General features: G+C 41.3%; 9 protein-coding genes across 17 annotated transcripts; 4 read left to right on the forward strand and 5 right to left on the reverse strand.

Annotated features, from left to right (window-relative positions):
* Positions 1–15925: 15925 nt before the first annotated feature.
* LOC115007261 (C2 calcium-dependent domain-containing protein 4C) lies at positions 15926–22309 on the reverse strand. The gene is made up of 2 exons (XM_029430047.1): positions 22188–22309; positions 15926–21449 (listed from the first exon to the last, which is right to left on the reverse strand). Exon 2 carries the CDS (start codon positions 21393–21395, stop codon positions 20157–20159), a length of 1239 nt encoding a protein of 412 aa, XP_029285907.1. The 5' UTR covers positions 21396–21449; positions 22188–22309; the 3' UTR covers positions 15926–20156.
* Positions 22310–30280: 7971 nt separating this feature from the next.
* On the reverse strand, positions 30281–46312 carry cdc34a (cell division cycle 34 homolog (S. cerevisiae) a). The gene is made up of 5 exons (XM_029430163.1): positions 45884–46312; positions 35497–35583; positions 34864–34961; positions 33175–33309; positions 30281–33041 (listed from the first exon to the last, which is right to left on the reverse strand). The coding sequence occupies exons 1-5, from the start codon at positions 46064–46066 to the stop codon at positions 32819–32821; spliced, it is 726 nt and encodes a 241-aa protein (XP_029286023.1). The 5' UTR covers positions 46067–46312; the 3' UTR covers positions 30281–32818.
* Positions 46313–47207: 895 nt separating this feature from the next.
* Positions 47208–74293, reverse strand: ap3d1 (adaptor related protein complex 3 subunit delta 1). 5 transcript variants are annotated; one of them, XM_029430157.1, is made up of 35 exons: positions 73982–74293; positions 70151–70246; positions 69312–69392; positions 68759–68839; positions 68539–68646; positions 68216–68345; positions 67684–67823; positions 67256–67329; positions 67086–67135; positions 66854–66903; positions 66450–66498; positions 64142–64287; positions 63410–63558; positions 63051–63281; positions 62726–62957; positions 62257–62402; positions 61711–61852; positions 61355–61426; positions 60321–60396; positions 59961–60160; positions 59526–59599; positions 58620–58643; positions 57216–57384; positions 56881–57024; positions 56422–56475; positions 54492–54605; positions 53809–53964; positions 53428–53475; positions 52405–52425; positions 51888–52077; positions 51689–51777; positions 51402–51487; positions 50873–50994; positions 50130–50209; positions 47208–49995 (listed from the first exon to the last, which is right to left on the reverse strand). In XM_029430157.1, exons 1-35 carry the CDS (start codon positions 74075–74077, stop codon positions 49900–49902), a joined length of 3816 nt encoding a protein of 1271 aa, XP_029286017.1. In that variant the 5' UTR covers positions 74078–74293; the 3' UTR covers positions 47208–49899. The 5 variants fall into 5 exon arrangements, with proteins under 5 accessions (XP_029286017.1, XP_029286020.1, XP_029286022.1 ...); XM_029430160.1 differs by lacking the exon at positions 58620–58643; XM_029430162.1 differs by lacking the exon at positions 56422–56475.
* A 366-nt stretch (positions 74294–74659) lies between these two features.
* Positions 74660–83901, reverse strand: hdgfl2 (HDGF like 2). Its single transcript, XM_029430484.1, has 16 exons — positions 83663–83901; positions 83125–83201; positions 82458–82599; positions 81805–82003; positions 81160–81296; positions 78817–78885; positions 78549–78729; positions 78332–78422; positions 77937–78234; positions 77709–77842; positions 77552–77619; positions 77354–77424; positions 77164–77265; positions 76604–76760; positions 76393–76510; positions 74660–75787 (listed from the first exon to the last, which is right to left on the reverse strand). Exons 1-16 carry the CDS (start codon positions 83732–83734, stop codon positions 75688–75690), a joined length of 2016 nt encoding a protein of 671 aa, XP_029286344.1. The 5' UTR covers positions 83735–83901; the 3' UTR covers positions 74660–75687.
* Positions 83902–85280: 1379 nt separating this feature from the next.
* On the forward strand, positions 85281–87425 carry fh (fumarate hydratase). The gene has a single exon (XM_029430384.1). The coding sequence runs from the start codon at positions 85343–85345 to the stop codon at positions 86840–86842; it is 1500 nt and encodes a 499-aa protein (XP_029286244.1). The 5' UTR covers positions 85281–85342; the 3' UTR covers positions 86843–87425.
* A 127-nt stretch (positions 87426–87552) lies between these two features.
* Positions 87553–90344, reverse strand: fam32a (family with sequence similarity 32 member A). The gene is made up of 4 exons (XM_029429760.1): positions 90191–90344; positions 88943–89084; positions 87954–88007; positions 87553–87792 (listed from the first exon to the last, which is right to left on the reverse strand). The coding sequence occupies exons 1-4, from the start codon at positions 90262–90264 to the stop codon at positions 87724–87726; spliced, it is 339 nt and encodes a 112-aa protein (XP_029285620.1). The 5' UTR covers positions 90265–90344; the 3' UTR covers positions 87553–87723.
* Positions 90345–91323: 979 nt separating this feature from the next.
* mrpl54 (mitochondrial ribosomal protein L54) lies at positions 91324–94670 on the forward strand. The gene is made up of 3 exons (XM_029429773.1): positions 91324–91531; positions 92501–92657; positions 93847–94670. The coding sequence occupies exons 1-3, from the start codon at positions 91405–91407 to the stop codon at positions 93977–93979; spliced, it is 417 nt and encodes a 138-aa protein (XP_029285633.1). The 5' UTR covers positions 91324–91404; the 3' UTR covers positions 93980–94670.
* A 1177-nt stretch (positions 94671–95847) lies between these two features.
* malt2 (MALT paracaspase 2) lies at positions 95848–105741 on the forward strand. 5 transcript variants are annotated; one of them, XM_029430415.1, is made up of 17 exons: positions 95848–95990; positions 96254–96438; positions 97086–97249; positions 97939–98075; positions 98564–98720; positions 98825–99012; positions 99743–99839; positions 100022–100072; positions 100207–100293; positions 100387–100590; positions 101460–101637; positions 101743–101817; positions 101946–102073; positions 103162–103311; positions 103444–103601; positions 103736–103873; positions 104998–105741. In XM_029430415.1, exons 2-17 carry the CDS (start codon positions 96302–96304, stop codon positions 105427–105429), a joined length of 2481 nt encoding a protein of 826 aa, XP_029286275.1. In that variant the 5' UTR covers positions 95848–95990; positions 96254–96301; the 3' UTR covers positions 105430–105741. The 5 variants fall into 5 exon arrangements, with proteins under 5 accessions (XP_029286275.1, XP_029286277.1, XP_029286278.1 ...); XM_029430417.1 differs by having other exon boundaries at positions 97942–98075; XM_029430418.1 differs by having other exon boundaries at positions 95848–96438; positions 97007–97249.
* Positions 105742–106432: 691 nt separating this feature from the next.
* On the forward strand, positions 106433–116239 carry safb (scaffold attachment factor B). The gene is made up of 21 exons (XM_029429869.1): positions 106433–106725; positions 107022–107118; positions 108699–108763; positions 108882–109112; positions 109206–109271; positions 109381–109420; positions 110203–110668; positions 111031–111074; positions 111530–111648; positions 111776–111925; positions 112509–112576; positions 112773–112822; positions 112928–113007; positions 113085–113224; positions 113399–113534; positions 113638–113834; positions 114018–114195; positions 114662–114735; positions 114859–114917; positions 115055–115109; positions 115235–116239. Exons 1-21 carry the CDS (start codon positions 106573–106575, stop codon positions 115350–115352), a joined length of 2586 nt encoding a protein of 861 aa, XP_029285729.1. The 5' UTR covers positions 106433–106572; the 3' UTR covers positions 115353–116239.
* The last annotated feature ends 12934 nt before the right edge of the window (positions 116240–129173 follow it).

The following is a 129173-nucleotide window of genomic DNA, read 5'->3' on the forward strand; positions in this document are numbered from 1 at the left end:
GCACACTTAGTGGACAATGTCAACAGTTAATAACACATTTCCCAGAAATGTATGTTGACAGTGTAGACGACTGTGGAACAGATTGTTTTCAGCGGCAGCCCAACAATAAATATCTTTGTACAACTTGACGACGTTTTCTTTGGGAGGAAGTGTCGTTTCCTGCGTCGGCACATACAACGCTGACATTTTGTAAAAGCATTGCTGCCGTCTGGCATGGCAGGGAAAATAAATGAGATGCTGAGGAGTCTAGCATAATGGATGCCTACACATTGTGTTTGTCTCCTTTAATAAAAATGGTGTTCACTTGTTTTGACACTTTGAATTGACATCATCAAACGAAGGCATTTATTTATTAAATAAAGCGATGCACTACTGTCAAGTACAATTTGTATTCAGAGGTACATCTGATCATGCACCAATTAAAGAGCCACTAAACTCTCTTCCAGTGTAAGATATGATTAAATATGTTGTATACAAAACGTTCGTATGCATCTTCACCGTGAAGTAGCTTCTATACCATCAAGATGCATTACAAACCATGGAAAAAAGCCTTTTCATAGTATGAAACATCAACTCATATAATGCACTTTTCAATTAAATAAATAAATAAAACACCAGATTTCTACAAAAGCACTTAAGCTTTTAAAAAATCCACATTTACATACATTTAAAAAGCCCATCTCTCCATTTTCCCATCAGCTATCATTAAGAGACAAAAGCATTACGGTCGCAAATAAAAGGTCTTCGGTGTTTAAAAGGATTTAAAGATAATAATATAAGACTATTCCTGTGTACCTTGTGCTGTTTGCAAAGACAATTCTTTCTACCTGTCTGGGACATTAACAGTCTCAATAAGCACTCTCCAGAGTCTCCATGAAAACCTTCTCCGCCAGAGCTTTCGAGTCTATTTAAAAACCCTCCTTTACTCGAGGTGACAGGCAGAAAACCAGCCGACAATGTGACATTTCCTGCAACGCAAGTGATTAATAATTCAATGATATAAGACAATTAATCATTTGCTCGTGTATAAATCCAACGGTTTACTTCATTATCTGGTCTCAATCCTCTTGTTTGTGTACAGAAGGAGAGTTTAAGGTAACTTAAGTCACTATGGACCTCAGAACAAAGTGAATCAGAGCATGTCAGGTCATGTTCTGTAATAAAAATGTATATTGGTTTTGAATCACATTGTCACAGGTGACATTCAGAGCTCTCTCTCTCTCTCCGCTTTCTCTAGGTCATTTCAGCAATTTTAGAGCTTTTAAAGCATAAGATTGTTGAGAGATCCGCAGCACTGTGAAGTAAATAATAATATAAACCACCAGTCCTTGATGAAAATTTGAAAAAGGATTTTTCACAAAAGAAATTTCACAAAATAGCGTTTGATTGCATCCGCAGGGATGAAGCTCACCTGAATGAGATATAAATGAGACATGTTCAGGGTTTTAACAACCTCGCGGAAGAAAGGCATTATTAAGGAAGTCGAAACGTTTTGATCTGACATGAGGTTCAGAACAGAGTTTCAAGAAACAATAAAAAGCCTCATTAGTTTCACAGCAAGTAAAGTAGAATATATAGAGAACCTCGCATGTATTTGTTTACTCAGTTTTTAAAGATATAATACAACACTTTCGCACCAATATGTGTAAAAACCCTCTATACCGATGTTATATGTTCAGTCCAGTTGTGAACTATTATCCCAAATGTTTCCAACAATTTTCAAACCTAGAAAAAACCTGTCATTTTCATTTGGTCACCTGTAATGGCGTCGACCTTTACGCATGCGCCATCGTTGTGGTCGTCTACCAGAAGCATCATAAATTGACTTTTTATGCGGTATTAAGCCACATTTTTACGATACACCTTTTTACTGGATGAAGGATTTTCGTCATCAGATGTCTCGATCTTAAGTTTTAAGAGAAAACCGGCCGAGCATTCGTTAGCATCCTGTGCCCACTGGGGAAATAAAAGTGAAACTTCTTTACGCAGTGTTTTCACCCGCTTTACTCACCGCGTCCATCTGTTTTGGAGAGGAGGAGACCTCTGTGGATGATTCGGCTCTCGGTTAACAACAACGAACAGCGAAGTAACCCTAACCCGGAGAAACTGACTGCACTGACACACTCCCGTCTTCTGTTATTGTTTTGATGGAGAGCCCCCGAGCGGCAGAAACTACGTCCCACCTGACTGTGCAGGAAAAACACTGATTTTCATTATCTCATCAAGGCTAAATACACATAATAGAAAATAGTTATATAATAATTAGGGCTGGCGAATTAGCGCGTTAATTTCGATTAATTAATCACAGAAAAAATAACGCAACAAAAAAGCGTGACTCTTTACGTCACGACGTTGCGCGGCCACAGCAGCCTCGTCATCATCATGATGATGAAGCGGATGAGAAAACGTTACTTGGCCCAGTGAATGGAACATTTACATTAATAAAGTCCCGGATGTAACTGTTGATGCTCTGTGTGATTCCTGCAGCAAAGAATGTTCGAACCATCGGAGAACTTCAAGCTGAAACCAGTGGCGGGCCGTACATGTCCCACCCAGGCCTTCAGTCCTACCTGAATTATTCCACCTCTTAATACCATCATTATGACGCCATGGCTCTAGAAACTATACATTTAGACAGAAACGCAGTATAACCGGGCGTTGCATCACCCTAACAACAGAGTTATATTAATATGTACGAAACATTTAGTTGTAAATAGCATTCCCAGCAGTACAATGTGCAGTGCCTCTCGGAGGCTGTGAGCCGCGGGTACCGCTCGTAGTTAGTGATTTGAAAGTGGCGGACAAACCCGGCCAAGGCCGTTTTCTTCTCACGATGTCTATCTTTTCTTGAAAAGTTCGTCTTGAAAATGACGTTGTAATTATATCTGCGACCACATCGATCTCTTCTCCTCCTTCAGCCATTGTGGGTTGAAAAAAACCAGCTTGTAGAAATCTACACAAATAAGCTCGTTCAAAGTTTGCTAGCTCTGCATAGCTCTGCCTCTCAATAGTGCGTATCCAATCACAAGACGTGCACGTGCTGACGTTATCGTCCGCCTGCTAGCTGGCCCCGGTGTCCCCAACTCGAAATCTGATTGGTTAACGCCACAGTTTTGTCTCCGTTCACTTTAAGCGACAGGCGCCTGCACTGTTGCTTCTGAAGGCCTCAGGGCAGATCTCTTAGACCCTGGCAACACATCATGGCTTTAATGTGATTGGATAAAAGCTCTAACATAAAGGCCAGACCTCCACATCTCCATCTGAGGCTGGAAGCAGCGCAACCAAGAGGAAAGCTATGAAATGAAGAGAATAGACTATGGGGAATAATTTAATACATATTTGTGGAAAAAATATCTAAAAATTAAATGTTTATTCTGATGATGTTTAGGCCAGCAGAGAAGGCCTTGCTGGCCCTGACGGCCCACCACTGGCTGAAATATATATATATCACCTCAATGCAAAGCACTTAGCAGCTAGCTCGGAGCTAGCTAGCACCGCCCTGATGCTAAAGTGAGCAACCCGTCTCGTCATACATCTCGATCAGGCGTTCAGACGCAGAATGAGTCGGTCTACCTGAGACACATTAACAACTCCATCAGAGATGTATTGCAATGGACTGCAGGTGGTAGAGGACAGGGGGGCTAACGGAGGCTTTACACATGGCGTCAAATGACACAACTTTTATTATGCGATAAAAGATGTTATGCCAGGTTTGAAATTGCACTTTATGTCAAACTGATGGTCTGTGTCGTCTAAGATGATTGTAGCAGACAAGATATTGGAGAAATACTATTGAAATAAAAGACATGTTGACTATGTCTATTCTACTATGTTGAATATTTTGAAAGGCAGCCATGCTGAATATATGTTCCATCAGTCCAAGAGCTTCAGTCAGATGTGTATAATGAATATAGATTTCTTTTTTGTTTTCTGTTTATCACAGGTTGAGAGGCAATAAAGGACTGAGGTGGGTGGAGCGGCAGCTGCACAGAGTGCAAAGGTGAGACAAACTGAGACAAACTGAGACAAACGATCAATGCTCGAGTCTGGAAATTCAAAACATTACAAACAAGGATGATTGTAAACGTTATATGTGGGTTTTAAAATGAGATTAAATTACTCTGTGTCCAAACAGTCATCCAGTACACTAGTAAACTAAGTGAATTACTTTGTTTCTTTATGTATTAAAAGTAAAGCCCTATCTGCAAATCTATAATAGCTCATGGTGGTTCTATTTAAAAAAGCTGTTAACAATATTATTTGGAATCACTCGAAGTGCCATCACGTTTGACTATTTACTTTTCATTTTGAAATATATTTGCAAAAAATATATATTTCATATAGTTTTCTTTCCAATATCACGCAGCCCTCATGTGTCATTAGCAGAAATGTAGCACAGCATGAAAGTGAAAGCTTTATTTATTTAGATGTGAAAGGGCAATCAAAATATTTTGAATGAATAATCGTGATCTCAATATTGATCAAAGTAATCGGGATTATCATTTTGGCCATAATCGTGCAGCCCTAGTTCCATGCATCTATTTTGGGCTGCAAATAATGACACGAGTGTCGCACCTGTGAGTCAACAAGCACAAATTAAAATGTCTTCAGAAGCTGCGAGAGCTCAGAGATGCTAATAATGCTGCTGGAAACATGAATAGAGCAGATGTGGGCAGAAAATAAAAACATTTAAATAAAAAAACCTCCTTGGGTAAATATACTCGTTCTCCCTCTCCCTCCCTCTCCTCCCTCTCTCTCTCTCTCTCTCCCCTCTCTCTCTCTCTCTCTCTCTCTCTCCTCTCTCTCTCTCTCTCTCTCTCCCTCCCTCCCTCTCTCCCCTCCCTCTCTCTCCCTCTCCCTCTCTCTCTCTCTCCCTCTCTGTCTCTCCCTCGCTCTCTCTCTCCCTCCCTCCCTCCTCCTCTCTCTCTCTCTCTCTCTCTCTCTCTCTCTCCCTCTCTCTGTCTCTCTGTCTCTCTCTCTCTCTCTCCCTCTCTCTCTCTCCTCCCTCCCTCCCTCTCTCCTCCCTCCCTCCCTCTCCTCCCTCTCTCTCCCTCTCTCTCTCTCCTCTCTCTCCCTCCTCCCTCCTCTTCTCTCTCTCTCTCCTCCTCCCTCTCCTCCCCCTCCCTCCCTCTCTCCCTCTCCCTCTCTCTCCCTCTCCCTCCCCTCTCTCCTCTCCCTCTCTCTCTCTCCCTCCTCTCCTCCTCTCTTCCCTCCTCTCTACCTCTCCTCTCTCCCTCTCTCTCTCTCCCTCTCTCTCTCCCTCTCTCCCTCCTCTCGTCTCTCCCTCGCTCTCTCTCTCCCTCCCTCAAAAATGACACCCTTTCAATTAAAGCTAATTCTCTTTGATTTCATGGACGGCCATCCTGTGTCTCTAATTAAGATCTTGGCGCAGCAGCACTAATGTTAATTCACAGGTGTATGCTTCCTGCCAGTCACCATGGCAACCTCAAGGTATGCTCTCTAATCCGTATAGCACACACACACACACACACACACACCCGTTTGCTTTTTTCCCTCCACCTCTTATCAAGACTGATTAATAAACACTGCTCGCTGTGGCATGGGCTGCCTGCCGCCGATTTCTGCCGGACAGGAAATTGAGGCTGTCTGTGCAGAATGTGCATTCTGGATGGTAAACAAACCGTAAAGGCACTAAAGCCTCTTAGCTGCCAAACTGTCCTGGATGATTGCTCAGGCCATGAAGTGTGCATCACCATAAATATAAGGTGTATTCTCACTCTTTAGGACGGGCAGCTGTTTGTTGTCATTCAGGGTTTTCTGATTACACGTCTGCGGTTCATCTCAGCACGCCATCCCTCTCTTTCATCACTCAAAAGTTTAACATCTTTTTAAATCAAAAGTATGGCCTGGAATCCCGAGTTATATCTCATAAATATTCATGAAGTGGAAAGTGAGTCACTTTCTGTACTTTGATGACTCAAGAGTGTTCGTTTCTTAGGTCGACATTTTGGGAAATTCCCTTGCACACTTTCTTGGCTTGATACCACTTACATGATAGTATGGTACACTTAAGGCTACAGCCAGCAGCTAGTTCACTTAGCTTAGCTTAGCATAAAGATTGTAAACGGGGGGAAACAGGAAGCCTGGTAACAAAGTCCATCTACCAGCTATGAAAACACAATGTAGTGGGTTTTCGGGAGGTCAGGCGCTAAACTATTTCCCAGTCTTGTGTTCACTGTGAGATTACCAGGGAACCAGCAGACACCAGGAAATAATACAGCACATGAAAAATAAGATTTTATACATTAACAAACAAGCTATAACATGTTAATTAACCTTTGAGCTGCTGGTAGGCTGATTTAGTTACTTAAATGTGCACCTGGGCGTCTCCCTAGGGAGGTGTTCCAGGCACGTCCAGCTGGGAGGAGACCCCGGGGAAGACCCAGGACTCGGTGGAGAGATTATATCTCCTCACTGGGAACGCCTCAGGATCCCCCAGTCGGAGCTGGAGGATGTGGCCCGGAGAAGGGAAGTTTGGGGTTCCTTACTGGAGCTGCTGCCCCCGCGACCCGACCCCGGTAAGCGGTAGACGATGGATGGATGGAATGTGCACAAAGAGCCTCACTCGTCTCAGCTTAAGACTTAAAGTGTCAATCACAAAGCCTGATCGTTGATTTTTAGAAAAAAGGAAGCGAAGACGACACACACCCATTGTCTGAATTGTGGAGCAAGTTAACAGTTCTTTTGTTTTGGCGAATCCGCATCACAAACAGCCTGACATGGTAATCACACATCTCCATCCTGGACGTACAAAGAGAAACTTAGGAAGGCAAAGTTCCCCAGCCAAGTTCTCGTTAACAGTGGAGCAATAGAAACTGGAAACATTACAAACTGGCACGAGATGCACGGCCCAGGACAGGACGCATCTTAAATCCAGCTCGAAGGCACCCGTCTACCGAGCATCGGGGATATCGGTGAGGTGCCTGCGCCTGCGGGAGGATATTAAAAGACAATACCCTCCACAGCCTGTTCTCCCTGCTGTCCTAGCACCAGACTACAGACTCCTCCGGCGGTGAGACTCCTCAATTCATCCAAAAATAGTTTTGCTTTTGTTTGTTGTCTTGCATTTCATGTGCAACCCTGTGTTGCAGGCAACAAACGCACCGTGTAACCTTTGAATGTGTGATGTGACAGAGGTTTAAAGAGAGATCTGAAGATGAAACAGTGTCATGTGCATTTCTTAATAAGGACATTGTGTCAGGATGTTGTCACGATGTTGGAAAGATGAATAATGTGCCGCTTTGAGAGAGAACAAACAGTACAGTACTCCCTCAATATCCTCCTAATATGGCGAGATTGGGGAGGAAAACAGCCCTCGCCTCGTCTGCACGGTGTTGATGACTAGTTAATGAAACTGCTTTCATTTCCTTTCATCCAATTTATTATTTATCCATTGGATAAGGGAAGTCGAGGCAAATCTATTTCCATAATAAAAACCAATAGAGGTGGGCTTCTTGTTGTTCATTTATCAGTGACACATCAGAGAAGACAAATACAGAACATACATTATTTTCCTTCCAAAACCCAAAAGGATGTTAAATCTACTGTCACTAAACCAGAACATTTTCACTGTTAAGAAGCTGGAACCAATGAAGTCATTGTTTCATGAAAAATAAATAAAGAATTAGATGTTCATTTAATTAATCGACCGCTCTCATAAAGGAACGATTGAAACTATGAAGCTCATGAGATTATTAGTGTCATTATTCATGTTGAGATGTTGCCTCATTACAGAATCATTACACGAGATATTATCGGTTTCACTGTTGAATAATCAGTAGATTTATCGATAGTGAAAATGATTCCAGCTCTCATCTTTCTAGTGACATTTATAAATGTGATAACATGCTTGATCATACAGAGACGTGTCTCTACACCAGCTGACCTGAAGAGGCTAATTACAGACTCCCTGCGTGCTTCAACCGACTTAAAATGCACAGAAAATGTCTTTTCTGCAACACCGACCACCTGATGTTCCTCAATTCCCTGCGTACCTTTGGCAAATGCCCCCTGCGTTGCTATAGTAACACCGACAGTGTGGATTTGACAGCCCTGTTGGCTCCAGTTTGAAGCGTCTCCAGCGATCACAGCAGTGGACCCACGAAGCCGACGCTGACGGGGTAATTTGAGGTCATGCCAACAAAAGAGCAGCAGGATTAATGGGGCTGGCTGCCATGTGATAAATACAGCATGCATGCTGCTCGTAGATGTGCGTGCCTCTCAGTGCGTTTGTCCTATAGACTGTATTAAACTCCAGGGGATCATAATGGACTAAATTTACCCACGATTGTAACTGACCCTTCACTAAGCTTAAGTACCCAGAGAAAGAGCGCCATTTTTTTGTGCCTTTGTAGATACATTGATCTGTAAGTTGTAACACACATGTGTAAATCATAAACTGATAATATTGTTGAAATTGCTCCTTTTATTCTTAAGAGATTTCAGGTTGTTCATAATGTTTTGTAAAAAGATTAAGTTTGAACATTTTCAGAATGTATTTGTACTTTCTTGCACTAAAACGAAGGAAACATTTGGAGTTGTTGTTATTTATAGGTTATTATGCTGTGATGTTACTGGTCCGGCCCACTTGAGATCAGATTGTGCTGCATGTGACCCCTGAACTAACATGAGTCTGACCCCCCTGCTTTAGACTTTCTAACGTACAGTAGCTCCATTTAGGTGATTACCAGCAAAAGTATGATTTGTAACAATTTTGGAAACATGTTTCTTTTTTACCAGAGAAAATGTTTTGAGGATAAGTAGAGACAGTTTGCAAACTCTACTTCCCAAAAAGACCTTTTATACAGCAGATATTTTGAAAAACACCAGTGTATCAAATCTGTTTCATCAAGTGTCCCAGTAAGCCATGCCGATCCCAACATGTCCTCATACATAAACCACAGAATAGACGACAATAATGCCCCACCTATTAAACGTTGGTTATGTTTAGGAAAAAACAAACTGTCCTGTAACCTAAAATAACTCAACATGTGCTTTCATTAATGTTTTTTCACCTTTAGGGAAGTTTCACTGAGAGCAATGCGCTGCCACGTTCACACTCATACCTGGAAGCTGCCCAGTACAACTACAGTCTGATCTGCTGGCCACAGAGCGGCGCCACTGGAAGGACGCCTTGCTCAAGGGTCCCTCGTAGTGGTAATGAGGGATGGTCAAGAGTTGCTTTTTCACTTCCCCCACCCGGATTTATCCTGCCACGGGATTGAACCAACAACCTCACACACGGGTCTCCTGGGCGATCATTGTCGCAGAATTCTTTGACTTTGACTGATTATATACTTTTTTTTTTTAACAATGACAGAAAAATCTGAAGGCCATCTGTCGTTTTGACAGATTAAAACACTGAGGGCGATCTACCATAACTTTAAGTAATTCAAAAATTGTAGAGCTGCGAACTGAAGGCCTTGCAGCCTCTTCTTCTCTGTGACGAGCAGCGCTAAAGTTTAATTAAAATGTGTTAAGTACAGCACGGTCTCTTGTAAGCAGCAGTACAGCAACGCATGAAATTGCAGTAATCACACAAGTAGAAGCAATAAATGTTTCTAACAGAGAACATTTCGACCTTCATAGTAGAGAAAAGAGATGATGGCTTTATTCTATTTATCTGAGCCGGTGAAATGCAGCCATTGATAATGTTATTAGTGTGTGTGTGTGTGTGACAAGTCGAAATGCCCGCAGTGCAACAGGTTTTTAGAACTGCTCATGTAACTACAAGGGAGTGCTTTTATAATGCACCACCACTGCAGTAGTGGGGTTTATAGCTCGTAAAAGATCTGCACAGCAGCTCTGACAGAGAGCTTACAATACTAAAATAAAAACATTCAGTATGTGACTGGACACACACACACACACACACACACACACACACACACACACACACACACACACACACACACACACACACACACGTTACCATAGTAATCCCAAAGCCAATAACAATCCTACACCTTTCCTCCCTCCCTCAAGTCAAGGAAGCCAGTGATGGAAATTGCCCAAATCAAATTTGCCCTATAGAGTATAGGTTGTCATTGCTGCTGCCACGTCACACCCAGAACCTGCACCCATCCTCCCCCAGCATCAACTGTGTCTCCACCCTACTCAGGAGGAGACAGCATTATAAATCAGTTTAAAGCTGCGAGAGACATCCGGCAGAAGATGGAAATGAACAATGGCAGATGAAGGATATTGGAATACATTTTCATGCCGCCACAGTGAGCGGGGTGTGAGCAGTTGCATCACCTCGTGTGCAGCTGGCACAGGAAACCTAATAGTGTTTTTGTGTGTGTGTGATGAATTGGGGAAAGCGAAGAGGATCTGAATAATAAATAGAGGACATTTTCCATCTTGCCAGGCAAGGTTGTTTGAGGTAACTCAATTGTGGTGGTGAGACAGTGGTGGAGACAAAAAAGTAATGTATTCATCAGCGAGTGTAGGGTTTCCAGCACATTGTCTGTCTCACAGGATGTGACCTGTGGCCATGAGGACGTGCTGCCAACTTTCTGACATGAGTTTTACTAAAGAGGGCTGTTTAAAATATGCTAAGTTTAAATCTAGATCAGTAATAATTGATTTTTAGCCATGCTCGCGACTTGGCTCTGGGTATGGTAATGTCAGAGTCACTTACGTCTGTACAGACCCAAAACTGAGACCCAAACCCTGCCTATACAATGCCTAACAACATATTCCTGCAATAGAGGAAGCTGTATTTTGAGGAGGTCATTTCAAACCAGCTAGCCCTAAAATAAGTCCACTGACTATTAAAAATGCCAAATGTCTCATTCAACATTACTTAAAAATGTCAAAATAAAGAGACTGGCATTAGCATAAGCATTAGCATTTACACTGAAGACAGCAGGCTACTGCTGGTTTAATGTAGCGACAGCTGCTTTAAGAATCTTTTAAAGTTTAATTTATGTTCTGGCTACAAATAATCAATTATCATCATTATCATTGTCATTTAGTCAACAAATAATATGAAACATCTAGATGGGCATGCCAAAATCGCACTACGGTTTTTGTTTAATAAATAAGCTAACTATTTGTTTTGCAGCAAGCGATCATAAGCTAGCACAGGATTGTTTGTATTGCCTTTAACTCAGTTAAGATAGTTAGCTACTCATATCTCGGCTAGCTAACATACACTTTGTTGTGCAACTCAAGACATAGTCTGGTCTTTGGGCATTTTGACCGTGAAAATGTTTTTATAAAGATGATTTTTACACCACATAAGCCAAATGTGCCAGATAACAACATATCCAAAATCCGCAGAAATCCCATTTGGGGAAAATGTTTTAGGAGTGTTTGAATATTTCGAACATTTCTGCATGTTTTTTTATGGAAAAGGTGAAACAGTAAGGATTTTATGGCGACTTCTGACGGTTCACCTTCATTGTAGAAAATGCAAAGTCTAAGTTACTGAATTGTTACTTTACTATGAATTATAATAGTCATTACCGCATTACCTCTGGTATAAGCACAATCCCCCCCCTACCCCCCGGCAATGGTAGAGTCCCCTCAAAATTGTATAAGTGTGCTAAGGGCAAAAAATAGAAACTAAAAAAGGTGCAAGTTTATTTTTAATTAACTTCTGAAGCTGATTTCTTCATTAGTGTCAACATTGTCTTCATCGTCAAAGGTAACCTCCTCGGCATTTTGACAACGTTCTCTTCTGCAGTCTCCACGGGTTGTTACACATTTCAGTCCATGTTTACGACAAGAGCAACTGTTATTGCCACATGGATTTCTGGCAGAAAGTTTGCACTTACATCTGACAAACTTCAGTAAGCTCTCTGGTGCTGCATCCAAGTCTGTCAGGACTGGTGTTAGTATGGCATCAGCAACTTTCCAACCCCATTGCATCAGATCCAGGTCATTGCTTGTGAGCTTCAACCAAAGTATGACTTGCAAATGAAGCTGCAAACATGCTGCTGTTTCTGTAGGTGGAAGCTTCTGCGGATCAATTGGTGTTTTGCTTGTCGACACCATCTCCATGTATTTAGCGTACCTTAGACTAAAGAATCATCTGCTCTGCCTCCATATAAGATGACATATAACCGGATACCAGCTTTGCCCATCTGTTCCACTGTCGCCTCAGGATTGGTCATCAAGAAGGATATCTGCTGCAAGTCTTCTGATTGTTTTATCTTCTTCTAATGACTGGTTTTGCCATGCCCATATGTTGCAGAGGGGGTGTCGCAACCACTCTATGCATGGTGATGCACAAATCTGCATCACCTTCCAGCCAGTGACATAGCATTTCAAACCATTGCATCATTCCTTGATCTGCTAGACCTCAATTTCTTTGCACTTCTACATTCCTACAAAACAATCTCTTCGGGTCTGTAAAGTCTCTACGGCACTGTGTATGTACCAACACTTTGCCAATAGGTGTCGTGCTAACACGTTCAGCAAAATAGCTGTTTAGATCTGATAGCCCACGTTTTTCACTGTAGCTGATAAGGCTCAATATGCCCTTTTTTGGTTTGGTTACTGATTGTTCTTCTTCAAAGCTTTGCTTACAGATAACATAGGAGTCTTCCTGACATATTTTCTTAAGAGTGACCTTCGCCGATGTATGACCTGCAGACAGTGACAGTTAGAGGGAAGAATTATTACTGACTTACCGTGTGTTGTAGTATTCAATGATAATTATGGTTGAAAGATCTTGTTATTCTACATAGATTGTGCTCGAACTTGCCGAACGTGGATGACGCTCCGAACGGGACGCCATTTTTTTATATGCACTCGTAACCAGGCCTCTGTACCTAAAACACAGGCCATTGTAGTTTTGTTGACGAAAACTAGCGATACCTACATTACGTTTAATGAGTATTCGATGATTATTTTAAATGAGTAGCAAAGTCATTTAGATCCGCTCAGAGACGGAACATCTTTCATTAAAAGTACGCTTGTATTGATTGTCATGGTTCAGTTAAAATGTTTCCATAATACAATGTGCTCATTTGCAACTTTTTGCTTTATTTCAAACATTTCTGACAGCTAGCTAGCCAGGCTAATGTGACGCATTAGCTCCGCTCCGTCTCTCTTCCCGCTACCCAGCGTATCTCTTAGTTTACAACACGTGACACAAATCGACGCAGATGATTTGCTGACACAAAACCGCAACTCATTTAAAATTAATATTAATGTCAGAATTGATTGTAATTACACATTTTGAACATGATACATTTAACATTGAATTCATGGTAAATTAATTGCTTAGGTACATTTTACATACATAAATGTAAAACAACAAACGTTAGTTCATTGGATTTTTATGTATACATTAAAACTATTACATTTTTAAATACTAAAAAGGTGATTAATCTGTAAATATATATATAATATATAAAGCAAAAATAATGTAATCTTTAAAATGAATTGTACAATTGAGTGTTAAAAGGAAAAATGGCCCAGATTATTGCAAAAAGATTTCTCCAGCTCTCAGATGAAGAGAAATTACCTACTGGGGGAGGACGCTAAGAGCTGTGAGCAGTCTATGTTGCTGCCTACCATAAACCGAGGGACAGTGAAAATCACCTGCACCTTATTACTGTTTTTGGTTGTTTGTTATTTTTGCTTTATTACTATAAACCTGCAAAACAAAAGAGACTCCCATCAGCCTCAGCTGTACTTTGTGGTTATTGCTAGTTAGCAAGAGCAAATGTTAGCATGCTAACGCGCTAAGCTAAGATGGTGAACATGCTAAACATTACACCTGCTCAATGTTAGCTTTGTCTTTGTCATCATGTTAGCATGCTAACGCGCTAAGCTAAGATGATGAACATGTTAAACATTACACCTGCTCAATGTTAGCTTTATCTTTGTCATCATGTTAGCATGCTAACGCGCTAAGCTAAGATGGTGAACATGTTAAACATTACACCTGCTCAATGTTAGCTTTATCTTTGTCATCATGTTAGCATGCTAACGCGCTAAGCTAAGATGGTGAACATGTTAAACATTACACCTGCTCAATGTTAGCTTTATCTTTGTCATCATGTTAGCATGCTAACGCGCTAAGCTAAGATGGTGAACATGTTAAACATTACACCTGCTCAATGTTAGCTTTATCTTTGTCATCATGTTAGCATGCTGATTTAGCTCAAAGCACTCCTGATCTTGAAGTATGACCTCATACAGTCGCTAGGATGAGTTTAGACTCTTACTTTACACACACTCATCTCATTTTCTGCCACTATGAGCAAGAGCTTTGTGGCGTCCATTGCTGTCCTTGCTGTCAGCTTCTTGCCAAACCGCTTTCACAATATACATTTGAGATATTGTTAATATAAAAAGGTAACTGCAGCATTAAAGGACAGTTACACATGCAGAGATATAGAAAATGAGACTTTGGCAGCAGTTATAACTGGTGTTCCCTGGTGTGTAGCAGCTCCTGCCTCCTGTGTCCTCCCGCCTCCCACGCACTTCCACTCCAAATAGGCAGCTCAAAGACTGACTCCTTCCTGAAGCTAATGGTGATGGTGCCGTACGTTTACCCTGCTAATTACAGACAGCATGGCAGAGATGAGATGTTTAATATCCCTGTGTTGATGCTAAGAGGGTTGGAAGAAGTTGAGAAGCCTGCTGTTGGATATGGGATTTTAAGTGGGAAGACATCATTAACAAGATTTGGGGTTATGAGGGCGCGAGAGTGTCACATTACTGCGGCGAATCAAGTCATTAGAAAGCCAGAAAAGGACAGAGGCAGGGCAGCCAGAGATGAGGTGATGCTCTCCTGACCGGCGTTTAATCCCGCTGAACTGATTCCCGGGAATACACATCTGAACTATACCAAATGCACCTGTTGTAGGTTCTACTGACTTAATAAAGAGCGGTGGTATTAAACCTCTGCGTGAAACTCATTGTTTTAACTGGTATTGCACGTTACTACTAATATTCTTTAGTATTAATATTTTATAATATTATTACTATATGTAGTAATCATTTTGGTTTGTGTCTGATTGTGTTTGTTTTTGCAATAAAATATCAAATTTAAATGAATTTAAACAGCTTCAGAGACCAACAAGAGATACATAGTGTTTTTATTTATTTATTGGAAACTAAAATCTACCAGTTTATGTTTAAAAGTGGCATAACAGTAAAACAGTAATACTACTTATATTTATAGAAAGAAACACATGAAGTGTTTTGTTCTTTTCATATGTCATACTGGATGTCATGTCATATAATTATAGATTTGATTGTAGTCTATATTCACTGCAGGTGCTCTGCGCTCTGCACACAAAGCTAAGAGGTATATTTGTATAAAGATATCTCCCTCAGATCCTGTCATTTCTGTGGAAGTGCCATTTTAAAGATCACTTTATACATTTCTAGTAAAGAAAAACTGGAAAAGGATCTTTGAACTAAAGCAGGTGTGTGCACAGTATGGAGATATTTTTATGTATGTATATGTTGGTAGATACTGTATTTAAAACGAAATTACTGCAGTATGTTGCAGCAATAAACACTATTTATTATGTATATTTGACCAGTTTTCTTAAGTTTTTTTTTGTTTAATAAACATGTATAAGGTTATTGTTGTATATGTTATGTATTAGTCAAATTAACTTTCATTTTATTTTGTATTTGTTGTTCCAAAGTTAGAGAGAAGCATATTTAAAAAACAAATTGAAGAATCCTTAACGAGAAATGTTGATTTAATAATAAATATAGATAATAATAATATATATTAATATACATTTAGAAACTAACTGGACAACTTTATGACAAAAAAATATATATATATATATATTACTGACCAATATATAGATTTTAGATTCCATATCAGTCTGTGGACGTACAATATTAATGTTTGGTAATTCTGCTGAACCTCATCTAAAATAATTGATGAACTGTAAATCAATAACGACATGAGCAGAGATGCTGTGGAACTTTTCCTTTAATTAAAGTATTTCACATCCATCAACACAGTAAAGAACCAGAGATCGGTGGTTGTTGCATCACAGTAAAGAAAGTATCTACCTGCACACGAGAAGAACAGCGACATGGAAACCAGCTGCGTCGTTACAAGTCTGAAGGAAATGAAGGATTTCATTGTCAAGTAACGGACGGGCACTTTTTCAGAGAGAACCTGCCAAGACAGGAAGACTGCAGCCTTTGTACAGTTTATTAAAAAAAAAGAAAAAAGGGAATTAAATGTGACCGTCAATGAAAAACAACATGGACCTGAGCAGCACTCTCAGTCTCTCACACACACACACACACACACACACACACACACACACACACACACACACACACACACACACACACACCAGCACTTTACTCAGTTCTCATGTTGGATGTTATCAGTCAAGCCTCTCTGCTCCTCATTCAGTTAAACAGCTATCGAGTGCAGGGAGACTGATGTCCACCAGCATGACGGGTGCTTCCTGTAAATCCCCAGTGGGAAGCAAAGGTCAACATTCAAAATAATCAACGAGCGTGAACTATTGAACTAATGGAACTATTCAATTAATTTCCATAAGAGTTGTTACATGTATTCATCGTCCTCAGACGGAGAATCCTGATTGTTGTGGGGGGGTCAGCTGACATTTATCAAGCACCACAAACGGGTCAAAACTTCTACTTGTATAACACTTCTGTCACAACGTCAGAACACCTTTAAAAGTCCATTTTAACATATAATCAGTAGCAGAAAAAGAAAATGTAGAAATCAATAATTGGTAGAATTCCAAGACAACATATTCGTTTCATTAGCATCTCGTCAAAATTACAACTAAACAACTTTTACCTTTGACTTCTATTCAAAATCTACAAGTCAATTTGTAAATGTTATATTTCCAAGTCGACAAATCCATAATGTAATTTTGATTAGTTGTGATTCTAATGAAAGATATCAACAACACAACTCTCACTAGTGGCAATGTTCATTATAGACATGTTTAATTATTCTTACATTACAGACTTCAGAATTAGATGCATCATATCATAAACTCTCTAAAAGTTAAAAGGGTTTGCGATATAAAACCACAATTGTTCATAGTTTGTGTATGAATTAAACAAACCCAATATAATATGTGAATAAGCTTTTACAGGAGCTGGCAGGCGTTTTATTTTCACGAACTTCTGAGTGAGCCAAAGCTCGCCGTCTTCCATCTTCACACTAAGCTAACGCTAATCGCCTCCTGGCTCTCGCTCAATATGCAGCTTACAGATATGAGAACGGTATAAACCTTATCATCTCTAAAGTACGTTTTAACAAATCCCGTCAGCCTCAGCTACACTCTGAGACTGATGCTAACAGAACAGGCTAACATGCTAATGGTAGCAGGAGACTGCTTAGACTGATACGAGTAGAACATAAATGTACAGAGGATGAAACCTTTTTATATGATTTGCTATCAACAACGTGGTTTCCACTGAAAATAATCAAAGTTATCTCCTGAGATCATTCAGCTCAGCTCACAATCTACTACAAGAGCAATAAGAAGTGCACAAACACACTCAATACATGAGAGCAAAGATGGATGCAACTTTGCTGCTATATTGTGAAATGTGAGTTGTTAAAATATATCTTTTTGTCTTCAGCTTCTGCCTTTTCTGAAACTATTTAGAGATTAAAGTTATAATAAAATAAAGAATAGTACTCAGTGGGGCAGATTGCAGAACACATCACATTTCAGGAGTTAATAATAAACATGTGTGTCAGCAGCACATCTTCATCACCGCTGCACAATATGAATCCACTGAAATTCATTACTGACACCACTGAAGTTTGTTAGTCATGCTAGATAACTGTACGAGCAGGCACTTTGCAACAGACCACTGACTTTCACACAATAACAAAGCCAACCAGCAGCGTGACTGTATATAACGTATAATCGAGAGCATATCGAGAGCAGTGCTACGAGTGAGCTACAGACACCAGGAGAGAGAAGCCTCCGGGGCAGGGTGTAAGAAACAGTCACTTGCATCCTGTTGATGTCTCAGACTTATTTCCTGCTGTTAAAACACATAATATTGTCGTCGTCGTCGTCGTCCCCCCGGGTGTAATTAACGTTGAAACAGGTGTAATTAAATGCCTCTCATCATCACTTCTCACTCTCTGGTGCATAATTGGCATTTTCGCTGACAGTTGTAGAAACTAGTATATATGTAGTTATATACAGTACAAATCCAACACGTTCGTTTTACAAAATACTTCACGTCATATATAGAAAATTAACAACTTAACACACACACTTACTCTCTTTCTCTCTCACACACATACTTAGTAAGGCTTTAGGGTTTCATAAAACTTTAAACATGTCATGCAAACACCAGTAGGTCAGAGACGTATTCGTGCCATGCAACTGTGACACCAGTGCTCTGAGACATTTAATACATTTACATGCACACTACAAAGTACTGTATCTGTGTTTGTCCACTGCCAATACTGTGACTAAGGCAGCAGCCTGGTTGCATAAATTGACGTCTTTTTAAATTGTGTTTACATGATCGACGTGTTTAATTGTTTTGGTCCCACTGCGATCAGAATGGAGCCGACAGCTGTGAGATATGTTAAATGTTAGTTTTCAGTTGCTAAATGTTGGAGCTCAAATCTCCTAATCTAATCGGGCTGGTTGTCGAGAGTCTGTGCAGAATAACTCGGAGGTCTGAATGCAGGAGTGAGATGTGTCGAGAGCTCGTTGCCTGGTTGCACAAGATTTAATCAGGGCGCCCACAATGGATGAGGCGAGCGTGACAGGCTGCAGCGGGAGCGTCCACACGGGTTCTTCAAAAGGCTCCAGAGATTTCATCAACCAAACCCAAATTAAAATGATGGAACTTTTGTCATACATCCTGCAAACATTTCTTCCTTTTAGCTCCACATTCCTCCAGGCTGTGTGGATTTATGTCTGTAATGGAGAGCAGTAAAACTATTTCAACCTGTTTCCAATAGAAATCGAGTTATTTTAAGATTTGTCATTTTTATTTTAATGTCTGAATGTTGCACAGGAAGCAATCTTTGACTTTACTTGGAAACAAGTTCCAACATTATTACTGCATTTCTACCATTTCTTTACCCAATTTAGTTTAATTAATTAAGTTATGCTGCAATTCACTTCCTGCTGCTGGTCTCACATTATTCTGCTGAATGACAAACGTAGCAATGCGCCAACAAATGCAGTCAAGAAGAAGACTAACAAGCCTGCACGGATGTAAACGATGCAGGATTTAAAATAAAAAGTAGTTTAAAGAGGAAGAAAATGCATTTTAAACGTCTTTAGACCTCAAGGATTCGTGTTTTAGTAAGAAAGACAAAACCTTTGTTTGTTTACTGTCTAGAAAACTGCACAAGGTGCTTTTTACTTTAGTTTGATAAATTTAAAGGCGAGACTTCGAGGTTTTTGCAGCATTTATGTTGCTGGAGTTCTGCTTTCTGTTAATCCGAGTATAATTACAGTGACATAATCAGATTATGGCGAATAGGACTCTGCATTATAATTCCATTTTTGATGTGCATGTAAATGTGGCTATTGTGGCTGTTCTGTTTGCCTCCCCCCCTTCCCCCCCCCCATGTAGGAGGTGGGCCATGGCAACTGGGATCAAAGGGTCATTTGCACATCAGGACGTACTGCCACTTCAAAGCTCTGATTCACAAAAGCGTCTTTGTGCCGAACACGCGGTGCAGCTCATTTAGAATTGCATCCTGTGCTGCTGTGGATTTATGTCACATTACAATAATAAAACCACGCATGACGAACAGGGCGGCGATAGATGCACAGGTGTCCCGCACAACCTTTGAACCAGACGTGTCAGAGGAAGTTGGATGGGAGATATGTCCAGAAAGAAAACCCTTTCATCTGTGAGATTCATGTGTTGGGCTGGGTTTAATGAGCATTCAGTGAGTGGGAGAAGGAACCGGGGAAGCCTGGAACACCATAAATCCTTCTTACGTCCACCTACAGTTCCCTTCATGAACTTCACAGGTTGAAAGCCTCTTTCTTTCTAGAAATACATTTCACTACCTTCTCCCGTCATCGCAATGTCCACTCTGTTTTCTTCTGTTGGAATAAAAAGAGCAGTTTGAATAGAAACCAGTGCAAACATCTAATTGAAGTTTCAATCAGTGTCCTTGTTTCTGCCCCCTTTGACCTCCACGTGCTTTAAACTCCCGAGAGCAGCTTTGTGAGGAGCGCCTCTCTCTCTCCCAGCAGGGTGTCCCTCTTGAGGCTGGTGCCTTTGTTTACCACCTTGAACTTCACCGACATCTTCTTCACCTGTACTGCGCTTATCGAGTCAAAGAAGAAGTCCTCGTTGAAGACCGGGTTGCGGCTGTTCTTGATGATGTTGCTCCTCTGCTTCTGCAGCTTGCCCGGGTTCAGGTACACGGACACGCAGCAGTTGATGCTCTTGATGTCAAAGTGCTTGTCGTAGAGACTCTCCGCCGCCAGGACGCGGATGAGCAGGCGGGAGGTGCTAGGGTCGTAGTTGGCGCTGATCCTCACCGTCCCGCTTTTGTGCAGGTTGATGGTGTGCTCCTGGTGGTTGTACGGCGCTCCGGCACCGTGGATGGAGGGCACGTGGAGCCGTCGCTGGATGTTGGGGCTGGGCTCGGCCGAGCTGCACTCGTCGGTGGAGAGGGAGCTGTGGCGAGCGAACGTACGCTTGGCCTTCACGACTTTGGCCTGCGTCTCCTGGGTGAAGATCTTGAGCAGGGAGGCAGAGCGGGAGAGCAGGGGGGAGCTGAAGGGCGAGGACTCGGCGGAGGAGCAGGTGTCACTCTCCCCTCCGCTGAAGTACCGATACGGATTCATGTGAGACGTGTTACAGTCAGCCGGGTTCAGGTGGTTCCCCCCTTCGCTGCTTCTCCCCTGGGTCTTCCTCTGGGTGTTCGGGGAGGTGATAGGACTGATGAGCTCGCAGTGGAAAAGCGACTCTTTACGGCGAGTGTGGGGGCTTTCCTTCAAGGTGGCAAAGCCATAAGGTGTTTGAGTCTTGGGCACATAGGGCAGGGACATTGCCGTCTGCGACTGGGGGTCTGCGTTGGTGTCTCCAACATCGTCAGCACTCTCTATCTGTATGATGTGACGGTTTGCCGCTCTCAGCAGGTTCTTGGTGTCTCCTGCGATCTTGGCCACCAGGCGTGGACTTCTCGGGCTGCTGATCTTCTTCCCGCCGCTGTTACTTTGCTCTATAATTGAAGGTTGCAGGGTTTCTTTGGTCTTTGCGTGAAGAATCTCAGGCTCCGGGAGTCCGCTGACCAGCTTCGGAGGAATGAAGAAGTCTGGGATCTTGTCCGGGGTGAGGACGTTGCTGTAGGCGACGCCTCTCCTGTCTGCGTTCTCCCCCTGACGCAACACGCCGGTCTCCACCGACCCACGGATTTTATCCAGAACCCACATGGTCCCACCAGACAGTGGGATGTGTGGGCGTGTGGAGTGTGCAGTCAGGTGTGTCTGTAATTAATAACACACAGGGGGGGGGGGGGGGGGGGGGGGGGACAGGTGACACATCTCAACAAGCAGCAACGTGAAGTCTTTGAACAGAATTCAATATACTACTATATTACTATGTACTATATTACAATATCATAATTGTTTTTAGAGGGCAGAGTGGCTTCATTGATTGGTATTGTGAAGGAAGAGTCAGTCTATAAATTATATTATATATTTATTAATAAATAAATAAATAGATTAACAACAACAAAGAGGTTACTTCACTTTTCTTTTTGTATCTTGATCATTTTTAAATGGACCAAATTTAAAGTCGCATTCTTTATTGTTTATTAGCATTGTACTAACATTAAATATGTGCATTATAGTAAGAACATTCTGATTTAATTCATTGCGTTCCGTTACACCAAAGAAAACACGGACAGATGGAGAGAAAAAGGTCAGAAGAAATAATGTTATCGACGATTTTGCGAAATTAATTAATGTTCCTAATATTAATTATCCGACAGCAGATTGTCTTTCCGCTTCTTTGCATCACATGTATCAGTTTTAAACTAAAAAGTTGAAGAAACATATTCCATAAAAGTTATAAAACGAATATGAAATCCAACAGGTGCCGGAAGGATTTCCTCCAATTGCGCACCAACTCTTTTTCCAAAACCTGTAAAATTCTGTGTCTTCGTGTAGTCTGGTGCAAACACACCCCTCCTGTCTGCAGAAATGTATAAATAATATACTCACAGCACAACAGGAAGCTCCACTCTCGTCTTTGTCCTTTTGCTCCGTCAACAGGTGTTTGTTTCCCCGGGTAAATGTGTGCGCTCCGCGGCGCTGCTCTGCGCCCTCACACGGTCTCAACTCCGGAGCTCCTGTCGTGCGTTTTATAGACGACACAGGGCTGCAGCTGACCAATGAGATCAAGCTGTGCTTTCTCCAGCAGAACTGGAAAACACACTGGTTACATATCAGAGGAATCTCACAGGTGGGTTGAACATCTATATCATGATGTTGTATGTGCTGCAAGTGTCACATATATATACAATTAAAGATATCACAGCCTCTGTGCTTTACTCATAAAACAACAGTTATCTTAATTGATTTCACTTATTCTTCTAACATGACCAAGAAGAGACGTGACACTTTGCTCATTAAAAGGTTTTATATAGTTTCCCCTGCACTAGCACAAACAACACAGAGCTTGTGTGTGTCAGTAAATCATTATCTACTGCAACAATAAGACGAGTCGACCTGGAAAAGCACAGCTGAGCAGACAATGCTGCGTGCAGCACCTGTGTGCTTTAATTCAAATGACAGCTTCTTTCTCTTTGTCTGTCTGTCTTCACGTTTAAACCCACTGATTTGTTTCCCTGGAAACTTTGCTATGGCAACAAATACATGTATACTGACTTCATTGATCTGCAGGACACAACGTACAGGATTTGTTTGAGATTGCTTGATTTTGAGTCAAGTGAATGTGGACTGAGAGGTGCTGCTTCACGAGAGATCAGGTGCACGGAGCCAATAATAGTGCTGCATTGACTCGACAGGAAGGGATTTAGAAATGTAAAGATTTCAGCTGTGAGAGTCGATATCTGCTGACGGGAAGGAACACAAAAGCTCATAAAAACAGTTCATGTGAACCCTGTCGCACTCAGATGGAAATGTCAGCCTCTTTGAAAGCCCAGGTAAACATATCAGTATCACATCTTTAGTATTTTCAATGTAAAAACAAAGTTTTCTTGGAGAGTTCAAGGTAACACGGGGTGAGTAATTGATAACAAAAGATAATTATGAGGAGGAAGTACTCCTTTAAGTCAGGATAGCTCACCCACATGTATGTAAACCTGTTCTCCGACATATCATGCATGTAGCAGTGATAAATGACATTTGTTTAACCTTTCTCTTGACATTCAAAAACAATCCAACACAGCTGCACATGTCGTTTAACCAACTCACATGCACGCCATCTGTTGGCACAGGCGTATGTGCAAATATGCAAACACATAGAAGTGTGGGTTGCTGGGTTTTGAGGCCCAAAGGGCGCTGTGATTGTCTTTCAATTGAATCCAGTAAACTTCTCGTTGATCAAGATACTTATTTATTTAAAGTGATGATGACAGCATTTCAAAAATACCCTGAGCCGAGGACACTTTCACACACCAAGTCCACAGTCCGAATCAATAAAGAGCCAGTTAGCTGTCTGTTGGTACAAGTGAGAGTGTTACAAAAACATCATAAACATTTTGCTATATTCTCTACTGAAGGGTGTCGTCGTCCCTCATTGGTCCATGTTGGCGCGGTTATGCCCCTTGGTGGGCCGTCTTGTTGTGGCGAGATGGAGGTGGACCTGAAACTCTTTGAAGAGAACCTACAGTGCTTCACATTCATAACTAATATAGTGCTCATTATACATTTGTGCAGAAATACATGTTGTGCAATAATACATTTAGATTGAGGTGTACGAGTACATGTGATAATCATTAAGTGTGACACAATACAATCAGGAGTTTATTTACTTCACAGGGTCCAGAGGAGGATAAACCTGCAGCATCACATTCTACACCCGACGACGAGGACGACACGCATCATTACGTTTACTTTACAGTTCATTTAGCCGACGCTTTTGTCCAAAGCGACGTGCAAAAAGTGCAAACAATCATGAGGATACAACTCCGAACAGCAAGAATCTTGTAAGTACATGAGCTTCAAATACAATCGTATAAGTGAACGCTGTCTTCAGATAAGCCCGTTTGAAGTGCAACATACAGAAACAATAGAATACAAATTCAACTATTAGCTACAAATAAGCCAAACCAATACAAGTGCAACAAACAAAGAACAGTTCATTTGTTTCTTCATTGGCCGAGGTGCAGTCGACACAGGTGAGTGTTCAGTCTGCAGAAGGTGTGAAGACTGTCTGCTGTCCTGACATCACTGGGGAGGTCGTTCCACCAGTTTGGAGCCAGGATAACAAACAGGGGAGTCTGAGTCCCACTCGTAGTGAAGGAGCGGCGAGCCGATTGGTCGACGCAGATCGAAGTGGACGTGCTGGGATGTCTGGCCTGGATGTAGGAAGGGTCTGATCCATTCACAGCACGGTGGACCAGCACCAGAGTCTTGAAGCAGATTGGGGTCCGCCACTGGTAGCATCAGGATGTAAACTGTGTCTGCTTTTCCAGAGATCATTACACATCGTGCCTGCTGACGTCTTATATACACCTATATATATTGCAGAGGTCCATTCACACCCTGCTGTCTGTCGTCTGAAGGCGGGCGGGGCTCCGTCAGCCCCCTGAAGACCTCCACCTGTGGCACTCGTCGAGCAAAACATGTGTTAACTCCAGAAATTAGGCAAATTAAAGGCAAGAAAATGGAGAACGACACACAGATGTGTAGTGACATTATGTCTGTGTGAAATATTTCTGCATTTTCTATGTTTATTTAATCTTTATTTATTCAGGAAGTCTCATTGAGATTAAGACCTGAGAACCAGAAGCAATGTATGTAGATGTTTAATAATTAAGTGTTCATTCAGCAGAGCTTTTAATCTCTTTTGTCTACAACAAAATACATTTAAACGTTAAACACGGTCATGTTTGAGCTTTCTTTCCTGAAATATGTCTCAAAAAGGACAATTAATGAAGTTATAACACAACAGTTTACTACAGGATACACTTAACACAAATAAAGAATACCTTTTAACAAAAAGTGTAAGTTTATTAAAAATGTCTGCTGAGAAATTCATGGTCGCAGTGTTAACAGCTTCCTTTACGAAATAATGAGATCTGTACACGAGGGTCTGTGAATCTTCAGCCGGAGAAAAGGTTAATGTGTCTGTTCTGCTCTCATTACCGGGCCGGACCCTACATCTCTGTCAGCCTGAGCGTGTGAGGAACAAACCCCTACGTGCAGAAGTGAACAATACAGAAGTGTCATGTTGCTTGTTCTCCTAAGGTCTTTTACGTAAAGGTATGATATGTAACTTTGCCACATAAAAACGTGTCACGTCAATACAGTCTCAGCTTTAATCTTCCTCTAAACTTGTTATTTTTTTTATCATTATTATATTATTTATCTCTCCTTATTATTTATATGGATTTTAATTTATTTTCCACTTATTAATATTTGTATTTTTTTCCTGCATGTTCATTTTTTAAATTATTTGTACTGTATGAAAAAATGTGTTAAGATACAAAGTGTACATGTGTGGACAAAATGAGTCAATTAATAAAAAGTCAAAAATAAAAGTCTAAAAAACGAGTTATAAATGTTGTTATATATAATAATTGTTTCATTTTAATCAAGTTATTCTACATTTTTTTCTGATCTTGGTTGTTTTTAACTACGTTTTAACCAGAGGAATGACTTTATTCATCAGACGTCTGGATCTAAAGTTATCAGAGAAGCAAGCTGAGCAAATCACAGCCAAACAGCATCATAGAAACACTGATTTATAAGGTGAAACTGTTTTATTCAGTGTTTTTAGTGGTTTTAATCACCTGGTGTGTTTGTTTTGGAGAGGAGGAGACCTCTGTGGATAATTCGGCTCCTGGTAAAAACCTCCTGAATGTCTGGATCTAAAGTTTAAAAGCAAACATTAGGGGTGGCTCACCGCCTCTCCGGACCGTCCGTTTTCCACCAAGCTGCATTGGAGAAACACTGATTTTTAACGTGAAACTGTTTAATTCAGTATTTTTACTGGTTTTAATCACCTGGTGTGTTTGTTTTGGAGAGCAGGAGACCTCTGTGGATAATTCGGCTGAAGTAACCCTAACTGGGAGAAGCTGACTGCAATGACAAACTCCCCTGATCAAGATTCTCGCTGTTCGGCGTTGTATCCTCATGATTGTGTCGCTTTGGACAAAAGCGTCAGCTAAATGAACTGTAAAGTAAAGTAATGTAATGTTATGTAATATGTGCATTACTTTAATGCTGCAAGTGGTAAAGGTGAAGCTGGTTTAAACTACTTTATATTCTGAATATGCAGCTTGTGCTTATTTCCCTTAATAGGAAGGACAGGAAGTAGACCTACGATTTGAATGTCAGACTGAGCTCTGCAGGAGGTGCGTGTGTGAGTGTGAGTGTGAGTGTGTGTGTGTGTGTGTGTACTGGGAAGGACAGGACAGCCACCTCTGAGGCCGTCACAGTGTGTGTGTGTGTGTGTGTGTGTGTGTGTGTGTGTGTGTGTGTGTGTGTGTGTGTGTGTGTGTGTGTGTGTGTAAGACAGACAGGGAGAGGTTGAACATGAGCCGAGTCGTAACGTAAATTATTCGATTTTAGGGTGAAGACTTGCGTAAAGTGTTAAGGTAAGTAACTCTGTGTGTGTGTGTGTGTGTGTGTGTGTGTGTGTGTGTATGTGTGTGTGTGTGTGTGTGTGTGTGTGTGTGTGTGTGTGTGTTTGCTTTGACTCTTAAACTGGTCCATGTTCAACGGACCAACTGATTTGACAGATGTGCATCTCTTGGGTTAAGGTTTCTTTTCTTCTCTTTAGTAAATTGAAATCATCGGGGGTCCCTGCACACGTGGGGCCCCTCGGCTGCAGGTTGTGCATTAATCCGCCCCTGAACGCATCACAGGGTCCATTTTTACCCCACTCTCTGCTATTGTTGCCATGCCCTTTCTCCTTCCTGCCAACCCGCTTCCACACACAACTTCTGTTGCCTTGGAGACATCTCCCATCCCATCGACACATGCACCAACCCCCCTCCCCTCCCCTCTCCCCCCACGTTTCCTCACCTCTCTGGTCTGTTACAGTTCACCCAGTTCATTTATTCCCCGGGACGTCCAGGTCACAGAGGCCGCAGGTTCGGCGGAAGCCGGAAGATCTGCTGCCAAACCACCAGCTGGAGCTGGGGGGGGGGGGGGGGGGGGGGGGCTGGGTCACAGTGCCCACAGGTTGTAACATCCGGCTCTGATCCAGGCTGGTTCAGACCCTGCAGTTTAAACAGTTTATGAAAGATCGGATCGGACACACGCAGGACAAAATGTCACATTTTATAGACTCGGTATATCTCTGTGGGGGGAGACGGATGGGATGACCTGGGGGCACAGGGCAGAGTTGATAAATAGAGAAGGGAAAGATTCACACACAGCAGGCCTGAAACACCAGCATACAGTCTACTGATCTACATACTCAGGTGAAGCTTCCTGTCCCAGGTTGATGATCTTCATTTTCCAGATCACAGCCACATAACCCATTACCCCCCACATAATGAAACGTATAACTCGCGCAGCATTAAAGGGCACCACATGTGAGTTATACTGGCAGTCTGCAGAAGGGGAAATGACCAGAAGATACTTATATTATATATATAACGCTCACGTTACTCTCTAATGTAGATTTGATGTGTGGCAGCGCCCCCTGCTGGAGAACAAAGGCAGGGGAGCATCGTGAGCTTCAGCTTGTGAATCACAGACGTTTGAGCCGAGAAAACAAGAGAAACACACGTTTAATACACTGATATTAAAGAAAAGTAAATATAAAATAAGAGACTCGCGCTTTTTACACACCACAGACACACAGCTCAAATGTGACAAGCTGGTGCTGCCCCCTAGAGGCATGAAGCAGTCACATTATATATATATACATGTACACACACACACACACACACACACACACACACACACACACACACACACACAGACACACACACACACACACACACACACACACACACACACACACACACACACACACTCTACTTAAGTACCATGTTGAGGTACTTCTACTTTACTACAATTCAAAGGAAAATATTATTATTTTCTCTTCACTACATGTATTTTATTTGATAATAGTTACTTTGCATTATTATTAGTGACCTTTATAATAATAATAATAATAATAATAAATCCATAATGAATCACCTTTACAAACAATGAAAGCGATACGTACATTAATCTATCAATGATTATAATTATAATATAATCCACATTATTTTGAAATGGGACGTTCTGATTACTTTTACTTTTTGTACTTTATATTTTTTATACTAATACTTTTACACTTTTACTAATGAATTAATATGAGTTAATATGAGCACATTTAAGAAGTTAGAAGGTCAGAAAAGTTGCACTTTGTGTAATAAGTCTTGTCTTGCAGGATCACTTTCATTCCTAAAAAAGCATCTGGAAGAAAATACAGGAACCTTTTTTACTTGAAAATCGCTGCATCGGCCAATAAGAACACGGATCTGCACGTGACACAAGATGCTCCTTTCTGTCTGCAGGAAAGCTGCAGGACAGGAAAGCTGCAGAAGCAAGAAGATGCAGCAACTCACAGTGACATGGTTTATGTTCAGCAGAAATATTTAGTATTAATACTACACTGTACAAATACAAGTCCTGCATCATTTATTTTACTTGAGTTAAAGTATGTTTGAGGAAAACGTAGTTAAAAATGTCCTCTGTGACATCATTAGATCATTATTACTTATGCATGAAAGTAAAAGCAGGATTTTATTGTTGTAGTTGGTTGAGGTGAATCTTTTATTATTTTTTTTATTTAAAATTAAATGTATTTTGTATCGGATTGCAACTAATGATCATTAATCTGCTGATTATTTCCTCCATTCATTTATCAACCTTTCGGTTTATAAAAAATGTCCTAACAGACACCTTCAGTGTTTGTTTTGTCCAAACCTCGACATTATTAAATACAAAAACATTTTTAAAAATAGTTCAAAAGAAAACCAGCATTTGAGAAATTGGAGTTATGAAGGTTTTGTATGAAGAAATGACTTAAAACAATTTAAAACATATCTTAATCTGGAAGGTAACGAGTGACTGAAGCTGTCAGATAACTGTAGTGGAGTAACACGTACAATAGTTCCCTCTGAGCTGAAGTGGAGTAGAAGTAGAAAGTGAAAAGACTAAAGTACTTGAGTAAATGTATGTACAGTCCACCACAGACCAGAACTGTGAAGATGATCTTGTTCCCACAGCATGTCGACTATCAGACGAGGTTCATCACAACTTGTCTCCATATTTCATCTCTTACTGCTGATCTGACTTCTTTAGTTCAGTTGCTCGTTACGCTTCATGGATCAGCACCACAGGAGCACAGGCTCTCAGCAGCTCTGCGAGGCTGCACTGAGGCGCAGCACGACTAAACTAAAGGCAAACACTTTGATGTTGAGCAGATCAAATGTTTACACCGACACTGAGATGATCTGCATTCATCTCATGCAAAGCAGCGCTACTTCCATTAATTAAGCAGTAACGTCTCTGAAGACTTTACATCAGGGCTGCAACGAATGATTACTTCTATCATCGATTAATCTGCAGATTATTCTCATCTGGTTTATAAAATGTCAGAAAATAGTCAAAAATGTTCAACTTAGTTTCTCAAAGTCCAAGGTGACGTCTTTAAATGTCTTGTTGGGAGTCAAAAACCCAAATATATTCACTTTAATGTGAGAAAGACAGAACAGAAAAGCAGGAAATCTTCATATTTAAAGGATGAAAACAGAATCGTCTGACGTTTCTGCATGAAAGATTACTTGAACGATAGTCGCAGCTCTACTTTACATTTTCTAGAGCGCAGAAGGCAACAGAAAACTAGGAATCATGTACATCTAGAAAAGTCATTCCCACGTTTAATAGAAACATGGAACGCATGAGGAAATCCTTTAACTCTCCAGCAGCCCCGGAGCACCGCAGGGAGACCTCTGGGTACACGTGCACTTTACTCTCTCTGCGTCCATCTTTTACCCCCAACTCAAGAAAAAAACAACAAAAAACAGTCAGTATCTAATAAAGATCTTTATTTCAGATTTTAAATAGATTTACAAACCATAAGAAAAAAGAAAATATAAACAAGAAAAAAAAAAACATCAAGTGATCGTCAAATATCCACATGTGCATATCAAGGTAGAGATTGTAAACAGTCCTTTGAAGCCAGAAGAAGCGAGACTCCCCGGGGTTCACTCCGCTGGAAAGGATTTGTTTGTTGGTTGGTTGTTGTTTTTCTTCTTCCTGAGGTTCTTGTAGTTTTCTGTAATTATCTGCTGGGTGTTTTCCCCCCCTCAGTGATGCTGCCTCCAATCAGAGCTCAGAGAACCGGGGACGAGTGGGGAGAAAAGAAACGAGAAAAATAATAACAGTAGTTTGACAAAAAAATGAAATCCCATTCACCCTAAAACGTCAAAACAAAGGGAGGGGAGGATCATTCAAAGGTTGTGTGGGGGGGACATCAGTTCATTATAGAGCGCTGATCACTCATTTCAAAAACAATCGGGGCGTGATGAAAGGCTAGAGTAAATGTGTGGTGCGCGGTGTCAATTTGGTTCTGCGTCAGTGTTTGTGTTCGTCGTCGTTCTGACGTCAACAATCCTGCTTTTTAAACAATCAGGACAATTTTTCGTAGCACTTAATACATATAGGATAGAAAACATTGCAGCTCGCACCACAATTTGGAAATAACAGATTACATCAAAACAGTAAACAAAGCCACCCCCCCCCCCCAAAAAAAAAGAATCCACAAATAAACATCAGACAACCCTCAGCCCATTCACAATGCAAGTTTTAGATTAAATTGAGTAGAGGACCTTCGTCCCTGGACACAACCCCCGACCCTTATAGCAGATACCACAAACCACAAACACATCATAACAGCATGCTAGTGAAGAACCACAGTCTCCTGTTCATGCTCAAAGATCACCACATTCCCCATTTCTGCTTCTTTCCCACACTTCTCAGCACATCTTATAAACGGTCGGAGAATATTCACACGCAACGGAAACATGGTAACAGCGATATTGAGAGAATTTCATGGTATAAAATACTGTTGGGTGGTGGTAACGTGTCTCTGAGTGTGCAGTTAGGAGAGGCCTCTGACAGTGTGGACTGAAAACACAATCAGTCTGCATGTTCGTCAATTCTTGTGAATCACTCACACTGATACCTGATCTCCTCTGAGGTAACAGGGTTCAGTGACTCAGGTGATTCAAGATGGCTGCGGCCCAGTCGAGCATTTCAGAGGGGGGAGAGAAGAAGAAGAAGAAGAAGAAGAAGAAGAAGAAGAAGAAGAAGAAGAGCCACTACACAGAGCCACCACTAGGGGGCGAGCTCTGGTGACGGCTAGTGTACAATCTCACTCTTCTGCTCTGGAGACTTGTGCTACTCTGAGTTAGAATAACAAACATAAAGACGGATACAACACGTCCGTCTCTCAAACCAAGTCAGTCCAAAGCCTCACAGGTTGTAAAAGCTGGAGTTCAGGTCGGACTGTTGAAAAGGCTCAGCTGCACTGCCACGTTTAAAGCACTGCATATTAAGTAGGTGCAAGCACTGACTGCATAGGTTTTTCTTAAAAATACAGTACATTGGATTTCATGAGCAGCAGCAGCTAGCTGTTTCTTAATGCATCCAGGCCACTAGTAGCACGTGCTTGTATGATGAAGGCTGCGTGGCAGTCAGAGGACGTTTGTGGGTTTCTGATCTACATTCCAGTCTTTAGCTCGGCTGTTGGATTTCTACACCTTTCTCACTCACACCGGACAAATTGGACAGATGCTAGAACTAAGTCCCATCATCAGGAGTCTGCACCTGAGACCTTAAATATCTCCCTCCGCCACCTCGGGCTGCTTTGACCCGCTGTGTGTACGCTCTGTCCCACGGGTCATTCAGATCGGTGACATCAGGGAGCGAGGGGAAGGCACAAGGGAGTGTGAACAGCTTTTATTTTTGTTTTGTTTTTATGGATTTGGAGCAGCACAAGCCCTGGGGCTCAAAAAAAAAAAAAAGGTCAGAGGTGAAGCATGGCAGGGCTTCAAACAGCCCGCTAATAACCAAAGGTCACACACATGGCTCATCAGTGACGCTATTCAAAAACACACAAACTGTGCGCCAATTATCCTAAATTAGCTTCCTTTATGACTGTTTCCTGCTTGTTTGACTCCGATGTGATCGGACCTGTGACGTTATATTCCACCCTGCTGATGATGTCGAGAGAAGGCGTGACAATTCCTCGGGCCAAACTTGGCCATCAGACGGGCTTTGTGCCACTGAAAGCCGGAGGAAGGAACCGGTCTCGGAGCTCAAACACTTGAGATTAAACCAGGAATCAGTGCAGACAATCAGAAGCGGTTACTGTAAGTTGTGCTGCTGTGTGTGTCGTGTGTGACCTCTACTCAGACAACAAATGTAACAACATGGAAGAAACAAACAAAAAACGACTCGAGCTTCTTTTCTGCGCTGCATCAGGTTTTAGTGTGCGTGCTGCACATGTGAGAGAAGGTGGACAGGGCGGCCGGCGATGTGAGGGGTGGGCAGGGAATTAAAGTTCAGTCCATGATAAGAGAGGAAGGTGTGTTTGTGTGTGAGGTGGTGGGGGGGAGGGTGGGGGGGGGGGGGGACATCATGCGAAGGCGTGGTCAGGAGTCTTCGGTGCCCGAGTCGTCGTTATCGTAACAACAGTCGTCGTCCTCGTCCTCGTCGTCGTCCTCCAGCTCCTCGTCGTCGTAGTAGTCGTCGTATAAGAGGTTTGAGCCGTCGTCTGTGGGCGGGACTTGGGTGCGGACACAGTACTCGTCCAACGTGATGGGAACCTTGACACCGTCCCGCTCTGCGTCCGCTTTGGTCGCCACCACCTGCTTCCTGCGAGGTGGAGAGACAGAAGAAAAGAACAGATGAGGCCACAGAGCGTCAATGCTGGGACTGTGTGTTCCTTCTAGCTCCCATCTGAAGAGGGAAACGTGCTGCATGGGCTGTTATTTCCCCCTCTTGGTACCTGATGATCTCAATGTATTCTCTGTCCTTGCCCTTGCTGTCCCTCCACTTGCGGTACATGACGGATGCGTCCACGTTGGCCGGGGAGAAAGTGTTGGGCTCGTTCAGCAAAGAGATCACACTGAGCAGGATGGTCCTGAGAGACGTCAGAGGGCGGAGAGAGATTAAAATACAGGAAAGCAATACAGGAGGAGGGCAGGGGAAGATGGAGGTAAGACGAGACGAGAGACACTGAGAATGCAGGACAAAGGTGTACAGAGATGGAAAGAAAGGACGTACGGACAAAGAGAGACGGAGAGATGGAGGTTAGGGTCAGACAAGCAGCCTGCTAAACCCCAGAACATCCGTCTGATAGAGATGGATTTTCTTGGCCCATTTCAAGTTACGATTTCCAGGCTGGAAATTTAAATTCAATGTTTATGTTCATAAAGAAAAAACTGACTTTTAAATAACTTTAATATTCTCCAAAATGGCACCAAGAGACTTCTAGCCGTCGTTTCTCCACAGATTATTTTGGACTTGCAGGTGTTACAAACGCTGACAACACGATGTGTGTGTGTGTGTGTGTGTGTGTGTGTGTGTGACGTAAAACCATAATGTGGCACACGTGTGTAAATTCGACGGGCAAGTAATCGGATACGAGATCGATCGCTGCATCTCTAGTCTCTGCTGTCATGTGTCCAATTCATCTCCCAAGAGCTGCTCGTTAGACTGACAGACAATGGTGTTGTACATTATTTATACTGCACTGTGACTCAGCTCATCTCCCACCAGCTCTCCTTTTTCCTTGAGACAAAACGTGGGACTGACTTTGTTTTTGTGATCATCAGCTCAGAGGGCCGAAGTTCCATCCAGCTATGAGAGTTTACGTTTCTGCTTAATGTCAACGTGACATAAAGGGGTTTAAATTATGCTCAATGTTTTGACGTTTTCTGCATTTACACTGCGGCAGGAACATCTCAAACACCTGTCCAGCTTCAAATGACGTCAATGAAAAGAAGAGACAATACTTTAGATTATTAGCTAATACTCTTTTATCTGAAATCTACAATGATAGCGTCGCTGCTCCTCGATGCCACAGAACAAATGGGGTGAACAACTTGGAGATTCTGCGTGTGCCTGGGCAGGTTTGTCAGTTCTAACCATCACGTCAGTATTATTATTTTTTTTAAAACAGCCAAGATCTGGAGGAAGCCTATTTATAAAAACAGCTGATGCTTTCAGCTACATTGGCATCAAACTATGGAAAGTATTTGCAGGTTGATACCACATCAGGACGACATCTTCTAAATGCTGCTAGGTAGGAAATCAATGTAAAGGCTTGGCTGGAGGTCAGCGTGGTAACTGCTTACGTCCAGCAATTTGTAAGATATGTGCTCCATAAACACTTTCATGTTAAGCTGTCAGTCTGGTGGACAACAGAGGAAACGTTGGCAGTAGAAGGTATGTGACATTGCATCAAAGTGTGCACACACTCCAAACCACAAATTAATCTACGACGGACGACATTCTGGTCCAGTCGATCGTTGTCCGTCCACAAAGTCAAACGCAGAAAGTGACGGAAGACATTTCATTTTAAGGAAGCAGCTGTACGCCACTGTACAAACAATAACTCTTGCTTATCGTTTCTGTGTGTGTTGTTCTTTAAATAGAGAACTAGAGCTGATTGGTTGGATGTTTTGTTGTGTACCTGACGTTCTGTGTGGGGTTCCACCTCTCTGAAGGCAACTCCCCGCTCTGTGGGTCGTCCACTGGTGGGTGCAGGATAGAGATGCAAACATCTCCGTTCTAGAGACACAACAGACAAGTCCAGACAATAGTTTAGTTATTAACACTTTAGATTACCCATTTGTGCCCAAAGACTATATTAAGTATAATAAAGAAAAATAACACAACATACTTTGGGCAAGTATCTTAAAAAATAAAATGTAATAAGTCGGGCTCTTTGTGTTGAATATACGTCTTCCATATGATTTTTAACGCAGCACGTGTGCTCATAGATATCAAGCACTCGATTGTGCTCCTTGTAGTTTCTGAGATACGGCCATTTTCTTATTATTCTATATTTAGTCTTTGGGCACTATTCTTCTGAAAATATGATGAAATAAATAACAAAACAGTAAAGAAGTCGTCCCATGTGCTCAAAACTACATATAGTATGAAAAGAAAAATTATCTTTTCAGCCAAACTGTTTGACCCATTTTAAAAACTTTGTCTTAAACGTAAAAACACATAAATAAATAAATGACAGCAGTTTACTGGTGTAATAATAAAGTCTATGAGGAACTTCTATACGTTTTGTTCCACAGATTTATACAATTACCTCATAAATGTTCGGGTGCCACATTTTGGTGAGGAAGCGAAAAGCAGGTGGAGAGTACGGGTAGTCGACTGGGAACTTGATCCGAGCCTGAGGGCGAGAGAAGACACATATTAGCAACATGAGAAGCAGGCGGTTTAAAACACTTCTCCCTTGCCAACAGACAAGTCATGACTACTTCCCTCCAAACTATTGCTGTTTGGGAGAACTATTTCCACAGGATTACAGTCCAACAGATGTCCTGCACTAACTTTGTATCAATATGTGAACAATGTGTGTTATGCAAGTCATGTGATGTTGACATCTGTCCATGTTTAAAAACTTATTGGCACGTCTATATTGAGCTGACTCACCATGCAGTACCGCTGGTGTGGTCATTAACAAATGATTGAGGAGGTCAAGAGAACAATTCTGTACTTAAATTTACCTGGAAAGTAAAGGGTGATTCTTTTAGCCATAGTTCGGTCGCTGCATATCATTATAGTGCACTAGTGGTGCCGTTTGCTTTAAGAAAACTTACAGTGTGTATTGGATCCAGACATGCTTTTCATTAAAAACTGCTCTGCTTCTAGACGCAGAATGCAAGTCTGTACAACACTGCAGAAGACACAGACACACACACACACACACACACACACACACACACACACACACACCTGCTGGGGAGCGAGTGCTTCATTATCAACGTTTTTCTCCACAAAGACCTGTGCTTGCAGCCCTGGTGTCAACAAGCAGCTGCTGAATGAAGACCTCCACAATCACGCTGATGAGCATCAATAGTGATTGAAAGAAGCCTATAAATAGTAGCCGTAGAGTCACGGCTAAACCTACTGAGGGGGCTGAGCATGGAGGAGCTAATGACAGTGTAATGTAATATGGTGTGGAGGCAGGGAGGGGGGCTCGCAGTGCATTCAGCTGCCGAGTGTGTGCAGCTCACACACACACCGATGGGTGAGGGGGTGCTGCTGGTATAAAGACATGGTGGGGGTTTGTCCCCTCCAGCTGTCACTGCAACCCAAGACAATCCACTACTCACACCCGTGTTCTGCTGTTATATGTCCTTACACTGACACCACACCCACACACTGTATAAATGCTTGTATGTGTGGAGGACCCCTCCTCCTGTTCCATAAGGAGTGCCATGGGTGGGACGGGGGACACACACACACAGACTACACTGATTACACACACGCACGTCACTCACAGCTTGAAACCTTCTGCTCATCCCCCCCGTCATATACATACACACACACACACTTGCTCACATTTGCTGATTCGGCATGGTCAGCTGGTCCTCGCCACGGTGAACCGACAAGCGAGAGGCGGGGTGGGGATCGGCTGCATTGGGAGCAGGGAGGTGGTGGAGTGGGAGTGGGGGGGGGGGGATTTCACTTTGAATAAAAAAAAAAGGGGCTGTGCTCTATATAATACTTGTGCTTAACATTAAGGTCTTATCCCTCTTGCTGCATGTGCATTATAGCAGGCCTGTTAACAGAATCTGCCCATGAGAGACGTCTGTGTCAGTGCGTCCTGACTTTCCATACAAGAGCAACATTTGTTTATCCTGATCTGCAGAATAAACCTGCTCGCATCATATAAAACAAGAGTGGAGAGGAAACACTGACACAGTGCGAATGACGCTTGTAGGAAGGAAAAAACTAAATCCCTGGGTCTGACTGACCCTGCCAGAGAGCTGGCAGCCCTTCAGAGTGCAGGGTTCAAGCCAACGCTGTCCACATTACAGGCTGGCAATAGTGCAAAACATAGCTGCCAGCCAGAAGGGAGGGGGGGGGAGGTATCATAAAGGGATGGAAATGGTGTAAAAGAAAACTAGAGGGCACTCGGCTGAACGGAACGCTGTGCACTCCCAGTGGGGCAGAGTGCTTTATGCTCGTTTGTCTTCCAGGTTTGATTTTCCAAGAAAACAGCGTGCGAGTGAAAAGCTCTTCAGCAGCAGGACTTCTGAAAGCCACGGACATCTTTAGTTTTCTGGCGTTGTTGTAGATTTTTCAAATCAAATCCCTTCGGCAAAGAACCAAATCAATCCAGTTTCATTATTCAACTTTATTACATCTTGGAAAGAATGTTGATACACACAGAGAAATGGTACCATCGACTCAGCATTGCACAGGTCACTTATACCCGTACATATCTGAATAACAAATGATCATATCTCTCTGTGTTTGAGACATATGCGTCAACACTTGCCATTAAATCGCTTCATTCATCACAATCCTTTCGAGTCCAGCAGGAAAGTGGGGGTATGCATTAAGGATAAGCATTGATCCCTTTGAGAAGGTAAGAGCAAGATTTCACAATGCAGCAGACTTTAGAGACGTATTCCTTCCAACACAATGCCACAAACTGTATCACAAGCAATGCAGTCACCACATAGAGCTCCGTGATACCATCAGGAGGTCGGTGGAGAAGGGAAAGGTGATTTGTATTCTAGATTTAAAACCATTGGAAGCCATTGGTCCTGAAGGTCTATCCAAGCAACGAGTCTGTGTTTGTGTAACAGGCCATATTGGAGACCTCTACAACTACCAGCAACGTAGCGTTAGTCCTCGTCAACACGTAGGCAACACAGATATCTTTTGAAAACGGCGTTTTCCTCCTTTGTCCTCCAAAAAAAATAAATCCTGTCCACACAAGCAGAGTTTAAAAAAACAACAAATACAACTGAAGCGCTGTCGAGGCAAATGGGCAGGTCGGAGGACAAAACTGCCATTGTTGGATTTTGTAGCAGTGGCCTCCGTTCCTCAATACAGAGGAAGAGTAACTGTTCATTTATGTATGAACACGTAGAAAGTCCTGTTGGCGAGTTTAGAACCAGCGCCATTTTGGATTACGTCCAATAACCGATATGTCGTCTCATTTGCGACATAATGGGGTCCAAACATCAATATTTACAAAAGGTCCTAAAACGCTGTTCGCGTGTGGACGAAGCCCGAAACCCGAAACCCAAGGAAAAGGGCTCCGTTTTTAAAAATACCCCTTTACTAGGACTAGGCCTCAGAGTTCAGCAGCAGGGGGAGGAAATGAAACTCTTAACCTGCCTATACAGGTGACACAAACCCTGGATTGATGTGGTAGAGAAATGTGTCGGCTGCTTGTTCATTTGCTCTGCAGCAGTGAGCCGACAGAAGAGAAGAAACACACCGCGGAGAGGAAGAAGAGAAAAGAAGAGAAGGCCAATGTCAGCTTTCTCTTTTTAGTTTCCAGAGATCTTTCTCATGTATAACATAGATCTATTCCCGTCCATATTATATACACTCACATATGGGCCTTTACTGTACAACACAAACTCCCTCCCTTCTCACTGCGTCTCCAGTACTGGGAAGGACTTGTTCAGATACAGCAGCCTAAAGCAGCTCTCCGCCACCACACAGTGTGAGCCTCAGTACACTTGCTGCAAGATGCTACAGCTGACTTGCATGTCATGCCTCATAATTGGATTGAGCACAGAATTAACAGCATCCACGGTCAGAAGGTGAGTAACCCTAAAGAGCTCATTTGAAGCGCAGCCAAATTCCAAGCACGCAGAGGAAGCTGGTTACCGAGAATACGGAACTCGAGATCCATTTATTCTTTTTACTTTTTGTGAAAGTCTTTCTTGGATTGGGAGCTAGAAAGCTGCCTTGAAGAGAGAACAGGAACAAGAGTGAACGTGCCCATCCTGTGAAACCGACAGCCAGGAGCAGTGAACCAGGTCACTGCAAAAGACCCTGAACAGAACAAATCATTCTGTTCTCTCCCTGAGCACATCTTTGTCTTCTCTACATATCTTATCCTCACACACCAACCCAAGGAAAAGGGGCTTGTGTAGAGCAAATTCCACACACACACACACACACACACACAGGTCCCAGAGTTTATCATGCTCACACCCAGCAGGCCCCTGCCTCATTAACTAAACTCAGGAGGACGTAGAGGAGAAGGAAGTTATGTTACAAACTTAGGTGAGCTACGCATGGGAGGATATGAAAATGTAATGTCACAATAATCCTGGCCGACATAATCACGATATTATCCCGATCATCATCATCAAAATATGCTTTTGTTTTTAGTGAACATCCTCTTTTTCAATATATAGTCTTCATCATAAATACTTTCACACAGAACATTTTATTTTTGGAACAAGGACAGTTTTTCTGAGCTTCCGCACTGCGAATAAAACTAATCACGTAACGTTGTGCGGAACAAGTTGAGTTACGTCTATATTTCTTTGGACTATAAAAACTACACGGAGGCTCTGTAGTCCGAACCAAGAAGACTAACTTTATTACTCCTTTCAACCTTTACAGAGGCAGAACATACCAGCACTCCTTGGGCTCTGACCTTCCACAAAGTATATAATATACAGTGTTTCCCCAGGTTTACTGCTCTGGAGGGGCGCGGGGAGATTGCGTGCACGTGCGTGGCGCGGTTTCTATTTAGCTCGCCCCGCTCCTTTCTGCGCTGGTAGGGGAAACACTGATATATATGTATTAATAATAATAATAAAAAGAGTATTTTCGTGTGGTTTATTCGTCACACCCCCGGTGTGTAAAGGCCTGAAGTTTACTGCATAAATAAAAACATTGAATGAGCCTGATCTTTCTAACATGATAATTCCTTTATTTTATACATCGGGCTCTATTTTTATCGCCAGCTTTTTCAACTCCCTCATATGAGGATATTCAGGATTATCCCGGATAATGGAGATTCACCATGATATACTTCTTGCTAGTATTTTTTTATTGCTATCCGTGATCAAACCCTATATCGTCCGACCCCTAATAGCAACACATGGGAATTTCAAAAGGCACAGCCACGTTTCAAAGGTATGATTACCACACCGATGGGCCTATACAGGAAGAGAAAAAGAACACATGGCCGTGGCCTTCAGGGGATGGTTATAACTGTCTACTTGGGCCTCACGCTCACCTCTATTCACAGCAGGCTCTCCTTTCAAAAAGGGGCACCACTCTGCAAGGAAGGGCTCTGCCTGCTCTTGATCTGGCAGTTTCTATATTCCCTCTTCTTTCCTCGACCCTGCTCTCGTTTCTCTGTGACACAGCCAGAGGGGGAAACATGACTCTGGCAGCTCAGCCGGGCCCGGCCCAGCCCAGCCCTCTGCAGCCGCGTTGGTTCCTCTCCCCTCCACTGCAAGTAATTATAAAGCATGCACCCAAGGAGGAAGGAAGGAAGGCACGGAGTCAGCTGCTCAACAGAACAGAGAGTCTGTGGACTGATTGTCTGAAGCTAAAAGAGACAGACAGGCTCGGGCCAAAACCAAAGGGCAACACCCGTCTTTCTCATGTTTGCTGTGAAGAAGCAGTTTGTCAGTGTTTAGTAAGCCGCTGCAGAAAACCTCTCGAGTGAGATATGAAAGATGTTCTGTTTCGCAGGATATTTAGAGTCTCAGAGACCCTGGTTACGTCATAATTACATGAAACAAACTAAAACAAAATCACAATTAAAGCTGCCAGGTGCTGACACAGCAGCAATTCAAACATGGTCACCCATCACAATTCCACAGCAGTGCAGTCACTACACACACAGTTTCTGTTGTACATCCCCGTGACCGTGTAGTTGTGGATATAAAGCGCACTACCTCTTTCTGCTGTTCTGCTCCACGACACAAAACTCAGCAGGAAGAGATCAAATCTGCCAAATGTGAAGCGACAAAACTCTGGCGTCACAGAAAAACAAAAGTCATAGTTCCCAAGTAGAGTCATGCAGGACATGCACACGTCTTTATGGCCCTCCATGTTGTTTTATTAACCCAATGAGCCGATCAACATGGGGAGCACAGAAGCATGCTAAATGCTAACTGTTGTGGGTTTTACAGGAGTTAAGAGCAAAGTTAGAGCGGCGACGAGTAATCCATTTGTCGAAATATTGGCCAACTCTTTTGATAATCAATTAATTGTTTAGGAGTGCTGTTTTCAGCCCCTCGAATGGGGGGGGGGGGGGGGGGTTCCTGCTTTTCTCTTTTTATTTATGATATTAAATTAAAGATGTTTGGGGTTTGGACAAAACAAGACATTTAAAAAGACCTTTCAGAAACTGGGATGGACATTTTTCACAAATCTAGAAAATAAACATTTGATTAATTAATAATGAAAATAATTGCTGCCCTAAATACAATATACATTTACTAAATAAAATACAGAGACATTGAGAGTTCAACAATGTCCAAAAGTAAATCATTTTGAATGTATTTTGTCAGTGTGTTGCTGGTGTTTCGTTTGTTTTGTTATTAATACTTGACTAAATTAAATCGTAACTTTACATATTCTGTACTTTATGCCATGTAAGGTAAAAAGCTATTGCTTGAGCCTGTTGAGTAATCACTTTAGGTTTGTTGATAGTTTGAACAGAGAGTTATGATTAAGTCACTATCTGCAGAAAAGTGCTGCGATAAACGACATGTTGAGGTCATTTTAATACAGATATTTTGCACTCGCAAATTCAGGTCGTGGATCCAAATCAAAAACAAAAAAAAGGGCTCATCAGCAAATATAACATTTTTGAAGAGACGTCTGAAAAACAAACCATCATTGTAGCATCATTTTCCAAGTTGATGTGTTGAATATTGTCACGTAAGCAGATATGGTTGTGGAGTGACGCTAACAGGAGTATCCTTTTATAAAAACACTCAAGTTTCACTTCTTCATTTTGTGAGACTTCCCCAGGGTCAAGAAAATAAGAGAGAAGCTGAAGAACCAAACAAACAGTCACAAACCAGGTAACTACTAGAGAACACTTTGAGATAGAAAATATCCAGAGCGCCAACGATTTGTTGACTAATCTATAAAATCAATTTTATATCACCATAAAAGCTATTTTGATAATCAAATAATCTTTAAAAAGTAATTTTTTAAGCAAATATGTCTGCCTTCAGCCTCTCCAATATGGAGATGTTCAGCTTTTCTCCGTCTTTGGGACATTTATCACTAGATTCATTTGATAATGAAAATAATCATTAGTTGCAGCCCTACATATGGCTCCCACAGGTTTTATAGTCGGTCCTGATTATATGACTCCATCAACATACACTTACTATAAATTTGAGAAACTTCCCATTCATTTCAATTGTACAGTTGTTAAAGATGCCCCATTCCAGTTTTCCTATGTAGTCTAACACGGCATTACACTGAATTAAGTAGGCCGTTTAAACCTCATAGTTACTGTATCGTCTGGGCAATCAAACTGAATGTGTCCAACAACACACACACAGTGAGTCACTGTCAAAACACTCCTTTTAGTCTATACCCAGATAATCTGCTTCATACGTGTCCCAGGACCACTGACTGGCCCTCTGCCAGTAATCAGACACTCCGAGCCTGCAGGGATACTTCACATGACAAAGCAGAAGGCACACAGGCACACAGGCACACACACACACACAGCACACACACACAAACACACACACACACACACACACACAGTAAACTTGGAAATATCTCACAATGAATGTCAGTATTAGAGTTGCAACGGTATGAGATTTTCACAGTACGATAAGTCTCAGAAAATATCACAGTTTAACATTTACATACAGAACTATAACCCGATTTTAAAAATAGCATGCAACTATAACATGTTGGTATGACTGAAGCATTTTAGTTTATAGGTTAGCAGCACTACAGCATGTTAAATTAACTACTACAATAACATCAGCTGTGAGCTTTTAAAATGATGTCCTATGATTATTATCAACTAATATAGACTGTAGGTGCTCCCGTCTGTGCCTTTAACTCACACACACATAATCACTCATGTATTAAGATAAGCAAATCTACACGGTATGATAACCGCCCCCTCCCTCACCTCGCGGTACTGTTGGTATACCGTTACAGCTTTAGTCCGTGTCAGGGCCGATTGTGAGATGACAGGTCAATGGTCAAGTTATTACCTACGCCAAAGAGGATATTTTTTAAAGCTCAGTCTGTCCGTTTGTCAGCAGGATTATAGAAAATACTACTGACCCGATTTTCATGAAACGTAGTGGAAGGGTGAAGCACGGGCTAAGGAAGAGCCCATTAAATCGTGGAGCGGACCCGAATCACGGGGCGGATACACGCATGATGTTAACATTGCCAGATGTCGCATTTGTGATGAATTCATGTCGTGTCAGAATAATTGGAGCAATAAAATACACAACACATCTTCTTTGTAGCGTCAGTGTTGTTTTCACATTACCACCTAAAGCTCATGAACACAACAACGTCAGAAGAAGAACTTCCCAACTCTGGAAACGGGACCATTAGAGGATCACGTGAATGCACCATTGGCCTTGGCGTAGGTCTGAGCTCCCGGGTGCCTCTAGAGTTGTGATATGGTACTGTGCTTACTTTGAGAACCCTCTTGCGACACCGGCTGCCTGATGATCTAACCTAACCTTAACCACTCGAGGTCAATTCCTAACCATAACCAGCTAATCAAGGGTTACCATCTAGACACGACCTACTTTCTGTGGATCCAGGACAGTTATCTAATGTTTGAATGACACTGCAATATGTCTCAGTTCCCTGTGTCTATTCTAATGTATTGGTGTATTGCTCTCAGTCACACCCATATGAAATAAATACATCACTCGGCCAGGTTTCGTGTGACGTGGTTTAACTGCCCTGTTTCGAATGAAAAGGCAGCTGCAGCATGTCATGACTGTTTGTTTGGGTAACCTGTATCAGAACAGGGCGGGTTTTCAGTCTTTTTTGTTAGAATATTACAAACTGGTTGGATGGAAACCCAGCAGAGAACAATGAGTCACAACCATGCGGTGGATTTCACAGCCAGGCTGTGCATTCCTGGCCCGACAAAGGAATCCTGTACACAGCAGCTCCCACACGGATACACTGAACAGTCTACGGTAGCCTGGCCGGGGCCCTCTGCTTGTGTTCAGAGGCTCATAAAGACCAGAGGCAAAATGAAAAAGCTTCCTAAGAACTGGAATAACAAAGCACTGTACAGCTGAGGTGATGTTTTACAAACGGAGAGCAGTTACATATATGCGGGATAATCTGAACACAGTGGGAGCCTTCACTGATACATTACAGTTTAGCTGTAATATGGAAACAACTATGGCTAATGCGGGACTTAGCATTATGAGCCCACAACAAAAAGCCCTTGTAGAGACACCATGTACAATTTGAGTATGTTGTTATTGCTGCTCAAAGACCATTTTAAATGTTATTTAAAAAGGGTTCTGACCTACATTATTCTTGCCTTTTTTTTTTTTTTAATCAGTACAACCGTAATAAAAAAAAAAGATAATTATTTTTAGTTTGATGTGCAATAAAACTATGTATTTGACTTTACCAAAGTAATATATTAAAGTATTTATAGGGTAAATAACCACCTGAGCATTGGGTGAGCAACATTACCCTCAATGTTTTGTAATATCTGACGTTGATGTTCACATTCATTTGAGTTTGTGACTAATCAACAGTGCTATGACAACGAATGCAAAGCTATTCTATATTTACTATGTAGCTGTGTGGTTTCAAATAGGGCTTACAGGGAGTCTGAAATCAGGTACTGGAGCTCCAACTTTTAGGACCAAACATACAAACAAACAGTAAACAAGTCGAGGGCCTTGCAAATAAATGCATATCTCAAATCCCTGTCACTTTGAGAAGATCTTACTTGCTTTTCCTTCATGTTTGTTTTTTTAAAAACCTACTCAACCGTTGCTTTACAAACTGCCAACAGTCTTAGTCAATAGCTCGTAAACAGGAAAACATATTTGTTAAACCAAAACATTTCCTCAAGGGAGGAAGTAGGCAAGAAATCACATTTAAAAAGTCTTACCATAAAGTTAGACTAAGCTAAGATCGGGGTTCATGGTTAGCATACTTTATAGATCGACTTCATTTGAATTGACAAGTATAAAAGTGTTAATCTGTAAAAGGAAAAAAAGACAAAATAAATGATGTAATTAGTTAAGATGATGAGCTTAGCTGATCATAGTTAAAGCGCGAGGCGGTTATGCTAACAACCTTTTGTTTCACATTAACACAACTCAAACCGTGATCATGTGCGGACTGTCACTGTCGACAAGCAGCCGCAATTAATCTCCATTTTGAGAAAAGAAGAAGCCATATTAAAAAAAAAAAAAAAAGTTTTAATGTTTACAAGCTGGTAACGGTTCAAATGTAATAATTCCGATTGAGTGGAGTTGATTTAAAGTTGAACAAAGACGGAGAGACTGTCACGGTAACAGTAACGGACAATTAGCTAAGTTAACGTTATTAACGGTTACCCGCTGCTGTTGAAGACGGTTACTTGAAAGCTAAGGTTAACCGTTGGCCTGTTCAATATGAGTATATTACTTAAATGTAGGCTAAATCTACCAGCTAAAGAACAATAGATCGACTGCTAGCTAACATTAGCTACTCACCTTAAAATAACCACCCTCGTAGTGCGTGTTTGGGGGTCCGAATATCGCTACTTCCCAGTTGTACATGTCCGACTCGTCCACCAAAGTTATTTTGAACCCTTCGACCGGCTCATCTTGGAGACTTTTCATCTCCAGCATCAGTGCTTTTTGGGAACTGGCTACATGGTGTCCATGCTGAGCCATATTCCACAACGATTTGTGTAAATATATCAGCAACCCACCACAGCTGTGACGGCGAAGAAAGGGACAAAGCTAGCTCCGTACAAACAATAGCTATCAGTAGAGAAGCACAGTAACGCGTTTCCGTTCGTATGTTTCCAAAACAGGATCTAAAAAATCGCGACGGGGCTTTATTTGGTCAGAGCTGGTGCTGCTTCCTCCGTTGTTGTGAACAATCCCGGGGAGTCCCAGTTATTAACGTCCATCTGAACCGACTGTTATCAAGTCACAAACGCTATCTACTCCATTTCCGGTTAAATCTTTCGAAATAAGACCCCTATTTATCTTTTTTGACCATATATATTTTCTTTCCTCATGTAACAGCTCGCATACATCACCGTGTTTGTATTATTATTTGTTTTATACACCCTAATATGCTTTTATTGTTGTCATATTTTGTTTCAAATTAATCACTTTTACGTTGGTTTTCAGACTATGTGGCGTTAGCTGTATGTTAAACGGTTACATTAAATGTTATTTTCATATATTCTGACTACAGGTTAATTTTAGGTGCAGCTGATTTACTATCTTTGTCAAATGGGTTGCAATCCCTTAGCCAAAATAGCTGCACTTAAAAATTAACCTGATAAACATTTCACGTAATCGTTGACGCTTTTATTTTTGAAAGTCAACACAGGAAACCTATCCCAGTTAGCTTGACAGTGATGCTAGCGAAACCTAGCATGTTTTCTCTTTCGGGTGTGTTGTTGCTACCACTTAAAAGAGGGTCGACTGAGCTACATTTATAGTTTAAGAAACTAGTTCTACATAAAACTATGAAACCAAAACATGGGGCCTTGTTAGTTGAACTTTAGTAAACTCAGCTGCTCGCTGTCAGTCAGTTAAGAGGTCTCGATTACTTCTGCTGTCATGCAAGGTATTCTGGGAATTGCAGTCCAATGCAATACATCTAGCTGGCTTGATCACAAGGGTTTTTGCGCCAATAACTGACTATATATGTAAAAAAATACATATTATAAAATATACAAAACACTAATTCCTCCACACACATATTATTCTGTAACCCACCTGTTCACACAGAAGAAACATTTTGATATATTTGGGTGTTTATCGGTTCACTGTAACACACAAAAAGACTACAGCAGCTTCTTATGGCCTTTATTTTTTTTAATTTGGGTGGACTTTCTTTAAAGGGAATGTAGATACTTTATGTTGTCCCCTTTAAAACATTTTACATTGTACAGCTTGATAATGGAATATGGAGAAATAAAAAGACAGGACCTTCCAAAGTCAGAGTCATACAAGAGTATATTTCAATGTCACAAGCCAAACTTGGTCAAATATCTCACCAAAACTGAACCAATAGAGAATTAAGACTGCGGGTTGTCTCTCAGTACACTGCTTCACGTGACCGGTTCTACTCAACCTTATATTCGGAGCCCCATGCCCTCAATGTCATTACACCAAATATAACCCCCTTCCTTCCCTGTGTGTAATAATTTAAAAACATTCAACAATATCATTTTTTTTCCTTTTTAAATTGTCTGAATTTAGAATACATAAAAACACAATGTCATCAAAAATGTAGAATGCTCAAGTAAACTTCTTTAAAAAAAACTATAAAGACAAAAGGACAACCATGGAATGACAAGTTTTTCTTTGTGTAAGCATGTTGATGGAACAGAAATAAAAAGTATACATTGCTAATCATGCAATATACAAATTTTAATCAAATATGCACATAAAAATGATCAGAATCAGGACAATGTATGATTAGGGCAGTTTTTTGTTTTGTTTCTCTTTTACCAGTTATTTTCAGGAACAGGGAATACATACATACTTTTTGTTTCTATAGACATTCCTGAAATGCAGCGGATCACTTCTGTATTCAGACAGAACATCTTGTGGAATGGCTGACCCGACCTTCAGGTCACAGACATCATTATCATAGTTATCTACAATAGCAGACAGATATGAAGAGGGCCTTACCAGTATATATGATCAGAGATGCTACCAAGTCAGTTTTTATCTTGCTACTACAAGGTTAAGTCGTGCTGGACCGGGTAGTGACTTCAGACATGAATGACAAACTAAAACATCATGTACCTCAGAGAGTAACAAGAGGCGGCCATTTATACATTACAAAAGAATGACCCATTCATGTTCTTCATAATATGTCAATGCACAAAAGAAGTGGCAAGGCAGTTTCTGACGGGTAAAGAAACACTGGGGGTTTATCTGGATGTCAGACAAGTTACTGTGATAAGAACGTCAAAGTGGTACAGGCGTAAATATCTCACATGATGTCATATGGAGACAGGACAGAACTGCACTCTGCTGTTGACAGGGTGGAGGCTTCCTTACCGTGGAAGCCATGTCGCCAGATATTTCTTGGAAGGGAAGCTGAAACCACTGACCACAGAACAGTCTCTGCTTACAGAGAAAACAACTTTCAACCTGACATGACAGGTTGAAAGTGTAACTTTGTCTTCCCTTAGCCAGTCATATTTGACTTGTCCAAAACAATGTAGACAGGACAGTGATGTGACAGCTCACTTTATGCCTGATTATTCTGTCCCTAACTTGACCACGTGGTGACACAAATGAGGGCCCTCAGCACCAGATCGGTTTCATAGAAATAACAGTATCCTTCTGAGTATTACAGTAATATAACATCTTCTATACAACTAACCAAATCCATATGCGAGTTGAAGAGCAGGCTGATAAAGTTGGTAGCGTCCTGTGGTGAAAGTCTCACATTACACTGCACACTTGTACTCTGGAGTTTCATTCAATCATTTTTATACTCTCCTGCCTTCAAATTAATCTTTGATTTGTGAAAGGAATGATATGTTGGAAGTTCTTAGGGGGTCAAACTGCAGCTTAGCACAGTTGATGAGGGAGCAGATAAACTGGGAGAGGGAGGCGGGGCTCTGTGAGACTCATGAAGCGCTGCAGTAGGTCAGACTCCACAGCTAAGGCACAGAGCAAAACCACTGATCTACTGTACTAATCGCTCGTAGTGCCACGCAAGGATTGTGTTGAACTAACACTAGCAGATCTGCTCTGAGCCTTGCCAAAAGGCAAGTAGGGCAACGGCTCTGAAAGAAGTTTAAAACCCATGCCTTATATGTAGCTGTGGTTTCATCAACCATCACTGCACTTGCTAACTGTGAGAAGGTTAGAGTCCCCATTCTTTCCTGCTAGGACCAGACTGAGAGAGCAGCACACACGATGTTTAGTGGACAGAAAGAGATAAAAGGCGCAGACAGGTTTCAGACAAAAAAGAAAGAAAAAAAAGAGACAAAACAACAAACAAACCAAAGACAAAAAAAACCTTCAAAACAGTAAAATCACAATTCAACCATCAACAGCAAAAGTCCAGTTGTCAACATTACATTACATGACTGTCACAGAGTGGATTGCAGACAGAGTGGAGGGTGGAAGAGAGGTACACAGGAAAGAGCAGAGGCATCCAGAAAAATGGAGCTCAGTACAGAGTCAGGGGAGAACAGAGTTCAGAAACCAGGAAGTAAAGATGAAAGTGCGTTGCAGAGAAGACGGCGCATGTAGTGAGTCTGTAAAACAACATCAAGTGTCAGGGAGTGACCACAGAGCTCAGAAGAGTGAGGGAAGAAGAAGAGTGAGGAAGAAGAAGAAGAAGAAGAAGAAGAAGAAGAAGAAGAAGAAGAAGATCTTGCGAATCTGAGGACTAATAAATAGGGCGATACTGGAAGTGCCAGCCGCAGTGTTTCGTAACATGATTATGTTGTGTTGCAGCGAGGGAGGGGGTGGCATGGAGGGGTCGGGGGGCACCCTGGGGCTGTCGGACACAATCAGCACTGAGAGAAGGTCTGCTTGATCTCATCCAGCACATTCCCAAGCAGCGTCGGCTCGTCACATTTAGCGTCAATGGACACGGTCTGAGCAGACTGGGAGGGAGAGGGAAGGAGAGAGAATCAAGCTCACAATCTAAACGTCCACTTTTTGGAAAAAACAACATAATAATAGGTTATGAAAATCTCAATTGCAGAGCATAAGGGAGGAGTTTTATTGCTTCACTCACAGTTTTGACCAGCAGACAGACGTGGTGGCCCTGGATAGACCTGCTGTACATGGAGGCACAGGAGTCGATCCTCTCCACAACTGATCAACAAGACAAAAAGAAAAGTATCAGATGCACTCTGCATGCAATCATGTGATCTGATGCATTTACCCTTTCTTGTAAACTACATGGTTCACCACATAAACTAAACTAGTGGTCGACCGATGCGGATATGTAGAGAGCAGGACGGCATCTGACACAAAAGTGCTGAACTTAAATAACCATTTATTTAACACCTTAGTGGTGCATGGTCTCCGTTTGCTTCAGTAGATCTGCACTAATTTTAAATTTAAAAAAAATGCATCAACTAAAGAAATGTACACAGGTTATGAACAACACTGCTTATAACTAACAAATAAATACCGGTAGTTGTATTGCACTTAACAACATTTATCAGCAGATAGCAGCATCTTGTTTCTGAGAGACAACAGGAATGTGTACATTTAAATTAAAAAATAAACAATGTTAGTGTAGTGGAATTTCCAGTTAACTCTGTGAAATGCTATAAATAATAAATAAATAAATAAATAATAGGCATCTCATATCTCAAAATGGCATTAATCCGCTGGATTACCACTAAACCAAACCACCACGTAAATTCCTGACAAACACTGTATTGTTGAGTTCTGTATGTGGAGCGCCTACTCATCTGGTACTTTGATGTTTTAGGACAAATATAATACGGCCGGGTGTGAGTCATGTACCAGAGAAATGGTGGTGGAAGCAGATCCTGGCCAGTAGGTGGTGGAAGGGCATGTTGACTCCCTCCAGTTTCACAGAGCTGCACTTCAGGTCGCCCGACTCAAGCAGCTTTGCAAACGCATCACTGGCCAAACAAAACAAACTCAGCTTTCAATTTCTCATGATGAAAACATGACAAAGAGCGAAGACCAGTCAGAAAGTAATACCCAAACTTTTACAGCAGATATTCATCATCCTCAGACGATACATTGTAAAGTCTGACACTCACTTTTCCTCGAGAGGCACCGTCTGTCATTTTACAGAGAAATAAAAATCTACTGAACCTATTCCTGCAGCCCAGAGGACGACTCGTACACATTATAGACACTCCACAAGTTATTTTGCAAGCACTATGCTTAGGAACAACTGCCAATACTCCCACTCCTTCACCTTAATTATAATGACTGGTGTGAGGAGCCTCTAAAGAATGTTTAATAATTGTCAGAATGTTTTTCCTCGGCTGAAATTCGGTGTGAAACTTAAGCCACTAACCTGTAACAAGGAGTAGTGATTAGGTAGGAGGTGCAGGTAAAGTGCAGTTTGAAGTCCAGTTTCTCGTGAGTGGAGGAGTCCTCATTCTGTGGGAACACAACAACAAATACAGACGGTCAATAATAAAGTAACGTGGCACTTTAATATTCCTCTTTTGGCCTGCGGGATCTGTAGAGAGTTCTGCGTGAAGAGTTAGTGACCAAAATGTTTTAACAAATCTAACTCAACAGTTTCCAAAGTTTGTTTTCAGGAGTGGTGTTTTTGTGAGTGTGTGTTTTCCTACAGACCTTTACTATGAAGGTGAGGGTTCCCTTCAGTTTCTGTGGCATTACGATGCTCTGCATGGTGAAGACAAACCGCGCCTCGTTGGACACCCCTGAAGCACAAGAGAAAGTAATCAGCCTTCACAACACCAGTTGGGACCCCAGGTTGGTAACCAGTGGTTTAGGGAAATCAAAGAGCTGTATATTGCTGATAATCACTGACCAGGTGGAAGCTGGAAGGGGACGGTGAGGCCATCGTGTGGACCCGACCCCTCTGGCCTCTGCAGCTTGGAGTTGAGAGAGTCCAGGACGTTGAACTCCATGGATTTGAGGAAGCTCTCACACTTGTTTTCAAATATAGCAGACACCACCACCTGACTGCCGTCCTGCAGGTTTCCCTGGATGTCGCTCACCTTTGTGGGAAAAACAAAAAAATACATTCATTTGCATGGGGGGGGGGGGGGGGAGACTGATGTGTAAACCTCCCTCTTTGTGCCGTTCTCCCTGAGAGATGATTATTTACAGAAGACAAACAGTAAAGCTAATCTGATTCATAAACCATCACCAAACCACACGTAGCTGATTGAAACGGAGAAAATCACAAGGGCAGAATTACGCTCAGAGACGTTAGCATAGTCGGCCCCGGAGGCCAGTCTACGAAGAGCAACAAGAACAGAGAGAAACACATCTAGAACAGAGTTTAAATAATATTCTGTCACTGACAGAACTCTAACCAGTACCTGGTCAGCATCCTCCATCATCTTTAAAGAGAGGGAGAGAAAAGGAGACGATCTGCACACTTTATCTTTCCTAAAGAGCTCCACATTAATATCAACAGCCTGAACATGAACACGCAGAAATATCAGAAATGTACTGCTGGATTCTTTTTCAGACGTCAGCGTCACCGACACTCACGAATCATCTTCAGAAGGGATTTTTCTGAAACGCCTCTTTATGACGATCCAATGACATATTTCCTTTGCATCTTCATTAAAATAAGAGATTTAGAAATGTTTGCATGTTTATTTGCGAATATATATGTATGGACTTCCTTCCCAACAATGGTAGCCATGTTGCATGTTACATGAGTCAGTTCGCAAAGCATTCTGGGAATTTTCTTCTCCCACTTTTGAGTCTGAATCTGAAAACGCTTCGTTTGGCGGCTCATCTGATGACCGCAGCCCCTCGACCCCCAACAGAAACGGGATCCCATACTCTAAGCTGTGTCGCACAAAATGGTGTTGGGGGGGGAGGGGGGTCGGGCCAAGAGCGGGAATTGGGATTGGGCCATTAGGTTAGAAGACGCGAGTGCAGTGTTTCACGAGCAATGATTTATTATTTATTAGATCAACATTGATCGGTCCATGTTGATGTTTTACTATTGAAAACGGTTGAAACCTTATTCGATAAGAGCTGCAACACATCGACAACGGACCAGTCTGAATAGCTCCTCCTCTTCGTGCACGCTCTAAATCCAAACATGATCGGGCGCATTCTGTTGGAAACACTGAGGGCAATAACATTTTACTTATTATATTTATTGCTATTGAGATATGTTTATGCAGAGACACAGCAACAGAGTCGATTAAGGGCCAACGTCACATGAGGTGATTCAGATGATCAAAAGTGTTTCTCTTTTTCAGTAAACAGACGAAAGTGTGCGTTGCAATCTGGCAAACAAACCAATCCTCATCATCCCTCTATATTATACGGTCAAGAAGCGTTTTAAGTCCCTCCTTCAGCAGCATCTCGCTCTCACTCACCATCTTGATGTAGGAGTTCTCCGCCAGCAGGCAGTAATTGGACATGGGCTGAAAGGAGAGAAGAGTTCAGGTCAGATCAGGCATTCTCTGATACTCTGTATGCTAACTAGGCAACAGGAGCTGGTTCACAGTCTGTGTGTGTGTGTGTGTGTGTGTGTGTGTTGCGGTCAGGGGGTTTACACAGTGGAGCCAAGAGGCATCGATCAGATGATTTAGGAGCTACATACAGAAATAAGAGAATAAAAGTGATGATAAAGGTCAGACTTGTAACTTGTTTTCCTCTCAATGCATTGAATAAAGAGACGCTCAGAGTGAGCTGAGTGTTCTCCTTCACACTTCTGCTCGAGGTGAGGCTGTTAAACGCTGATGTCAAACACTGACCGGCAGAGGCTCTTCCTCCTCCACTGTGCCGTTCTGCACCGACTCCTCTCCACCTGCGTCACTGTGGCGATGATGGTGATGATGCTTCTTCTTCTTTTTCTTCTCCTTCTCTTCCTTCTCCTTTTTCTGCTTCTTCTTCTTGTGTTTGGAGGATTTCTTATCATTGAAAACCCACAGGGAAGATGGAGACAATTTATTAGAAACCCTAGAGTAATGAAACAGGGCTACTGGTAGGGATCGTCCTCTAATTGTTGGAGCAAGGAGATTCTGAAGAAGACCTTTGATAAAATATGGAGACTTTTTATATATTATCTCTCCTGACACTAGATATTATGCTTATTCTTAAGTCAGATGACTGAATCCTTTTGAATTTGATTATTTAACAGTTTTCTTTCCTTATTTTTTGCCTAATGTGCGATTCATTCCTTTCCGTTTTGCTTGCATTGTGCTTCGGCCTTTCTTTCTTTTTTGTAAATATATAATATACACTGTTGATGCTCAAAGAGAGATATTCCTCCAGAGAACATATGAGAACTGTCAGGTCTGTGGTACATCATTTACACAAAACATGTGAGTATACAGCGCTGGCAATGTGCTGCATCCTGTCAGGTCACTGAACTAGAATCTGTAGCGCAGCAGCCAAACGTTCTACTTCAATTATCGCCCCATCAGTTTTGACTCACAGTCTCCTCCGTCTCGGTGTCTTTGGGCTCATCAGGCTCGGAGTCTGGCGCTGTGCCAGAGGCCGCCTCAGGCACGGGGGCTGCTTCTGCTGCTGCTGCTACTGTTACTGCTTCCTGTTCTCACAAACACACACAACACACACACACACACACACACACACACCAGCACAAACACACACGAAGGCATTAGCAGGGAGAAATCGTAGCATGTAAACACAGACACTTTGGTGCCACTGTGGTGTTGAGAGAGGTTAGGTGAAGTTAGGGAGTTCAGTCATTCATTAAAAAAAAAGAGAAGTAATTAATGCTCAGCTGCAACCTACGAGCTCTTCTTTCTAAAAGAAGTGCATCACATGCAAGAACACCAACCAGCAAAATAACTTAAATCACAGAGGTGTGTTATGCCTGAAGGGATCTGTACATGTGCAGTGGCTTTGTTTTGGGCTGTTGGCTCGACTGTACTAACCAGCAACACTAGCTGCTGCTAAGAGATCAAAGAGCCTGATTTACAGGATCCTCGTGACAACCTACACACAGTATATGCCCTGCGGGTGCAAAATCTCTTATGAGACTGTGACAACAATATGAAAACAAGTCTTCCACATAGACATGTCGAGGCATGTCTTTAAAAAGGTAATAATTCTAGTTCAGAAGTGGCTTTTACTTTGGGGCTGACAGCTTAAACACAGGCTTAAAAACAGAATGATTCAAAACCACAAAGTAAAAATGCTGACAGACCTGGTTTTCACAAATATCTAAGGATGAGAAGGTATGGAGGACAAAGTCTGTGCTACATGTCACATGCTATCTTCTATGGTTGAAAGGAATAGTGTGACAATTCATACCACGCTTATATCCGTCCGTGTGTTAGCTTAGCTTAGCATAAAGACTGGAGACGGGGGCAAATAGCTAGCCTGGCTCTATCCAAAAAAAAAAAAAAAAAAAAGGTAGTAAATCCTTAATCTCAAACAATGGAAGTCATTTTCTACAATATTTAATGGCAAAAGTTTTTCATATAAATGTCCTTTTGTGCCATTATTAAAGTTAAAGAATGGCATTATTTAATTTGGTGAATCATTAGTTAAGAGCAAGTTAATGAAACTAAATAAATATCTGAAGTCATGAATTGTTTACATTAATGTTTACTATTCTTCTTCTTCTTCTTCTTCTTCACTGCATTTGTTGGTGCTTTCTGATCAGCCAACTGTTCAGCAGGATAGCTTGACATAAAGCTCAATAGTGGCCAAGAATGCCATACGGCAGCTTTAACTCTACCCTACTTCTAGGCATACGTTTGGTAAATTATGTTTTCTGTCTCACAGTGCGGTTGCGACACTCAGAAGGTCAAACAGACACAAAGACGAGCAAGCGCCCACATGTGATCATGGAGGAAGCAGTCAGAGGATACACGTGGTGATGCGGTGGCCACAGTAGCAAAAGAAACTGACTCCAGGCCACATTCTTGGGCACTTCAGAAAAACCTCCGCTCACTTGTCACCACCACCAAACACAACGATAACAACGATAACAACGATAACAACGATAACAACGATAACGACATTTACTTTGACCTCAAGACCGACACGACACCCAGCGAGCAAAACAAAAGCTGAGGAAGAGAACGACTGGCATTGTGAGACACAGACTGTGCACACATACATACAGACATGCTGGGAAACAGAAGAAAGGCCGGAGAATGAAAAGAAGTGTTATGTGACCTGTGAAAGAGAGGAAGTCAAAAAGGTGAGGTGCTAAGGATGGGGGAAATAAACTGATCCAAAGAGGCAATAATGGGAGAACATATGGCAAAAAACAATATATGGAGGTAGATCATTAACACATGGAGTTATGAAAAAGGACAGTATAATCTGTAGAGATGAGGGGAGGAGAGAGAGAGAGGGGGGGGGGGGGGGGGGGGAAGAGACTCAACCTGGGTGTTAGAGGGCACTGGAGCGTTTGAGAGCCAGAAATCCAGATCCGAAACCTAGAAGAGGCAGGGAGGGAGAGGAGTGCGAGGAGGTGAGAGGGGTGAGGGCCAAACGGGTTCTGTATCTTTCTACTATTCATGAAAATGGATACAGAGATTACACTGTTCTATTTCATGAATAAATCAAGTATTTGGCGAGAGACTGCGCAGCCAGCTACGAGGAAACGGATACTTGATCACTAAAGCTGATTGAAAGGCAGCCTGGGAGGAAGCAATGGAAGTGTTGAGTCAATGAAAATGATCAAAGACATCTGTACGCACGTAACCTTTTAGCAGACACGGCAGACTATAGATTATGATGAATTCTACATCCTCAGAATTCTGGGTCAAATCAGATCTTGGATATAAACTCTGTTGCTAGGTAGGAAACAGGCGTCGCTCCACCTTTTTGTAAGGACATACCTCAGCAGTGGTGGAGGTGGGCGGTGCCGCCACCTCACTGGTTTCTTCCGATTGGACCACAGGCTCGTCTTCCTGACCCCCGAGAAGATCCTCCCCCTTTTCTTCATGTTTGTGCTTCTTCTTCTTCTTCTCTTCTTTGCTCTTCTGCACAAATAAATTCAGCTCCGTGTCACAACAAGGTTAAGAGAGAACCACAACCTCTGGCTCATCATGTTATAATGGTTGACAGCTTCTTCTTGTTGTTTCAAGAAGCAGTTTCATCAGCTAGACAGAATGAGGTTAGTGTGGTTTCCAGGAAGAAAAGGAGCCCAATCCTGTTGTTACTGTCCCCTCACCTTCCTGTCCTTGTCTTTATCCTTCTTCTTCTCTCTCTTTTCTTTGCTGCTCTTCTTCTTGGGCTCCTGTGTAACGGCACTCTCCGCGTCTCCATCATCAGCTGGGCTTTTGAGAGTCTCTGCTGCACGGTGTGACCTGACTGGCAGCTTCTCACTGTCTGCAAGAGGCCTGGACGAAACAAAGCACAGATAAACATTTTAACTTTTAGATGAGGACTTATTTGGCAATTATGGTCCACGTGGAGTTAGTGCCATCATCTGAAAAATATTTCATAGCGTCCATGTAGTATTAATCTGTTAGAAGAGGTGAACAGGGGTTGCAGGGTGCAGCAATCCACCGTATTCAGGCACATATTCTGCTCCGTGCAGCAGCCAGGTCTCATTCAAAGCATGAAGCCATTCCTCTGGCAGAGTTAGAAGCATTGGCAGCTCGAAACTGCTCCAATACATTCCTCCATATTGAACTGATAAGAGCAGTCACGTTCATTTCCCCAAGCCTGACCTTTTAAAGCAATAACCACATGCACTGCAGCCCCCTGCTGGTTATTCTCTTTAAAAGCACACTGCGTCATAAACCCCGGGGGATAATAATTGTGCTTTTTTGTTTTAGGTAAAGAAAGCCATGACAGAAATGTATGTTCTACAGTTTCCTCCAGATGTTTTACAGCAACTCTTGTGTTAACAAGTTTACCTTCATACTATTAACATCTACTGTACTGCATAGGGTTGGTCTAAAGGGACACATGCTTGTTATTTCCAGAAAGGACAGGCCAGGAGTATCCACTTAAAAAAATTGGAATTCTGTTGAACTGAGGAGGATCTGGGCAATGTGAACAAAATAATTATATAACCTAACCCCTGGGGTAACTTTCCTAAAAGCATATTGAGGCTGATGGTCTCCAAGAAAAACAAGTGCCAAAATGCTTTTAGGAGTCTATTCCAGGAGGACAGGTGGGGAAAGATACAAGTCCTGAGAACATCAGCAGCAGCCAGTTAAAAACATTATCTTGTTTATTTCTGTTTACTATGAATCAATGCAAGTCTTATCAAAGAGAGATCTTCTTTTAAGAGCATTCTTCTCCTTTGAAGAACAGAGCAAGGAACAGTTTCTTTAGACACGGAGTGATATGCTGCTGATATTGTCAACCTTGTGGCAGTTTAAAAAGAAAGAAAGCAGAATAAGAGAAAAGGGATACTGGATGTTACTCTAGGTCAAAGGCTACAATGAGAGATATTGACTTGGAGAGAAGAGCAAAACTAGGAAGCAGGTACTGCAAACTCCAAATGAGGAAAGAACAGACAGCTATGTTATTGAGAGGAGCAAGACAGCTATTTAGAGAGAGAGAGAGAAAGACAAGCCATGTGCAGGCGGAGCCCAGGTCCTGCAGCCGGGGTGCTACTCACCTGCGTGCAGCCATCTCCATCAAGCTGCCCACACAAAGAGGCAGTGATGTGTGTGTGTGTAGGCATAGAAGAGAGGAAGCAGAAAGCAGAACGCCATGAGAAGGAGTGAGAGGAGGGAAACGGCCGAGTCACAACAACTGTGACACTGCGGCCGGGAGGCTCAGGAAATAAGCACGCTGAAAAAAATAGTTCCTCAGCTCTGAACTTGGACTAAAAAATAATCAAAGTTTCAACAATTGGTTAAGTTACATAACATTACGTGTAGGGCTTTTTACATTAAACGCTTCTATTGAGGTTTTTGGAAATGATATTTTATGACAGTCATCACCTTAAAAAGAAATCCTCCAACAAGTGATGCATCAGATTGAATGCATCGTCTTTTTTTAAGCAACTTTCTTTAATAAATATAATTCAGTCAGTGTAACATAAATACATACATGGTTAATTAAATGTAATTTATGGTGCTATTAGATTGCTGCTAGAACGCCCTGTTAATGCAGGTGTGTGCCTCTCTTTATGTGCGTAAAGCAGGAGAGAAAACGCTTTATTCATCGCACTTCAACGCTTATTAATGTTGGTCCTTAGAACTCTCTGGAGTCATTTGAAATGTTTTGATCACACGAGTCTGAAAGAATCCTACGCAGCCACCGCTGGAAACTAATTCTACAAATAGTATAATAATAATAATAATAATAATAATAATAATAATAATAATAATGTAGCCTAATCTTTATCTGCAACTGTGCAGAAATACCTGCTTTAAACAGAATAAATAGACGTGAATAATGCATTCAAATGTTACTTTAGAACATGAATGTCAACATTATGAATGAAGCTTCAAACTATTGGGCACCGCTCTAATGAGCATGTGTAGAGTACATTTACATCTACACAGTGTGGACTCACTTGTCCAGGTCGATGTCCAGGGCTTTATGAGGGTCATTGGGATCTTTGTCATCATCGTCACTGGGTAAGGCATTCTGAAATAATGAGGGGGAAATCAATAAAACAGAGTTAATAACTTTCTAAATAAATCTATTATCCACAACACACAAAATGTGAAGCCATCTGCTGACGTATCGACTTCTCACTCGTCTCACAGCTGAGACCCCAATAAACCAAGCAAACCATTATGGTATTTAATTAATAAATTAGTTTTGCTTTTGTCAATATTAAGGTGAGAGTAATGTGTAAACAGCATTATAATACAGAGAGGATACATCTCTACCCTAACCCTAACTTCTTGTCTTGTAGAGCACAAACGACCTGCGATGCTGTGATGTACACAATGACATTGAAATCAAATGTATTTTATTACTATTGTCAAAACTCTTTGTGTACCTCTGGCATCTCCTCGGTAACAATGTCGACCATGTGTGCAGGCGTTATGTCCTCCTCGCTCTCCGGGCATGAATCATGTTTCCTTCCTCGTCCGCTGCGCTTTTCTTTCCTCTTCTTCTTCTCCTTCTTCTTCTTCTCTGCTCTGTCTTTCTGCCGACGCTCCTCCTCCAGTTTCACGTACTGGTCAGACATAGGCAGACCTGTGGGACAGAAGACACAACGTGTATTATGTCGGATCTTTTAATAATTTGACAAATACAAATTGAAAATACAAAAACAGGAGATCAGCAAGAAAAGTAGAATTCTTTTGAACCGGAACATGAAATGATGTCGTGGTGGTGTTGAAACAGCGCGTGTTACCTGGGACTTTGAGAGGCACAGTGAGGTCAATCTGTACGACTGGGATGTGCTCCACTCCAGGGGCCTCCTGGTACACCTGCACAGAGGAGACATTTAAAACACGACTTCACACGAGGGGTTTAATCACGACGCATTATTAAATCGATTCTTTGGAAAACAATAGGATATTTGCTGATACCACATTTTTGATTTGATCCATTTCAGAGGCCTATGAGATGATATGAGATGCACATTTAACACAATCCTTTGCTGTAACATTTATATCAAGACTCCAAAAATAAAATAAAACATCATGTGACAATTGTATCTTTGGGCTGTTTCAGACGATTTATTCCTTTTCATAAAAAGAATGAAAACACACCTGATGTTCACTGTAAAGTGCCACAGTTCACATGTTTAAATGCTAATTATTATTTAATTTAAAAATAAAAAAGGTGCATCTTAAACAGCTTAAGTCAAGTGACATAAAATGTTTTTTATTGCCACTCTAAATTTAATTTAAGACCAATTTTACATTAACCAAAAATGAAGAAAACCACATCAATTACTTACGATTAGGGACAACTTTTCCCAGAATGTAAAATAAATATGCCTGTTAAAATAACAAATTGTGATCTGCGTGACGTTAATGCAGTTCTGTCTTTTATTTTATTTTACGAATAGATGTTACCAATTATTTTTGAGATTTTGAATTTGTAAAAAGAAACAATTCTTCAAATCCTACTTCTCCTTTCTGAGCATGTTTAATACTTAAAAGATTGATTCAATACAAATTAAGGCCTTATTTTTTAGATGAATTCAATGCATTTCTAAGATGCGCAGGAGCCCTGTTGATAGAGATGATGATATGTTTTCACTTTGCATCAATAACTTGGATCGATATGTGGATCCAGATGGATGGTTACACCCAAACATCACACACGCCATTTGTTAGTGTAACTACATGTATTCAATATAGTGTAATTATTACTTATACAACCGACTGGATTCAACAGAAACGTGCACAGAGAACAAAAAGACGGCGAGGAGCACACCTTCTGAGAGGATGGGGAGGACTTGATGTAGAACGGGTTGTTGGCTTGCTCCTGCTTTCTGACTTCTCTCCTCTGGGAGTGGGCGGAAGAAAAACAGTGAACATGAATTAATCAATGAAGGCACAGCCGAGCTCAGTTTAGCATGAGAGGGGCGCCACATGGGAAGCCAGATTCACAGTAGAACTCAGAGAAAGTCAATATTGTTTTGAAGCTACGAACAGCATGATTATGTCTAAGATTGAAAAAACACCTTTATGTCTAATACATGAAAGCCTCGACTGTACATCTATACTTTTCATCAAACGATGTTGCTCAGCTGTTCAGGTCAACGACGCTACAATCATCGACCAGCTCACCTTTGCCAGCTCCTTCTCGTCCACCTCTGTGTGACGGGGGCGGGAGTATTTGGTCTCCTCCTTGGAGAAAATAGCCTTGGGCTGCTCGTCCTCAGACTCGCTCTCGGATGGAGGCTCATTGATCCAGGCATCCAAGTCCAGACTGCGCAAACAAACTCAGTTACACGTCACTGGTCAAGACGTGCAGGTTTAGCTTGCTGGTGGACCACAATGGTATGAACAAGTGCTACGGGTCTTACGTAACGAGATCAGAACTACAGTCATGTACAGCATGTCATAACATTTATATTAAAAAATGCTAAATCAACATTTGAATGTCTTTTCTTCCTGTTGACTCCAGAGTGGTTGTTTTCATCTTATAACATATTCTGCTTCAATACATATTTGTTTCGGTCTAACAGCACAATCAATTACATTTATATATATATACACGTGTGTGTGTGTGTGTGTGTGTGTGTGTGTGTGTGTGTGTGTGTGAGCCCTTATTCAAACTATGTAATATTGTAGTTTTAATGCGTCTGTTCTTCGTGTACTGAGACAACTCACCCTTCAGGAACAGGCACTTTCTTCTGTGCCTTGGGGGCGACAGGGTTGAGTTCTCCGGCGAACAGAGCGATGACTTCCTCCGTTATTTCTACGTCCTTCTGCTGCAGTTTCTGGATGTACTTGACCAGCTGCAGGATGCAAGACGCCTGAGGACGTGACAGAAGGTGAGGACGTGACAGAAGGTGAGGCAGACGGGGAGATTAGCAGAGTCATTTATCAGATCTGTACGTAGTGGGTAACCTTGTGTGTCTTCACCATTTCAAATCCAACACCCAATGTGTTTAGGATTAAATTGTTTACAAGAGCACAACGTTCTTCATAGATCCTCTTAAGTGCACCAGATTAATGCATTTAACATTTTCTTTATAAATGCGTAATGTTTCCAAAGTCAATGAGTAACCCTGTTAATCGAGTATTATGATATTATTACTTGTATGTGCATCTCTGTCTTTATACATCTCTCTCTTACCCTCTCCTGCACCTCCAGGTTGGCGCTCTGGACAAACAGCGGCAGCCTTTCTATCATCAGCGTGCTGGTTTCCTGCGCTGCGGTGCCGTCCGTGTTCCCCTCCTGGTTCTTCAGCACGGTGGCAAACAGCTTGGCTGCGTTCTGCACATACACTGCCTGGATGTGGCCCGGTAGGGTGGCCACCTTGGGCCGCAGCATGGCCTCTAACGTCTGCATTGGGTTCTCCAGGTGTCTGAGGAGGACAGGAGGTGGATTTAAATAACGGTGTGTGTGTGTGTGTGTGTGTGTGTGTGTGTGTGTATCCCAATGAGAGGAATCAACGTACTCGGAGAATTCACCGCAGATCCAGGCTGCGGCATACAACACTTCACAGATGCCCTTTCGCTGCACGTTGCCCGTCAACAGGTGGGCGTTGTCCAGCAGAGTGGCCATCTGGGCAACAGCAAAGACCCGGATGGCTTTGACCCGAATAGCCACGTCCAGCATCTGAGAGGCGATGAGGTGGCCGTGCCGTGTGCCCTCTAACCGCGTCAGCTCCACCAGGATACTGATGTACCTGTCAAGCAGATGTGAAGAGGTGAAAATCATGTCATACGGAGGAAAGAACAACAAAGTGTTAACAGAATATGGAGTGAGATACAGGACACTGCTGCTGTGGCGTAACTGGCTGTGTTCAAGACTGACCATTCAAAGTTGGTGATGTACTGGTAGTTGCTCTGGCTGCAGATGTCGATGATCTTGGTGAGCAGCTCATCTCTGTAGGTGGTTCCTTCCGCTTTGTCCACATGCAGCATCAGCTTCTTTACGATCTCCATCAAGTTCTTTTTGGACACCTGAGAAAGCAGAAACCAGTTCAGCAGCGAGTAAATCTTTGAATGATCATTAGTTCTACTGAGGCAGAGAGAGACACAATGTCCTCGAAGCAGCTTTAAAGTTAAGACATCACAGATGACTTTATAATATGTTGTACAGTGAATAAACCAGAGCATGACATAATATCACACAACCACTGGTATGGAGTTAACACAACATACAGAAGTTTCAACGCCATCTATTAGCCTATAAATCTACCCACATCGCTTTATTTTGAAAGTCATGATCATCAACATCACAGCCTACACCAGGCATGATAGACTGGAAAGAAGAAGAGACTAAAACCAACTACTAGAGTCACAAAATGGTCAAATAATCGTACGTTTTGGCACTTTTGGCATTATAGATCATACAGAGGATCGTACAAATATGGTAATTATCGTACATCTGGCAACATTAAACCCATTATATATCAATCAAGTACTGTAAAAACAGTCCAAGTGGCAGGTGAAGCTACATTTAATGGCAGATAAGGTGGTCTCCTGCCCCTGCTAACAATGGAGCGTGAAACCGGGATCATCTGGAAATGTCTTGGCTTCATACCATGCCATAGAGCAGGTCCAGAGCTCTCAGCCGGATGGACTCGTCCTTGTCATCCAGACACTGGAGGATGAGGTCCTTATGAGACTGCACTGACTTGGGGTGAGTCTTCAGGATCTTTGACATGGCCAGCAGGCCCAGGTACTTCACTACAAAGAAGGAAAAAAACACGACTTCAGCGTACGCATGTCAAATCAGACATGCGTGCACCTGTAGCTCTCCGCACCCGAGCAAGTAAAGATATATTTACTTCTATCAGCTGACATTATTCTCTACATTAACAACGTAGTAAGTTGTTATAATATTTTCTTATCTTCTATCCTTACTTGATTTGTCCTGCGGTTACACAACAAATACCTGGTTGGAGAAAGAACACTTTTGTTTTGGGAGATCCAAGGTTTCTATACGACTACTTAGCTACTGCACATCTCTACATCCAGTCCAGGGGCGTCAAACACGCGGCAGGATGACTTTGCAAAGTGAAAAAATGTGTTGTTTTGATCATAAAATAAAATACTGTTCCTAAATTTCCCTCGGGATGTATCTACTGTAAACTGAGGTATAATGTTGTTGAATTTGTCCCTTTTTTCTTAAGACATTTCAGGTGTTCGTAATGTTTTGTAAAAAGATAGTTCATTAAATTTGAACATTCTCAGAATGTACTGAAACATTTGGAGTTGTTGTTATTTACATGTTATCATGCTGTGATGTTACTGGTCCGGCCCTCTTGAGATCAAATTGGCCTTTATGTGGCCCCTGAACTACAATGAGTTTGACCCCCCTGATCTAGTCACTCTATAAAAAGCCTCGCCGGCTGCATCTAGATGCAAATATATTACTAACAAATTGCCGTTGTGTTATTTGCCATATAATAATCTATAAAAGCCATATGGAAATGACACAAAATAAATCTAAAAAAGGAAAGGAACACAAAACATGCAATGGAAAGGACACACAAACCCACACACAGTACAACACACACGCTGGACACGGTGGTTTTGTTTTGCTTTATCCTCCGGCGTATCCCCCTGGCAGCTTCTCCTGCTCACCAAAAACTATTTTTTAAAGATTCAGAAAAGTGCTGAATCACGGCCCTGCGACGATCATCTAAGTCGACAGAGACAAATGGCTCTCAGGTTCTTGGATCGATAAGCGTGTGCGTGTGGCAGTGACCCTGGAGGTGAGTGAATACACTGAATGTACCGCTGCGCTGGAAAAGATACGGCAGAAGTTCTGCAAAACTTTCTCTCAGTGAGAAAGGCGTACTGATAAAGAAAACTGTTTGAAGATGGTTCACTGAACTGCTGCAGTCCATCGGTTCCTCCTGTTCATTCCAATGTTCTGGTGTTTGCGTCACAGAATGAATCTAAATCAGCGACTTCAGTCGACTGCAATACATCTGATGCATGAAGCAGGAAACTGCAGCTGTGATTTTCATACATCTCAATACTTGTTCTATATTGTGCTTGCATAAAATGTCTTTAAACAATAATGGACTTCCAACATGGCCGCAAATATTGTACTTTTTCTTTTACCCCATTACATTAATTTTAAAGCTTAGTTACTTTACAGATTTATATTAATACAGAATATAAAATTGACTAATAAATGATGAATGATTATAGCTTAAGCTACCCAGCAGTATATAAAATGATTAAGCGTCACCTTTACCTGCTGCAACATTAAAGTGATGCAATAATTACATCCCAGTAATATAATTAACACTATACTTTATGTATATTTTGTTACGAATACTTTAGTTACTCGAGTGAGATTTTGAATGCAGGACTTTTACTATTTGTACGCTGTAGTGTTGCTACTTCTGCTAATGACTAAGTGGTGAAAGGATAAACAAAATGTAAAACCACAGGTTCGCAGTCTGCTCTCTTAGCATCAGAGTTCTAGTCATCTACTCCACACACACACACACACAACTATCTACGGATGGGTGTCCAGATAACTCGAATGGCTGGATGTGTGTGAGGAAGAGTATTTATAGAGCCGAGCCCCGTTTGAGAACAGCAAACTGGCAACTTTGACCGCTTTCAAAATGAAGCAACATTTGCTGCATGTTGTCCACTTTCCAGTGTGACACACAGGATGTGTGTGTGAAAGGGGTAAAGACTGAAGTGAAATGGTATTCTAAGCAGGCCCCCTAATTGAGAGAGGGACTATAATAATAATAATAATGTTCGAGTTAACCAGAGTCAGGGGTTCTACGTTGTTGTCGTCTAAGGGTGGACTGTTCCATAGTCAGAAACACACAGACAATGAGAAAATGACACACTGCAGGCATTGACAGAGGGCTCACAGTTCTGGTCCGAGTCTTCGATCAGGATTCGCAGTTTCTGCACACAGAGCTGAAAGACAGAAAGAAAGAGAGAGAGAGAGGGGGAGCAAGAGAAAAGGGGGGGAGAAAGGGAGAGCCGTTAACCTTTCCACACACATTTCAGTCATACACAACATAAATGAGACAAACAAACGTGGGGGGGGGAATAGGGCTTGTGGTGCAAAAATGTTTATTTTCATGCATTACTATCTATATCACAACAACGGAAAGCAAGAAAAACTTTACAGATTACAGCTTTACATGTTGGGACAGACAGAGAAAGAAACATGGTGAAAGCATGCATCGTGGTTCAACTGGGGGGGGGGTTATGATCAATATTTAACCACATGAAAGTGCAGATGGAGGAGTGGACCTCAGAGGCTTACCTGGATACTAGCACTGTGGTTAGGCATCCCAGAGGACAAGGAAATCAACACTGCAATGTGGGACACAAAAGTAATTAAGAGCCGAATGTAAACTTTAACATTTTGTGAGAAGAAAACAATTCATTGGTTTCAAGATGTGTATTGAACTTCTTTAAAGAGGGACTGGAATAGAGCAAAAACACACATTAAAGCGAATGAAACCACATTTCACACATTGGAAACCAGTACTGACCTGCAATCACAGTGTTGACACATTCATACAGCAGAGACATGGCAGAGGTACTGTGAGAGAGGAGCACACGGTAAGAAACAGAGCGAGCGCACATGATTATTCATTTACCCGTCAAATCAAAACTGCTTTGACAATCTGTGAAAGTTTAGAATTGAGGGATTTCCTCTCACCTGTGGATTAAGTTGGTCAGAGGTTCTATCAGCTTCTTCCCCAACCGCGGCTCCAGTGGTGTGAGCGCACCGAACTGTTCAACACAGAGCGCCACGACGCAGTCGTTATGTCTCACATCAGAATGTACACTCAAAACTTCTTTTTCTTTTTACATTCAAAGCTTCAATTGAGGTTTTTGAATTAAGTTTTGAATGTGTGTCATCAAATTTTATGACATCAACACCCTAAAAGATAATAATAATAATTATAAAAGCAAAAATAAGCTTTCTGTAATGAATAGAACTCGTCAGTCGTGTGCGGCCGGCTCGTGGAACAGCTGACTGCAGTGAATGTTGTTTTTGTATATAGTATGTTGCTGTTTATTCATGGCAAAGGGAGCAAATCTAGAAACTCTTAAGGGCGACTTGCGTGTATCCTGCTGACTTACCAGCTTGATGATCTTAATGAGAACCCAGTTGTTCGTAGAGGAGGTCATGAGTTTGAAGAAGAGCGGGGCCAGAGACAGGTAGTTCTTGGGATTTCTCCGAGCCAGCTCACAGATAACATTTACTGCTGCAGACTGGACACCTACAGAGGAACAAGAATGATCACAAAATAAAAACTACATCATCAACATCCAAATGTACATCATTTATTAAACATAAGTAAAAAGTTGAAAGTATCTTTTACAACAGAGGCCTTTCAGAATCTCAGCCCAGTAAGCTCAATATTGTGTCACTGATGTAATTAAGTGTGACACCGCTGGCACGGTCCTGGTCACATGCCATAAAGCAAGATAAATGTCCCGCAAAATGTTTTGTCTATGCAACAGAAATAGTCCTGCGAGTTGTTGAATATTCCCAGGCAGCTCTGGCCTCCCTTAATCTCATATTCTTAGCGGCTGAATAATTCACAGGCTTCAGGTGACAGAAGCACGAGCTTCCTGCGTAACCGACTGAACGCGGTATCTTTCCTGATACCTGGGTCTGGGTCCTCCAGTTTCTCCTTGAGCCGGGGGAAAGCAGGTCGCAGAGACTCCGGGTACTTCAGAAACACCTTGTACATGATCAACACTGCTTTCTTTCTGATGTAGGGTTTAGTGTGGGACATCTAGGGTGGGGACGAAAAATAAAAAAAGACAGTAGAGACGGTTGTGTTCAAACTGGAAAAATAAATAACACTTCTTCTTGACTGCAAAGTTCAAAGAGTTAACGCTGGACAATTTACTGTAGACAGAAAAAACTAAACATAAAGAGTACAGGTCCTTTATGGTAAACCTGTTGAGATACTCCCCAGGACTCACCAGGGTCATGATGTCATTGGCCAGGTCCCGAGCCAGGTCAGGGGTCACAAAACAAGAGAGGCCGGTGAGGGCGACGCCTGTGTCATACTGGTTGGGACTGCTGAGATCCTGGGAACGAAGAAAGACATGTGTAAAATAAGAAAAGTCCACAAGACAGAAAAGGTTGTCTGAGGGATAAATAACATTCTCATGGAGCGCACAGAAGAAGAACACCACTGACCTTTCGGATCTGATTAGTTGTCAGCATGATGACATCAGTGCTCTCGTGAAAGCACTGCGAGGCCGCCAGGTAGCCAATCCTCTGTAGGAAGAACACCAAGCAGAAACAATTACACACCGTGCTGTATTTTAACTGTATAGTTCAGCACAATGCTTTAATACAAACACCCATCAACCTGCAGCAGTGGAGGTCCCTGGAGATGTACCTATACAGTACATAGTGTGACTATTATTGTACTATTTTTGGGTGAGTATCTATGTGGAGAAATTTAACTTAAAATGCTGCAGAAAAGGAGTTTGTGAGACAACAATAATGTTCTCACAAATCCTCACTTGGGCGTACACCAGTCACATCATCTTGTTGTCAAAACCTCCTTTTAAAAGGTTGTTTTTCCATTTTGGACTTGCAGGGGTTTCAAATTGTGAGCTTTACGTCTTCTTCACTCCTCTGACCACGTGTGTTGCTGTGACGTTACTGTATGTGTAAATTTGACCAGTAAAAATGATTGAAAACACGAGACTGATCCGGTCATCGTCCGATTATATTCCACTACCTTGTATGTGAACTTGGAGGAGCTCATGACTTCAACGATGTTGAAAGCGGCCCAGCTGACATCATAGCCCAGCATCTGAAGCTGTAACGTGAAAAAGAGACAGAGACAGAGTGAATAAAGGTAGGAGAGGGGCTCCAAGACGTCCCTGTGAAGCACAGAGAGGCTAAATGCAACAGAACTAAATGTGGGCCTCGGCTATATATAGAAAGAGTGCTTTCACAGAAATTGTACACTGTTGTACACCGTGTGAGACTTTATGCTGTGAATTGACTAATCTTCAGCTACAGAACATTTCAACATGAAGTCTTGTACCCGTTTTATAAAAATCTATTAACAGGTTGAACAGGTCACTTCTGTTTGACGACGCTTTGAGGCAAAACAATGGCTTTGACTGCAGCGTGATGCCGTTTGAATAGAAAAGATAATATAAAAAGAACCAAGTCTGTGTGCGGATCTCTTCTACAGGTATCACAACCAGACAGAATGTTCCTTTGCGTGCATGTCACTGATTAAGTATATAAGTTCAATGTCTCCTCAAAGTTAACTTAACATAGAATATATAAATAAGAATGTGTTCATATTATCTGTTATCAGGTCTTATCTTTGTTAATCTTGGGTGTTGACTATTGAACGTATTTCTCTGATAGTCCTGGAAGAATAAAGAGACTCTGGCTTTGTTTCTAGTGAGTTATGACCCAAAGCAGCCACTTGCTCTTTGTGCATCTACCCAAAGAAACACAGGTGTGATTACACAGAGCGTAACGATGATGGTGTGCAACATTATGTGTATCAAGACAGAAAGAGTCAGTGATTCTGTGGAGGGTGTTGAGAGATCTTACGTAGGTGAGCTTGCACACGGCATTGGCTTTGACAGCGATGTTGTCCTGCTTGAGCTCCTGTTTGATTTCATCGATGCATGTGGAGATGTACTTGGCCTGAGGGGCAGACAAAGGAGAGGACAAACAACAGACATCAGATCAGATTAGGTGGATTGACATCCAGAGTGGGAGGCTGCTATTAAGCCCCAGGAATAAACTGGAAAATATCTGGTCTGTCTGCAGTCGTTATCCAAGACACTACCCAGCAGAGGTGGAGCTGGATGCACAGCTGCAACGGTTAGTTGATCGACGGAAATATAATAAACAATTACTTTGATAATCGATTAACCGCGTGTCATTTTCCATACAAAGAAAAGGCAGAAAATGTAGTTTTCACCCTCTCAAGATATGGAGATATACTGCTTTTCTCTGTTTTATATCATATTTAATTCAATACCTTTGGAATGACAAAACCACATATTTAAAAGACATCACGTTGGACTTTTTCACTATTTTCTGACATTTTATACTCATCTTAAAAATAAATCGGCAGATTAATTACTGAAATAATGAAAATAAATGTTAGTTGAAGCCTGAGCTGAATGATTGTTTTGAAAGTCTCAAGTCAAATCAAGTCCTAAACATTATCCTAGACTTTATAAAGTAATAATGCAGGCATCATCTCCTAATGTTCTAGTGGCATCAGCAAAAATCGTAAGGTCATATATCAAACTCAAGTCACGAGTCATTGGTGCTAGATTTAAAGTAATAATAAGTTTAATGTAATTAAATTCCTGGCTTGAGTCGGAATATGCTCCCCAGCTGTGCCAGACGTTTCTGACTGTAAAATGCATCATTTTGAGGCCCTGTTCCAAGTCTCAACTGAAATATTGCATGTGGTTTTAGCTTATAGACCAAGAACTTTTCCTTCCCCCAATACTGACACAGTACATGGTACCAGTTGTGTATTAGCTGGAACACACTTAAACACGCTACACAAGAGCTGAGGTCTGAGAACAAACTGCCCATGTTCACAGAGCAAAACATATTAAAACACAGGTTCCAGCAGCTGAAGGAAAGTTATATTTAAAACGTTATTTAATGCCGCAAGGAAGGAAATTTAAGACAATTTCTCTGCTGTATGGATCGTCGTAATGTTTATACGAGAGGCATTTTGTAAACTATTCCCATGTTTAAGCATTTTTAAGACTCTAATTACACAGCTGCTGAACACAGGTTATTTCATGAAAGTCTAAAAAGGTAATATGTGAATCAACAGCTCTAAACCATTTTAACAAAAGAGCGTTTCCAGGAGCCTCACGCCTCAATGAATGAGTGAACAAATAGCTGTTACAATGCACTCCTGAAACTCAGAGAGCAGAAGGTACATTTCATTCAACAGTGGAGGGCAAGCTCAGTTAGACCTCTAGATAAAGCAATCAACCATCGTTGAGAGGAGCAACCTTGCAAAACAAACACATACACATATAGCCCTGTAGTGTGCGAGTGTGTGCTGGTCATGTGTGTGCAGTCATGAGGAGGTAGAGGGGGGAGGACTGAGCTCTGCTGCTGCTCCTGGAGAAACTGTGGCTAGCAGGGCGGGATTCAACACAAGATCACCAGACACACACGGTGCTGCATCACACTCGTCTTTAATGACCAATTCAGAATCCATAGCAATAACTGAAATACTTGTCAAAGTGGCAACAAAGACAATCCTTCAGCCAACAATGCAGACTGAGCTGAGATAAACTGGAAGGTCTGTACTTTCCACGCAAAAAAATGGGTAGGGTCAGAGTTAGCTGAAGCTACACCTTAGATTCTACAATATTACAAATATGCCTAAAATTCTTACAGGTAATCTCACATAATTACACAAACCTTTCTACAATACGCCTGCTGTTTAAAAAGGCGTGGGAGGAGGGAGAGTGAATGAATGAACCGTACAAAAACTCAGCACACATGTGAAAAACTAACTGTGGGCTGTCCAGGAAAAGGTCAACACACACACACACACACACACACACACTCACAGCGTATTAATATTTCAGCAAACTGTCCACTGTTGACTGGGCAACCACCACCTTATCTAGGCTGCTCCGGTTGGGTTACAACTGGAGAACATCTCAGCCCATACACTGAATCGAGCGATCAAGCATTAATAGCCTCAAACAACTAAGTGCTTGATTTCCCCCCCCCCCAAAAAAAAGAATACTTCACCTACAAATTGATTATAACACATTATCAGTACTCGCAAGGACGAGTAGCGTGTCTGCGTTAGCGTGAGACAGTCTCACGCTAACGCAGACACGCTACTCGTCATGAACGCATACACTTTATGCAGAAGTTTTTTTAAATAGTAAGGTTTAAGAAAAAAATGCATGTGCTTGGAAAGTATTGAGCATACGACTAGGCTAAATGAGACTTGGATTATACTGCACAAGTTGTGTGAGAGTTTGTAAAGTTAACATCTAGGCCCCCATTTACTTCAATACTAATTCAACTTTGGTCCTTTTTTGGATTCTTTATTAACCGTGGAGGTTAGGTTTTCTTAACAAATTCAAGGCAACACAGTGGGTGACTAATTGATACACAAATGGGAATGTTGTGGGATAAGTATACCTTCAATAAAATAACTAATATAGATGTATAGCTGGTTACATGTGGTGGTTTAGCCCCTGCTTCATAAATTGTTTTTTGAGGTGAGATGGTTAAAACAGGATAAATGTGCCACGTTGACAAAATCCAATAGCAGCCCCCAGGTTAGACAGGCTCCCTCTACATTTCACACCTGACCTAAAGCATGAGACAGGTGTGCACAGCGCAGTCTTCAGCTCTGTGCAACCACAACCCTGGGATGATATACCCACCCCCCTCCAACTACCTGACATAGCACTTTTTACAGCAGGAACAAGGTTAGACACAGCCAACAAAGCTTATAAGAAGAGCAGGCTGATGTGAGAGCTGGAAACGTGGCTGCCCCCCAAACAGTGCCCGCAAAAGGTCCATCCCACCTTCCTCCTCCTCCTCCTCCTCCCACTCAGGTCTGGTGCTGTGATGAGCCTGTCATCACCCAGAGCTGTGACAGAGATGACATCAGCTTCAATCACTGATGGCTGACTCATTCATAGGATTTACGAGTTTAATGGAAGATGCAATTTTTATATCAACACCCAGAAGGGTCACACCTGCATTTTTTTTTTTTTTTTAAACATAATTTGACACAAATACACAGATTATAGACGTCCTGCACACTCCGTCACGTGCCCATGTAACCAGAGCATCATCCAGTCAACAGTCGAGTGACTTCAGTATCCTCAACTCACGTACGAATATCACTGGATACTTCTCCCTTAATGAACCACACACACTAAAAAGGCCAATAATTAATAAAGTTATCGTTAATTGCCTCATGTTAAGACTGTTTTCTGTGGTATTATCTCCGTTATATCGAAGAGTAATCTCCCGGTGAATTGTGATAATCTATCTTCCTCTAACGGCTGTCAGTTAGCTAGCGGTATGCTAACTGTCAGTTGCAACTTTTCATTGCTTAAAACCTGACATGTAACGTTACTACAAAAGTTAACACCAACACACATTCCCTAACCTGTTATTTATCACACGTTTAATTAGTATTAGACGCTTAAAAACGAGTGTTTTAGAGTGACTGTCGGCTAACAGTGTGAATGACTGAGGCTAACGTTAGCTAGCTACCGTTAATTCACCGAGCGTTAGCTCCTAACGTTAGCTAGCTGCTCAGCGATAACGGTAATGTCACTGTGTGCCGAGTTAAAAACATTAATGACTGTGAGGTTAAAAAAGGGTTTCCGGTGACAGTGTTGGTGGTTTTACCTCTTCTTCCTTGTGATTCCTAATGCCACGTACTAAATCCTGAAGATTTTTATCGAACATCCGATCGATGCTCCCTTTGACAATCTTCAAAGCCATATCTGCCTGTGACTTTTACCGCTTCTGTCCTGCGGGGGCCAACGCGCCTTGCAAAGGTGTAGTGGGTGCCGAGCGACCCTCTGGACTGTCTCTCATCCACCCGGGTACCGTGTGTGCAGGGTCCGCTGTTGTTTACTAAGCCCGGGCAGATGAAGCTGAGGCCGGACGGGGCGTCCTGTGCTGTGCAGAGACGCTGACAACGGATCAGTGTAGGAAATGGCTGACAAAATGGCGTCTTAAGTCAGCTGACTTGAGTATTATGGGACACTCACATCAGTGGAATTAAAGGTCTAGCTCCAAATTCAGAATAGCAAACTGTGTTAGGACACCAATTTGATAACAAACTCTATAACAAAAATGTTTTAAATGACAATCAATCTGCTATAAGTCATCATAATAATGTCGACTTCTATGAATGAGCTCCATGCAATGTAAACCCCTACAGTCAGTGCAGTGTTATATTGCATTCAAGAAGTCTGACTATCAATTTAACACCAAGAACAGACAAATAACAAACTATAAAAGGTGATGCAGTTTTTGGTAAAACACTTTTATACAAAAAAAAATGAGATAGAAACAAAACCATGCTGAGATTTTTATTCAAGTCTCAACTAAGTCATAGAAATGCTTTACCAATTTACATAGCACTAAAAACACCTGTTGTATGCATAAGACAGGGACATGTCAAAATAGGCTGCAGCTACATGAGATCTCAATAGCTTTTAATGGCAGTTTTCAATCTGTACAGTTATTCCATTTATTACGCAAGTTACTGAAAGCAGACACTATGGGGAGACGAGAGTGCAAGGTGTTTAACTCCACAGCAATTGTTATTTTAGACAAAACTGTAAATGCAAATATTTGCAAACAAGGCTATAAAAAAGTAGGTGGACCTCAGTTGTAAAACAGTTTTTAAGTGACTCAATTAATGGCTTTACATTTCAGACTGGATTAACTGGATCAAGACCAGACAATAATAATAAAAAAAGCTTAACATAAAAGACTCACATATAGTACTTTACCACTCTCACAATGTCATACACACAGACGAGAGGCCTTTGTGATGTTTTGTAGGCTTTATAAAAAAATGAAGGGCTGCACAAAATCTTCCAAGTGAAAAAATTAACGGCATGGCTCCATTTTCCCACAAGAATTATTGAAGTTTCATCTCGTACTACCCCGGCCTAAATTCAGGTTAGAAGTGCTAAAAAATGTAATCATTCAATATACATACGGGTATGAAAGAACCAAAGTAAGAGTTCATGTGGTAGAAAGAACAAAGTAGCCAGTAGCAGGAGTACAGGGTGAAGATCCAGGACGGGCCGTGTGTTTTATAAAAGAAAAAGTACATTTTCAGAAATAAAAGGAGTTTGCGCAGCGCCACAAACTACCACACTAACAAGCGTTTCCTTTGTGTTGTGATAAATAATGGACCAAACGGTGTGAGCAACAGGGCCTTCTGGTTTGATATCGTTATAGTACAAAATGTCCAAAACATCAACATTGACGGAACAGATACTGTAGGAAATGCCAGGAGCAGTGTATGACGTCAAACAAAGAGGCCACCATCTTTAGCACTTGGTCCACTGTAGTGGTGGGTTCAGGGTCTTTCAGCTTTCTACAGCAGGAGGTTCCGTCTCTGCAGAGATGGACTTGTCGGCTTCTTCATAGATGTGAAGCTGTTGTTCAGCAGGACTGTCCGGGCTCCGTCTAAACACAAAGAACATCATGGATCACAACCAGTGCTGAGCTTCAAACTACGATTACTTAGAGAGCGGAGGCGCACAGAAACCTCCTCTTGTACGATCATTCTGTTTGAAGTGGCAATAAACACGTTCGTTTTGCTTTTTCTCATCGTTATGAAGTAAATGTTGACGCACGATGTATTGGCTGTAGAACAATGACACCATTTCATTGGTTCCCTTTAAACCTCGCTGACTGACACCAGATGTACGGCACAAAACGCAGTGTGTCGTGCAGTGTTGCCAACTCGTGTAGCTAGCACTAGCTCCAAACCTCGCTAAAAGGCGGCAGATGACGCCATGCGCTCATTTGCATATTGGCGACGTCATTGCGTGAGGGGGAGACAGAAGACTGCGCAGCATTGGTAGTTAATCACAATGTAATATACTTTTCCCCCCCGATGGTCTGAATGAGTCGCTAAATCTGCCGCCAGTCGTCGGTTCTGAGGAAAACAAAGCGACGCGGTCGTCTTTGCACGTCTTGTTTATCGTCCATGAGCTCTGCTTCATTTCATTAGTTGCTACTTCACTTCTAAGTAGAGCAAAGATGCTGCATGTTGATAAGATGCTCACCTGATTGGACTTGAAGCAGCGTCGTCATTATTCTCCACATTGGCCGGCGATTTTGGATTTTCTTCTACCTCCATATCATTTTTCTTTTCTTCTGATTCCCCATTCACTGGAGTGGAGTCTAGAAAACACAGATGTAGTTAAAATACAAAACCTAAATGTGTGTAATATTGAACCCAGATGGAGGAAACATCCCCCGCGTGTGTCTTCTCACCTGTGTCTTGTGTCTCCTTCTCGTTATCTTCTGGATCCTTGTCCTCCGTCTGAGCTTTCGCCGGCCCCTCCGGCTTTCCCACGAAGCGAAGTTTTAACTTGTTGTAGACCTCACTAGCTTTCTCCATGACTGCATTACTGGCCTTATACCGCCGAATCTATGTTGTCCCAAACAAAAACAAAGAGCACATGACACAAGATGCAAAGAGCGAAGATCTTTAAGTTCTGTAACGTAAAATACAGTCTGATTATAAAGCAATTAATGTCTAAAATAAATGGATTAAACCAGAGAAAGTAAAGTAACCACATTGTTATATTGAGTCAAACTGAGGCGGGATTAAGCAGCGGATTAATCTTTTATCCAACAATCATCAACAACAACATCACTTATCCAAATTGTTATTTGTGGAAAGGCAACACTGTTATATTCTGATTAATGCAGGTTTATGATGCAACACAAAGAACACAAAGAACACATGATGTCATGCATGTTGTTTGTTTTTCTGTCTTAATGCAACATATATTTAGAAACATAAAGATATAGAGATATAGAAAACGCACCTTTTTCAGTGTTGCAATAACTTCAGCGTTCTTATGGAGGATCTGGCTGGTGACGGGCACAGCAGCGAGTTCATCCAGCGCCTGTAGACACCGGTCTATATCCTGAGAACGCACAGACACACACAATCTCAGTTTTAATGCATAAACACAGAAATGTGGACACATTGAGTTTGTCACAGACGTCACTGACCGGGTTGTCCACTTTCAGTGCAAACTTTATATCAGTGTGAAGTTTCTGTAGCTTTTCTTCTGGTGATGATTCTGCATGTGGACACAGCAAGTTAGAGTCAGTGTTCGGAGCTTCTACAACAATACGACATAGATCTGTGTGTGAGTCTGAGTGAATACGTTTCCACCAGGCAGTGAACAAACGGTGTGGAACACTTACCCTTTTTCTTTTCCACTTTCTTCTCCGGCGGCCTCTCTGGTTTGCGTTTGGGTTTTTCAGGCTTAGACCTGAGAGACGCACGAGAGAAGGAACTCTGTGACCTCTGCACATTACATCTGAATGAAGTTCTTCTAATGTTCCCCCATTGTGCACTCACCTCGCTCTGGACTTCTCTTCTGACCGTCTGGACTTCTTCTCTTTGAGCTCTTTCTCCTTCCTCATCTTTCTCTCCTTCTCTTTCTTTATTCTTGCTTTCTTCTGGTTGTCGGGCTTCTTGGAAGACTTCTTAGCCTTTTGATGAGAGAAGAACAAAACGTTTCACAAGTGTGTGTGCGTGTGCGTGTGCGTGTGTGTGTGTGTGTGTGTGTGTGTGTGTGGACAGTACCTCATTGGGTGCTGGAGAATCAGAGTCTGAGGGTGCAGGGATTGGGGCTGGAGGGGGTTTCTTGGACTTCTTCAATGGATGATCATCTACACCTCCATCTGAGCTGCTGCCGCTGTTACTGTCGCTCCCCTTTTTACTCTTCTCTTTGTCTTTCTTCTTTTGCTCATCTTCCTCCCTCTCCCTCTCACGTAGCTGACGGATCTCCTCTGCCTCCTCCTTTTTCCGCCGCTCCTCCAGCTCTCGTTTGCGTTCCTCATCCCGTTTCTTCCATCCACTGATGCGGTCGGTATCACTGTCACTGTGGGGGGGGGGGGGGGACACAGAGCAACCGTTATTCTCCTTCTTACATCAAGCTGCTATGTACACATTACTGTATCTAATCTGTGCAGCCTGACCTGTCGCTGTCGGAGGAGGATGAAGGTGCTCGTTTTGCCGGGGTGGGTTTGGGTTTACGTGCACGGGGCTTTGGTGGGGGCTTCTCAGCAGCTGGGAAAGATTAAGCACTGAGCACATTTACAAGAACAACGAAGGGCATGCAAACCGAACAACGTTTATCTCCGGGATTTTGGGTAAAGCTGATCAATCTGATCAGAAACAAGGCTGAAGCCACACCTTTCTTGCGTGGCTGTGGACCTTTCCGGGGGGGTGGATCCGAGTCCGATTCAGACTTTGAGGCAGAGTGGGATTCAGAGCCCGACAGAGCGGGTCGAGGCTTCTCGTCCTCGGAGTCGCTGTCCGCTACTTTCTTCTCTGACCCTGATCCCGATTCGGAGTCCGAGCCAGACGTAGCCTTCTGCGACAGAGAAAAGGGTTCGGTTGGAGACGCAGCGAGGAATCACAAACAACACGCTTTCAATGTGGACGGAACTTAAAGGTTCACCTTCTTCTTCCCTCGGCCTCCGGCTTTCTTTCCAGCTCGTCCAGCAGCTTTCTTCTCTGGAGTGAAATCCTGTCGGAAGAAAACCAATGAGTCTCCAGGCTGTGTGTGTGTGTGTGTGTGTGTGTGTGTGTATCTGTGTGGTGTGTGTATCTGTGTATCTGTGTGTTGTGTGTATCTGTGTATCTGTGTGTTGTGTGTATCTGTGTGTGTATCTGTGTGTATCTGTGTGTATCTGTGTGTATCTGTGTGTATCTGTGTGTGTATCTGTGTGTGTATCTGTGTGTATCTGTGTGTGTGTATCTGTGTATCTGTGTGTGTGTATCTGTGTATCTGTGTGTTGTGTGTATCTGTGTGTATCTGTGTGTGTATCTGTGTGTATCTGTGTGTGTATCTGTGTGTATCTGTGTGTATCTGTGTGTGTATCTGTGTGTGTATCTGTGTGTGTATCTGTGTGTATCTGTGTGTGTATCTGTGTGTATCTGTGTGTATCTGTGTGTGTATCTGTGTGTGTATCTGTGTGTGTATCTGTGTGTATCTGTGTGTGTATCTGTGTGTTGTGTGTATCTGTGTGTTGTGTGTATCTGCGTGTTGTGTGCATCTGTGTGTTGTGTGCATCTGTGTGTTGTGTGTATCTGTGTGTTGTGTGTATCTGTGTGTTGTGTGTGTTGTGTGTATCTGTGTGTTGTGTGTATCAGTGTGTATCAGTGTGTATCTGTGTGTATCAGTGTGTTGTGTGTATCAGTGTGTATCAGTGTGTATCTGTATGTTGTGTGTATCTGTATGTTGTGTGTATCTGTGTGTAGTTACCTGGTCACTGTGTTGTGTGTATCTGTGTGTATGTTGTGTGTATCTGTGTGTGTGTGTGTTGTGTGTATCTGTGTGTAGTTACCTGGTCACTATGTTGTGTGTATCTGTGTGTATCTGTGTGTTGTGTGTATCTGTGTGTGTGTTGTGTGTATCTGTGTGTTGTGTGTATCTGTGTGTAGTTACCTGGTCACTGTGTTGTGTGTATCTGTGTGTATCTGTGTGTAGTTACCTGGTCACTGTGTTGTGTGTATCTGTGTGTATGTTGTGTGTATCTGTGTGTAGTTACCTGGTCACTGTGTTGTGTGTATCTGTGTGTTGTGTGTATCTGTGTGTAGTTACCTGGTCACTGTGTTGTGTGTATCTGTGTGTTGTGTGTATCTGTGTGTAGTTACCTGGTCACTGTGTTGTGTGTATCTGTGTGTTGTGTGTATCTGTGTGTAGTTACCTGGTCACTGTGTTGTGTGTATCTGTGTGTATATGTTGTGTGTATCTGTGTGTAGTTACCTGGTCACTGTGTATCTGTGTGTATCTGTGTGTAGTTACCTGGTCACTGTGTTGTGTGTATCTGTGTGTATCTGTGTGTATCTGTGTGTAGTTACCTGGTCACTGTGTTGTGTGTATATGTTGTGTGTATCTGTGTGTAGTTACCTTGTCACTGTGTTGTGTGTATCTGTGTGTATCTGTGTGTATCTGTGTGTATCTGTGTGTATCTGTGTGTATCTGTGTGTATCTATCTGTGTGTAGTTACCTGGTCACTGTGTTGTGTGTATCTGTGTGTATCTGTGTGTATCTGTGTGTATCTGTGTGTATCTGTGTGTATCTGTGTGTAGTTACCTGGTCACTGTGTTGTGTGTATATGTTGTGTGTATCTGTGTGTAGTTACCTGGTCACTGTGTTGTGTGTATCTGTGTGTATCTGTGTGTAGTTACCTGGTCACTGTGTTGTGTGTATCTGTGTGTTGTGTGTATCTGTGTGTAGTTACCTGGTCACTGTGTTGTGTGTATCTGTGTGTTGTGTGTATCTGTGTGTAGTTACCTGGTCACTGTGTTGTGTGTATCTGTGTGTTGTGTGTATCTGTGTGTAGTTACCTGGTCACTGTGTTGTGTGTATCTGTGTGTATATGTTGTGTGTATCTGTGTGTAGTTACCTGGTCACTGTGTATCTGTGTGTATCTGTGTGTAGTTACCTGGTCACTGTGTTGTGTGTATCTGTGTGTATCTGTGTGTATCTGTGTGTAGTTACCTGGTCACTGTGTTGTGTGTATATGTTGTGTGTATCTGTGTGTAGTTACCTTGTCACTGTGTTGTGTGTATCTGTGTGTATCTGTGTGTATCTGTGTGTATCTGTGTGTATCTGTGTGTATCTGTGTGTATCTATCTGTGTGTATCTGTGTGTATCTGTGTGTATCTGTGTGTATCTGTGTGTATCTGTGTGTAGTTACCTGGTCACTGTGTTGTGTGTATATGTTGTGTGTATCTGTGTGTAGTTACCTGGTCACTGTGTTGTGTGTATCTGTGTGTATCTGTGTGTAGTTACCTGGTCACTGTTCTTGCCGGAGTCGGACTCTGACGGTGTGGGTTCTGATTCAGATCCACTCTCCTCTTTGTCTCGCTCACTGGACGAGCCGCGAGCCTTTTTCTGAGGGGGGGGGTCGCTGCAACAGAAAACACAAACTTCACCACCTGTTTCACTGCAGCGCTCGTTCAGCCTGAAGTCTAATCAACTCCAGATATTAAATAATTCACACAGTGTTGGCGGCAGCCATTGTTCACAAAGTCTGTAACCAGGCTGTATTATAGGCATGTGTATTATGGGATGGGTATTTTATTTCTACATTCGTAGCTTATTATAGTTTTATGAGCGATGGCTGTAAACTCTCATCAGCTCTGCGTTATGTTCAATTGCATCGTCCCGATCAAATAAAAACACATTTAACTTCACAATCTGTCGATCTTCATGTATCATCGCTCTGACGAGTCATGATATAAAGAAGGGAGTTAGCAGTAACTCATTTTCATTCAGACGCTACAGACACATTGCTGATTGTTATGCTAACGTTGGTGCTACAGCACTATTCAGCTCAACAGCAGAGTTACAGCGGGACGTACGGAGGTAGTGATTTATTAAACGTACCACGTTTAGTTTCCGCGGTGATGTATTTCCACTGACATTAAACTTCACTTACCTTAGCAGGAGGTGGCTTTCGCTTCCCTCCTCCTCCCCTTCCTTGATCTTCACTCCCAGAATCTGAGTCAGCTTCACTCGCTGAGACTACTTTCGGAGGCACAGGGGCTGCTTCTTCCTCCTCATCTTCTTCTTCCTCCTCCTCATCACTCCCTCCTCCGGCATTGTTGCCCTCGCTGTCAGATGAGCTGGCCGGCTGCAGACGAACCACGAGAAGAAGATTAATATACATTTTGTGACATTCTACCTTTCCGTGACAGTTCCTGCCGTAGACAGTGAAATGAAACATGGGGACAGAGATGCAGCAAAGTCCCCAGGTAAGAATTGAACAATAGATTTTGCAGTAAGCATCACACCTTAGATTGCTGGGCATCAGGACGCCCTAACTGCAGCATTTCAATCAAAAGACAAGACAAGGAAAGTTCATTTGTAAAGCACCTTTCAAGAACAATTCAATGTGCTTCAAAAGTTAGTCTAGCAGAGACCTGCATGTAAGATCTAAAAACAATGTACAGAAACTAATTTATGAGCAACACATGAGCAGGAATGATTAGAAAATTGACTACATTTACAGCAACTTTAAGAGTATAAGGTCATTTTGAAATGATTATGCTTCAGGATTTAGGATTTCTGATATCAGGGTATCTTACTGCAGGCGGTGCGCTGTAGGAGGCATGTGGATTGTTCTGGATCTCCCATAAACCTTCATTGAATCCCTTCCTTTTGTTGGGCTTTCCATAGCGTTCGCTGTACTTTTCATAGGCAAAAAGGTCCTTTGCTGCAAGGAATGCTCTGTGAAATATATTGTTATCATTAAAACAGATTAAGTTTGCTTTACACCGACTTGAAATGTAAGAAAAGCAGACTGTGCCACCTAGTGATGGATTAATATACTGCAGGTGCCATCTTGTCAGACAGATGGTGTCTGATGCCAGATCAGACATATCAACACATCTCTCAGAAAACATACTGCACACTCAGACCGACACGAGTCCTCGGTGAACAGCGAGTGAACCTTTTTAAAAGCTTAAGAGAGGAGACTGACGAGCAACTGTGTGAGATTAAAGTAGTAATTTATGTGTTTTTCTCACATCATTGCTCTCAGATAATATGCAAACAAACAGATGAGTCTTCATTTCAAATAGGAAAGAAAATTCCACTATGCATGACAAAAATGCAACTTTACTTCTATAAAGTCAACGAAGTTTCAGATCATTTTGTAATTTAATTCCCTCTTTTCAAATTAGATTAAAGAAAACAACATTTGCAGTCATTTAAATTAAGACATGTCTTTGCCAATACCAGTACAGTACTCACGTTTCATGTGTCCCAAAGAAGAAGATTGGGATTTTATTAGGAGGTGGTTTCACTGCCCCATCAGCCACATCTTCAATCTGCAAAACATGCAACACTTTCAAGTTAAGTGGCAAGAAAAACAAAAACATTCTGGGACTCACACATGATGGTAGCATGTGTGTTGTTGGTGATGTGTGGAAAACAAAACACTGCAGACTGTTAACTCTTTGAAATTGAATGGATGGCTATGTGGGGGGGGGTTTAATAGAGGCTTCTAATCTAGAATCGTAATTTTTCAAAATAACGTTAGCTTCGCTGCTGTACATCTCCATGCAGATTAACGATAGGCCAGCAGCTTTCTATGCACATTACGCTGCCGGCACATCCTCTGTGGGCCTGGAGCACAGCTTGTCTGCTCAACTAAATATTAAGTTATGTATTTGTGTGATAGGTATACATGTTAAGACAGAGCCGAGGATACACAGAGAGCCTTCTACAGCGTCCCATGCACAGCAGCTCATCCCCTCCGCCCCTCCGGCTGCTGCTAACGTTTGCTTACCCTGGCTGGCCAGTGGGGGTACCCCTTCATTTTAGCGAAAACCAGGTCTCCGGGCTGGAAGTTGTGCGGCATTGTCCCGCTCCTCAGTGCAGCCTGGCTTTAAAAAGTATTCGGCTGCGTAGCCTTTCTGTGTGTCTCTTCGTTTGCTTTTTTTTTCAGGTCGACACGAAACCTGGAAACGATAGGGTTAGCTAGCAAGCTAACAGTATACTAACGTTACCGCGAGAAGAGACGGCGCAGGGAAGATGGCAACAACGTTCACAACACTTCCGGTGAAAGAACGTTCTAAGGCTTCAAAATAAAAGACTTTTTTAAACGTGATACAAAAACAATGTAATAAAATAAAAACCAATCTCTACGGTCACAACATGTGTTAAACACTATACAATATACAGTGGTGGATAGTACATTTACTCAAGTACTGTACTAAAGTACAATTTTAAGATTCTTGTGTAAAATAATTTAATTTTACTGCTCAACATTTATTTGATAACTTTAGCTACTTTGACGATTCTGATTCACATTAATAATACAAGATATAATCAACAAATATTGTACAATGTATTGAAGGATAAGATAAACTTTATTGATGCCTTGGGGAAATTCACAAGCATCTCGGCAGTATATATAGTAAAAAATATGCTCCTCTTTTACCAGTTGATGCACATAATAACGCATCAATAATTATAACCCAATAATATAACTAATATTATTCTGAGATGGTGATGAGAACTTTTACTTTTGGTCCTTTAAATAAATTTTGCTGAAAATACATCTATACTTTTACTTGTAATAGAGTATTTCTACACTGTTGTATTACTACTTTACATTTGTTTACATTTATTTATACTACCAGTATATATATTTACACTACTTGCATATTATATTATTGCACTACATGATTGTTATTGCATTGTACCTTGTCTTGAATGTTGTTCTTAATCCATCACCTTGCTGCACAGTACACAGATGACCTACTTGTACTAATGCACCATGTATTATTACTGTATTATTGTTGTAGAATGTACAAACAAAAAAACCCAGCAATAAACAAGGGTGCATACATATAGAAACTAAAAACAAGTTTTCAATGCATTGTAGATTACCATAAATATTTATATAAGAATATCTCAAAATTTGAGAGAGAGATAAAATAAACAATAAATATATATTTAGGAAGTAAAGAACAACAATAAAAAACAATTACATAAATACATATATCGTAAATATACATACATATACGGATGTAAACAGGAATGTAGTAAATGTTAAGCATAATGAGAAGTAATACATATGTTTACACAGAGGTGTGTAAAGTAAAACAATACATGTGAGAAATGTCATATCTAAATTAGTTTTTAAGTTGGTCTGTTGGATAAACTAAATGTATACCATTTTTTTAAATGACTAAATTACGCAAAGTTACTGACTTTTATTCCGCAATGTAATTATCCTTCCTTGGCATACCGGAAGTACTATCGTGCAATGATGTGAAAAGCTTCACTGATCCGGATGAAGCAGCCTGATTATTTCCACGCGATACGACAACCACAGCGGAAGTCCCGCCCCTCTTGCGTCGCTATTGGCTAACTCGCCATTAATTTCCCATCCACCCAATGACAGATCATAGTGTGGAAGGCTGCGTTGACCTCCCCCCGGATTCACCTCTAATGCGCAGCCATGTTTCGGTCTCTGAGACGCGTCCAGCAGTTTAACTGCAACCTCCTGACTTCGCAAAGAGTCAGAGTCAACTCTAAACTCCTCATCTGCACGTCCAGGATGGCCGCGTCAGAGTACAGGGTCGAGCAGGACTCGTTTGGTGAGCTCAAGGTCCCAGCTGACAAGTACTACGGTGCCCAGACTGTCAGATCCACTATGAACTTCAAGATTGGGGGACCAAGTGAGAGAATGCCGATACAAGTGATCAAGGCCTTTGGTATCCTGAAGAGAGCGGCGGCTGAGGTTAACAAGGAGTTCGGCCTCGACCCAAAAATAGCAGATGCAATCATCCAGGCTGCAGATGAGGTGTCATCAGGTAAACTGGATGATCATTTCCCTCTGGTGGTGTGGCAGACTGGATCTGGGACTCAAAGCAACATGAACGTTAATGAGGTGATCAGCAACAGAGCTATTGAGATCCTAGGAGGAAAACTAGGCTCCAAGGATCCCGTTCACCCTAATGATCATGTCAACAAGAGTCAGAGCTCCAATGACACCTTCCCTACTGCCATGCACATTGCTGCAGCCACAGAGGTCCACCACGTCCTGCTGCCCGGCCTGCAGACGCTGCACGTCGCCCTGGCTGCCAAGGCTGAAGAGTTCAAAGACATCATCAAGATTGGACGCACACACACTCAGGATGCTGTGCCGCTCTCGCTCGGACAGGAGTTCAGCGGTTATGTCCAGCAGGTGAAGTACAGCATTGAGAGAGTGAAGTCTGCCATGCCCAGGGTGTACGAGCTGGCAGCAGGAGGCACAGCAGTGGGGACGGGACTCAACACCCGCATTGGCTTTGCTGAGAAAATAGCTTCCACTGTTTCCTCCCTAACAGGTTTACCTTTTGTGACCGCTCCTAACAAGTTTGAAGCTCTGGCTGCCCACGATGCTCTGGTGGAGCTGAGTGGAGCTCTGAACACTGTGGCTGTCAGCTTGATGAAGATTGCCAACGACATTCGCTTCTTGGGGTCAGGACCCCGCTCAGGCCTGGGAGAGCTCATCTTACCAGAGAATGAACCAGGAAGCAGCATCATGCCAGGCAAGGTGAACCCCACCCAGTGTGAGGCCATAACCATGGTGGCAGCCCAGGTCATGGGAAACAACGTCGCGGTCACCATCGGAGGCAGCAACGGACACTTTGAGCTCAACGTCTTCAAGCCGATGATGATCAAGAATGTGCTGAACTCAGCCAGGCTACTCGGCGACGCGTCCGTCTCCTTCACCAACAACTGCGTTGTGGGCATCGAGGCCAACACCGAGAGGATCCGAAAGCTCATGAACGAGTCGCTCATGTTGGTCACCGCACTCAACCCACACATCGGTTATGACAAAGCAGCCACCATCGCCAAGACGGCTCACAAGAAGGGCTCCACGCTGAAGGCTGTGGCCGTGGAGCTGGGCTACCTCACCGAGGAGCAGTTTGACCAGTGGGTGAAGCCAAGTGAAATGCTGGGGCCAAAGTGAACTCTGACCACACAAGAAACACTACAAAACAAAGAAAATACCTTTTCTAGTGTGAGGAAAGACTATTTCTAATTAAATCAAAGAAGTTGAGCTGCATGAACCAAACATTCTCTGAATCCTGAACATCTCTTAATAAAAGTGTAGAGAATCGTCTGCTGCTGTTTGATGCAGCTTCTTACCGTTCTGCATACTGGTGATGTTAAACTTTTACTATAATACACTTCTATTAATGGTAACTGTAAATACACCCATTTGACACAATTACATATTTTAAGACGCCACTTCACAGATTTGTCATAAAACATCAGTACGTCTTACATCATACTGTTTTACTGGAAATGTGTTAAACGTAGTTACACCTGTTGAGAGTAAAATACGTGAATTTGATACCAACTTTCTTGGTTTTGGTATTTAAAGTCTTAAACATTTGGACTTATAAGTTGGTACCTTCAGGGTTGTTCAGGTGTTCACTGTGCCATCCCAAATTATTCAACATGCTGCACCGTCTGTGTTCTGGTTTACAGTTTGTGTGCCAATTGTGCAGCTTCCCAGTTGAATTAAATATGTATTCATTAAAAAGCAAGTATATTCTTTTTTTTTTTTTTTTTTTTTTCACACACACACACACACACACACACACACACACACACACACACACACACACACACACACACACACACACACACAGCAAGAGAAAGAAACACGACAGATACGAGTTTACTCAAATCCTTTATTGTATACACAAGGAATTAAACTATTTCTAAATGCCAATTGAAGGAATTTGAAATGTAAATATATAAAACAAGCAAACAAAAAGGTGACGTGATGTAGACTTTAGTTCAAGCAGTAAAATACAAACAAAATGACAATTTGCTCCTCTTCTATTTGGTCCAGCTGACCTTGGGAATATCATAATGCTCGGTCAGTTTGTCCAGGTGGCGATTGAAATCCTGCAAATGCACAAAGTGATAGAAGATATAACATACACACATTTTTATATGTGTGTATATTTATCACCCAAAATGTATTCACTTGAATAAATGTGTTGTTTCACATATCTAAATGATCCAGTTGGACTGAATGGTGCTTTGTCAGGTCTGACATGACTTACCTCAACTCTCAGTTTGTGAGTCTTTGATGCTTTGTTCAAAATCCTCTCCATTTGCTTTAGAGAAAAAGAGAAGGAGAGGAAAACATAAATGCAAAATACACCTTAAAATTGTATCACTGTCAGTTTAGGCACACTGTAAACACCTCCAGGAACACACAGACACACAGACACACACAGCGAGAATATTCAAACACCCAAACTCTTGAAAACATGAGTAGGTCTACTGGGAAACTGTTGAGGTTTTTAACAATGTCGCCTGTTAGCAGAATATCACACGCTAAAACTCCCCCAAAGCTATGGAATTACTGCATTCGCCGGCTGAAGCTAGAAATACATTCACCTGTTTCAAACAATGAACTTTGACCTTTAGTTAGAGAGGGGCTGATAAACAGTCATTATATAGACTATGAAACATCATTAACCTTACCTGAGCTAACAAAGGCTATTTTTAAACAATTTAAGTTCAGAATTGCTCTGCTGTGTTGAGATTTAAATTGTACATAGTTGGCCATCTCTCTCAGCTTTATTTCCAATATAATCAACACTTTGGTTTAACAAAAGTTAATAATCTACAACCCACATATGATATAATATGGTGTTTCTGTCCCACTGTAGTATTGCTTGTTGTGGAGCTATGTGCACAAAATCTTTATTTTCCTGTCAAAAAGGTCTTTTAGATTTCTGTTTTTATAAAAAAAAATACTATTTTAGGCGAGTGTGATTTATGCTTACAACAACCCCACTGTGTGCATCTGGCGATTAGTACAAAACGTTTGTTTATTGCTGGGTTATCAAAGTATGGACCCCCATAATAACATTGCATTGTGGCTGAGAGTGGTAAGGACTTATGGTATATCTTTTTGGCTACTTTAGTCTATAGTTCACTTCTGCTAAATGTGATTTCTACAGCATATTACAACTTTTATTAGCTATGCCTCTGTCTTAAACCAATCCCTGCAGGTCTTTAATGCGGGAGAGCTATAACTTACCCTCTTCTCTTGCATCTTGTCAAAGGCCATTTGTGCCGGAGTCCTTTTGTCAACATGTGTATTATTGGTTTTCTCCTCCTCCTCGTGTTGACTGGTGACCTGCTCCAAGCGATGCTTGCTATCTTTATCCTTCCTCTTCTTCCTGAAAAAAGATATGCAATGGCCAGTTAGTTGATCAGTGGCTTGCCAACCACTCCAATCAATAGGAAAGGGCTAAGAACGATCATCACACTTGTAGGGACATATAATAACGTGTAGGCAACTTAACAGTGGTCAGGAAAGTCCCTGAAACTGGTGATTATCCATCATTTGACCTTATGTTATTATGTCCAATACGTTGGAAACCCTTCTTCCTCCTATTGAATACCTGTGCTTGTATCTATACATATGTACTTATGTTGTACTATTAACCATGTACTGTCTGTTTATATTATGCATTTCAGAATTGGTTGGATATGTTGAGATTGCATTTATACCATGTGTTGTTTTAACGGGGCTCATCCCTATATTCCCAGTGTGCCATGTTTCCACGTTTCTATTCTTGATATAAACTAACATTGTAAGAGATTGGTAAGGGATATCTTCGAAGTTCAAATTGCAAACGAATGAAGGGAGATAGATGTTTCAAATGCAGTTTCAACGTCTGTTAATCCTTTGTGGAGATATCGATGTCAAATGAATAAAAAGAAAGCAAAACCGCCCGAAATTAGAGGGCGTAACTTTAGGTTGTAAAGAGTATAACATCATTATGATATAAGCTGTAGGAGGGTGATTTCAACATATTGACCCAGGGAAACATACATTGCTGAGAACATAACATAGATCCCATTTGAAAGGCCTCGTTAATGTGTCTTAAGAGGATATTAACATAGGACCCTGGGAACATACTGCAGATAACGTTTTAACGTAATGTTAGCTAACGTTAAATTACCAAGCTAATGTTTTTAGCCATAGCTGTTACACTCCATAATACCACGTGAACAATGTTAGGCCACAGATGAGAACAGAGGTTTTTGACTACAAATTGCTATTTTTGACAAATACATTTACCCAAATATTACTTTATCGCACTCACATACTCTAGGTAAACGTTGACGTAACTGTGTTGTGCTATTAGCAAACAAGCTAACATTAGCCTCGCCTGAATACCAGGCACTTTTATCAGTTGCAACTGTCTAATACAGTATTTTTATCGGTTTAAACGCGTGTCTCTTACACAACAATGTCACTAAATGACACACGACTTACTTCTTTCCAGCTGAAATGCTGCCAACACCTTTTAATTTCAGGGTACTCTTCTGCGACGCGGCGTACTCAGACATTTTCGAGAAGCTCAAGGTTCTTCTTCTGCGTTGTTATTATAGTAACTGACACATCACAGCAGTGCTGCCACCTGCCGGATTGAGGCGAAATTACTCAAGCGGTGGTCCACGTATGACACACAAATGTAACATCGCACCTGTTTTTATTTTTTTATTTATGGAAATCATTGAATGATTGGCTAAACTCCAAATCAATAAATATAGATTCCTTCCACTACAAAATTAACCAGTTAGGACTACTCTTAAAGAACAAAAATATTGAAATTCTAGGCAATAATACCATCCTCATAACAAAATACTATAGACATAAATGTCGCTTCACAAAGAAAACAACACATATATAAAACAGTTCAAAAACGTCAATATACTTATGCTTGAATATAATTTAATCTAGCCCCTTGCTCAGCTCCTTATTTTTATAATTGTAATGGCTAAACTTTTTCTACTTTATATTCCTTTTATGTTATTTATGAAAAAAAAAACCTGTATTGTAATTTCAATATTTCAATCTTGTTTATTCATCTTTTTTTCATGTTAGTATTTTCTGCAAGTAATTGATGTTTAATTGTACACTATGGATACATTGATGACATCAATTTTAAGAGGTGTAATTCTGTTCTGGACAGGAAACGTTGCTTGAATTGTACATTATTGAGTTTATAATATTGATATTAGTTAATAATAATAAAAGTATTATTAATAATAATCATAATAATAGTCATTATAATAATATCAATATGAGAATGCAAATATTAATACAAATAATAATGATAAGCATTCATTGATTGATTATTATTAATATTAATAATAATAAGAAAGACTAAAAGTATAATATTTATATAGCTCTTTTCTTACACACCTTTTCACAAAAGAACAAAATACAATAAAACAATAATAATAAAATACAATATAGATATATTAATTTAAATGAAATACAATTTACTCAGTTTGTCAATGCACTCATTTTATGTTCATGTTATAAATAAAGTTTCTTTAAAAAAAGAAGTCTTGCAGTGAGTCCTCCCGGCCAGAGGGGCGCAATAGATAATCGTTACACGAAGCAGAACACGGAAGTTGAAGGAACTATGAATGTCAAACTGTAGCATGGTGTGCTGCATTTTCATATAACCTACAGTGAAAATGTCTGGGTACAGTTTATTTAGGATAATCACGTTAACAAAATGCATCACAAACAACGCTACGACGTCGCTGTGCAGGACGCACGCGCTAAGCACAACACAGACATGTGGATATGCGAAGAAAGTTGGTGAGTAAAGAGGACGAGTACCATCTTTATTCAGTATATTTACATCTTCTTCACTGCTAGTTGGAAATAAACTGTGGTTATGAGACATAGGTGAGTGGGAAATATATGGTGGATAATTGTGTTGTTATTATTTAACCTTACATATCCATTCACAGGTTATTTAAGTAAAAGTATCAGCATCAAAATATACTTAAAGTAAAAGTACTCATTATGCAGAATGTCCCATTTCAGAATCATATATTATATTATTTAAAATATGATTATGAATGATCTTTTAATGGTCACACACAGTGAAATTTAGATTCTGCATGTATCCTAGTTATAGGAGCCGATTTAAAATGACTAATTCAATAATGTGTATAAGAATGTGTTGCGGCTGGTAAAGGTGGGGCTAATTTAATTAATACACTGCTGGTAACTTGTACATTTACTCCAGGTACCAATCAAGTCTCATCTTATCTTAACCTATAATAAATAATCATAATGTATGTGTTGATTATGTATAAGTAACTAGTAATTAAATGCATGTAGTGAAGTAAAAAGTACAATATTTACCTAGGCAATACTCAAGTACAAGTACCTCAAAATTATACTTAAGTACAGTACTTGAGTACTTAGTTACAGATAAATAAACACCTGTACTTATATAATATGACGCAGTACTATACTACTAATCCACCCAGTAGTATACAAAGTATCTACAAGTATATGTACAACAATAAAGTGATTAAAAACAGAATATTATAATAATATAAACTTGTGAAAGGAGCCATTCTGCACAATGAGTGCTTTTGTTTGTGATACTTTAAGTACTTTCTTTTTAAACTACCTACTTTACTTATTTCTGCTTTTACGTAACTAAAGGATCAAAATGTCAGTTTCTTTATTTTCTGTTTTCAATCAACTCATGACCATCAACATGTCACTATAGTGATTTAAACATTACAAAACTCTTTCTCATGCTTGCAGTGGCCAAAGCTAAAGGAAAAGGCGCGGCAAAAGATGGAGAGCAAGGTCCAGCGGTGTGTAAAGACACTATCAGACTTACTTCTTATGCAGTAGGAACCAACATCTTCAAGATAGGAGAAGACCCCCAGCTGAAGCCTCATGACCAATATCCAGAGTGGTGAGGACGCACTTCTCTTTTCTTTCTGTCACTTCTTTCTATCGCCTTCTGTCATCATAATTAAGAACTAACTCTTTCTGCATTTTGCCACATTTCTTTCCCTCTTTTCCAAAATATCTGTTGAGAAAAGTTGGGTAAATGTGTGATTCTGTAGCAGAAAACTGCACATATGTTAACTAAGCACTGTTACTTCATGTTCAAAACCTTTCACTATTACTGTTGCTCTAGGAAATGCAGGAAATCACAAATACACTAGGTGCTCTAGATATATTACTGTGTGCGAATAAGAATATATTTATATGTACAGAATAATAGATGCATTTAAGTAAAACATTTTAAAATGTGTGAAAAGGTTTGGCAGGTGAACTTTCTTTGTCACAATTATCTTTTGATGTAATACTAATTTCGGCCACAAGAGGCTAAAGTTTAACATTACCCCATGTTCTAAATAAGACTAAAATCATTAATGTTTTCTTACAGGTGAGTTTTACTTTCTTCATTCACTCTAAACACAAGGTATTCATTGCTAGCACGCACTATATGTACATTTATGATTAGAGTACATGGAGGTAAGATGGGTTTGTGTCACGAGAACCGATACCAAGTCGATGACAAAGTTCTGAGAATGTGACGGTACTGGTTTTTTGTGGTTTTAGCTGTAAGCAGCCAGTGACAGAGGGGCTATTGTCTTGTATTACGGTGCGTTCAGGCTCCATTCAGTAAAAATGTGTATTGATTCAAATGTAATCTTGTAAAATTGAGTTTATGGCGAGAAATTGATTTAAGTTACAATACAGTTAACATGACATGTTTAAAGAAGTGTTTATTAGAGTTTAGTGTTTTTGTTTTTACTGTGGTATCCAGAATCGTGGACATTCACTGGTTTTGGTATCGACTACCACATTTCTGGTGTCGTGACTTCCCTAGTAGTAATGCTGTTATAAAACTGATCATGACAACAAAAAAATAAAAATCCCCGGCAAAAGTTTCCTTTGAAAAGAACCCTGGTAAAGGAACTTAGCAATATTATCCTGTCACAACTTTTTCTCACCCGTTCCAAATATATAAGCGGGTGTCAGACTTAAAAATGGGTCACCAGATGACTTTTTAACTCCCCTCTCAGGGCTTCTGTACTAAACAGGCCTCTCTCCACTTATCTGATTCCCCTCTGCCTTCATCTTTCACTCAGGTTGTTCCAGTTGAACCTGGATTTACCCAAAAAGCTGAACGAGCTGGAGCCAGACAGCTGGGAATACCGAAAGCGCATGAGGAAGGAGAACATTTGGCGCTTCAACAAACTACAAAAAGGGAAGAAGTTTTAGGCCTCCATGGACTGATGGAGGGCTTCTTCCTGTACAGCGGGTTGCTTCAGACTCTGGACTGAATAACCTGACGTAGTGTGTGTTCAGAGCCGGAGTTCAGCTTCCTGACTGAGATATGATTAGACCAACTCTTTGTTCCCAGGTGTTATTTGAAATCATGTAGCGTATGCGACGGCCCTCTGGTCCAGTACTTGAAAGCTCGTTGTTCAGTGTTAAAAACTGGTGGGAAAAAATAGAAGAACCAAAACTCGCAATGCAGTGGATTCCAACACACGGCCAGAGCAAGGCGTCAAAAATGAAACCAAAACTGAACATCACAAGCATTATAACCTCAGACAAAACAAACTCACCACTCGGTCCATTTTGCAGCTGTTCTGGAGCTTTCGGTTGTTTGACACCATCTTCTTCAGCAGCTGGTATTTGCCTCTACATGTGCGTGTGATTTGATAAAAAAAGCTCCCCAACCTAAGTGGAGCTTGTGGTGAGATTGTTGTCAATTTCAGAAAGGTTGTTTTGGTTCAGGGATACTGCATTGAATTCATCAGTACACATGTTTTATGTTTTTTCTGTTGTTTCTTTAATCCATATCTGGAGATAAATGGCCTGCTCATATTTCAACAAATCACGTTCACTATGTTTCTTTGTTCTTTTTTGCAAACTGATTATAAATAAATAGGAAATATCCTGCTGATTTTGCCCTTTTTATTCTTTCTTTAACAACATCTTTACATGAATACCCTTTATAAATAGAATAAACTTTATTGTCCCGCCCACGCAGGAACATTGTCTTTGGTCTCACCCAGGGAAACATTAACATGAATCATGAATCCCAAGATAAACACATCACATTAAGAGAACAAAGATCAGCCTACACGCTCATGATTGAGTCTTAATTGGCTACTATCTTCCCTGCTGTTTTACAGTTTGGAAACCTGAGCAGGAACATCAGAGACGTCACCATTTTTGTGGAAAAGACCCACTAAAGCCATATCATCGGCCTATTTAACCGTCATTCACAAGGACTACTCCCTGGGGTTGTGACCCCCGATAATACTGTCTCAAAACATGAGTTATGTGATTAATGTCATCTGTAAAACAACCCAGAAAGTTAGTTAATTTCCATGTACAGAAAATAGTCAGCGCACATGAGGAGACCTGTGTCTGCTGCATCTGTAATGACTGACCGTTCCCCTCTGATAGTGTGTGACTTTAAATTAGCTCCCATGGCAAACACGAACTCAATGAATAGTTCCATTTGTTAAAGTTGCATAGTTGGAATTTGGTGATTTTGATTTTGAAGAGACATGAGAAATAGGAATAATAGAATAAAGCACCTGTACTAATTGATTAAAAAGCTCAAATTGGGATGAATAAACTTATCCACTTACCCATAAATAAAATCAATCGATCAATATTTATTTGAGGGTATTTTTTGTTATTTTACATTCATGCAATAAGTTTAATTTATCATGTTCAAAATTTATTTTATTTTAACACTATTATTATTATTATTATTATTATTATTATTATTATTAATAATAATTTGAGTCCAAAAAGAAGTGAATGTATACAATGGTAAAATAAATGTGTTATAGATTCTGGTTCATCATTGCAAAAATGTGTTTTTAATATCAGAGAATCTGGAGAAATATAGATTGGTTGAATATATATATTACTTAGTTTTAAAAAATAAAATGTATTTATTTAGTACAGGCAATAAATACACGTATAACAATATAAAACCCACAAAGCACAAACTAAAAACCACCAACTGATCAAAGACGTGTCCTTCAATCTGATTGGTCTAAATGATCGAACCTGCCATAAACCATGTTGCTATGACAACGCTACATGCAAATGACCCGCGGATGGCAGAAATGAGGAACCGAAATGAGAAGCAGAAAATCATCTGGGGAACAAAATCATATAAGACTAACTGAGGAACATGAGGTGGACAGATTGTTCATCTTTAACTGGATTTAATAATCGGTCTGTACTTTTTGTCAAGTCGGTAAGTTTTCTTCACGAGTTTGATACGTTTTTAAGTGAATGCCGGAAGCGGTAAAGTGGCGGCGCGGTGCGTTATTGATCGACGTTGCGACGTTTATTTTGGGCTGAGTACAGATTGGTGTTACCTAATTTATTTCCTGAGTAAGATTAACATCTCCTGTCGCGTGTGTACGGTTACATCCATTTTCATTAGTATTTCAATACGTTTAACGTAACGTTTAAGTGCGAGATCCACTCACGTGAATGTTCCTGTTTGTCCGGTAGATTTTTTGGGGGGGGGTTTGTTCGTGGAGGTGGTGACACATAACGAAGATGGAGGAGTGCAAAATGAGAGTTGGTTCTCTGAGTGAACAAGTCCTGAACAGTCTGTCGAAGATGTTGGACAACCCCACCTGCGGATGGAGGCAGCTCGCCAATGCTGTGTCCGAGCAGCCGAAATTCCGCTGCAGGTGAGACATTGAAGGCATCGCATAATAAAAACACACAATTCAATTAGTCCAACACCTTTTATATCACTACATAACTCATCTGAACATTTACACTTTATCCTGTAGTACAAAGTATTTTGTAGGTGTATGACATGTACAAACAGGTGTGTCTTCATCTCTTTTATATACTTTTATTTTCTGGAAGTTAGTAGTTATACTACAGAGTACACAAACAAAAGTACAAAAGTATTAGCATTAAAATATACTCAAAGAACCAAAATCAAAGTACTCCTGCAGAATGCCTGATTTCAGAATGATAATTATTATATTACTGTATTATAATAATTGATGCATTAATGGTTACTTCCCTTTAATGCTGCCGCTGGTTTTAATTACTTTATACACTACTTGTAGCTTAACCTACAGTATAGTTATACATCCTAATTTATTAGTTGATTATATTTTGTATTAATGATCTAAATCTGCAACGTAACTAAAGATTTTAAAATAAATGTAGCGTGGTAAAAAGTACAATATTTCTTTAAGTCATTGTTGAACTTGAACTTGATCATGCTGCACATTCCTGCAGGTCTTCTGGGCCCTCCCCTGCATGTGGCCCCCATTACTGTCAGCACCAGACTAACACTCATTGAACTCCCTCCCTGCAGTGAGAGCGAGCTGACCAGCTGCTCACTACAGGTGCTGAGCGCTGCAGGCAGTCCAGGACGAACCCTCCTGGCCCGGCTTGCTGATCGTTCCTGCTCCATGGACTTCCTGCTGCTCTGCTTGAGGAAGATCGACCACCAGGAAGCTGTGCAGTACATCACCACAGGTAAAGAAGAAGTGACTGGGGGTGCAATACACATGCAAATGTTTAGAAATCTTTTCAGGAAATACATCTTTAACTATAGAAAAGGGACCTGAAATAAACTTGGGTTTGTTTCCAGCAGGGTTTAACTTTACAATTTGCTTCCAGCCCCAATCTAAGCCAATAAACCTGCTTACCTACATGGTAAAGATATTGGTATTTGTCTGTAGAGCATTAGTTATTGTTTTATATTTGGTCTGTCATGCCAAATGTTTCCTTTAACATAAACACACATTAAGTACTGAGTGTGTGAAAGTGTGTGTGAAAGTGTTAAAGGCCACACATGATCAGTGTTGGAGAAGCTCATTCAAAAGCTGTTTCCTGTTGAAAGTAGCACGTACATGTTGAGGCACTGCTACTTTATTTGTTAGTAGTCAGTGTGCACATTTGGATTAACATTAGTGATGGCTCATCTTAATTTAGATGCCGCTGGAGAGCAAGTCATACCAGTGTGCCAGCATGCACACGGGCGAGGCTCTGGAGCACCTACTGTGATATGTATCCAACTTTCACAAGTTAGTGCCTGTTAAAAAAAACAAGTAGCTATAATGTAATACTCCACATCTGTGTGTGTGTGTGTGTGTGTGTGTGTGTGTGTGTGTGTGTGTGTGTGCGTGCGCGTGCGCGTGTGTGTGTGTGTGTGTGTGTGGTAGTAGTAGTGGCCGAGCTGATCCAGATCACAGTGCAGCCACAGACCCAGCAGGCCACAGTGGGCGGCCGTGTGGTGATGACCTGCAGAGCCTCCGGTCCCTCTGGACTCAGCTACCAGTGGTTTAGAGGCAAAGAGGAGGTCAGTGAAACCTCATGTGATCATAAGGGATGCACAACATGTACGTATATGGCCGATAATGGAACATTTGTATTATTACCTTTTGTAGTGACGCTGACTAGAGAGCCGAGCGTGTCGTCGGCCCTGTGGACATTTTTCACAGTTTCAGAGAAAGACAACAAGATTGCAATTTGCAATATAAGTTTTTTGATGTACATTACTAGAAGTGAACGTTTGAAGAGTCAGAACTTTGTGTAACAGTAGTGATGGCAGTTCGATCAGAGGAACAATAAATCATCAATGTTAGCCTTTCTTCCCCTCAGGTCTGCATCAACTACAGGTTATGTATGGTTCTATATGGTGCTTCCCTAGTGATCATAAAAAGTAATGAGAGGATTTCATGTGGAGCGTTCTGTATTTATGTCACGTGTACATCATACGCATGTTAATGTGGTGATGGTAAATATCAGAGATGAATTAGTTAATGGTCGATTATTTCCTTGTTTTAGATTTGGGATGAGACAGGGAGTACACCAGAGCTGGTTCTGTGTCCTTCAGCCCCGGGCCACCAGGGTCCATATATCTGTCGGGTCCACTATGGAGGAAACTTTGTCTTCTCCCAGTGGGCTCATGTTCGCTTTGTCCAGGCTGCAGGTGCCAGTCCAGGTACCTCTCCTCCTCCTCCTCCTCCTCCTCGTCTCTGTGGTGCTCTTGTTTTATTTCCTCTCATGACACGTGATATAATGTCCCGGTTAATGTTGGATTCTCAGGTTGCAGCAGCACTTTGTTTCCAGGGTCAGTGAGTGGGCTGCATGTCATCCGTCAGCCTCAGTCCAAAGCAGTGTCTGAGGGCGACACTCTGTTCCTGGAGTGCAATGCAGAGGCCAACCCTCCCGCGCAGTACGAGTGGCACCACAACATGGTGCCCATGACGCAACAAAAGACACGTTCACTCAAGGTGCGTTTATTCACAGAGTCTTCTGTAATCTGCTGACCTACCTGTGGTGGAAGAAGCACTCCGATACTAGCTTGGACTCCACTACAAGCAAAAGTCCTGCAATCAAAACTTTACTCAAGTCTTTTATTTTTTACTTTATTTGCTCAGAAAATCCAGATTATAGAAAATATGAAATGTGACAGGAGAGGTCAAGAAGCCACAGCGACTGCTAAAGAAAACTAAGCTAACATAATAGAGTAAAAGTATGTAAGTATTATCAGCTAAATGTACATTAAAAGTATTTATTGTGCAGTAAAATATCAGTGTTTTAACATTAAATACAATGTTTTAATGAATATTTCTGCTGCATGACAGATGTGTGACGATGCATTTTCCAGCTGATCCAAGAGGCTTTTTGAAAAGTTTATTTATCTTAAGAATTAGGAGAATTGTATCAACACATACAGGAAATAATACAAAATCAACACATCTGAAGACTGTAATCTGAAAAGTAACTAAAGCTGTCACAACAATGTAGTGGAGTAAAAAGTACAATATGTCCTTCTGAGATGTGATGAAGTGAAGTATAAAGATGCATAAAATGGAAATACTCAAGTTAAGTACCCGAGTTTCATAAGTTGTTATGTGAGTGTGACAGAAGAAAGGAGATATGTTAGCTAATTCTCATATTTTGTCTTGGTGTCAGTATGCTGGGTGTAGTTGATGTTGCGTCTTCTTGTTTTCCCTGCAGATCCCCTGTGTGACCACAGCACACAGAGGGCAGTACAAGTGCAAGATGTTTAACTTGTATCACGAGGCGTGGAGCGACACAGCGACAGTCACCATCGGTGAGACCCGGGCGCATTTCTTTTATTATATTAAGAATGTCAACTTATGAATGAGAAAGGTCTTAAAAGGTTGAAAACCTTAATTGTATGAATAGTATTACTTTTGTAGGAAGATAGACAAGCGTTCGGTGTGACACTTTAAATGTGCAGTGAATAACTTCCTGTTTTGCACTTTTATGCAGGCCCCAGTTCCATCACTGATGCATCCTGGGTAGAAGTTGAACGTGGTTTAGGTACTCGTTATATTCTGATAGAATATGTAGGAGAGAAAAGAGGAACTGTGTGTGTGTGTGTGTGTGTGTGTGTGTGTTGTGGTTACGAAGCATTGTAGATATTAAAATATGACTTTTCTTTTTGGTGTTGACAGACTCACAGGAAGTCCACAGATTCAGACCTGGAAAATATCCACTGCAACAGACGGTCAATCCGCCCCCGTCAGCCAGACATTTCTATGGTAAGTCCTAAACAGATAGACTCAGTACAGACACAATACTGGATCTGTGGATACAAATATACGGTTATTTCATGATTATCTTCCCCTGTACAGCCACAGACAAAGTTGCTCTCCTGATTGGCAACATGAACTACCTCTACCACACTCAGCTGTGTGCTCCCATCGTCGACGTCCACGAGTTAACAAACCTGCTCAGACAAATGGACTTCAAGGTGGTTTCCCTGCTCGACCTCAACTGGCAGGAGATGCACAGCGCTGTGACAGAGTTCCTCTTGCTGCTTGACAAAGGAGTCTATGGTTGGTCTCCTTTCCATCTGGACAATATGTTCACTATGTAACACTCCCCCGACCCAATAATGAATTAAAAAGGATGTACCACTGTTACGTGAAACTGCAGCTGTTAGCGTTAGCTAGTGCTAAACAACCCTATATAACTGTATATAAGAAGGGGATGTATTCACCGTGTCGTCACCTATTGGTATGTGGACTACTGTTTTGAAGTGAGTTTGGCGTTTTGGCCATCGCCATCTTGTTTTTTTGGACGCAGAAGCGACAGGAGAATACAACCGAACGCCGAACAAGACATTTTTAGGCGACCAAAATGTTACAATTAACTGTCATGACGTGAAAACACACGGTGAAAAGGTTAAAGTTGTCAGACAAAAACATGGAGAGCACCCAGACTGGAAAACGCCGTGGTAGCGACCTGTCAATCACAAGGTAGCCGTGCCTTAAAGCATACGCTGTTTTGTCTATTTTACTCTAAATGGGATCATAATGTATACAATACTCACCATGCTGTATTAAAGAAGACTTGAAACTAGCAATTGAAAGCATCAACGAGTTAGGAAAAGGTTTACAAAAACTGAAACAATAAGTCAAGTGAGAAGTCGGCTCATTTTCTTATAGACTTCTATACAACTGGACTTCTCTTTGCCACCAGTGGAGTCGCCCCCTGCTGGCCTTTAGAAAGAATGCAGGTTAAAGGCACCTCTGCATTGGCTTCACTTTTCACACCCAGAGGTTGACGCTTGAGAATAAGTTCAAATTGATGTTGACCACTGTTTTTCTACATAAAGCTAAAACTAAATGGTTAGAATCTGACAAAGTATTCGTGCAAATTTAACCTAATGACGGACTCTATGTGGATGCCCCTCCTTCCACAGGCTTGCTGTACTTTGCTGGTCATGGTTATGAGAATTTTGGCAACAGTTTCATGGTTCCCATCGATGCGCCGGCCTCCTACACATCCGAGCACTGTCTGTGTGTACAGAATATACTTACCAGGATGCAGGAGAAAGAGACCGGACTTAACGTTTTGCTGCTGGACATGTGCCGCAAAAGGTATTTTTAAATGATTGAGTTGTTGATGTGCCAGCTTTTTTATTTCACATTGAGCTTAGATCATCTGTCGCACATATTTATGCGTCGAATGATTTCTTTTTTTAGAAACCTGAATGATGATGTCATCGTACAACCAGGACTGCTCAAGGTGACAGCAAATATAGTGTTTGGATATGCCACGTAAGTTTGCTCATTCTCTTCATTTTCAGCACTATGATGGCGTCTCGTCCAGCGTTGCAGACGATAGAACAAACAGACGTGTCTGAATCACTGAAAGGTGTCACTCATGTGTCGCTTGTTGTGTTTAGATGCGTAGACGCTGAAGCATATGAAGTGAAGAGGGAAGACGTGTCAAATGGCATCTTCATAAGCTTCCTTAAACGGCGGGTTTGTGAAGACGAGAAGGTCACCGTCATGCTAGACAGAGTGGCCGAAGGTATGCGAAGTATGAGATTCCTGGTCATGCAATATGCTATCTGTGTTGCATGGAAAGTATGACTACACTGGACAATTTCATATTTATACATCACACCACAGTACATTTGGCGGACGCTTTTGTCCAAAGCGACTTACAAAAAGTGCAAACAATCACGAGGATACAACTCCGAACAGCAGGAATCTTACAAATACATGAGCTTCATTTAAGTGCAGAACGATAGCTTCAAATAAGCCAAACCAATTTAGTGCTACATACAGAAAGAATACATATATTTATATATTTTGTGCATGTTTGAGATGATCGTATGTAGTTAGAAATAAGATGAAATGGAATACATACAACATACAAGACATTTGTAAAATGTTTCCCACCTTCTGTGTGGAATAAAGTATAATGGAGAAACACTTGGGAGCGTCCGACATACAGATTCACAAAGGTTCAAAATGCTGCTGCTCTCTGTGGGTTGAATGTTGCAGCTCTGGCCACATACGAATCATGTGATGGAACACACCTGTGTGACAACACTAGTTAGTTATTAGTTGATCAGCCCCTTCCTACATCCAGGCCACGGTCGAAGCAGACACCCCAGCGCGTTCACTTCGCTCTGCGTCGACCAATCGGCTCGCCACTCCCTCACTACGAGTGGGACTCAGATTCCCCTCAAACAAAACCCGCCTGTTTGTTATTCTGGCTCCAAACTGGTGGAACGACCTCCCCAGTGATGTCAGGACAGCAGACAGTCTTCACACCTTCTGCAGACTGAACACTCACCTGTGTCGACTGCACCTCGGCCAATGAAGAAACAAATGAACTGTTCTTTGTATGTTGCACTTGTATTGGTTTGGCTTATTTATAGCTAATAGTTGAATTTGTATTCTATTGTTTCTGTATGTTGCACTTCAAACGGGCTTATCTGAAGACAGCGTTCACTTATACGATTGTATTTGAAGCTATTGTACTTATAAGGTTGTATCCTCATGATTGTTTGCACTTTTTATACGTCGCTTTGGACAAAAGCGTCGGCTAAATGAACTGTAAAGTAATGTAATGCATGTTGTATATTGAAATATATTTTCTGCTACCAGACATGGGTCGTTGTGAGATTACACGAGGGAGGCAGGCTCTGGAGCTGCGCAGTAATCTGTCTGAGCGGCGTTCCCTCACCGACCAGATACAAGTGTCTGACTGCTCTGCATCCCACTCAGCTCGAAACCTGCAGTGGGTTATTGCTCACGGTACTTGATTCACAAACATTAGCTTGAATGATTAAATATGAAGAGTTAATGTCTGTGTTTAGTCTTTGCATGAAATCAACATTAATGTCTTCAGAGTGAAGTCTACCTAAATCCTAATGCATTCCTTCGTAGTCCTACCACAGAGCCGCTGCCTGCAGTTTGACTGCGGGGTGAAGGTTCAGCTTGGGTTCGCTGCAGAGTTTTCCAACATCATGGTCATCTACACTCGGATACTTGAGAAGCCAGAAGAAATAGTTTCCTGCTGTGCTCAGCTTACTGACTTCCCTGGGGTTTGTCAGCTGATATAACAACGTCAAGATTTGAGATTTTAAAGACACATAAAGCCTTTTGTTCTGTGTAATGATGAAAACTGTCACTTTGGCACTGCACTGACCTTTACTCTGTATCTGTGTTGCTTTGGCAGGATGTGGACATTGATCTGAAGAAGAGTAACCAGGACACTCTGCTTGAAGCCGGCAGTTTGTTATTGATAAAGGAAAATCTTCCTTCGCCGGAGGTCCCCAGTCTCTACACACGCATCCGATGCCTGCAGAGACTCAGGGTCAGACACTTGTTATTGTTTTCATAATCAGTTCTCCTATTTCTGTCCTAAGAGAAACCTGGTAAGTGTTTTATCTGTCCTCTGGAGACAAATTATAAGTAGTATTTGACACAGTCAAGAATAAGGCTTACACCACCATTTTAAATTGAAACAGTGGAATTAAATCTAGGAATTGGTAGTAAAATGTAAGTATGTTACATTGATTTATCTATATCTATATATTTATATATATATATATATATATATATATATATATATATATATATATTTATGTATATATATATATATATATATATATATATATATATATATATTTATGTATTTATTTATATATATATATATATATTTACTGGTGCCTAGTGCTCCTGGTAGGGTCTCCCAAGGCAAATTGGTCTCAGGCGAGGGGCCAGACTAAGAATGGTTCAAAACGACTTCATGAAAAAAAAGGGAAAGGAGAGACCCTGCCCAGAGGAAGCCCAGGGCCCCCGTCTGGAGCCAGGCCCAGAGGGAGGGCCAGTGTAGTGTAGTGTAGTGTAGTGTGTGTGTGTGTGTGTGTGTGTGTGTGTGTGTGTGTGTGTGTGTGTGTGTGTGTGTATGTGTGTGTGTGTGTGTGCGTGCGCATATATATACACACATATATATATATACATATATGTGTATGTATATATAATAATAATAATAATAATATATATATATATATATATATGTGTGTATATATATGTATTTATATATAATAATAATAAATCTTCAATTTGTTATATATTTTATATATATATATTTATATTTATCTATATATCTTATCTCACTATATTTATATTTATATTTATAATCATCTATCATATATCATCTATCATATCATACTATATATATATATCTATCTTAATTCTATCTTTTTGTTTTTTTCTATCTATCTATTTTATTTCTAATATATTCTCTCTTCTCTCTCTCTCTTTCTCATCTTTCTTTCTTCTTCTCTTACTTATATCTCTCATGTCTTTCTCTCTCTCCTTTCTATCCTCTCTCTCTTTCTCTATCTATCGTCTATCTCTTATCTCTCTTGGTATATTCTATATATTCTACTATATTTTCTAAAAACACATTTTGCTCTTTACTGTCATTTATAGCGGGAGCTCACATTCACCATCTGCCTTCAGTACACATATTCCAACATGGATGAAGATGTACAGGAAAGGCAACCAGTGACAGTTGGTAAACCTCTGGTCTCCAAACTCAACCTGTACGAGCCAAGACCGCCTCGCGCCTGCTCTGCCTCCTCATCCTCCAGCCTCGACTCCTTCAACGATCCTGAGTGCTCCTCCTTTGCCTCAGTTGGGTCAGCCTCAAATGAGTGGTCATATCATGCTCAAACTGGCAGAGAATCCTCCTCCATTGACTCTCTAACTTCATCCAGAAGAGCCAATATTCCAGAGGAGACGGACAGTCCTGAATTATTTGATGCCCCTCAACCTCTTGTTGCCAGCAAAAGCTTGCCCCACGGCCAAGTAAATGACACAAACTACAAATTTAGTGACATGTACAATTTCCATTCTCACTAAGCATTATGAAACCTTTGATTAAACCATTTCACACGGTTAAATTAGAAGTACAAATAAACCAAAAAAAGTGAAACGATGGGGAGACAAGCCTGTGAATTCACCATTTCAGTAAATCTGACCCAGAACTCAGATCATTGTTGTCAAGTGTTACCAGCTTCTGAACTATGCATTAAGTTGTCGTGATGTTTTCTAAAGATTTTTTTTACATGAATGTTATACAATATAATGCATTGAAAAGTAAACATCCTGCAGATAAAGTTAGATATGTGTTCTGTTTGTAAGAATAAATCATATATGAATTGTATAAACGGTTGTATGCCTTCAGCTTTTTGTACATTTTATTACATCTCATTCACGTTTGTACATGTCAAAAGATGTTTGTTGCCATCATTGTTTTAAATGTATTACATTTTTTATTCAAGATAATTCATTTACAAACATCAAGAAATAGTAACATAATAACAATAAATCTTACCATAAAAAGAAAGATACATTAAATCATATAACATCATAATATAACATAAATATTAGAGAGTCGAGAATAAATAAATAAGATTAGAAATAATAAATTTGGACTCGTCCATTGTTGCTCAAGGGTTCCTCATATATTTTCAGGAGGAGAATATTTGCATGTTCTCCTTTCATTAAAGCACTGAGATGATTGTCTGCAAGGTCCTTTCTAAAAGCAGAAACAATTAGTTTAATTGTCCTACATTTGGATGTTTATCTGGTTGCTCAATATCAAGTGACAAATGTCCTTCATGTTAATACCAAACACAATATTGTCTCTTGAGAACGAAGCAAGTAGTTGGATTTTTGCTGACAGCCAGTCCTGAAAATCCAAATGGATAAACAAATGATCAGTAGTTTCAATTTCCCCAAAATTGCTGTCATTGTGATTAACATAAAGCTTGTGCACGTTTCTTGTTTTTACTGTTTTAACACTGAATGTGTGATTTCTCTGGCGCTTATCGCTGCACTGTAACTGTACTGCGCATGCGTCGTAGCGTCAACTAGCGCATCACCACCACGGCCTCCATTTTGCAAACCAGCTGCTCCCATTCGTAGTGCAGCACCAGTAAATCAAGTACATTAAAAAAGGATTATTTCAAGCTTGAGAGAGATATTTTCACGGACAAAACGATGGCTGACCCATCCGCAGACGTGAAGGTTCCGGAGGGCGCAGAGGTCCGCAAACTGACGGAGCTGCGAGTGATCGACCTGAAGGCCGAGCTGAAGAAACGAAACCTGGACACCACGGGCGTCAAGAGCGTGCTATCCGAGCGTCTGAAAAAGGTCTACTACCACTACTCACTTATTAAACAACTTAGCTATACTTTAATTATAACAAATCCTACAAAACCTTGCATTTCGCGAGTGTACCCTGTAAAACCGAACTTAAGCTAGCTAACGAGACTCATTGAGCTGGACGGTGTTAGCTAGCATTACCAGCTAGCTAACATTTGCGCCAAACCGCTAACAAGCTGCTATCATTTCCGTTCATTTCCTTTTGTGCATTTTTGACGTTGGATTTGTCTTTAAATCCTTCTGATTTGTTCAGTATATTAAAGTGTTCGTATCTCCACAAACAGGCAATCGAGGAAGAGGGTGGAAATCCCGAGGAGATTGTTCTCGCGCCGGAGTCCATCCCAAAGAAATCTACACATACCGTTAAACGGCCTTCCAAAGGTAAAGTTAAGCAGCACGTAATCAATACTGTTAATGTCTCTACAATCTGACCCACAGTCGGCTTTATTTGTATCTGTTAAAACTAAACAATACTGCAAAGTCCTCTCTGTCTGGCAAGAGACACATGATACTCGGTCTCGTGGTATTTCAGTTAAGATTCCAGTTGTTAATTCTCCGATACAAAACAATGACCGTGAAGCAGCCGCCGGCAGCAGGCAACATGTTGGATCTCAGGCTTCCTCCAGCTATGCGGAATAAATGTGTGTACAAAAGGAAACTCATGCAAGAAAACGCTAAATGAGATTCTAAGACACACAATACTGCAAGTTAAAAATATAGGGCTTAACTGTATACATAAATACATTCATCTACTTCTTTGGTAGGCGGTATTTAAAATGGATTAACTAAATTTAAACAGGAATGTAGTAAATTATATACATGCACTTGTATAATGCTTGCATAATGACAAGTAATACATGTATGTACATGCACAGTTAACAGTTTGTGAAATAGTAAGTAAAATCTATAGAGATAAACGGACAGTATCATTTTAAAGTTGAATAAGTCTTGCAGCCTGTGGTATGAAGCTCTCTGAGTCTGGTGGTGCGGGATCGGATGCCAGGCAGAACCATTTGTGTGCTTTACAATTCAGCACAAGTTTAAAAAAAACCATACAAGCCACAAACACAAGGAGGAAGGGAGACAATGTTTCCATCATCTACAAATGAGAGAAAATCATAAGATTCAAAACAGACGGCAGCTATATTAAAACTTTCCACTGAGTCGTCAAGTCGAACATTTAAAAGGCAGAGTTTTCCATATTTTTGAGGCATAGTGGCTAAAAGTAGAATCTCCAAAAGGTTTTTGTGGTGACGTTGGGAAGAGTTGAAGAGCCGTTAATAAGTAGTTCCTAGTGTACAGTACATGGATGTGCACTCAGTTCGGCCTCGATAATAACTCAAAAACTATTATCATCTTCATGACAGCAGGATTTATTTCAGGGCTGTTAGTTTTTTGCCAGGTGTACTTATGAAACTAGCAACTAAACCGGGGAAATGTGTAACCTGAATATGGATAAAAAGTACATTTTGATTGTGAGTTTCCTGAATAACATTTTAAGCATATCTTACAGTAAATCCTCCCAATGGTCTCTCACCAAAACTGAATGATTATATTGTCAGACGCGTAGAAAGACACTGAATTCATTGTCCTTTTGCAAGAAGTGTACATGTCTGGTGCGGGTCAGAGCGAGGATCATTAGAACTATGTGAGGATCTTGATTTCATGCAACAAATGCTTCCTTTTTATGAGTCTTAACATTTAGTTTGAGACTAAGGGAGGTGTTTTCTAAAGGAAGTGGTGCTTTAGAAAGATGTTAAGTATTGAAATGTATTTTGGTGATTGGTGTCACAAATGTACAAATTGTAGAGTTGAATCAGCACTTCCGTGACCCAGAACCTTTTAATTAAGACGCATACATGTGGGACCTATTGCTAGTAATGGATTGCATTAAGATTGTCCATCTTCGTGTAAGAAACCCATGTGATCACTTGGTCTAAACTGAAGCATATTTTCTGTAGATGCAAGGCCAGAGAATGATGAACCAGAAGAAAGTGCTATCGAGGAGGATTCCCACTATAGCAATGTGAGTTTTCTGAACGTATCTTCACCTGCTGTAACATGATGCTTGTGCAGAATTGGAAGTTCTGGATATTTAATGTTTGTTAGTGTCTACAGCAAATGTCCTGCTTTGTTTTCCTCAGGAGGAGCATCAGGACGACCATGAGAACATGCAGGAAATGGATATCCTCGACATGAACGTTCTGGATGAGACGGAGAATGATAACGGGATACCGGCCGAGGATGATGATGATGAGGATGAGACTGGGAATTTTCATTCAGATGAAGATGCACTGTTGAATGAAGAACCTAACATTGAAGAAGAAGAACAACACAAGACCTTGGAGTTGGAAGATGAAGCGAGAGGTCCAGAGGTAAGAAGCCAGACTAGAAACATGGCGACTTATTTTGATCTTTTTTTCTGTGTAACGTGCAAGTTTTAATGCGACTGCATGTTTGTATTTTAGCAGGCGGCTGTGGTCGAGATGTTAGATGAGAAGGATGAATTTATGACGAGCTCACCGATCACTATGGTGAGTTCCTTCACAGATATATATTTTAATATGCATGCACAGCTTGTGACTCTACGGTAAAACTAAAAAAGTCATGTTCATTAAGACGTCATTCTTTTTTTGTTTTTAGGCTGAGGATCCAGAAGCAGATGACGTGAAAGAAGAAACAGGTACTGTAGGAAATGGTTTCATAAAAAAAGGTGGAGGCATCTTTTTTCAGCGTTGAGCTTAAAACACTTTGTTTAGTTTGAACCAGGAAGAGAGACTGGAAGCCCGAGGGGAATTGCTGGCTTTGTGTTGAAATTTGGTTAACCATAATTAATAATTTCACTGGTAAATATTGATTTTAAGATGCCAGTTATGTTCTTGCGGTTAAAAAAACAACAGTGGTTACCAATTTGATGCACATTGACAGCAATTAATATCATGGCCAGGGAGGTGTGAGCTGTTGCAGTGTTTCCAGGTTGCCACATGAAGATCAAGACAAAGAAGATGCATCAAGACTCATCAACCATTACAACTTTTTAAAGACATTGACTCAGAAATCAGCTGGATATGAAATTGCTGGACTTGAGCTGAAGTTCTGGTCATCACGAATGGACATTAAGAAAGTCAAAGGCTGAAAGAAGGTGGACTGCAGCGAGAATCTGCTGCCGCACTGCTGATCTTGTGGCTCTCTTCAGCACTGAACTCTTTGTCTGCTTTGGATCAGGTGAACACAGTGAAGTGGTTGAACTTGAAAGATTAGCCAAAGTGTTAGTCGCACTAGTTGTTTTCCAGACTTTGGGTTCTCTTCCAGTCTCTCGTTAGGGCCTACTTCATCGTTTTAATACATAGTTCTAAAGCCAGTGGTCATGACGTTCCTAATCCAGGCCTTGCCAGTTCCTCGTTAACCATTGCTGTGTTTCAGAAGTGATTAAACTCTGCCATTCTATTCCTGTTAAATCCGTAGAAAATGACAAAGTAGCCGGGTCTTGTTTATCTGAGCCACTTAACGAAGATCACCACCCGAGCCCCGAGACGAGCCCCGAAGAAGAGCAAGCTGCCACCGCCGGAGGGGAAGACAATGTGTCCGACACCGTTGCCGCGTCCGACACCGTTGCCAAGTCCGACACCGTTGCCAAGTCCGACCAGGCCGCCGCCTCTGGAGACGTGGAGAGCGACCGGGATGTTGTGGAGACTGACGCCAAAGAGGTTGGGGATGCACAGAATGCCCCAGAAGAGACATTTGAAGCTGAAAACAAAAGCTTGCAGGCTGTTAGTAATAGCGAGCAGGGCACTGTGGGTGAAACTGTTGATTCAGAAATGGGGTCTAAGAAGGGTGAGGAGGATGAGAAGACAGAAGAGAAAGCTGCTGCGGATTCAGCCTCCACAGTGAAAGAGTCCTCTTCTGTAGAGGGCGATGATCCCAAAAAGAGGTTTGTTGCTTTCTGTCTACTAGAAACCAAAATGGCTATCTCTGTTGCATTGGCTCCTTTGTGCTAGCAAAATTTGGATGCTCTTTTGGAGGTAAAAACGTTCTGTGCATTTGTCCGTTTTCATTTGTCATTCTTTACATTCACGTATCCCACTTTATTACCCATTAACAAGTAATGCATTGGGATTGCTGTAGGGTATAAATCCATTTATTCACTGTTAAGTCACTGCACTATGGTACATGATGGGCTGATCACTGTCAGTTTGTATTATGCCATGAAACACATGAGTGTACATATGTATGAGGAGAGATGGCAGGTATCCTCACTGCTGTATGGTTATTGCTTTTTTTCTTTGTCTCTAGCTCTGAGGAGAAAGATGGCAAGACTGAGTCAAAAGATGAGACAGGTGAGTGAATCAAGTGCACCGTCATGATCATTATGTTTGATCATTGATGTTGGGGACAAAATGTTCACATTTGAATAAAGGGAGCACTGCGTTCACTTCCATGCTGCGCTACATTCCTGACTGGTCCATATTCACCGTGCATCTTCTAGAAGCAAAATATTAACCTAAACTTTAAACCCAACATGAAATCAAACGGAGCACTGCTTTCACTTTCATGTAGTGCGACATTCCTGCTAATGTAAAAATAAAACTTGAAACAAGGTTCTTCTTGTGGAATGCAGTGCGTCTTCGCTCTCTGTTTATACTTTACTCCTCTGACTGCAGCCGCAACATTCAGGAAAATGTTCCTTTTTTAAATGTGGGAAGTGAAAATGGTGATCACAATATTTGATCCCTTGTGCAGCCCTCGGATCACGTGATGTATGCTCATTAATGTATTGTATGTTTGCGTGCAGCCGCTGGAAGTGCTGCTGGAAGTGCTGCAGCAAGCAGCAGCAGGAATCTGTGGGTCAGTGGTCTTTCTACCACTACTAGAGCGACTGATCTGAAGACTCTCTTCAGCAAATATGGCAAGGTTAGTCTGCGTTGTCACCAGGCCCAGACTTCACAGATCCCTTTTATATTTGATCCCTCGCTTTCCCTGGTCATCTCTAACTCCTCGTCCTTGCTTCCCCCTCCTCTATCTCTCCATTTTCCTGCAGGTTGTTGGAGCTAAGGTGGTGACAAACGCCAAGAGCCCCGGGGCTCGCTGCTATGGTTTTGTCACCATGTCTTCCACGGAGGAAGCCACCAACTGTATCAGCCACCTTCACAGGACCGAGCTGCACGGCAGGATGATCTCAGTGGAGCAGGTGAGTCGCTGAGTGACAGACGAACACCTTTTTGGATCTGAGTGAAGCTCAGCATTTGTACGCAGAACTCGATTTTCTGTTATTTAATTTTAATTAGAAGTTTGTCGGGTGTAATGGGAGAAACTAAAATGGATATGATCCCATTTACACTCATTCAAAACTCGTACAGAAAAGCAAAATTCATTAGAGGAGGCAGATTAATGTTTCTGATCTTTATAAAAGTGTATGTGAGACTTCATTAAGATTAGACCAGGTGAAGAAAACAAAGCCTGAATGTTTATTTCCATTACAGTTGTTGTAATCTTTAGTGTCTGGCTCTCTGGCAAAACCTTCCAATCTTTCAAGTCTATTGCGAAGAGATAGAGATGCACGGTGACACAAGGCGATTGTTGCATTTGGTAACGTGTCATTTACTTAAAGAATATCATTTGGGACAGAAATGACTTCAGTTAGAGAGCGCACGTTATCACATATCTACAGAAGGTACTAAAGTTATTGTTCCTTCTCATTATATGATCGGTGTGAAATTGAATCTGTTCATTCTGCTTTTGTGAATTAACGTGTTGCTGTTCAAACGTTGTAGGCTAAGAATGAGCCCGCAGCGAAGAAGCCAGCAGACAAGATTGACCCCAAGAAGTCCTCTGACTCCACGTAAGACCGCTTCCAAGCTGCTGCATGTTTGCGTATACTCTATTACTAATAATCCCCCTGCCAGCTTGGTATCTTTGTCCGGTATGCTGTTAAATATCATGGGTGCATGGTGTAAAAGTGAACTGATGATTTCACTGTTACAAATGTTTGCGGACGCAGCACTCATGGAGCTCACGCTGTTTTATATTTTCTGTAGATCCGATGGAAAGGATGAGAAAGCGGAGGGACAAGGGGAAGATGCCAAAGGTGAGAAATGTGTGATAAATTCCAGCTTTTAATTGCAAGTAAACGCTGAAAGAATTGTCACCTCTACAATTTATGTTCTTAATATCAATTGTGTTTGTTTGACAGGGCGAAATGAGAGAACTGTAGTGATGGACAAGTCCAAAGGAGAGCCTGTCATCAGCGTCAAAACCAAAAGCAAAGAACGAGTGAGTAACCCTCACAACATGGCACCTAAATGACGTGTCGTCTTGTCGGATGCTGTTAACGTCTCTCTTTCCTCCAGAGCTCAAAGAGTCGGGACCGCAAGTCCCCGAGCAAGGAGACGAAAGAAATCCTGTCGTTTGACCAGATCAAGGAGCAGAGGGAGAGGGAGAGACAGAGACAACGAGAGCGGGAGGTCAGAGAGGTGGAGAGACGCAGAACGTGAGGATCTTTAACTTGTTTAACCCGTGAAGGCGTCTGAGGAATGTCTTTTTACAACCCTTCTGTGTCTGATCTGAAGAAATGAGTTGTGTGTAATAATGTTCTTCACTGGACGTGCGTCCAAAGCAGCACATGTGGTGCTCAGAGGTTGAGCTTTCTTTTCTTTTCTTTCAGGGACCGTGACGGCCGCCCGGACCGCGACGGCCGCCCGGACCGTGACGGCCGCCCGGATCGCGAGCGCGAACGCATCCGTCTGTTCCGGGAGAAAGAGGAGAGGAAGCACCTGCTCCGGAAGAGACACCTCCTGGAGGTAATGTCAGGTTCTCTCTGGCCTGTTGACGACAGTAATGTCACCAGCCTCACTGTCTCACGAGTTCCAGGTCGATCATCTCACTGAATGCTTTGACTCCTAGGCTGAGAAGCAGCGCCTCGATACGGACCGTATGGAGCGCCAGTTCTTGGAGCGGGAAAGGCTGCGCATAGAGTACGAGCGGCGGCGTGAGCAGGAAAGGATCCTCAGGGAGCGCGATGAGCTGCGCCGGCAGCAGGAGCAGCTGCGTTATGAACAGGACCGCCGCTCCGTCAAGAGGCCTTATGACATGGATGGCAGGTAAATAATAACGAACGCGGCGTAATGATGCTGAGCAGGATGAGTGATGCATTGATTGATTTGCTTGGCAGAGCTACAGTTCAAGATCTTAGTAACGTGCAGACGTTCTGTGTCGATGAAACGTACACAGAGCAGCTCGGTGAAGAACTTCTCTCTGGATCTCGTTGCCTGCTCCTCTTTTAGGAAAGACGATTGGCCTGAGAAGCGCATGGCCCTTGATGACCGTTACAGCCGCTCAGAATTCGGCCGTCAGGAACGTTATCAGGACTTTGACCACAGAGACCGGGGCCGTTACCAAGACGACGTCATGATGGACAGGCGGGACAGCACTCGTAGCGCTGCTGCAGACAGAGATAATCCGGTAAGAGGTGTTGAGTCTTGCCTCTCGCTGAAGTTTGGATGCATCTCGTGCACTTTGTACGTTTGAAGGAGCACGTCACCCACGTCGTCTGTGTATCAACTACTTCCCACCGTGTCGCCTTAAATATATCTGATATATATTCTTGATGACTTGTAGTAAATAAACATCTGTTTACAAAGTCGCGACGTGTAATCCAAGTCTCATTGTTCCACTTGTTCGCTCGCTGCTTCCCAACACGTGCGTTTACATTCAAACCTTCCTATTTAAATCTCATGCATGCTTCTTGTTTGTTTTTCGGATCCTTCCTTCACCGCTGAGCATGCAAGAAGTGTTGAAGTTCTGACGGGATGAGTAGTTGATAAACAAACGATCATTTTGGGTTCAGAGTTTGCAGTAAATGTAAAGCGACCGTGCACAGAACACCGACTGCTTGATTTGTAACGCCGTGTCGCGTCTCTTCTCTCAGCACTTCTCAGACAGACATGGCAGAGAGGGCCGAGACTCCTGGAGTGGAGGCTATGACAAACGCATCAACGCCAGGTGAGCTCCAAACTGAGCGGGCAGTGGCTTCAGTTTAAACCTTGTGAAAACCTAAATCGTGTCCAGAGCTGACTTTGTGTTCTGAAGGAGGGATTAAATGTAAAAGTGATTCTTGTCTTGTAGAGAGGGCGGTCGAGACTGGGACTCCAGCCGGAAGGTCGATGGAGACAGAACCTGGCAAAGTATGCAAACTATCGTGTGTGTGTGTGTGTGTGTGTGTGTGTGTGTGTGTGTGTGTGTGTGTGTGTGTGTGTGATATAGACATAGACGTGTAACTTCTCTGGTCTCCGCGTCTGATGTTTCGCCTTTTTTGTTCTAGGTAGAGACGGCGCCATCCCCGGCCAGAGCCACATGGCACGTGGAGGAATGGCGAGGTGAGCAATAAAAGTCGTCTGGATTTCTAATTTCTTACGTCATCTCTTTTTTTAAGATGAACTTCAGCTCCATCTGTTAGAACAGAACCGATCATTGTGTGTCTGTGTGTTTCCCCCCCCCCCAGCCGTGGAAGCTACATGAACACGGGAACGTCTCAGTCCCTGTCTGGAGCTCTCAACAGACAGAACCAGCTGATGCAGGGCAGCGGGCTGCAGGGTGGAGCTTTTGGCCGACGCTATTGATGTCAGTAGTGGGACTGTTTCAGGAGGTCGTATCAGACGTGACCATCTTGTTTTTTTTGTATATAAAAAAAAAAAAAATCAGGAACTCTTTTTTTTTTTGACACAATTCCAATCCATTTTTGATGGAGACGTTATTATTTTTTGTTTGTGTGTGTGTGTGTGTGTGTGTGAGTGATGTAGTGCTCTCCTGCCTTGTATTTATCATCCAGTCCAACCTACCGTGTCTGTAAAACACTACTGTCAGCTTGCCAAGAATGTGTTGTATGCAGGTTGGTTTGTGGAGAACTCACGTCAGAGCTGTGTTGTGGATTCAGGTGTTTTATAGACGCCCAGATTGATGGACTTCACCTCCGGTCTTCTCTCTGTGCCCAGTTTGTGTCTGAAACATTTTCATTAAGCGAGCCGTGGTTGCAATTAGCGCGAGGCTCCTTTTTTGACTTAATTCTTTTAAAAACACAGATGTTTGGTGAAGTTTTGCTGCTTAATAAAATGTTTTTAAAGTAAATGTCACATTGGGAATATCCATGCTTGTTAGACTTTTTTTTGTTTAAAGTATTTGATTCTTGTGATTGTTGGACAATGGTTATAAAGGCCCCAGGAGTGTGTGTATGATCACAATCTATTGATTAAGATCTGTTCTAAAATCTAAATCTAAAATTAATTGAATGATGTTTCAGACTACGTTCTCTGTAACTCGAATGTTTTTTTTTTTTTAGGTGTTCCTTTTGCATAAAAAGTGTAATATTTAGTTCAGTCCTTCTGTTTGGTTCATTTTAATGCCAGCTGCTGGTGTCTAGTGGAACTCAGTTGTAAAATTCACAGGGTGAAGTTGCCTCCCATCAATAAAAGATTTTTCATCTTTTCCGAGTGGTGCTACTGAAACAGAACTCTTGTGACTCTTATTGACTCTGATTGCCAAAACAATTATTCAAGTTTCAATCTCAAGTATTAAACTTTAAAATGTAAGAGCCGGCATGACCCGAAGCAACTATTTAATGTTCAACTCTTCCGTTAGCAGTATGTCCATTCTGATAACTGTTATTAAATATCTGTATTCACTAAATCAGCTCCTGATCAAATACCAGGTGTAATAACTACAGCACAGCACACATTAATATTCATACTTCTCTCTCCTGAGCAGTACAGATGAGTTAACCACCCACCAAAGCCCAAGCAGCATGTGCTATATCTGTTTTATATGTTCTCCTAAGCAGCAGGCAGAGAAAGGTTTACTGAGGAAAGTTCTCCAGAAAGACAACTTTGAAGGAAATACAAGCGACATCTTATAACTGTTGCTTATTTATATTGAGATTATATAGTTATCAAAAATTATTTTTGCCCACCCATAATTATGTAATGAAATCTGATATATTGACAGCCCCGATATAAATGTTTATATATATATATATATATATATATATTATATATATATATATATATATATATATATATATATATATATATATGTATATATATATATATATATATTATATATAATGTGTATTAATATCATATATTATATATATATAATATATATATTATATATATATTGTGTATATATCATATATATATATGTTATATATTATAATGGGTGGATATCATATATATTATATATCAATGTGTCTATAAAAATGATAGATTCTCTCTATGTGATATCTATATTCTCCAATGTTAGATATATATAATGAATATAATATATTATATATAGTATCTATATATAATATATTATATATATATATATATATAAGATAGGATATATATATATATATATATAGTAATATTACTTTATAATGTATATATATTATAATCCTTATATCTTCTCCTCTCCCTGTTCTTCTCCTCTCGTCTTTCTATCTGTCTCTCTCTATCTATCTATATATATGTATTTATTTTTTAAATCACGGCAGTACCCGCTGCTCGTTGAGGACAGTAACTGCAGAACGATAAGTAAGAGTCGCCAAAACACCAGAAATGCTTGGCACGGATTCTATTTAGTTCCCTCCTCTCCTTTCCTCCGCTCTGTCTCTGACTGTAAGTGTATGCGCAGTGTGTGTGTGTGTCGGGAGCGAAGCAAAACTGAGTAAAGAAAGTAAACACTGAAACGTGCACATAAATTAGATAAACATAAGCGTTTAGTTTATTTAATAAAAGAGCAGCTGTTCAATGTGAAAAGTGAGTTGTGAATATATATATATATTCACATATATATATATATATTCATATATATATATATATATATTCACATATATATATATATTCATATATATATATATATATATTCACATATATATATATATATATTCATATATATATATATATATTCATATATATATATATATATATATATATATATATCTATATTCATTCAATATATATATATATTTCACATATATATATATGAATATATATATATATATATTGAATATATATATTATATATGAATATATATATATATATATATATATTCATATATATATATATATATTCATATATATGAATATATTATATCTATATATGAATATATATATATATGTGATATGAATATATATATATATATATATATATATATATATATATATATATATATATATATATATATATATATATATATATTTTTTTTTTTTTAAGAACTCTAGAAAAAAAAAACACCTTGAGTTTCAGGGGGGGGGGGGGCTCCGTGAAACAATGGTTAGGGGAAACACTGCACTATATACAGATACAGTTTGGCTGAGCAGGGAGTCCATGGTGGTGCTGCTGGACTGGATGGGCTACCACAATACCCTGGTGTCTTCTGATGGTGGGCATCATCTGGGGGGGTCTCCAGAGTGTATACGGGATGCCCATATATCGATTACATGACCGATCACTGTGTTCAATTTCATAGCAATCCATCCAATAGTTGTCACGACATTTGATTACAGTTTTTTACAATTGCTCAAACACTAACGCCCATTCTCAAATCATCAGGTGCCTAAACTCTTGTCGAATCAACCTCTCTTTTAGTAAAACCCTAAACAAGTTCAAGTAGTTAGACACTATTTGCAAAACTCTAAACACATTCTCCTTTACTATAAAACACTGTGATGCACATGTGTTGCAAAGGCAGCAAAAGTTGAACACAACTACAACATGTCATCGTTTAAACACGACTCAAAACTGTTCACACTCGTTTCTAATGATGTGATCAACCAACACTACACACTATATAAGCAAGTTCAGAGGGCACATGTGAATACCGACAATGGATGAAAACATATTGAGAGGCAGAGGAGGAAGAGGAGGAAGAGTACAAGTAAGAGGTGATGGGCCAAGAGGAAGATATCAAGGCCGAGGAAGAACCAGAACCATCATTTCAGATGCAATCTGGGCAACGGTCACAGCCCGTGTTCTTGTTCATGGCTTGACAATGAGGGAAGCAGGACACAGAGTAGGTTCTCTGTGGCACCATCGTGAGAGCATCCAGAGAAGACAACAGGTACAGTTATGATGTACACAATGACTACAAAACGTATAAAGCTGGAGTACATACAGTAGTTTTAAAGTATTTTGCCTGATATGGAATTCTATGGACACAATTCCACTTCAGAATTCTATGGATCCAGAATGTTACCTGATGTCATAAAAATAATTCTCACACACAGTCTCTGAGTGTGTGTGAGAATTCTTCTTCAGTATCTGTGTGACTTCTGGGTGGCTCTGTGTCTCTCTGCGGGACTATGTGTGGCTCTGTGTGGCTCTGTGTGGCACTGTGTGGCTCTGTGGGACTACTGTGGGACTTATGTGTGACTTCAATGTGCCTCTGTGTGGCTCTGTGGGACTTCTGTGTGCTCTCTATGTGGCTCTATGTGGCTCTATGTGGCTCTGTGTGGCACTGTGTGGCTCTGTGGGACTACTGTGTGCTCTCTATGTGGCTCTATGTGGCTCTATGTGGCTCTGTGTGGCTCTGTGTACCTCTGTGTGGCAGAGAGTGGCAGAGTGTCACAGAGTATGTCACAGTGTGACACAGTGTGACTGAGTGCAGCAGGGTGTGACTGAGTGGGACAGAATCTGGCCAGAGTGGGACAGAGTATGGCAGAGTGTGACAGGGTGTGACTGAGTGTGACAGAATCTTGCAGAGTGGGACAGAGTATGGCAGAGTATGACAGGGTGTGACTTAGTGTGACAGAATCTTGCAGAGTGGGACAGAGTATGGCAGAGTATGAATCCTATCCTCTCTGGCCTCCCCACAAAACTACTCAACAGACTCCAAATCATTCAAAACTCGGCTGCCCGGATCATTACCCGCACCAAATCGTCTGACCACATCACCCCCATCCTCATCCAACTTCACTGGCTCCCTGTTCAGCACCGGATTGATTACAAAAACCTTCTGCTCACATACAAAGCCCTCAACAACCTCGCCTCCACCGATCTCTCAAACCTCCTCCAGGAATACATCACCTCCCGCTCCCTGCGCTCATCATCAGCCGGACTCCTGACTGTCTCCACCTCCCGCCTCAGCACCATGGGAGCCAGGGCTTTTAGCTGCACCGCGCCCAGGCTCTGGACTTCTCTGCCTCCACACATCAAACAGTCTGACTCCATTACCACTTTCAAATCTGCTGTTTTAACTTTTAAATGCTCTGTAAGGCGACCTTGTGTCCTGAAAGGCGCCTCTAAATGAAATGTATTATTATTATTATTATGACTGAGTGTGACAGAATTATTTAAAAGAATGTACCCATCTGGGAAGAGGAGCAGCTGCAGCGAGAATCAGAGACACACACACACACACACACACACACACACACACACACACACACACACACACACACACACACACACACACACACACACACACACACACACACACACTATGATCTTTCAGTTAACATGCAAACACACTTATAGTTGCCTGGGCAGATAGTTTAAAGCTGTGTTTCTGTTTACGTTCGGTTTACGTTTTCTCCTCCTCCTCCTCCTCCTCCTCCTCCTCCTCCTCCTCCTCCTCCTCCTCCTCCTCCTCCAGACCCTGTTGGACTTCACAGACTTAAGATCTACCAGAAGATGATCGAGAGGCCGTCAGGATACTTTCCTTCTCCACGAGCTGTGTACCAGAGATGCTTCTTCCTCCTCCCCATCCCCGACCACTTTTCACTTTTACTGTTTACTTCTGATCCTTTGAACTGTTCAATAAAGTTCATCATTGTCAACTTATCAGTTCGGTCATTTCAGTCCACAAGAATTAGCATAAAATAAAAGAGTAACTTTGAACTTGCTGTTGTCTCGTCACACGTTTCTAACTTATTTTATCTTTTCTATGTGAGTTTGCCAGCAGATAACTTTACCCACTAGTTACTTTGTGATAAGTCAGCCCTAATGAATGGTTTATAAGGATAATTTAATATCTTATAAATGCTCATGTGTCTCTTTCTAGTAAGTTACAAATGTTAGTAAGTTACAGTATAACACAGGGGGAGGGATACAAGTAAACAGTTCATGTTAACGCTCATAGCAATCTGATAGAAATACATTATCATCCACATTTGACATCAGAAACATCAGAAATACCACATTTACCTCTTAGCTCTCAGAATGCTCATAATCACCTTTAATCAGAAAAGTTATGACAGCAAAAGAAAGAAAGAAGAAAGAGTATCTGGCCGACTGAAATGAAGTGTGTGTTAAGTCGAGGAAGCGTCACAAAGCCCTGGCTGTGAAATGCTCTACTTCCCTTATTGTGACCCAGAGTGGCCAAGAGGTGAAATGCACCAATCATGAGGATACAACTCTGAACAGCAAGAATCTTGCAAGTACATGAGTTTCAAATAATAATAATAATAAAAATAAGCTTTATTTGTTTCCAACCTGGTTAATAGAGTCCAACATGAGGAGCACTGATTTTCATCCACTAAACAGGAAGTTTCCTTCTTAAATATAATAAAAATGAAACCACCAAATGTCCCTGATTCTCTTTCTCCAGCTCCACACACGGCGGGCATCTGCTCTCAGACTGCTGTTCTGATTGCCCTGAAACTTTGAGAGTTACTCAACTTGACAGTCCAACGAGGATTGGACGTATTTCACATGACTTGTGCAGACTGAAGAAACGAGGTGAGAAGCTAGTGGCCTCAGTGGGCGTCCTGGGAGAACAATGTCCCCTCCTGACACTCAGTGTTGCATAATAACACCGGCTGTTTAATTGATGTCATTTTGACCTCTGCTCTTCACACTCACAGGGTATGAGCACACAGATATTTCCAGATATACTCCTTCTTTACTCTTTGTTCCTTATCTGTTACTGGATCCAGGTTTCTATTCTGAAAAATGAAGTTCCTCTCTTACCACAAATACTTTCCTGCTGCAGTACACGGCGGCGGCTCATGAGTCATGGATGTATATCACCGGGGAAGTACTCGACAGCAGGGTGTGAACTCTGGGATGTGAACATGTGATACTTCTTGCACATTTGATATATTTACTTAACTTGCAGTTGCATCCGATGGTGTTGACAAACTTTAAGGCAATAAAATGTTGCGTTACATCCACTGATCATTTTCAATTAAATAAAAGTCACTTATTGTTACACTTAAAGTGCTTTAGCAGCCTTTTCATGTTGGTTTAGTTGAATTTTTGCAAAAATAACCCAACTTGTTATGTTACACCTTGTGTTCCCCTAGACATGAAGTAAGGGCTGTAACATGTTGTAGATGCTGTGGTACAGCAGGGCTGCAGTAACTCATAACAGAAGCATGCAGCCTGGTTCAGATGTGAGCGTTTGTCAGTTGTTGCAGCGATGACATCACTTTCTAACAGCCTCTTGCTGTCAGGTAATTAGTCTCAATACCAGAACATGAATCCCTTGAATCCTCCCAATTTTCCTCAGTTTTCTTTTTGTCCACTAGAGGGTGCTATACATCCATAAATAGAAGAGAGAACTGGTCATTTCTCTGTATCCTTCAGGCATTAAAGGCTCTGTACTAACAGGTGTTTTCAGTTGATCTGCCTGATTAGACCTCTGATCAGTGTGTTGATTGACATCTTCTCCTGTCAGCTTTGTTGCACCGGTTAGGGCGGGACATATCACACCTTTATCATCTTATTGGCTGACCTTCAACCTGAGCAGAAGTCTAATCAACCAGACACCTGTGTGGGTGTTCAGAGGAGTTAGGTAGACGTTATAATCAGCTGAAACATTTACATTACAAGCAACCGTGAGGACCGAGGGTTGCAGTCACTGCATGCATACACTAGATGCAGTGGTGGAAAGTACTTTTACTTTGAGGTACTTTAGTATTTTACTCCACTACTACCAGCCGATTATTCAAATGTAGTTACTTTGCAGATTCAGATACATATTGTAATCATCATATAAATTATGATTATTATAGATTCAGCTTAGTAATCACCTCTGACTCACCTTTAACAGCTGCAAGTGATGCCGACACAATAATTCATCACTAATTAATTATAATCCAATAATATCATTTCCTTTAAGTACTTTAAGTATATTTTTATGCTAAAACTTCTGTACTTCTACAAAAGTAAGAGTTTAATTAAATGCAGGATTTACACTGCCACTACTACTTTTACCTAAAGGGGCATATCCTGCTCATTTTCAGGTTCATACTTCTTCTTCTGGAACATTTTTTACATCCTTTAATGTAAAGAAAACACAATTTATCTCTTGCTGTCTGAATATACCTGTATCCCCCTCTGAAACGCTCCCCCTTGAACAAGCTCAGTCTGCTCTGATTGGCTAAAAGTAGTTGTCTGGAGATACTCAGATGATGGGCAGTTTATTCTAACGAGTCTCCATGTGACATTGGAAGAGGAGCCAAATCTGAATGGCGTGTTGAAGCTCATGTTGTTTGACCGAGGCGGCGCACAAACAACTGAGTGTGTTGTCTTATTGGGTCGGTGGGCAGAATGGGGACAGAAGATAAGAGCATACAGGACATGACTTGTGGGTGAGATGATGTTTGGGGATAAAATCAGGACATGCGCTGCAACTGGTCCTCCAGATGTGGAACAAACATCAACAAGACTACAACCACCGGGGAGAGGAGCACATAGCATCTGAGCTAGAGAAGGCTGCACACACTTCACCAGGACACACACACTTAGGCAGCAATATGTGTATGCAAGCACCGAGAATAAGGTCAATGTACAAGGAATGCAAACACACACACACATACACACACACCATTGATACCGTTGATCCTCAGCGCCACCCCCGTGCTGTGTAACATCATTTACCCAGATTCCTCCTGGACTTTGGAATGCGTGTTTATTTTCTCTGTGTGTTCACTGAAACGTCCTCCATGTTTCTGTTGTGTCTCCTCTCAAGGTCATTTCCTGCAGCTGCAAATGTGCAACAGAGATGTTTTTAGTAAAACAATAAGAGAGGTAATCACAGGGTTCATCCGTTAATAAATGTAACGTAGTTGTGTTAGATATGGAGGTGAGGCGGTGCCAGCAGGTACCGGATCCCCGTCCATATCCTAAAACACCAACATGGTGTGTTCACATCATATCACTCTGCAGGTTCTCAGTAACATCCTGTGCAGTGTGTCATCGCTTTGACTGGTTGACGTCTCTGAAGCAGTTGCAGTGCATGTGAACGTGAGACGCTGCCATCAGGGGAGGTAGGGTGCTAATGTTTGTGTTGCGCTCATGTGCAAAAGCTCCTCTTGTGTGTCAGTCTGCGAGGCACCAGACCTGAGACCTCCACAGGTGGATCCACCGGGAGCTTCCTTGGACAGTTGAGGGAAAACAAAGCTGAGACAACATCCTGATTATGTTTCAATAGAACTGAAGCAACAGCTCGACCTGCAGGGAGGAGGAGAAGATCTGCAGAGCTTCAGCGCTGTGGGCCAGAGAAAATTGCAAAGATAGTTTTTAAGCTGTGGGTGGAGAGAATATTCTAATGATGCATGCATGTTCGAGGAGACCTGCAAAAAATTGACTGGCTGTCTTATTTCACAGTTTGTCCTCCAGAAACCCAAATGCATGTGCACAAGTACTAATATTTGATAACAGCCAACAACGAGACGTACGTTGGTGGAAATCTTTCATTTGGTGGAGGCTGGCTGCCCGAGCGATGATCCTGAGCTCCTCACATGCCAGGCTGCTGGGCAGCGGCACGAGAGGAGCGATGTAAACTCTGCGTCCCGCCTGCCAAAGACATCCAGCTCAGACAGCAGCTAGACTGATGGAAAGAGTGCGAAGGCCAAACCTGGGCCAAGATGGGTCATCCCGGTCCAAGACAGAAGTCAGAATCAGGAATCCTTTATTGGGCCAACAACGGGGACTTTAATTTGACTTATTATGTCTTTAAAATGGCTGTTTGCACAAAAAAACAAAACATATGACTTATTTAGTGACTTCATAAATCCATTTACTCCTTTTTGAAGTTTATTCTCAGGTAAGATTATAATAAAATACATATAATTTAAACAGGAATTGCTCCCTCTGACCGCCTACAGGCCAGACGCTGGCATCTTCTGCAGCAGTTGAAATCAAATAGTTACGAAATCTCTTCATTCTCCGTGAGTTGAGAAAGTCTCGTCTGACTAGACTGGTGGCTCTCTGAGACACGCACAGCGACCCCAGTCGTCTCTCTTTACACATGACCAGCTGCCTCCATGGATGAAACTTAGGACTCATTCAGACTCTGCTGCATTCCACTCATAACATGCACATAAACCCACCAACACACACACGCAGCACAAACCCTCATGTCATGTAAAGTACAGTCTGAGCAGGCAGAGCTACTGGACACACACACACACACACACACACACACACACACACACACACACACACACACACACACACACACACACACACACACACACGCCTGCTGTATGTGTGCATATCACTGTCGGGACTCTGCATGCTCTTACATGCATCCATATGACCTGAATTACAGAGGACACGCAGCAACAGATGTACAGCACAGCCTCAGTAAAGATCTTCACTTCACATTTACCCGATTTAGTTCACCTGATTCCTCCTTTTTTAAACTTCCTTTTGCTCTTTTTCACCTTCACTTGTGGTGGCAGCTCTGGAAAGAGGAGTTTATCTTACATAGAACTTTTCTGTTTATCTCTGCTCCTCTTGAATCCTTTAAATCTGCTTTACTTCCAAACGTAGATTGTTTTATATGTTAAAGCTTATGTAAAGTTTACCTGACAACTTAATGTATCCTTACTTCTTTAAGGTGGACATGTGAGACTAATTTGACTTGTATGTTCTAATATTCTATTTGTTTTTTACAGATTCCCCAGCCCCAGTGTGTGTCTCGTGCTCTTTAAGTTCACAAAAGCAATTACTTTTGGCTTCCATGCTTTCTGATCCGACGCCCATAATGATAATAAACTTCAACCTTTCCTTCTAAGCTTCCTAATTAACAGCCTCCAACCCATATACTCCTGTGTGTGTGTGTGTGTGTGTGTGTGTGTGTGTGTGTGTGTGTGTGTGTGTGTGTGTGTGTGCGTGCGTGTGTGTGTGTGTGTGTGTGTGTGTGTGTGTGTGTGTCATGCTTATTCCTCTGCACATACTGTACATGTATACATACTGTATGTGTATTTACGTGTTCGTGCCTTATCTAAATGGCAGACTAAAATATCCTCTTGCTATGTAATGGTGGCGTCTTGGGGTTTGGCATTTGCACACAGAGTTAAGTTTCATATATATATATAGATATAAATACATTTTTATGTATACAGTATGTCATCCATTATATAAGGAGAGTCAGCTACACTATGTCACACGTTTTAGGCGTAAGCTCAGCCGATAGTATTCAGTTTTTTATCATTCATTCATTATTTTACAGTCTGAAAGTCGTTTTTCTGAAGAGTAATCCAGTTTAACATTGCACTCCTATAACATTGCACTCCTATAACATTGCACTCCTATAACATTGCACTCCTATAAACATTGCACTCCTATAACATTGCACTCCTATAACATTGCATTCCTATAACATTGCACTCCTATAACATTGCATTCCTATAACATTGCACTCCTATAACATTGCATTCCTATAACATTGCACTCCTATAACATTGCACTCCTATAACATTGCACTCCTATAACATTGCACTCCTATAACATTGCATTCCTATAACATTGCACTCCTATAACATTGCATTCCTATAACATTGCACTCCTATAACATTGCATTCCTATAACATTGCACTCCTATAACATTGCACTCCTATAACATTGCATTCCTATAACATTGCACTCCTATAACATTGCATTCCTATAACATTGCATTCCTATAACATTGCACTCCTATAACATTGCACTCCTATAACATTGCATTCCTATAACATTGCACTCCTATAACATTGCACTCTATAACATTGCACTCCTATAACATTGCATTCCTATAACATTGCACTTCCTATAACATTGCACTTCCTATAACATTGCACTTCCTATAACATTGCACTCCTATAACATTGCACTCCTATAACATTGCACTCCTATAACATTGCATTCCTATAACATTATGCACTCCTATAACATTGCATTCCTATAACATTGCACTCCTATAACATTGCACTCCTATAACATTGCACTCCTATAACATTGCATTCCTATAACATTGCACTCCTATAACATTGCATTCCTATAACATTGCACTCCTATAACATTGCACTCCTATAACATTGCATTCCTATAACATTGCATTCCTATAACATTGCATTCCTATAACATTGCACTCCTATAACATTGCACTCCTATAACATTGCATTCCTATAACATTGCATTCCTATAACATTGCACTCCTATAACATTGCATTCCTATAACATTGCACTCCTATAACATTGCATTCCTATAACATTGCATTCCTATAACATTGCACTCCTATAACATTGCACTCCTATAACATTACATTCCTATAACATTGCACTTCCTATAACATTGCACTTCCTATAAACATTGCACTCCTATAACATTGCAATTCCTATAACATTGCACTCCTATAACATTGCACTCCTATAACATTGCACTTCCTATAATAACATTGCATTCCTATAACATTGCACTTCCCTATAAACATGCACTTCCTATAACATTGCACTCCTATAACCATTGCACTCCTATAACATTAGCACTTCCTACTAACATTGCCACTCCTATAACATTGCATTCCTATAACATTTGCACTCCTATAACATTGCATTCCTATACATTGACTCCTATAACATTGCACTCCTATAACATTGCACTCCTATAACATTGCACTTCTATAACATTGCACTCCTATAATCATTGCCATTCCTATAACATTGCACTTCCTATAACATTGCAGCTCCTATAAACATTGCACTCCTATAACATTGCACTCTCCTATAACATTGCACTTCTATAAACATTGCACTCCTATAACATTGACATTGCACTCCTATAACATTGCACTCCTATAACATTGCACTCTCCATATAACATTGCACTCCTATAACATTGCACTCCTATAACATTGCACTCCTATAACATTGCATTCCTATAACATTGCACTCCTATAACATTGCATTCCTATAACATTGCATTCCTAGAACATTGCACTCCTATAACATTGCACTTCTAAACATTGCACTCCTATGAACATTGCATTCCTATAACATTGCATTCCTATAACATTGCATTCCTATAACATTGCACTCCTATAACATTGCACTGCCCCTATAACATTGCACTCTATAACATTGCATTCCTATAACATTGCACTCCTATAACATTGCATTCCTATAACATTGCACTCTCCTATAACATTGCACTCCTATAACATTGCACTCCTATAACATTGCACTCCTATAACATTGCATTCCTATAACATTGCACTCCTATAACATTGCATTCCTATAACAGTGGCATCCTATACATTGCATTCCTATAACATTGCATTCCTATAACATTGCACTCCTATAACATTGCACTCCTATAACATTGCATTCCTATAACATTGCACTCCTATAACATTGCACTCCTATAACTTGCATTCCTATAACATTGCACTCCTATAACAATTGCAACTCCTATAACATTGCACTCCTATAACATTGCATTCCTATAACATTGCACTCCTATAACATTGCATTCCTATACATTGCACTCCTATAACATTGCACTCCTATAACATTGCATTCCTATAACATTGCACTCCTATAACATTGCATTCCTATAACATTGCACTCCTATAACATTGCATTCCTATAACATTGCACTCCTATAACATTGCACTCCTATAACATTGCACTCCTATAACATTGCATTCCTATAACATTGCACTCCTATAACATTGCATTCCTATAACATTGCATTCCTATAACATTGCACTCCTATAACATTGCACTCCTATAACATTGCACTCCTATAACATTGCACTCCTATAACATTGCACTCCTATAACATTGCACTCCTATAACATTGCATTCCTATAACATTGCATTCCTATAACATTGCACTCCTATAACATTGCACTTCTATAACATTGCACTCCTATAACATTGCACTTCTATAACATTGCATTCCTATAACATTGCATTCCTATAACATTGCATTCATATAACATTGCACTGCTATAACATTGCACGACTCATGATGGATTTGATCTAAATGGATGCAGCAGAAGCAGAAACATCCTTATTTGCATATTGATAAAGTTATTGGTCCCAATCAAAGAAAATAACGGTTCGTTCGGACGTTTCTCTGCATTCTGATAATATATAATAATCTATGATCTCCTAAGAAGCAAATGTTGTGCACTTGTTTTCCCAGGATGAGTGTTGTCGCTGCTTCACTTACTGGACAGTGAAATGTTC

The sequence above is a fragment of the Cottoperca gobio genome, chromosome 4 (genome assembly GCF_900634415.1).
Source record: "Cottoperca gobio chromosome 4, fCotGob3.1, whole genome shotgun sequence".
NCBI lineage: Eukaryota > Metazoa > Chordata > Actinopteri > Perciformes > Bovichtidae > Cottoperca > Cottoperca gobio.

Bases quoted from the DNA above. Each gene is read 5' to 3' on its own strand.
- hdgfl2 (XM_029430484.1), bottom strand. From the start codon at position 83,734: ATGCCGCACAACTTCCAGCCCGGAGACCTGGTTTTCGCTAAAATGAAG. The intron at 78,886-81,159 runs GTAACTACACAC...TTCTTCCGACAG, and splicing joins CCGGCAAGAACAGTGACCAG to GATTTCACTCCAGAGAAGAA. The intron at 78,730-78,816 runs GTGAACCTTTAA...TCTCTGTCGCAG, and splicing joins GAGGCCGAGGGAAGAAGAAG to AAGGCTACGTCTGGCTCGGA.
- malt2 (XM_029430416.1), top strand. From the start codon at position 96,302: ATGGAGGAGTGCAAAATGAGAGTTGGTTCTCTGAGTGAACAAGTCCTG. The intron at 100,294-100,386 runs GTAAGTCCTAAA...TCCCCTGTACAG, and splicing joins GTCAGCCAGACATTTCTATG to CCACAGACAAAGTTGCTCTC. The intron at 101,638-101,742 runs GTATTTTTAAAT...TTCTTTTTTTAG, and splicing joins CTGGACATGTGCCGCAAAAG to AAACCTGAATGATGATGTCA.
- fh (XM_029430384.1), top strand. From the start codon at position 85,343: ATGTTTCGGTCTCTGAGACGCGTCCAGCAGTTTAACTGCAACCTCCTG.
- fam32a (XM_029429760.1), bottom strand. From the start codon at position 90,264: ATGTCTGAGTACGCCGCGTCGCAGAAGAGTACCCTGAAATTAAAAGGT. The intron at 89,085-90,190 runs GTAAGTCGTGTG...ATCTTTTTTCAG, and splicing joins AGCATTTCAGCTGGAAAGAA to GAAGAAGAGGAAGGATAAAG. The intron at 87,793-87,953 runs GTAAGTCATGTC...GTGCATTTGCAG, and splicing joins CTCACAAACTGAGAGTTGAG to GATTTCAATCGCCACCTGGA.
- mrpl54 (XM_029429773.1), top strand. From the start codon at position 91,405: ATGTCTGGGTACAGTTTATTTAGGATAATCACGTTAACAAAATGCATC. The intron at 91,532-92,500 runs GTGAGTAAAGAG...TCATGCTTGCAG, and splicing joins TGGATATGCGAAGAAAGTTG to TGGCCAAAGCTAAAGGAAAA. The intron at 92,658-93,846 runs GTGAGGACGCAC...TCTTTCACTCAG, and splicing joins CATGACCAATATCCAGAGTG to GTTGTTCCAGTTGAACCTGG.
- safb (XM_029429869.1), top strand. From the start codon at position 106,573: ATGGCTGACCCATCCGCAGACGTGAAGGTTCCGGAGGGCGCAGAGGTC. The intron at 111,926-112,508 runs GTGAGTCGCTGA...CAAACGTTGTAG, and splicing joins GGATGATCTCAGTGGAGCAG to GCTAAGAATGAGCCCGCAGC. The intron at 113,535-113,637 runs GTAATGTCAGGT...TTTGACTCCTAG, and splicing joins GGAAGAGACACCTCCTGGAG to GCTGAGAAGCAGCGCCTCGA.
- cdc34a (XM_029430163.1), bottom strand. From the start codon at position 46,066: ATGGCTCAGCATGGACACCATGTAGCCAGTTCCCAAAAAGCACTGATG. The intron at 35,584-45,883 runs GTGAGTAGCTAA...TCTCGCCCTCAG, and splicing joins ACGAGGGTGGTTATTTTAAG to GCTCGGATCAAGTTCCCAGT. The intron at 33,310-34,863 runs GTACACAACAAA...GACGTCTCTCAG, and splicing joins AACCCCACACAGAACGTCAG to GACCATCCTGCTCAGTGTGA.
- ap3d1 (XM_029430157.1), bottom strand. From the start codon at position 74,077: ATGGCTTTGAAGATTGTCAAAGGGAGCATCGATCGGATGTTCGATAAA. The intron at 63,282-63,409 runs GTCAGTCTTGAA...TCTGCTTGACAG, and splicing joins TACATCACCAACTTTGAATG to GTACATCAGTATCCTGGTGG. The intron at 53,965-54,491 runs GTGAGTCAAAAC...TTCAATGATAAG, and splicing joins ACACCGAGACGGAGGAGACT to AAATCCTCCAAACACAAGAA.
- LOC115007261 (XM_029430047.1), bottom strand. From the start codon at position 21,395: ATGTGGGTTCTGGATAAAATCCGTGGGTCGGTGGAGACCGGCGTGTTG.